This window comes from Rhopalosiphum padi, chromosome 4, assembly GCF_020882245.1.
Source record: "Rhopalosiphum padi isolate XX-2018 chromosome 4, ASM2088224v1, whole genome shotgun sequence".
NCBI classification, from domain to species: Eukaryota; Metazoa; Arthropoda; class Insecta; order Hemiptera; family Aphididae; genus Rhopalosiphum; species Rhopalosiphum padi.
Genome location: NC_083600.1, coordinates 19,221,373 through 19,349,511, shown reverse-complemented (window position 1 = coordinate 19,349,511; position 128,139 = coordinate 19,221,373). Strand labels below are relative to the sequence as shown.

Genomic DNA, 128,139 nt, shown 5'->3' with positions numbered 1-128,139 from the left:
ATATTATGTTATACAATATACATTACACATACAGAATGATTCACCTAAGATCTTTACTTCTTTACTACTATCATTATTAATTTTATAATGCATTTATGTAAATTCTTATTTTTAAATTTTAATAACACAATATTTTGAATCACTTTGAATCTGCATTCTATTTAATGAGTTTCCTGTGGTAATATAAACTTTTTTTAATTGAGAACCGCCCTTTTTTATTGCAAATTATTTATCATATGATGTCTAAAAGAATAGTTTTTTAGTTATTAAATAATAATTACTAAAGATAATAGTTCATAGTGATGTACTTAAACTTATACAATGAGATGGAATGTCAATGATATAATAATTTAAGTACGGGTAATTACTAATTAGTACTAATATATATTATTAATATTTCATAATTTGTAAAAATTATTTCGATGAATTAAATACTAGATGAAATATTTACTAATTTTTAATTTATTTTATATTCATATTTTTTAAAAACATTTTTAAAGACTTCCCCTTAATATAAATATTTTAATAACTCAGAAATTACTTGTCAACATTTTCAAATAGATACATCAAAATTTAAAATAAAAATATCTACTTAACGATTTACCACAATAAAATTCGTAGTGTAAAATAGTAAGGTTCTCATTTGAACAGCAAAAGTTTGTATCACTCTAGACATTATTGATATGATACAACAAATCTTAGTATTTAAAAATATAGCCTTTAAGCTTTAAAATTCAAAAAAATCAACATTTGAATGAATGCATTGTTAAAAGAAAAGAGAATAACATTATTAATGAATCACTCTATATCTGTGTATAAAACACAATCTGTAGTTAAAGTACTACAACGATTAGGCAGTAATTAAATAATATTAGTGTGTGCACGTGTGTCTACTAAATTAGTATCTTAAGAAATATTTATTGTGATTTTTATTCAAAACCATTGTTTTATAGTTATTCAGGTAGTGTGATTAACAAAAATATATTAAATTGGTTTTTAATTTTAATCACATTTATAGCAATTTACATAACCCTCATAATAAAATATTTTTTTTATTTATATTTTTATTTAAACATTTATAATCTTTATACAATATGATATTATACAATAATACAATGGTAAATAAGTTGATTATTATTATTAGTGTACTAGACTTTGAAAACGTTAGCTAGGGAAGGAAACACCTATCGACACTATACCTACTTAGTCTATTGTTTTTTAAATTAATTGGAAAAAACTAGCAAAGTATTTTAAATGGCTACTTTAAACTATTCAAAATAAAAAGTTAAAAAGAAAATAACCTAGCTATAGAAATAAAAAATTGATTCATTAATTACCTATGTATAGCTAGTTAATAACGTCTTTTAAAACACCAACAATTAAAATAACATAACATATTTGAATGAATAGTTTGATATGTCATATTAGAAAAAAATAAAACGAAATAATAGTCTGTTAAAATGAGTTACTCATTATTGAGCACTAGACTACCTAAAACTTTATACAAACATGGTGTTATTACAAATTATTATTGTCTCTGCAGCGATTCGTCGCTTCAACGCGATAAACCGATGACAAGAAGAATATTATAATATTATATACCTATCTTTTAAATCCGAATTATAAAATGAATAGTATCGATTCGGAATTACGGGAACTCCGTAATATATAATATAATATACAGTGGCATAAATACTTTTTTACCTAGGGACTAGAATGGTTTTTACTGTTTATTTCATTTTCATTTATTTGTAACTTATAAATAACTAAAAATTATATTTATATTTAAAATGAATTGATAATTTTAATACTCATAGTATGATCCTTTACATAGGTTATTTCAAAATAATAATGATGATAATAATAATAATAATTAAAAATACAGATCGTTTATTTTAGATATTGATTTTACAATATTATGTACTTTTTCGAATAGAAAAAATGGTTTTATTATTAAACTTCGAGGAACGTTCCTGGTAAAAATTGAATCTTGATATATTATTTACAATCAATACTTTAAAATAATCAGGAAAAACAAATACTTGAAAATTGAAATACAACAATTGCAATGTGTGTAAGTAAGCATAAAATATCTGCAGAAGTCGTTGTGTACCAATATTTGAAAACTGCAGAACGGAAATAGAGGTGAACGAATTGATGCACGGCGGATTATGTTCTAAAATGTATAGAACCAGAGAGATAATAATTATAATCGGTCTGAAGGACGTACCACCAACCGATTTCGAACAGAAACTTCGACGCCACTATGATACTAAATAGCATTACAATATTATACATTTATACTGTACATTATAAATTATTTACGTTACGCTGTGTCCGCGGCATTTATTATCGCATGAAAAACCTTCCGCGTTTTTCCATTAAAAAAAGACTAAATAAAAAAAACAAATATTTTAGCGCTCTAAAGTTGTGGTATCATATTATTGTTATTATTATGTATTAAGTAAACCAACAATATTAGGTAGATATTTAATACTATTATTACATACTTGGCAAAAAGCATTTTACAAATATATATAACTGTAGAGTTAACATTACCTAACTATAGATTTTTTAATTTTGGTGTAAAAATATATTTTTACCAAGTAAATAATTATTAGGTATTAAATAACAATTGATTTTGATACTTACCTAATATTTTTGGATTACTTTGCGCAATACAATATAATATGACAATATTATGTAGTGAAAATCACGATTAAAGATATACTACTACTTATATATAATAGATTTTTTTTACATAAAGGTTTTTGTTATAATATCATTAATATTTGTTTTATTTTTTAATTTATTTTTTTAATATAACCTACGTTCAATAAACTATGTGTATCGACTAATACAGTTATTACATACATAGAAAAACTGCACAACAGAATAACTTTTTAGTCTTCAGTAAATGACGATGACGTTTGCACTTGCATCATCACGCAATTATATAAACTACAAACTACAAATAGGGGAAGAAGTATTGCGGAGATACGGAATATTTGGCAACCAATTTAAAAAACATAAATATCATCGGGATTATTCATTATCATTTTACTCATAAATTATACCACATTTTGCTTCATACTCTACTTAAGTTTTCACTATTAACATAATTTTATAAAATTATAATCTACTCGCAATATTTCTGATATTTTGATGCATATTTTAAATAAATAAGTTCGGTGGTTTGTTAGTTAATAAACTGCGTACTAAACAAAGAAATTTACATAAATGGGTAAATTCTACATTCAGATGATAATATAATATTATTACGCTAATAAGCGTATCGCGGCTATCTTTATTTTCTTTAGCTCCGCACCACAACCGGCTAATTTTATTACAAGACATTTCATCTCATTCACGAAAATCAGCTGACAGCTTAATTTAAGAAAAGAAAAACTTTATATGATAAGTTTATATTCTTCAATAGCACTTTATCTTGTTAAAAATATATGAACTTGACTCTTCAGAAGTTTAAAAGTACGCATGACGGTGCAAACAAATTAAGACTAATTGTTTATAAAGAAAGGAAGATCTAAATGAAACTTTTGAAATTTTAAAAGTCTTAAGATATATTGGCAATTCTCTTAAGTAATCGTCAGATGAATTGTATACGAATACACTTACATACATAAATTATAAAAATAAAAGCAAATTATATACCATATATGAGTACCATATATTATACTATACATATTACATATTGATATGGCTTTAAGGATAAGTCCCATGTATTTATTGATTTGGCCTCAAACTTTTCGACCAAAAGGTCATTTTCTACACTTCACTGAATAAAGAAGTATCTTAGGTCGTTTATCCGTTATGAAAAGCAACAGTTTAACAATTAATTTTTTTTTCTTAATAATAAATATATTTTTAATAACTTCTCTTATACTATACATTATAACTCATACGATAATAATGTAATACTAATCCTGTCGAAATTAAACACAAAAAAAAAGTTGAAAAATTACAAAGTTTCTGAAATTTCTTATCAGACTATTATTTATCTAATTGAGAAAATTATGAAAAAAATGTTAAAGCTCTTTACTATAAAGGATATGTATTGATTTCAGTAATAATATTATTTAAAATGTCATCACTCGATCACTCACAGTTAATTTGTGAAATTTAATTGATAATTAACTAATAATCATATCAAAAATATCTAGATTTACCTATGTCAGTATTTGAAGTATTTACATATATCTATTAATATCGAGATGATGTCATCAACATATTATATACTCTCTAGTCCCTACTAATAATAAACTATAATATAAATACCTAATAATTTTGTATCACCTTCTACAATATACTTATTCCATTATTCAATGATGACTGTAGTTATCACGATTTTTAACATTGATTTATGATATTTGTAGTAGTTACCACAAGCCAGCACTTCTGCAGTAACACGTTTTATTTTTATAATAATTACAATTAATTTTATTTTCTACATACGAGTAGTCTCATTCACTTTCCATTAAAAAATGTTATACTTGAATGTTTTTTTTTATTGATATACCTAATTGGCATTCCATAATCCATTTTATTACAGTGATTTCATTCTAAAAATAAAATAAAAGTAAAAACTTATAGATTCAAATAAATTCTTCACTCCAATTATTAATCTATCTAAACATATAAATGTATTTGATATCAAATACTGAAATACTATGACGATAGCTAGTCTATACAGTTGCTCGTTTCAACTTTCAATTACTTTCCATGGGAAATTATACAATTTTTAAAATCGAGAGTAAAAATGAAAAAATAATATATAGTATTGACAACATATAAATCTATGTACAAGAACAATTATCAGTATATATATATAGACGAGTTTCGAGTATACCATAGATCAGGTACAATTCTTTTTTGATTTGAGAATAATTACTATTATTTATCATTTAAATTTGATCTATTATTATTAATAAATTATAAATTAAATTACATTTGTAGGTACATGATTTGAAATTTTATTAATATCATTATTAAAAATGTAATTTAATATACCTATTTGTATATGAGTTTATAAAGTTTGTTATATGTTATTACTTACCAAGTATTAGTGTAATAGACGATGCGGTGAATCATTAATATACCTATATCTTAACCTATTTTTATAAACTTCAATACTAAGTAAATAAATATTATTATTGTAGTAAACTACTTCTATTAATGTATTAATAATTCTAATTGTAATATATTATAATTAAATAAATTATTTATTTTATTTACATAATATATAATATTAGGAATATGAGTATTAAATTTAATATTATATATAATTTAATTTAATCTCTACTGTCTTTACCTTTAAAAAATCAAATTATAGTAGTACATTATTAAATTCAATTTAGTTATATGTTAAGCTGTCCAATATTAATAAGTACACTGCTATTAATTTACAACTAATTACTTAATTCCTTACTTATTTCTTTAACCTTAATCTACACAATAATAAAAAACTAGTCCATCACTATTACAAAACAATTCTTAGCAACAATGAAAATCCTCTTATCTCCTAAATATATACTCTATAACTAGGTACTCTACAAAATTCAAGAAGAATTAAAAACTTTCTCATTGTTAATTAATATAATTTCCATGCCTCTTTAGTTGGATTTCCTTCAAAAATAATTTAAAAATATATCATAGTTAATATTTAAAAATCAGAATCAACAGATTTTAATAGTTCATAATATTGATTTTAATTAAGTAATATTTATTTATCTACATTATCATAAATTTATAGGTATTGGTAATAGTAACTAAGACGTAAATACAACTAGTGGATACAGAATATATTATAGTACTTCTATTTATGAAAATATAAAATGCTCATTATTTATAAAAAAAATTTAAATGTATCCATGTTGTTTTTCAGTTTGAAAATATTATTTTTATTTTTAGTAATATATATTTTAATACATTATTGCGTTATTATACAATATGTCATATCTCCCAATCTAAAAAAATCTGAGTACGTCACTGTTACTAGTGTTACTATGTAAACAATATACATATTACACTGGTCACTGCAGAAATACATGGTATATTATACGTATATTCAACAGTTGCATTATTTTTTTTTTTCCGTAAGATATAATAATATAATGAGTCTTCATCAAAAGCATACTTTAATATAATTTTTATAGTAACTACCTATCTAATACAGCATATTATTTATCATATTATATATCTATAATAATTTGCTATACCCCTAGCTATCTTATAAGTGTAATTTCTAAAGAAAGCTATGCTATAATTGATTAATAGAAAAAAAATGCGAATGTATTTAATGTTTACACTAAGACCGGTTTTTACTCTTTATAAAATATAGTTCTATATACCACATTACAACTTTTAGGAAGGGTTGAACTTAGTGAATATAACATGCGCATGTACTGTGTAGTGTACCTATTACACAGAGTATGATTAGTGGTCACTGATGATAATTTAGTTAATAATACCAAATTTTGATTTAAGCTTGATAAATGAAAATATATGCAATGAAACGGGATCGGATAGTATTGATGACTATATTACAGGTAATTTATTTGTTTATTATTATTTGATTTTATATTGACATAAAGCAAAAATACCAATCCAAAATTTTAAATTCTAAAAATGTTATAAAATAACTTCGTCATTAAAGTCAGAATTTATTTACCCGATAATTTACCTATATAATATACACTTAATTTTACCTTATTACCTATTGGTTTTTAAGTTTTTGTGTAAAACAGTTTCCAATCAAAGAATTATACAAGAAAGGGATATGACAACTCATACAAACCATACATTTAAATAACACGTGTAAACTTGAAGTGTTGAAACAATTTTAATTATACTAATAATTAATAACTCTGTAACAGACTTTAAGTACCTATATAACTCAAATTCAATATATATTGTCAAATAATTGACTATAAATAAATAATAGATACATATTAAAAATAAAAATACAATTTTAAATATTATCTATTCAGATGGTACTCCTAAGTTCCTGCCCATAAATACTAATATTTCTTTGCTATTTTAAAATATTATATAATCAAAAATCAAACTATAAAACTATATAGAATGTAAATATATTTTTTTTAAATAAAAAAAAATATTATATATTATTTAAGATTTAATAATAATTGTAAAATACTATAATACTATATTTTATTTAATATATTTTCGCGTTTAGTATTTGCTACAAAAAATAGATGCATGCAAATCCGTGTTTATTTAATATTAAAGATAAGCAAGCTAATAAATATAATAACTCTGGTTAAATTAAGTTAAGTGAATACAAGATGTTAATAATAAACTAATAATACATTTAACTTGTTGAGTAAGTTGAGATGGAAAATAATATTGACTTAACTCATTTTAAATAAGTTAATCAATTAATATATGAATTACATAAGAAATATTATTTTATGCCTATCTATAATATGGATATAATATGTATAAAATATATTATTATTTAATAAGAAACATTATTTTTATTTAAAACATTGTAAAGTAATTAGTTTATAAAATCAACTGAAAAAAAATTTAAGTTATTTCAACAGCTGTAAATTAAACTAGTTAAATTATTAAGTAGATTAGAAAATTACCTATAGCTTGTCAAGTTAAAAAAGTAAGGTTTTACTAGTAAATGTCTACCTTTGTATAATATTAATATATTTATCTCGTCTGTAGGTGGTAACGTTAACGACATTAACAGCGACGTCGATAAATTCAGCCGCAACCACTAATTACCGTCAAGTCAAAATTCGCGGGAGACCTTTAGACCATAGCGGTGATCAGCAACAGATGCAAGCACAGGTACCCACGAATAGAACATTTACTGGGACCGGGACGAGACAACTCAAAACCCAAAAAAGTGTAGATAATCGCAGACCGTCATTGACTGTCAGCGCTTCGGTCCAACGTCATCAACAACAACGAAAATACGACGACAGTGTGTTATCATACTTGGACTGGACACCGATTGTGCAGCATAAGGAATCACTGGAAACCGTTGTACCGTCTGTTGCAAACGGTCGACGAGATTATCAGCAGCAGCGACAGGTACGTCAACCGGATGCAATTGTTACATTCGTAACGTCTCCGCCGCCGACGAAGACGACGGTACTCCACAAAAATAAGCTACGTCCGAAAAATCACGTTCAACATTTCGACGACGAAAGAGATAAATTCCAGAGTGGTAATCATTATCAGTACGTAAACGCTAGTGAGTTACCCGAAGAAAGTAACAAGCGTCATAATGTAACGCGTTTCATCACTAACTATGCTTACGGAGCAGTTGACGAACACCGTAAAAATTCGGACTTTGTGTTTCACGACAGAACGCAGGATAATAATAAGCCCGTTCATCGACACAGCTACAACAATGGTGCGAACGCGACCAAAGAACAAAACAAACATTCCACTCTGCAAGACGTGTACAACGGAAACGCGCAGTCCAGCGAGGAGAAAGATACCGTACGACAGCCTCAACGTTATGATTCAGATTTCGAGCATAACTTCCAACGCTATGCAGCTAACCAATTCGTGAACACTGATGGGCTACAATTGGACGACGAAAATAATAAATACAATAATCAGATTGTTGACATAAGATTACACAACCAAAATCATAGGGAAAATCAGAATATTTTTAATTTACTCAAGAATGAATCAAAAAGTGACGTCCACGATTACCCGAAAAACATCACCACTACTGCCGCGAATGTGATAGTATCAATTGAACACAAAAATAATCACACTGAGGCACATAATATATATAACACGGACGCAGCCAACATGGCAAACGAACAACGTCTAAATAATTATAACGAGGATGTCGCTGATGAGAATAATGACTTTTATCGTGATGATGACAACTATGACCTGCAACAACACGTATTTACAAACGTGATAGTCGACGAATGGGGAAATAACGCACATCATACAATCGTCGACACAGATTTAAAAGCCCAAAAACACGAAGATGGTAGAAAATTTGCAAATTTGAAATTCAACGAAGGCGTACCTAAGCAGCGCATAAGTAGCAATCAGTACGTAAACACGAACGTAACGGCTGCAAAATTGGAGACGGACAGCATAGCAACATATAAACGACAAAGTCAAAACGACGAGTGGGAAAAAATCGAACACCAACGCCGCCGAAAGCCATCTGTTATCGGTGGTACCGAAATAAATCCAACAATTCTGACGACGGCATCGCCTCGACAATTACGACGCAAAGTACAATCGTCGGTTCAGACTCGCCGACCCGCTGTCGACGACGAAACAAGTAGTGAGATTTTGTACGATAGTCAAAACGTTTTCGGACGAAAATATGTAAGTGTATAGTGCAACCAAGTTAAAACAATGACTTAGCTAGTCATATAACGTGTTAAATACATGAGAAATGGGACAAAAATAGTTTATTAGGTCAAACTGCAAGTCACCTTTTTAACTCGGTCGCACTATTCTGTGTACAGTGGCTTACGCAGGATTTTACAAATGGGGAGGGGCCTGAAAATAAAAAATTACTCAGTTATAACAAGCGCATTGACTTAAAAATTAAAATAGTTGCTATTTTATTTCTTACTTAAATTAAGCATAAAATAAACAAAAAATATGTGAAAAAATTATACATAAATTTATATAATAATTATATAAGATTATAAATACCCATCTATGGACTGTGGTCGTAATCACGGACTTAGATAATATAATACTTATATAATATTTATTAATATCTTAGTCCGTGGTTCTAATAAATGGGTAAATACACCCTATATTAAATCGTTGGTATAAAATAATAATTATTAAAAATTAAAAATAATAATATGGGCAATGGGGGGGGGGCTTCAGCCCGTTAGCTCCCCCCCCTGCGTACACCGCTGTCTATGTATACTATTATAATATATGTACATTGTACATGGTGAACAAAAAAGATTATTTAACATATAATATTATGGAATGGTAAAATGCCTTTTATTCGAAACGATTTAAGAGGGGAGAAAGGGCTGCGTAAAGTTTTTCACTCCTTGGAAAACTAGTCATATCTAACTTAAAAAATACGAAGTTGCTCATTCTAAAAAAAAATACTATTTTGTTGGGTTTTTTTTTAGAATCGCAACGATCATGGACATATCATAACACCGAGCGACATACAACCAACGGTGACATCCACTTCGAGAGTTCCCGTAGTATTAGAAGACGTAATAGACGGTGAGAACGATAACAGCGCGGCCATAGAAGAACTAAAACAGCCCGAGCAAGGCCGTTACGGTTTTGGGTACTCCGTATTGGACGAAAGCGTAGGGATGGATTTTGGCCAATGGGAACGTCGCGAACCAGGTCGTACCGGTACAGTGACCGGACAATACCGGGTTCGGTTACCGGACGGCCGGACGCAGACAGTCGAATACACCGTCGGCCCGGCTACCGGTTACAAGGCGTCCGTTACTTACGAGGGCGTCCAACGTCACCCAACTGCGGTTCTACTGCCACTTGTCGAACGAGACGACTCAATGGACGCCGAAACACGATCACTTGAATAAAAATATTATTTACCTATTTAGTATTTATATTTTATAACTATAATTTTAATTTATTAAACAAATTTAACTATTTATTTTTAAGGATAATACGTGTACCTATGCTAAATTTGTAATAAATACAACTACATAAATATCAAAACGAAATCCTAGTTCAATGATGTGACGAAAAAATATATGTACACAGTGGACCTTTAAGGTGTAAGGTGCATAATTACATGGTTATTGATAGGTCCATCCTTAAAGGAGTTGGAGCAACTTGTATTTATCAAGTGTTTAGACTAAATACTAATACATAGAACAAAAAATACTATACTCCAGCCACTCGATTTTAATTTTGAAATTACATTTCCTATAGGTTTGTTTGGAAATTAATTTTATTTTTTTATCATTCAGTATTTCAGTGACTAATTAAAAATTTATGTCAAACTCAAGTTAAGTATAGTTTTAAAAAAGAAATAAACTTACCATACATTATACTAATTAGATTTCGTAATTTAAAGGAAAATGACTCATTATATTATATCTACTAATTAAAATAAGATTTTTCAGTGTTTTTTAATAAATTTTCGAACAAACATAAAAATGGGCTAGACTCAGCTTGAGAATCCAAATGTATATTATAATAAATAATAATGTAATATTACTAATATTATTTAATTAATTGAAACAAGATATATTTTTCTTTCTCTATTAATATAATTGATTATAAATAGCTATTTGTAATCAATAATGTATACTGTGTACCTATAGAAGTTGTTCAAGAACAAAAATATTTTTGATTATAATTTTTGACATATACATATTGGTGTGCTGAAGACAGACTCAGATTAAGGGGGACAGGTAGCCATGGTCCCTAGACCCACGATAAATAGGGGCCTACAAAGAAAAAGAACATAATCTTATATTTTGTCTAATCAATAAAACAAATTTTACAAATTAAAAATTATATTATTAATTTTTTTTTTATCTCCTACATTATCTAATTATCAAACTTTTACAAGACATTATAAGTTATAACTAGAGACCGGATTTGTATTATGCGCCTAAAATCTTAAATTAAGATGTTTTTATGCTTTATAGTTTCATAAAAATAATCTTTTCTATGCATAAATATTTATTTTGAAAAATACTATGGTTATAATAATATGCTGGTGTATATTATTTAATTATATTTTACGTGTATGATAGTAGCACATAGTTATATACACGTAGAAACTAACTAAAACTAAAGGAAGTAAAAAATATTTTTGCATTTTTTTTATAAAATATTCAAATTAAACCCCACGAATCCCACAAATGGACGCAAAAAAAATATAAAAAAAATAAATAATAATGTAATAAAGTCCTGTTTACACAGTAAATATTTAAAAGGTTAGAAATATTTACCATGTGAACGGGGGCTTACTTTACTCATCATAATAATATATTGTTACTCTAATGCTTTAATGGTAACAGTAGCGTTATCTAACGGCATCACATTGAACTTTTCGACATCCACGCCAAAATATTAAATGTTTGTCAACGCTGTTTACTATTATCACCACGAACTAAGATTATCATAGAATAAATTGCTAAGTAATTTTGCGATATATCATAGAACATAAATATTATGTTCATGTATGGACATGAATACTTGATGTTATATGGATATATATTACGATTTTATAATTTTACTTACTTATTCACTAATCCACTTACTATTTGCCAGAGTGTTGAGTGTCATGACTCGGTGTCAAATGCCCATGTCATATTGTCATCATAATATAAAATATTAATAAATATGTAAATATTAAAATATGTTATGTACATATATGAAACTGAATTAATTAATAAACAAAAACTATATTATGCCCTTATGGAGAAGTACAAGTGTACCCACGATCTTATTTATACACATCAGGCAAGTCCATCATTTACTGAGTTTACATATTGAGGATTTAAATTATCACAAAAATCTATAATGGGTGCCATATAATGAAGTGTTTTGTAACGCTGACATGCTGTTATATCACATTAATTTAATCAGTTACCTATATTAACATTTTATGCTTTCAAAGTTTTGAACATAATATTCAATAAATTTGTCATAAGCATGGCACACGACTATTACAAACTAGTAACTAATAGATCTTATAACTTTTATATTCTTCTGAGCAAACGAATAATATAATTTTTATAATTATTATTATTAGCCATTAAGTATATATTTAATCATGGTATAAATACCAATTAACTTATTTCAAAGATCGTTTTGACGCAGCGTCTATATAGTGTCTTTTAAAAGGGCGAATCCTAGCAGTTTGGTTGGACAACACGTTTTTATAATACACTCGCGGAATTATTGGCTTATGAAAATCTTTCCATAAGTTTATTTGAATATTTCGTATTTAAAATACGGATCAGGGATCAGTGTTCATATTATGCTGTACATTTCCTTTTATCCATTTTTCTATATGTAAACAGTTTTCATAAGAATCTGAACTCTTAAATAATTCTTTTTGCTAAACTTCAAGAATAAACGTTTTAATTTTAAAATTGTTGGTATTACTAATGTCACTAAGCCAGGATGCATACCCAATGCTAAAAAGGTAAGAAAATGAATGAACCATTTGAAAAAAAAAGTAGGTAAAAGCAAGAATTTGGAGTACCAAAACACTTGTTTATTTATTAATATACTAAATTATTATTAAATTATTAACCAACCGACACCTAAGTACTAAATTGAAAACTGTTATAAATTTATCATCATAAAGAATATTGATAAGTATCTCACCATGACCACACATTGATTTGGCACATATAATTAAGACCATTCTTCATATTATAAAGAATATAATATTTACACACACAAATTTTATATTATAGTCATTTTGAACAAAAGGTTAACTGCTAATATTAATTTTTGTAATTCCAATATTATTTTTATTTACCAAAATACAGTCACAAAATTAAAAATACATTTTTATAACAGTCAATAAATTAACAAAAAAAAATTAATTACACAACATATTCTTAAACTTAAACTTTTTTTTTTTTTTTTATTATTAATTTTACAATGTAAAAATTGCTAATTTAAGTTCTTTAGTCATTTTTGCATTATTTGAAAATTTAACAGTAGTAAAAATTCTAAAACGAAGATATAAATTGAGCAAGAATGTTTTGTCAAAAAGATTACAGGGGTGTTTCAATATGTATTACATAAAAAATCCTTCAATCGGGTCCCGACATTATCTTTAATTGAATATATGGGGAAACTAAGTACAAAATTATCATCTAATTTCATAATATAATCTTGAAAATTGTCTGAGTATGTTGAGAATTTACTGGAAGTTGAGTTGACCGAATAAGAATGAAACTTAAAAAACTCTACTAAGAAAGACTGATCTAATGATTTTTGACAATAGGCATAATTGATACAAATTTCACAAACATGTTTCTCTAAACATTTACTCATTAAATATCCACATACATATGGCAAACTATTTCTCCTCTCTGGTATATTTAATTGTCTATAATCTATGGTGCCAATAACAATTGGAGAAAATTTGAAAACATTTTGTTGTTGATGACTCGTTATATGAAAAATGTTATTAAATAAAGGTTGGTCATTAATTTTAATTATAATTTGGTCAAGGTCTCCTGGGAATTTTGCTGCAGAAGAATAATATTGAAAATAATCTTGGTAAAATAATTTTTTGTATGTCTTAACAAATTGTATAGAGGTGGGTTTAAATTCTTTACTATTTTGTTTTCTTTCTTTATCAAACCCACTATCCAGAAAATCTTTATTCAACCAATGCGTACACAAAACATATTCTTTATTAATTGTTGGTTTAAGAGTTTCCCATAACATATTTAAGCCACTTATTGAAACCATCCACCCATTTATAAACTTTACATTATAAGTTATATCTGAATTATCAGAATTATTTATCACTTTCATATTTTCAAACAACTCGGTCATTTTAGATAGGTGATCTTTTTGAGGGGTAATATTTTTGTATGAGTTGTTGAATATATCAAATAATTGATGCATATCATTAATAAAATTAATAGTTGGTAGTGAACTTTTAGGCAAATTTCCAGTGTCCATTACTAGAAACATCCTTGCAGCTAAATTGGCACTGAATACTTGTGTTGCCAAACTGACTTTAATTTCATCAAAAGGCTCTGGATGAATGTGCTTGATTGTAAATCAAAGACCAATATTATGAAGTTTACGAATAATAGAGAACAATTGAAACTAAATCGTTAATGGTACAGCTCGACAGTAAATAATATGCAATTTTTTGCTTCCACTTAAAATTAATACCTCTTATCATAAAAACAAGAGCTTATGTTGCTTTTTCATAGGTTTTATGTGAACTCAATTGATTGAACCCAATTATATGATCCTTAGAAACATTATAAAAAAGGTGTGTTTTTATAGACATTTGGTCTGCATAAAGAACACAATCTCAAGCTTTAACTTTAAAATTGCTAATTTTAAACTTAATAAGATTAAATACAAAATCATTTAGACCGGGTTTCATGTCATATTGATGAAGGTTTTTTTTCATAGTGTTTAGAGATGGAAGATTAAATGATTTTTTAAAAAAATGTAAGACTTCTGGACCAAAAAAATATAAAGTCAAAGCAAGCTGTTTCTTTAAATACTTCTCTTTTAAACTCTGTTTTATAATAACTTTTTTACCATTATGAAACATGTAATTTTTAGGTAACATACAAAGTGATGGTGTTAAATGTTGTTTATATAATTGTACACAGTGTTCTACTGTACCTAATTTTAATGATTCGTTTTCTAGTTTCTTTATTAAGTTGTTAGCATCATCAATTGATTTTTCCAATAATTGTATTGTTGAAGTTTGAGCACCTGAAGAATCTGTTGTAATAATTGACTCTGCACCCTCTGATGCATTATGCCGCCTAATAAAGGTTTCTAAAAGAAGTATGGAAATAATTAATTGTAGCAATACATAATAATTAGGTACATCATTTAATTAAATTATCTTAATTAATACTTACCAGTTGTTGAACATTGAGAATTGGTCGAATTATTTGCTTGTTCATTCATAATGTTTCAATTAATTAAATATAAATTCTATATGATAGGTATACAATCATCAGTATTTTTTAATAAATAAAAATAAAATTTCCAATGAAGTTTAAAAACACAAAATATTAAATAACACAAAACGTGGTTTTGTAATTTGACTTGCACACTGCATAGTTAACGATTTCAGAATTTCAGATTTGTTATTCTTTTTCATTGGGTACCCATTTGGGTTTAAACTGGAATTCGGATGAAACGATTAGAGAACAGTGTCACCATTTATCTTAGGGAAAAGAAAATTTACAATATTTGTTCATTTTATAATTATTGCTGTATTCTACGATATATCCATTTGACTCTAGTCTATATGATAGATATCGTGGCAAAAACCGTGCGCGCCTTTATCAGTTAGTGCGATAACAAGTTTATCAGACAACTTGCAACACTGTTGTAAAATTTGGATGTGAAAGAACCGCCACAAGTTGAATAAATGAACCGCCACTAATTCACCGAAACGTTTCATTTGAACTTTGCTCTGGTGAAAACGGAGTTGAATTCTCCTGAACCCAAAGTTGATATATACATAATATTTCGATCGATCCATAGAACTCAGTGTAAAACCATCAACAATCCAAACTACTAAATATCTCCGGTGGCTTTAATCCTGTAGAAAGTATGGACCGGCAACCATTGAAACGCACCTGCCCGACGGTACGGCCTTACGCCATTGAGGCAATATTCTAAAAAATCTCAATTCAGACTGTTTTGGTTGTCGAAGCAAAGCGCTCCCTATTTTAACGCAATGGCGGTCTATTCGTTTTTAATTAAATTACAAATATATATACATATATAAAATATAATAATATAATGTCTATAGTCTGTTACAAAATGTGTGCTTGATTTTCGATATTAAAGTCTTAGAAAATATATTTTCGTTTGTATTATAGACGAAAGAGGTGGCATTTTCCATACGCACAAATGTTGCTTATGATGGCAGTATGGATGACGACTGTCCAATAAAAGGTCGTGCAATCTCATTTAAGATTCAAGATTTTTTGCATATCAAGGTAGGTACCTATAATACATTACCTTCTTAATTATCTATTTTATATTATATAAAACAATACTATAATTAATGAAATTTAAGATGAAAATACAATTTATGCCTTGTTGATTTATGGACCACCTATGTAGAAGAGAATTAGCTTTTAACCTAACTTAATTAGGTATCAAAATTATTGTTTTTTGTTGGTACTTGAAAAAATAATATATTAATTGTTAAATAAAAATAAAGTTTTAATTTTTTAATTTACTTATCAAACAAATAAAATTTATTTCATTAAAATGTTAAATACCTAAAAACTATTATATATCTGAAACGGTGTACTTACATAAATGTTATTAACAAGTTATTAATAATAATATTATTATTGTTTTAAATGTTTAAACATTATGACATAGTACAGCGATTTATTGTTTTTTATCAAATGAATAATATTTTTTTCACTTATTTATTATATTTATTTTTTACCCATTTAGGAACATCTTAAATAATTTATTTCAATTACCTTATCTACTCTATAGACCTACAGTCATAGAATAATAGTTTTAAAATATGGAAAATGTTTGTACTTTATATTCATTAATATTTCATAAATCTTTATTTATACATCATACAATAAAACTACTATTTAATTGTATTGATTTAGATCATATCTTGTATTTCCTTAGTTATTATAAATATGTTTTATTTTATTTTTATTGACCAATAAAATTTCAAATATTATAGGTATCTAAACTTTTATTCTGATCTGCTTATATACTTCAAAGTTTATACAATTTCATAAAAGCTTATAGGTATGTACAGAATACATATATATATATTTATACTATTAAATATTAATGTTTTAATAAAATATTAAGTGTATCTAAATAAAAATTATAATTAGTTAGGTGCCTATAGGTAGATACTTTTCTTTCAAAACGTCATATAATCTTTGTATTATTATTGTAATATATTCAACTATAAACATTTTTCATTTTACTTTTCTAGTAATTTATAATTAATTATAATTTGTTAGTATAAATTATAATATTTATTTGAAATATTTTTGTCTTAAGAGGAACAACAGAACAGCAGCGTTTTAATACACAAAAATATTATCTTATGGTTCTTATGAGTTAAAGTTTGAAATTTACTTAAACAATTTTGAAGAAAAATTGTTTTAATAAGGTGACTTTTAAATATTTTTATTAAGTAGTTTAGAATTAATAATAATTTCAGTATTATAACTTACTTATACCTACTATATTTTTATTCTTGGAATTTATAAGACTGGCAGGGAATTAATGAACTCTTATAGATTTGCTAGTCTGAATTTAGATTATTATAGTTATTATAGCACATGATTATAAAGTAGTACAGTACTATAATTTAGTTTATTTATATATATATTATATGTAACTAAGTATCTAACACTCGTCAACGCAAACGTGCTGAATGCTTTGCACCATTTAAGTACTTAAAGATGAAAAAAAAATTAAATTTTTATAAAATTATATAATTTTTATTTTTATAATATATTTTATGTATTCTAAATTCAAAATTATGTATTATACTTATATACATATATTAAATAAATTATAATATTTTTTTTTTTTTCATAGTTATTACTTATTAATTTATAAAAAAGCATCTAAATATTAATCATTAAAGAATTATTTAATTTTAAAACTGAAAGAACAGAATTATTATTTTTTAAGTTTTAATAAACAGATCTATAATAATCAATTCATAAAAATAACTTAAATTTGTATTCAATTTATGGAGCTCTTACTTCTATGAAACAAACAAGTGTGTATAAATGTACTAAAAACAGAGTTGAGTAATAGGTAAGTACTAATAACATATTAACATAACAGACAACAGTATTGCATCAGTGTTTCTAAAATTGTGATTTGTAAGTCAACTTTTGGTGAGTTGCAAGATTTTTCTTCGATTATAACATAGATTCTATTCTAAGAAATTTATGTTTTTAGATTCTGATTTCTGAGCAAAGCAATTAAGCAATGGATGTTTTGATTTTACAATGATTACTGTCTTTCATAACCTTTGAAAGTTTGAGATAGTAAAAATGCTTTGATTTTTAAAAATGAGGGTAGCTTGACTTTTGTTAGCAAATTAGATCTAGTTGTTAAGATACTTTGAGAAATTAAGAGTAAAAAATTCTCAGTACTTTTTTATAATCGAGAAACCATAATTTTTACGCAAATCCAATTTTCGACAAAATCAGTTTTGTTTTTTTTTTGTGTGGGTAATTACTAATTGTAGAGCGAATAACTATATAATTGAAATATAATAATTTATCAATAAATTAAAATTCAACATAATACTCATAATATAGTGACTCATTCACTTAGAGCGGTGCCCATTTGCCTACCTTTTTATATTACCTACATATATAATAACCATCAGTGCACATAAATTGCGTCCCAAAATTCCTTTTCCATATGAATTGCGTCCTGACAATATTTAACCTCTACACGAATTAGGTACGTCACAAAGTAAAAACCTTATTGTCCTTCGGAAGTCCTTTCAATTTTATATAGACTTAGGACTATCAACAGCAAATTATTACTAGGTATCGGTAGGCTTGAAATTATGATTTCTGTCGTTTTTATGGAATGTAGAAGTAAGTAAATTAAATTAGTAAGTTTAAATTATATGATATATGAATGCAATATAATAGCTATACAAATATTTAAAAAAATAATATTTGGAAAACATTAACATTACCTTTTTAACATAATCGAGACATCTTGGATTAGTATGCCATTTTCATAATTTTTCAAATTTTGCTTCAAAAAATCTTCTTTTTCACATACATAACGTTTGTTTGTTTTTAATTATACAAATACTACGTTGTTTAATATAAATTTATTTTTGTACATTTTTTAAAACATCAATGAATTGTAATATATTTGGGTGTACTGAGTCAAACATACTATTAAACTTAGAATGGAAGACTTCATTAATATTCGTAATTCGAGTACGAATATTAATCATTTAAACAAAACCGTACGCAATTCGTATACCCTTATACTTATCGATGTTTTTATTTTAGGACGCAATATTCATTATTTGTGTCGGAGTTGTCCGATTGCGGCCCCAGATTCAGGTAGTCGTATTTTATCCCTAATACAAGTATCCCGATTGCGTACAAGCACACATTGGTTCACAAAATAGCTTAGAATTAATAAAATAAAGTAATTTTTTTAAATTTTTAAATACTGTATTGGAGCCATTTGAAGGTATTTGTTTTTTAAATTATATATGAAATACAATTAATGTATCAATAAATAAATAGTCGAATATAAAAATAATAAATTGTTTAAAATATAAAAAAAAAAATATAAAATACAATTAATTGAGTCCAAACAATAGATTAAATTTTATTATGATTAATATCTATAACATGAGAATATTTTATTTAGTTTACTATCTTCAAAATATATTTTTCTTATATTGTTAAAAATTATAATACATTTGTGGATAGTGGATACTAAATAGACAATAGTCGGTGCACACGAATTGCGTACCAAAACAGGTAGATCAATCTTTTTGAACAAATTGCGTCCGGACGCAATTCGTATTACTTTTTCACTTAACATTTTTTTTTTTAGGTTTACAGTGGCTTTAAAATTTATTTTTAATTTTGATATTTTTAAAATTTTTAAAAAATAATAATAATGAAATATTTATCATTAACATAATATTATTATTTGAAAACTTGTTTTTAGTAATTTGTACTTTTAGGCCGGAGCTATACACAACGTGTATTCGCCGCGTTTCGAACGCTATGTATTCCGCGGCGTTTTCCATCTAATTAAAAATAAGCCAATGCATATTTAGTTCGACGGACAACGCGGCGGAATACGCCGTGTACTCGTATAGATCCGGCCTTATACATATTTTCGATAAAATTATTGGTGGAGATAAATACAAGAACTAGGCTTGGCTCCAGACTATATCCTAAATTTCTAAATAATGAAATAGGCAAGTACTTAGAAATGAAGTTTGAATTATATTTCTTAGAACCAGAGTTTGCTAACTATTTAGTAATTAGTAGATACATACATACATGGATGGATAAGCCTACTGGGAAACCGGGCATTTCCCGGTGCCCCCTCCTCCTTCGTATTTCGGTAATGGGCCCCTTTTTAAAATTTCCCGGTAGGCCAAAAATGGCCTATCCCCCATGCATACATAAATGAAAATTCAATATTTCCTCCGGAATTATGGGCAGAAAAAAGTAATCTCACAAAGAACAACTAACTAACTAATATGATTGATTATGACTTATAATTTATATTATTACAACATTATTATATTTTTAAAATTAAATTTCAATTTTTTATATAACCTGGTATATCTTTATTAATTATTATGGCAATATCACTTTAGGAGCTACTTACAATAATTAGCTGTAGATGAAAAAGTAATACGAATTGCGCCCGGGACGCAATTCGTTCAAAAAAGTTCGTCTACCAATTTTGATACGCAATTCGTGTGTACCCTAAATAGTAGATACGTATATTCTATCCAGTGAATATCCCAATTCTATGCATATCCACGCTACACTCTGTCATCGATATCAGTTCCACTATATATGGATGTCGTATAGAGATGCGCAGATAAACCGATTTGGCTACATCAGAATTATATACAAAAAAAAAATTCCATGCTATCTCTCAAAGGAGTCTGTCCTAATTGTATGCGATGTGGGTACAACAAGTTTATTTATCATGCACTTATACGCATAACTTAAACTTTTTTTTTTAATTTTCTACTTTGGCAATTTATGGCAATCCAATCCAATAAATATATACATGTACATGCATTTTGTGACTAATTTCTTAGAAACTTATTTGATTGCTTATAGTTTATTTCCACCATTTTTATTTGGACTGAATTTTCTAATTATACAATGCGTACAACTAAATGTTCGTGAATTATTCCATTTCAAACTGAATAGCATGTTTTACTCTCTAAGTCCTAGTATATTTCAATTAAATCAATATTAGCAAGTACAGTGATATATTGATATATATATATATGTAAAAATGTGTAGTTCAAATTTAAATAATAGACTTCAAAAAATATTGGAAAAAGAAAAATGTATAAGTTCAGTGATGTAAATGGTTTTCGAGTAATAACTATAATAAGTAAAGTAATTTAATTACTTTTTAAATGCAACTTAACCAACTCTGCAGTTAAAAATAAAGCAATCATGATTAATTTATAAATAATAGCAAAAAAAAAAATAGATATTTGCTTAGCCGAAAAATATACGTGACCTATACAGTAGACTTATTAGGTATCTAGTTGTTTTATATTTGTATTTTAAAAATTATACTCCTGTTGGCTGTTGCTATCTCTTTTTTAGGACTTGGACCTATTCAACTATTATTATCATAAATATATTGACCTTTTATAGTTTCATTCTTTATGATTAAATATAGTGCTTTTTGTAATTTAATAAGTAGTAAAAAAAATATCTTAGTAGAAAGTAGATCAAGTAGTTATACGATAATCAAAGATAATTTTTCATTTTCATTTATTGTTACAGGAAAAGTATGATAACAACTGGTGGATAGGCCGTCTGGTGAAAGAGGGCTCTGATTTGGGTTATATACCATCCCCTACCAAACTTGAAGTCATGCGTAGTATGATTAACCAATTACCAAGTTCAACCAAAAATTCGATATCTTCAAACTCGGGTAATTTTTCAATCAATACTGTATTTACTGTTTAGTTTTTAATATTAAATTAGTAAATATAATTTTATTTTTATATTAAGTTTGCATATGTTTATTTTGTGAATAAGCAAAATATTGTTGTGATAATTATAAGTTTAATATTTGTTATTTATATTTTTAATTACTATAATATTTTAAACTTATTCGCGTATTCCTATTACCTATATCTATCGACTATTGTCTATATTATTTCTTCTGATCTATAATTTGCATACAGCTATTTTTTAAATATATGTGTTTCTCTTTTTTTTATTTATTTATTTTTGTTTTGACTATAAGGCACGGCAAAATATTCCATGACAAAATAACGAATAACTCTAATTAACTCTAGATAAAGTTCGATTATTACTTCTAATAGTTCTTATTTTATAATAAATTTATTATAAAATAACTTTAAGGTTAACATTTTAAATTATTATTTATGCAGGATATTTTGGTTTAGGGATATTTTTGCGAGGATATTATTTTGTCGTGAAATCAACAATTTTAAATGATACAATTTGCATCGATGCAAATAAATATTATGTAGGTAGTTACTATGAATAATTAAATATTAATTATTTTTTTAAAATACTGAACGAGTCTCTCTCCCGCCTCAATATAATATATATATTTATTTAATTTTTTTTAAATGTATGTATTATATAAGATCTTAAAACAAACGTATATTTTTCTTTTAATTAGGTGAAATTGTATACTTTAACTAGATCGAAATTCTAAATTGAATTAATATATTCAATAGTAAGAACAATATTAGATATATGAAATATGAACAAGTATTTATATTGGGTAACATGGTTATTATGCCTATTGGTTTATTATAGTTATTAATTTATTATATAATTCTTCCATAACTATAAGTATAATATAAACGATTGATATGGATTGTCATCATGCTTTGATTTTATATCTCTTCCTACTTTTATATCTCATTCTATTACTTTTTTTAGTTATTTATATTCTTTATCATTCAATGATTTTAAATCCAAATTCACCAGAATTTGGCCTGTCAAAAAAAGCATTTATTACTTTATTAGGTACTCTTGTATTTTATATATTTTCAAAAACAGAAAATGTGAGCAGGTGGGTATCGCTCTGCTTTAAGTAGATATAGAGATAGAGAGAGTAGGCCACTATAATGGATGTGTTAAATTTGAATGCAATGACAGGTATCATTGGGTGGGACCCGTTTCGCCCAGAGTAGTTTAGACCAATTAAAATTAAGTTGGCAATAATTATAATATTTGAGTGTATCATTTAGCGTTATCTAGAAAACACCTCGAGGAGGTGATATTCTTTGTTTTCAAAAATTTTTTTTTTCACAAAAGTAAGTAATAAATTTAACAATTTTAAAATTTAGTCCACAACATTTATAAACACTTATCATTAAAAAATCAAATTTACGTCATAATAAAAATTTACATATACTCGTATAATAAAATCGATTATAATCGTTCAAAATATATTTATGAAACACTTTATTTTTAAAATTATTACACATATTTGTTATGAATTCATAACGAGTAATATCATTTGATCGGTACCTCGTTATTTGTTTTTGATTGTGTACTTTCCTTTTAATTATATTTGCATCTTTTGATGTCTTTGGTATTTTAACACTATTGATTTTTATATACGTATCAGTTTGGACGAAATTTTTCACAACATTTAACCAACTTAATATAGATGGAAAATTATAATAAAAATGGTCATTGAAGAACGAATGAAACGACTCGTACGCATTCGTCGTAAGCAGAATATTCGCTGAATTGCATGCCCATAAACAAGGAGGAAATGTACTATCCTCAGAAATTTTAATAACTTATAATAATTTTAAACAGCCATTTTAATAAAATTCGTGATATTATGTTTACACGTCGATGTTACATATTCGTAATTTTATTACTATAGGTTTTATAACGTTCCCTAAAATATAATATTTGACTGAACAATTGCCAACTTAATTTTAAATTGGTCTAAACTACTCTGGGCGAAACGGGAATCGTATATAAAAACAAAATTTGGACGAAACGTAGACGGTCATTTTTGGGCGAAACGGGTCACGCCCGTATCATTGTATACGAAAAACGATTCTGAACGGAGTTGATTTGTCAGTCTAGAATAATTAGTAAGATATAATATAATATTATTTGCTATATTTAAATTGTAATATATCGTTATTTTATGCAAATAAGTAAAAAATTAAATTTCATACGCTCATAAATTATTTTTATATTGATGCTAGAATTTATTTTTACAGTTATTTGAAGAAAAAGTTATGGAGAATCTTGTATTGAGTTTTGTAACCTTAGGTATAAATCACAAAAATGTTACGAATTTTCAACTTCAAAATTCCTTGCAAATTCTCGCGATTTTGACATATTTCGTTAACATTTGAACTTTAAAATGCTTATAAACAAAAATTGTGACTAACGATTTTCATTTTTTTTGTTACTATGATAAGTACAACTTATAATAAACCTTTTATTAAATTTTAAAAATTTTTTATGGGCATTTCAAAAAACAAAAACAGAAAAATCTAAAATTTCAATTGTCTATAAATAGCTTAAAAAAAGTCAAAATATTTTAAAAATTTAATCGTAAATAGTTAAAGCTAATATAAAAATTCGTGATAGTTTCAAGTATTTACAATGTTTCGTTTTTGAGTTACAGCAAAATAAAAAAATCGATTGTGTCGAAAACTGATTATGCGCAAAAATTCATGTTTTTCCGTTAATTTTTTACTTTTGACCCTCTCTCCATCAATTTTCAAATTTTTCTCTATAAGTATCAATAAAAAAATTTCTTTGTAATAATCTAAATGTCTAATGGTTGATTAACTTGATTTTAGAATAAAAATGTGTCAGTAAAATTGTTTATATTAAACCATATTATTCTAATATTCTATACTTCAAATGATTTTCAAATATGAGTCGTTTAGATGAAAAATAAGATTCGACACTACAACCAACAAAGGAACTATTAGTGAAATATATTTTACATTTAAATTGTTTAAAAATATTATCTTTCCATTCTGGCAAAGTTCACATATGGATCATATTATAAATTTTGGTATTCAAATAACTATTTATATTGTTAACTAAAATCTATTAAAATATTTGAAATAATTTCTGAATTATTAATTATTTTATATTTTTGTTTACTAACCAAAGATGGTAGTCCTACTGTTGGAAGTAGTCATACGCCTGCTCTAATTATTCCAACAGTAAAAGATAAAAGACATTTTTTTTCGAAGAAACAAGATACCTCACTTGCACCTTACGATGTTGTTCCTTCGATGAGACCAATTGTTATAGTCGGACCATCTTTAAAGGGATACGAAGTAACTGATATAATGCAAAAATCATTATTCAATTTTTTGAAATGTCATTTTGAAGGAAGGTAAGATAAGTTTTAACAGTTTATTTTTTATATTAAAATAAATAATTTGCAGTTATAAGTTATTAGTTAGTGTTTATTAATCATACATTTATACAAATCCACATAATCAATGATTCCTATCACAACACATAAAAATTAGCAAATCTTGTATTTTTTTCAGAGTTATCATTACTCGCGTAATAGCTGATATAGCATTGGCTAAAAAGTCCTTCATTAATGATTCGTCGAAAATAAATAAACCTGGTTCACGATCGAATACAATAGCTTACGTGCAACAGGAAGTTGAACGGATTTATGAGCTCGCTCAAACATTACAAGTTAGTAGAAATACATTATTGCACTTATAAATTATAACCATTTGCATAATTTAATTATAATTGATACTTCTTAGAAATGAGATATTTTATTTTTTTAAAGCTTGTTGTTTTGGATTGTGATACCATCAATCATCCTTCGCAATTAGCAAAAACATCTTTGGCACCAACCATAATATATATAAAAGTCCAACCACAAGTAAGTGTCTTTAAACTACCTTTTAATAAATTCTGTTGCTTTGTATAAAAGCATAAAAGAACTAATGTTACATACATTATTACAAATTGGACTGAAAAATTTGCTTTACAAAAATTATTTTTTATACAGTAATTTGGACACCGATTTATTAGGTACTAAATAATTTTGTTTTTATTCTTCTTATTTTTAAAATCGTAAATTTAATAAATAGGTACTAACCAAATAATGAATATATTTCCGTATCCACATAATATCCATACTTACAATTTATTATCAGTATTATAAAAAAAAAATTATTATATATATATATAGTAATAATCGTTACTGTATTTTACTTGGCTTTTTATAAATATTATTGTATTTATTAAAAAATTGAAGAATCCATGAAATGTTCGTTATTGCCCATAACTTAACTGTTATGTTAAAAAAACTTTTTTGTTGAATTATATTTATATAGATATAAATATCTAGTTATTTTTTCGATAATTAGATTTAACGCAAAAAAAAATAGAGAAATAAAAACTAAATTTTGACACCAATATGATTAATGAAATAAACTACAAATTTAATGTTGGGAATTAAGGAACTGTTTAATATAAGGTAACATCATAAGAGTTAAAACTATGACTAGAAAAATGTATTTATTAATGGGTAAGCTGGTGTGAACAAAATCGGGACAGTAATGGAGGTGCGTGAAATTACAAAATATAAACCATCTTAGATTTTTTTTTTTTTATAAAATGATCTTAGAATGAAATGGATTTTAAATTAAATAACTAAATTATATTAATGTTAACATACGTTTTTAGACCATTATATTATATTTATTATTTATAATACAAGGAAAGCATTATTATATAGTTGGTAAACACATTTATATAGGATTTAAACAAATTTTAAATGTGTACTTTTTTGTGTGTATAGACACTACAAAAGTTAATTAAAAATCGAGGTAAATCACAATATCGACATCTCAATGTTCAAATGGTTGCGTCTGAAAAGTTGGCTCAATGTCCAACAGAAATGTTTGACGTAATACTAGACGAAAATGAGTTAGATGATGCATGTGACCATATGGCTGAATTCTTGGAGTCTTATTGGCGAGCAACACATCCATCAGTGACCCTGGACTATAACGAACAGCAACTATTGAGGCCAATTAAAAGATCGCCAAACATAGATATATCCATGTTAATGTCGAACATGAACAATTGCTCTCTGCCAGGTAAGTTACAATTATTGTACCCATTGGTATTAAGAGTAAACGTATTTGATGATCAAATATCAATTCATTATAATATAGTGATATAATATTATATCAGCTATAGCCTATAATAATTAACAATAATGTGTATATGTATACATAAGTATTATACTATTTAACTGAATGTTGTTCATACTTCATTAATGATCATATACAAATCCTTACTAAAATAGACAATGTAGTTAAGCATAAATGTCAATTCTCGTGTGGGGTAAATGACCAAATAACTAATAACCTCTGGTTCAGAACAACGCTACGGTTATAAGTTGCGATAACCGATAAGGTTTCTATATGATTAACACTAATTTTTGTTCTTTTAATAAAAAAAATGTGTTGTCATCTCGAAAGTTAAAAATATTTTACTAATACCGCTACTGTTTATGATGTTTTCTTATTCAACGATGGTAAAATATCGTAAGAATAATACAGGTAAAAATAGCCTTGTTAGAAGTCGTATTGGACGGTTTCCGTCCATTACATTCGTAAATTGTATGCTTACAGAGTATAAACCAATGGCCAGTACATCGTCCTATGCACATAGCAAGCACAACAATTATGAGCGTTATGATCAAGAAAGAACAGAGAATATGTCACGTACAGCTACCGTGTATAAGCCGCATAATCAAAAACTACTGCAACAGCGTTACCGTGATGTAGACCAGCATGACCATCTGCGACAGCCGCTTCATCTTAATCATTCTCAACTGCAATATCATCTTGAAGATCGACACAGCAACAATCGCGATAGTCGGTTATATCGAAATCGTGTCGTGCAGCTGCGTTATCACGAAAATCAACAGTATTCTTTTGAATACCATCAGCGTCAAGATCAACGCTATCCACATCAACAGCAAAATAACGATCAACAGAGGCAGAAACAACGTAGTGAAAAACGGCGTGAGCGACACGTGTCATTCGCCTGTCCTCTACATCACGATAAAGAGTAAATATCCATACCAGGCGCAACTGTAATAGTGCCCGGAAGCCATCAAATATGGCTTTATTAGATGGTCATATCATCAGTACCAAATACGATCGATTTTTTTCAATTAGTGTTTGCCCCTATCTGGCTATAATCAATTTTTAGTTGAAAACTATTTTTGTTTACTTTTTGCATCTTCTATCCGAATTTATTAGATATATCTTAGGTATTTGAGTTCCTTGCACTTGTTTTGTTTCTCGACTTCTTTGTAAATGTATTCTAGTACTAGTGTTTTTGATTAGTTTTGTAAAAACAACTTTCATTTATTTCGTATTAATTCTCATGCTCAGTTCATTAATTAATGTTTTTTCTAGAGTTCCTAACAAATTGTGTGAGTCTTCTTCATTATCAGATAATATTGATATCAGTAAACTGTAACATATCATTTTTTGATCCATTTATTCTTACTCTCGATTGAATCTTTCTTATATTATGTATATGAATGCTATTAGTGGCCATATCCTTCCTAATTAATTAACAATTATTACATTTAAAGCCAGTATTATCTTCCTTTTACTCAGTCTTTATACAACAAGTACTAATTTTCTGATAATGCATATTGACTTTCATCAATTCCAGTAACTTTTTTTATTTTAAGGTTTTTTAAATACTTAAACAAATTATTTTTTTATTACTCTGTATTTCATATACTTATCATTTACTTCTTCTTGTCCTAATTCTCTCCTGTTGAGTTCTAGTTATTTTCCATCTCTATTACCTTTTAAAGCAGACATGCAGGAATAATCAATAGTAAATTCTGATCTCGACTAATAAGCCTTGAAAAACACGTCATCGTAAAAATAAGTTTTTTTTGTGTTTTTGATATCTTAATCATTATTATTTTTTTTTCGTAATGAAACATATGCCATATATGTGAGACTTCTCCAGTCTTATTTATATTAATATCCATAGACACACCGTATAAATCGTCTCTGTATGATGAAATGAGTATAAAATATACATAATAAGCAGTATACGTATACTGTATATCAGCGTTTCTCAACCTTTTTAGTCTCGTGACCCCCAAAAAAGGTATAAAATATGCTCAATCACTTCACAACCCCCTCCCTATCTATATTAAGTATAAATTTGTATCATATCGTTGGGAAAGCAAAATTTTGAATAAAAAGTTCATTTTGTAGATAGGTGTTTTATTATTTTTGACAACCATGACCCCTGGCCAATGCAATCGCGACCTCCAGGTTGAGAAACGCTGCTGTATATGATGAATTCAACGACAAAGAAAACTAAAAATATTTTAAACACTTGACCTTGAATTTGATTTATGTTTTTTGCTGCATAAATAACCTATTATTGCAGTCACTTTTAAAAAATTCAAATTCTAAAACTTTTTTTTGAGAGGATTAAATTATTATTTTTTAGACATCATTTGTAAATTACAAATAAATTTATATAATATTTGCTGTAGCAAGTGGGATAATAGGTCAGTAGTTTGTTATCAAACACTGTAACCGATTCATAACTTTGTACTTACCTAACTCGTATAAACCTAATGGTTGAAAACACACAATAAAATACATTTTAAGCGTTACCATGGTGCCGTGCCTTTAATATATTAAATCAATAACTTTTTATATATTAAATAAAATAAATGATTAAAAGTAATTCCTAAAAATGATCCAGATTAATTTAATTTTTGATTATATCACATCGATATTAACAAGTATTATTTTTCAATTATTATTTTTAAATAATATATTTTATATTTTTAATGTTTTAATTATAGAACAACCTTTTGAGTTTAATCATGAAAAAAGTATGTACATTAATGTATTAAGTGAACTTAGATCATTAGAAAAATACCATCAATCGATTTTGGATATCAAAGAACGAATTATTAAAGCAGACATAGTGTACAAATATTTAGGAACTGATGAAGAAAAATCAGACAGTAAAATTAATAATATTATTAAATCCATTTTAACATATATAATGTATTTTATAGTGTTTATTAGTGTTGGAAATTATTGTTTAGATAATTTTATATATTACAAAGAGTCATTAAACTCTCAACCAGTAAAATCAATGGAACTAAAACTAAAAAAAAAAAAAGCTATAATTGAATCAAAACAAAAAATATTAAATATATTAATTACAACATATTTATTTCAGAGGTCTTATTGTATTAATATATTAAAATATTGTCAGATTTTTAATTTTTAATTAATTATAGACTGTCGAAGAGAAAAATCAAAGGAGAAATTGAACAAGCTAGACTTATGTTTCTTGAAGTTAATAATGCATTAGATACATCACTAAACGTACAAAATAAATTACTTTCACAAAATACCTCAAATAAGGCAAAAGTATACTAAAATATTCAAAATTTTATACATTAATTAATTTAATCAGATTGCATTACAATAATCTATCTATAAGAGTAACCTCAGGCGGTTAGCTTCATCTGCGCACAGCGGCGACAATAGGTGTGGCTAATGCGCTAATGCCGTGTCTTTGATGCGTCACTTATTTATAATTCCAACAATCCCCTAATTCATTGAATTTTGTTAATATTAACACGGTCAAAGGATTTTTCATCTGTGACTATTCGTCGAAAACGAAACCAGACAAAAACTAAATTAATCAACTAATCAAGGGTTGTATCTGACCAAACTGGATAAAATTATAGGATGTATGATTAAGTTTATTAATTTTAATAAATTAATCATTTATTGAATAATCCTTCCATATCTAATTATCCATAAATATGTGTAATGGCTTCATTTATTCAATTATATTTAATAAATATTTTAACGGTATCATATTATGCCTTCGTTAGTTTAAACACTAAACTAAATACCTTAATTTATCTAACAAAACTTCATATATTTAAATTCATATAAATTAATTTTAAAAACTGATTAGGTACAAAATGTTAAATTTTAATTTCATATTCAGTTTGAGAATGCTCAAATTTTGTTTAAATTATAAATGCAATTACCTGATAATATTCACTGTCGAACAAATAAAACGGAGTTAATAATAATAAATAAATCATATTGTATATTAATATTAAAACGAAAGTATTGTAAACTAGGTACAATAATAAATGAGAAATCCTAGAACATAATAGTTTTTATTTAACTTAATTTTTGTTCAATACTAATTAATTATATATATTTAATTTTAATATTTAAATACCAGATTGCAGAAATATTAGTACAAATTAATTCAATTGAAAGTCAATTAAAAAAACGAGTTTCAGATTTTAAGTTAAGCGTTAATGAACTAGAAACAAGTATAAAAGAAGTTTCAAAGGAAATTTTTTCGGATTTTGAATTTAAATATAATGAAAAGTATAATAATTAATGTATACATATAAATACTAATACAAATATGAAATCATAACCGATTTTAAATATTTCCCTAGAGAATATATAAAACAAAAATTCAGTATAATTAACCCGGAATTTAGTTTTTTCAATAAGTATAAAGAAGTAAGGGAAATTATTGATTCTCTTGAACAAACGAATGTATTGAAACCAATAAACTCGTTTACACATAGTAAGTGAGTCAATTTTCATAACATAATTTTCATTTTAAATAAACTAATACAAATTAATATTATTTATTTATCAATTAATTGTATGCATAACTAAACAACTAAACTGATACTTTTAATAATTTTATAATTGACAATAAAATATTGACTTGAGGTTTTTTATTCCAGAAGTTTATTGTATGATGTTGATTGGACTGATTTTCTAATAACTCATAATCTTTTGAATGAAACAATTCTTATAAATTTACAACAGGTAATAATTTTTTATTCTTAATTTACAATTGCTTTAAATTTTAAGTATGAAATCAGGAAGATGAACTTTTTATTTTCACTAAAACCTATGAAATATTTTTCAACTCAAATTAAATATTTAATTATTGTTGGAACATCTAATAATTTTCATATATTTTTTCGTAATACCATGTTGTGTACGAAGTAGATACGTAATTTCTATTATAGGTACTAGCACCAAGTATATTATGTTATTTTTGAAACAAATATAATTAACAATATAAATTAATTAATTTTGTCTACAGTTGATTTTTTTGTGTAATTATTCTGCAACATTTTTATAAATATTAATTTTAAAAATATTTTAATTTCTTACATACAACTGTTAACATATTTATTTATGTATATTAACCGTATTTATTTAAATTTCCTTTAGAACTACAATACAGTGACCTCTTTAAATACGTTAATGAACAATATAAATTTTATGGAACAAGAGATTATTGCGAGTAAGATTTCCAAAAATGTATTATACACAGATACTATAATACTACTACCTACCTAGTAAATTAAAAATAAAAAAAAATTAATAAAATTAATTCATTCATTCATAAAAGACACTGTAATAGGTACTTACCTACCTATTTAACTAATTCTTGCGTAAAGATATCTAGTCGAGTATATATCAATTGTGTCGAAAATCACAGGTAAAGAAAAATGATGGGATAAAAAAGGTATTCAAAATGTGTATGTCAATTGCGCCTATCGATTACTTACTAAAAATATATCTAGTTACGGGGTCTAGTTACGGCCTTGACTCCGGTATTAACGAATTATAAATTACATAAAAAGAAAAGATAAATTATAACTATATTAAGTACCTATACTATTCATATAAACTAAAATTATAAAAATAAAATTAACTAAGACAATTTTTTAATAACATGGGCTAACCATTATTTTTTTAATGGCGCAGTTGATATACATTGTATACCTTTTTTGTTCCGGCACAATAGATGTATGTTATACAGGTAGTGTCCCAAGTTTGGCGCCATTGATAAACACCAGTCAATTAAAGGGGGTTATCCATACAATTTTCGGAGCCTAATTATAATTCAATAATGATCACATACTTTAATCTATTTATGCAAAGAAATTCATTAAAAATGCTTATATTTTTTAATTTCTTTTTAACAAAGACTTCCCATTTTTACTTTTTCCATACTTCACTTTTAAATAAAACTGTATATAAAAGTAAATGCAGTACCCCTTTCCCCAATGTATGGTGTTTCCCAAGCGTGGGCCCACGTGTAAGAAATAATAATAATAGTGATTTTGGATCACATGTTAGCCCCACTTTACAAGGGTCGCCAACAGTGTTCATTTTAAATTTACGGAATCAAAAAACGCTTCCAGATAATTGCTCATTTACGCATACTGTAACTTAATATTGTAAAAACATGCAGAAATAACATTTACCAAAACCATCAGCTGGATAATTTTATTCTAAAGAATTTAAAATTTTAAACAAGTTTTCTCTTTTATTACCTATATTTAACAAATGTTACCATAATAAATAAAAATAATTTATGTTTTAAATACTAATTATACAAATATTTGGCCAAAATATTTGACGTATAAAAATATATATTACAGTAGTGATTTTAAATTTAATGACTAAAATCAATAAGTATATTTAATCTTATTATAGTCGTAAAAGTAGCTAGGATTCATATGTAGAACTAGGATAACATGGATGGGTTTATTATTTTTAGTATATTTGAGAAGATACCAAGTTCTCTCACAATTTACAAACTATTGTCTATAAGTATAACTATAAGTCTATAACAATTATTAGTAATATTTAATTCAATTATTAGTCAATTATATTTAATATGTATTTGTCATTATTACTCACTATAAATAATAGATAATATAATGGTTACCTAAAACCTGTTTTGAACTATTGACGTATTCTTAACTAGGTACGTAGGTACTTCTACGTATTTATATTTTATTTGATGCATAGCCGAAAGCTGCTTATACTCGGTAGTCGGTTTGAACTTATTGGTGTTGTAGTTATGTGCTACCTGTCGGCTGTCATAATTTATATATATTTGGATAAACAGGTTTCATTTTTTCGTCTTCCAAAATTATATTACCATAACCATTATTCATATAATACTATCATCCATTTTATAGGATTCCAAAATATAATTTTTGGAGTGTTTAAGAGTGTAGAATCTAGATAATAATTTTAATAATAAATAAAAGAAAAATGTTAAAAGCAAATACGCGGTTGTAGAAGAGGGATAAACCCTCATACAAATGTGCCTCCTTTATTATATTATTAAAAATTTTATAATATGTATAAGTTTGTCACCTATAATTATTGTTAAGTAGGTAATCATGTTTTAATCTTAAAATATAAAATGTTACCAATTTTATAATACAATAAACCATATACATATGTTATATAAGTATTATATACGGTATTTATGTATTAAGTATGGTATGGTTGATATATACCTATACTCTATTATAGATATTTTTAAAATAATAGTAAAGAATATTATTACAGTAGAACTCCGATTATCCGATCGCCTATCAAGCGGACGTCCAATTAACCAGACAAGATAAAGTTTTTCAGTTAAATATCATAATAAAATTATTTGTTTATTGCTACAAATTTCAAATTATATTACATATATATTAATAATAAATACACACATACAATGTGTTCATACAATTATATAACTTTTGATATGTCATCCGGTCATCCGAATATTTGTTTATCCGGACCACCCTTGACATTAATAATTAGTTCGGATAATTGAAGTTCTACTGTATTAACAATTTTATTGTGTATGTTAATATTATGATTATTCATTATTATCTTCTCTGTGTTTTAAATTATATCTTGAAAGGTAAAAACCACAAATTATTAACTACAATACCAATTGTTTTTATTTTAAATTCTAAAAGCATTGAATAATTAGGTACCTATGTATACTTATTATTCATGTTTAAATGTTAAACTATAAGGAAAAAACCACAAATTATTATATGTTACTCAAAATTCTAAATTTAAAGACAAAACCACAAAATACACCATTTGTACGGTGTACCTACCATTTATATTATAATTTCATGTTGCTCATCGTATATATCAAAGTTATATTAATCGTTAAAACTATAAAATATTAGTAGATATCTAATTAATAGCTAAATTTATTGTTGATGTCTAATTTTCAATTAATAATTAAATAGTTGTAATTAAATATCTTCTATTTTAATTTATTAATTGTTAATTTTGTTTTAAATATTAAAATAAACAAAAATAATTTGTAGATTTAAAAAATGCTACTTATTTTATTAACAATGTTCGATCAAAACGGGATGTAAACACACAAGTTTTAAAAAAGTTAAATGACGAATTGTTTGAATCGAAGAAAAGGAATAAGCTCATGATGAAAAGTTATGAAAACAGTGATGATTTAGAAGTTGAATATATTAAAAATATTCAGTAAGTATATAGATAAAACACTAATTTATTATAGAAAGTATGCTGACATGCTGTACAGTATTTTACTCGCATTTATTTTAAATTAAGATATTGAACTGGGAGATACCTTGGAAATCTATATATTTTTAGAGATGATTTACCCAGGTTAAATAATATCAAGTTGACATTATATTAAGACGGACATAATATATTTTCTAATACTATATACAATGTGATTCACTAAGTGTGAATCACCCCAGTTTTTTTCTTTAGTAATTAATTTATTCAAATTTTAATTTTTAAAACTTTTAAGTATAGGTACTTAATGTTTGACCATATTTTCATATTCTGATTTTTATACAATTTAGAAGTATGCTATTGTCATATACATTTTTTTTTTTTATGAAAACCAACCCTTTTTTACCATGTAAATTGTTAAACTGATCATTTTTTTTTTTTTAATCTTGATGTACCTAAGTTATCTACAACAAATTTGAACGATTTGTTTCTGAGTTTTTGAAATAAATTATATGCCTTAAAAGGTTGGTTTCCACTTGAAAATATATCTATGCTCGTACCGCAACAATACAATCTTTAAATGATACAATCGATAAGTCCTATAATCTACATATACCCCCACCATAATTTCAAGATTTTATGTACAATTAAAAAAAGTATACATATGTAATATTGGTTATTGGAAATTTTTTTATGGACCTCGATTGTTTTTTTTTTGTGTACAATGTGTACATGCGCCTATTTTTAAATGACAGACTAAATTAGCTAGATGACTAAAGTTCAACTATACATAGATTTATGTATAATACATAGACATGCGCAGACCACTTTTTCAAGATATGCAGAAAGCCACTGGCAACCCTATAATTATTTTTCTTACACAAAAAAGGTTTTTTTTCCAGAGTCGATGTTCGCCACTTAAAGAGCTTCAGGGTATGCAGCTACATACCTTACATACCCCCTGCGCACGCCTATGGTATAATATATATATAATTGGATTTTGTAACAATAATTCAAATTATAGGTACTTACTGCATTTTTATGTATTAAATATTAAATAATAGTAATATTATAATAGTTTTATTTTATTCATATTGACCACGTGATTCAGGGCAGAGTGTACTTTACTCAGGTGTAACGACTATTATGAAATTTAAAATTATAATTTTCACATTGTTTACATTTAAATTGATCGAACAATGTGAACAACTCCTAAACTTCTTCCTACAGTCACCGTAACAAGATTTACATATTGAATATTTTAAACTTTATTATTACAAATGTATAAAAAGATATACTACACTACGTATGAAATGGACATAGTTGCTCATAAAACCGGTAATAATAGGTTATTTGTTCTAGTATCTAATTGTTGTAAAAAAAACATCTAATGTAACTAATAAATAGCTTTATAATACTAGATCGCATGACTAAGTACATAGATCCATAGATGATATCAAGTTTTTGTTTAACTATAAATATGAATTATTATAAGACATTAGTATTATGAGTTATAAGACTTAACAATAACTCTATATTTAATTTTTTAGTAATCACATTTTTTACAAATGTAAAAGAATTTAATTGAATTATCTATCATCTAAATATTCTAAATACCGTATCAATTTAGTAATTTAGAAAATACAATTCACAAGTCTAATATTCAATTGACTGTAACAAGTAAAAATATCAAAAAGTTATATGATGATTTAGAATGCTTAGATTCATTATTCCAAACAACTAAAAAAAAGTACACAGATCAACTGATGAGTGGTTCATATCTAGTAGAGTTACGAAACGACAAACAACCAAGTAAGGTAAAATTAAAACCAAATTATAGATTTATGGTTATTTATTCTTATTATTAGTACCTAATTATTATTAAAATTTACAGCTAGTAAATTATATGAATATTTATCTTTTTTTTTCACAAACTTCAAATAAAAGTTTAATATAATATGACATTAAATTCTAATTTTATAAAAAAAATTTTAGACTTGTAAAATATAAATAATAATTTATATAATTCAACCTTTAAAAAGCCAACCTAAATAAGTATAAATTGATTTAAAAATGTATAATTTATAAATTACCATATGTTACCGTAATAAGACTTAGCACTTACCTATTATAGGTTCATGTTATCTGGCACACATTTCAGCGCTTCTATTATGGAAATTTCTTAATAAATAATACTATATTAAGTACCACGGATTATTTAGCTTTTATAACTGGCATGCAGAGAGAATAAATGAGAAGCTACCTAAATGTACTAGGTTTATGTTATGTAAATATTTTAATGGTGTTCCTAGTGTTACAACAAATAATAATCAATAATCATTATTCATCAATAATCAACAAAACTTTATTAAGATTGTTTTATTTTTTATGTATTTTCCTCATTCCTCTCAGGATTTAAATACCATAATGTTTCATCAATAGTCGAGTAAAATATATAGGTAGCCAATCGGCAATCTGAACAAATAATTTCTCTTTTTTATGTATAATATCTTATTATATTTATAATCAGTTTAAAATTTAATATTTATAATAGTTCTTGTTCATACTTTAAATATTAAAAATTAATTACATTTCAGGTGACGTTATTGTATGAAAAACTAAAAATAAATCAGAACAGACATAACGAATTATTAACAAAGCGGAAAGAAATCATCGTGGATGAATTTAATAAAAAAAAAACAACTTCTGAAGCAATAGTTAGAAAAAAATCTAATGATATTATTGGCTCTAGAAATGTAATTGCATCTTATGAAAATAACATAAAAACATACAAAAAATTTATACTACAATTTACAGACATAAATGTATCTATAGAAAATGCTATTAAAGGTAAATAAACTCGAACTATTAGGTGTCTAGATTCCCATTAAGTTAAAAATAATAGTCAACATTTAGAAACTTCGATAGAACACGAGTATTTTAAAAATATTAATTTTAAATTCATTGAACTATAATACACGATCGAGAGACATTGAACAGCTATTTGTAAATTTACCTATCTACTATATATTAAGCATAATTCCACAATACATATTTAACATTATATTATAAACGCAATTCATTGCAATAATGAGGCATGTAAAAATATATTTTTTTATAATCATATTTTTTGTACGATTTATAAATGTATTAACATTTTATATTCAAGATTTAGTTCATCAAAATATTCATGGAAAATTAGAACAGTTGGAAAATGAAGAAATAGAACTTACAGGCTCTAATGTACGTTATTTTTATTATTTTCACCTATTTTTTACAATATTAAATTGTGACTTACAGTTTTTCTTTTCCTTTATACATATAACCTATATATTATAAGGTTTAAAATACATTTATGTATTTAATTTAATACATTTGATTTTAGAATATGTATATTAATGAAATCGACGAATTAAATAAAGAAGTCGAACTTATAAAAATTAGTTCAAAACGGGATGAATTAAAAATACAATCTCAAATAGATAATTTGAATGAAAAACTTCAACAAATAACCAGTGCTAATGAAAGCCTAAAAATGGAATTGAATAAAAATAAAATATAATAATGTCTTGGATCTCAGATGTATCTGATCAATGATAATGCACAACTACAATTAAATGTTTACTTATTTGATTTTGAATTTTAAATTATGACGCGAGTACGGGAAACACGTTCATTTAAACCTATATAGGTCACTGTATTAATCTCGGACCTCAATTAAATCATTTAAATCTAACTTCTATAGAACACCTTTTTGTGTACATTTAAAATTACCCATTTTTTCCAAATAATTATAATATCGTGATTTTTAAAGAGCTACACACTGATTAAAATAAAATAAAACACATCAAAGAGCTGCAGATTACATACTAATCCTAATGAGACGCAGGTTCTAGGCCTCTATTCTAAAACCTAATATTTTCTATTTACAAATAATTTTAAAACATAATATTTACTTTTTTATTATTTTAAGTATACAAATAAATTTTTTATGAATTTTGTCTAAATTCTAATTTTAAACGCTTACAAAAAAATATTGTGACTGTAGAATTTGATATATTATGTTGATTGAGAAATAAATAACTTTATAAGGAGCAATCGAGCAATGTATTAATTTGTCAAGCATTTCTACATATATTCAACAATAACATTTTCAAGACAAAAGTTCAAATTATATCTAATTTGATATCCAAAACTGTAGGATTTCATCATCAACTTATCGTATACTCGTCCATAAATAAAAACTTATTTAAACTTTTTTTTATTGTAAAATTAATACATTCATCGCTCCACTCACAATTAATATTTAAAAACCTTAGATGTTGAAATAAAAATGTTATGATTTTTAACTATTAAATAATATGAAAGCTTTTGTGATTTTATTAATTTCGTAATAATTTTATTTTAAAATGCAAAAAATATGAAAACTGTCCTTTATATATTTTTTTAATTTTAAAAAAAGTTAAATTTTCTAGTATTTTTTCTAACAAAAAAAAATTTTCTTATACTTATTTCAAGAATAAACTAGTCAAAATGTTCAATTAACTATGAATAATAACTATAACTATAATTTATAAGTCAAAATATCTTAAAAGTATGTTTAATATATTCTGATTAGTGATTTACCTATAAACTTTGTAAAAATGTTGATGTCTAGATATTTAATCGCTTTTGAATTTCAATAAATAAACAATTTTTATTTTACCAAAAATAGGTTTAGTTTAAAAACCCTATGGAAATTTTACTTTTGACCGTTCAAACAATCAACTAGATGTTTATATGTAATTTACTATCAGAATTCTCTCTCTCAAAGTTGAATATATTTCTACTACAAAAAAATGACCGAAACTATTATAAATTTAATAAGAAACGAGAAAACTATTTGGTTGAAAATATTTTTTATGACACTATACATTCTACTCGAATGAGACGCCGGTATACCATTGATGAATCGATTTAAATTGTTAGATGTATTATCATGGTTTTACTAAGTTTTCTCTGAGTAGTGAGTTTCGTCTCTTTTTCATTTTTCATTTTTTTTTAGCTAGACTACCTATAGATACTTAAAAACTATTTTTGTATGTTTGAGGTTTCAAATATTATTACTACAGTATTTTATGCAATAATTGTCCTATTTTTAACGATCTGTTATTATCTATCGATACCAATTGTTATTATAGGTATACTCAAGCACTGAAATACGTTGATTCTGATATTTCTATTTAATCATGGGCTACACTCGATTTTATTTCTAAAGATAGATTAATTTCAGATTGTAGTCGGTAGTAACTCATCAAAACTGTTGTCGAAGTAGGAAATATCCAATAATAAATATTATACATACCAGAAAGTTTATACCTTGTATGTATTCGATTGTAAAGGTAACCGGGAACTAGGTAGGTGATACATAAACATTGTATATTTGTATCGATTTAAATATATACAAATATAAAAAACGTTACCTATCACCTATGATAATTACATAATTAAGTACCTAGTATACTAAAACTATATAAAAAAAAAAAAACACTTATAATAACAATATTATCGCAATGATAGACCTAACTATTATAAAATCAATACTAATATCTAATCTAATATCCATTTTGGTCGTAAATACTACGTACGTTCACGTTTCTACCGTTGTTTTTATGGAGGTCATTAACCTTAACGGAAACTAGAAAATATTGTATAAAACCGGTTATTTAATATAATTATGACGCTGTATTACATAGTGTACCTGAATACACTAACAGGACTGTTTAAAAACATATTTTATAAAGTATTTTCGGAAACTAACAACGTCCATTGAAAATGGAATTCCTTTTAAAAATAATAATCTAATAGGTAAATATTGCACATTATACCCACACAATATATGAGTTATTTATACTTATTTTTTTAAGATTAAATAAGTAGACTAATGCTAATTGAATATTGTTTACACAAAATTCTTGATTATAAAAATTGTCCATCTCATGCTTGAACTACTTGAGTTTTAGAGTGACAACTGCAAATCATAATAAACCACTTTATAGTTTATCATACTTTTACAGTTAGGCAAGTTTTCTACATACATATGAATTTATAAATATTATATAATTGTAAATAAAGTAATTATAGACGACTGAATATTTTATTATTATAAATTATATGATTGGAACCATAAAAAAAAATATATATAAATAATAACAAATAAATTATCAGTTATGTTATTAATTTTCTATTTTCTTACAAGTGTTACATATCTTCAATTTTGAATCTAATATGTTAAGCTTCACAAATAAATTAAAACCATTAAAATTGTAAATTAGGTAATGTAGAGTAAAAATTCAATAACACGAAATATTATTTTTTAGAAATGCCAAGTTCAGTTGCTGCTGAATTAAGTAGTGAATATTGAGTATACAGAATATTAAATATTTTCATATTTATATTTTGAATTGTTAAATTTCTATTGTTTTTATATAAAACATATTTTTAAGTCTGGAAAAATAACATATTTACAAATATTTCAAAATTCATTTTAATAAATTCAGTAACTTACATTAACAAATATATTAACAGTTGGGGAATTACATATATTTAATTAAACTTTATGATTTTAATAACATGATAATAATAATTATAAATTAAAAAGGAATTTGTTTAATAAATAAACAAAAAAATATGATTATACAATAAAAAAATTGTAAACATTTGCCTCATTTGATTTGCATAAAAATATTAATAATTTAAATAAATAATAAAATGTGAATTTCTTTTCTTTTAATATGGATCATTAAAGATATAAATTTACGGTTATAAATATAAGCATATATATATATATATAAATTTACAATATATACATATACTTGTATAATGAAAATATTGTGCTATAAAATAGAAAACAGAAAAATTGTTATCATAATTGATAATATTTTGGTTTAATTATCCCAAATAATTTAAGTTTAGAACTAAAATAAAATATATCTCGTATTTATAAGGTATCCAATGACCTACTGTAACATCTTACAACAAATGTAAGCTATTTGTTTATGTACAAAAAAAATTCATATGACATGACATTAATGTGTAAATAGTCTGTTTTATACTGACACTTTGGTCTGAGGTTTTCCTTCCATGTTTAGACAGGTAAGGACAGTCGTTTACCTTTTAAAACTGAAAAATAACAATAACAATAAATTAAAATAAATATGAATACATTTTAGTTATATTTACCTTTAGTTATATAGAGATAAAAGAAGTCACAATATAAGATGGTTTGCACAATTCCAGCAATAATTACAATCATATCAAGAAAATCTTCTGTGTAATAACGATAAATCCAATTCAATATATATAATGCTCTGTAAGAGCCCAGTGCAAACAAATAGTGAGAAGTAATGGTCTCAGCTTCACCTGTTCTAGATACCATAAATAATTGTGGCATGATTGCAACTGCTTCTAAATAGATACTGTACGTCCACAAAATCTAAAATTAAAAATAACAGTTTATAATTTGTATATAAAGATTATATTTAAAAACTAACTTCCATCACAGTATAAACATGAACAATGACAAATGATAGCACCAACGATGGTATGATTAAGTACAAAATTCTGAAAAAATATGCATATATTTATTAATTAAATTTTAAACATAACATGCATATTGAGTTTAGCTATATAAATTACCTAAAGCTATCATGGTTATGGTCGTATGTTGGCTTAAACTTGAAGAACATTAAGTATAATGTTCCATATGACGCTGTTAGAAACACTACTTTCATAAAACTGTTATATACAGATACAAAACTTGTGAATAAATCTAGATATCGTGTTGTATAAACAATTGCAAAGAGTATTTGAGATTTTCCCGAAATACCTGTAAAAAAAAAAAATACATTAATTTATTAAGTTGTATTTATTATAACTGAAAATAGATAAATATTGTCTTGTACAAATACAACTAAATAAATAGATAGGTAATTAAATACTGATCACATTTAATGGTTCTGATATCGTGAAATTAAATAGAAAATAATTAAAAAAGAGATTTAATACCTTGTTTAAACCATTTTAAATAATACACATAAATACATAATAATGTACATAAAATGTTTTATAATCAAATCAGAACATACGGTAGTTTGATAAAATGTATCCTTTATGGTAATTAATTTGAAATATATCTAATGTTTGATGTACTTCTTTATAATAAATAATAGTATTGGTACAATTTATAATTAAAAAACATATTATATTAAAAAATGAAAAATCATAGTAAATGATAGATATAGTCTAGTATGTCTAAAAAACACCTATGTTAAATGAAATAGAAATAAAAAAATAAAGAGATATAGATAGATAGTTGAATGTTAATAATTAGGTATCAAAAGGTTAGATACACTTGGGTGTAATAACTGATGCAAATATTAAGTTTATGTTTATATATTACACATATTTTTTTTTTTGTAATAAGACTATCGAAGACAATACTCAAAACTAATTTGTATCATCCCTCGGATCTTATAGATAGTACAGGTACCATTGATGTCGGTCTTTGGTGACTGCAAACTCGGGCATACACTCAGACCCAGATGCTGCACACCCAGACAAGCGCACATCACTGTAGTCAGGGGAGGGCTTTGCATGCATATTTTATATTGCTAGAAATTAGCCAACACAAACCGGTATGAAAAAATGTAGGTACAACGAGATACTTGCACCATTATAGTGCTAAGACCTCAATGTGCTTTATTTTCCCCAGGGTTTGCGTTGACAAATTTATAATTGGTCACAGCAGATGGGCATTGGGCAACCAATGCCTGAGCATCGATCAGTAATAATATTATCGTGATGTGTTACCGGCGCAAGATCGGGTCTTCCATATCTTGACAAGCAACAGCAGGATGGCCAGCAGATGTGACAAGTCACCGCTAAGTCTGAATATGTTCATTTCGGTTTCTTGTTGACGGCGTTGGGCACCGTCTCAAAAAACTCGAACGGCAACGAACCGTTATTGGTCCACACACGAACAAGAAGGTACGTGTGTTCACTAGCCCTGCGTCGTTGGTGGGACAGGGCCGAACGGTCTCAGACGCCGTCTAGGAACAGTCGGCTATTTCTCGGGAAACACGAACTTCGGATGTGTAAAAACGGTCGGTTGCGAAAAGGGGTGGTGAACAAATAAAACGTCTTATGATAAACAAATGTAACGTGTACCGTAAACCTATTGACTCTTGACAACTGTGGACGAGTATTTTAATAATAATAATAATAATAATAATAGAGGAGGATATATTTTGTACTCAAAATGCTATACGCGACGAGATAACACGGTCGCGGCTACTGCAGAATGACGTGGCCGGCGTTTTTTTTTTTCCCAGTTAATTGATACTGCAGACGTATAGAGAACCCTACAGGCTACAACGTATACCCACTGAACGGCTAACACATACAATATCATCATCGTATTATTATTTGGTACGACCGACGTCGCGCGCCGACGCACCGCAATAAGTTGCCTGCGTGCCGGTAAACGGTCCACTGCAGCCAGTTACGCGGTGTAGTTTTTGAGTAAATCGCACGTACGGACCACACTGTGCCTTGATGTTTAGCAAACCCGAGATAATGTTATCTATATTAGTAGCCGTGCGTGAAACACAAAATTGAAAATACAAAAAAAAAATTAAAATTATAAATTTCGTGTATGTACTTCGTTCTAATCGTTCTGCGTGTACACGAAAATGAATTAAGTCGACGTGATAACATAACTCACTACTTGTAGTGAAGAACGTCTTGGTGAACTTATGGCTTACAGTCTATCAAGTGTCTAAGAATTATAAATTAATAATATTACTGAAGTCAAAATACTTGATCAGATTTTCCATGCGATACAACTATACCGAATAAACCAAATTAATATTATTACTTTTTAGTATTGCTATTCAAATACAATATTGTCGTGTTCGTTAAAACGATGAAAATCGATTCGGACTTTTTACCCGAAAAACAATGTATAGTTATCGATATTGGAACTAAGTACACAAAGTGAGTGTGAATTGTTTCTAATTTCAATCAGTTTAAAATTAGGATATATGGGTGATGGATATATTATTCTTGCATAATTAGTAATTACTTAACTCATATTATTATAACTGAAATGTTTCAACATACATTTGTATCCCACTCCTTTTAGCTATGCTTTGCACCTAATTATTTATTTGGTTGTCAGATATTGGGTATATTCGGGTGTTTAAACATGGGAATAAATTATTTAAACAAACATTTGGGGGTATTAATGATCATTATTATTCGGGTTTACAAGTTCAGAAAAAACTTAAAAAATATTAAAAGAGTTATTAGATGCATGATGTAAATATTATATATCATAAGAAAAAAATGTCTTGGATATTATTAAGATAACTTAGTTCCCCAAAATGTTGAGTATATTTGTCTATGTATACTCGTTTGAAATAAATATTTACAAAATCAACCTAATATTTGCACGTACAATTTGTAAGAATTTATTTGTGTTTTGGGTTAATCAAAATGTTTTAATTCGAGTTTCAGTTAATTTTGGTATTATGGAAAAAAAATATTCAGATCATATGTATTTTTTTTTTAGACTTTTTAAGAATGTTATGGGTTACTGGTTAATTCTGATACATATCTCCGCCTATTTGTTGTATTCATATTTCACATAATCTAATCAAGTTCAAATTGCATGAATTTTGACATTTTTCAGATTTGGATTTGCTACTGAACATTCACCTAGATGTATCATACCTACTTGTTGTGAAATAGATGGCATACCCATTCCTGATATATATAAATGTAAAGATGTACAAACACTTACGTTAGCTTTGACAAATTTCATACATATGTTATTTTACAAGTAAAGTATTTTAACATTTTTTAATGATATTAACCTATCATAAACTAGAATAACAACAAAATTGTTTTTTATTTCCTAGATATGCACTTGTGGCACCTAAGGATAAAAAAGTAATAATTGTTGAATCATTATTATCACCAACAACGTTTAAAGAAATTCTTGCTAAAGTGTTGTTCATTACTTATGAAGTAAGGTGCTATAATTTATAATAGAATAACATGATAAAAATATAATGCTTTAATGCAGGTTGCATCACTATGTTTTGTTCCATCACATTGTGCTTCTTTGTTCACACTTGGAATTTCCACCGGTTTAGTACTTGATGTGGGATACAAGGAAGCTATTCTTATACCAGTATGTGAAGGAGTACCTGTTTTACGATTATGGCAAGCAATGGCATTGGCAGGACAAGAGGTAGAAAACCAAATCAAAACTCGTATTGATATGGGTCAATTATCTCCTGATGAATCGATCGACAGTATTGCTGAAGATATTAAAGGTGACAGATAAATATATTTTTTATTAATTTTGTATTAATCTATTACTTAATTGGTATAATTTGTTTTCAGCCAGAACCTGTTTTGTGACTACATTAAATCGCAGCAAAATTCTAGCTACCGGTCAAAATGTTGAACCAAAAACTACTGATGTTGATTATCATATAAATGGAGAAAGATCCATAACAATACCAGGAAGTGTCAGAGAAACAGTCCATGATGTGTTATTTGAAGAAAATATTGATGAAATGTCTATTACTACTATGATACTTGAAACCATAATTAATGTTTGTCAACTAATAATTTGATCTTATAACAAAATTTTCTGAAATAATTTAATTATTTTTAATTACAGAGTAATGTGGATATGCGATTAAAGCTTGCAGAAAATATTGTTCTTATAGGAGGTACAGTAATGACTAAAGGTTTTATGTCAAGATTAAAAGAAGAACTCTTAGAAAAGCTTAAGTCTTCCAAATATAACAACTTAAAAATCACAAAATTCAAATTTCATATTGCACCTGCATATGAAAATTACATTGCGTGGCTTGGAGGTAAATAAATAAACATATTTTAAAGAATTAATCATTTAAGTGTGGTTTTTTGTCAATAGGATCAATATTTGGAAGTACAAATAATTTAAACATACTTTCACAGACAAGGGAAAATTATATAAATGAAAATTATGTTCCAGATTGGCCAACAACTTTCACTAGGCAAAAAATTGAATAAATCATAATAACCACACTTTATATACATGTATTTATTTTTTTTTTGTTATAAATTAACATTTGGTCGATCAAGGAAAATTTGTTCTTAAAATAATATAATATAAATTATTTTTGTTTAACCATTTTTAGATAATGATAATAAAACATTTAAAACTATGAATATTAATATCAAAAATTCTCCTCTACTGGTTGGTACATCAAAATACAATCATCGTTTTTCTCTCATATTTATAGCAGAAATATAAAACTGATTTTTAAAACATCAAAAATAATAGATAAATTAATAAAATTAAATGATTTACATTGATATCAATATTATTGTAACCAAGGTGACAATTTACGTTACTGCTTATGAGACAAGAAAATTATCCAAAAATGGTAAAAATCATATTTGTTGTTAAAAGTTATGTCTTAAATATAGTAGTCTATCCAGATTTTTTAGTCAGTCAAAAGTTATACACAACAAAGATTGCAAATTTCCAAAGCTTTTTCTTTTTCATACAACAGTTCTTCAGTAGTCAAATCCAATTTTTTCTTTGCAAAATTAGTTATTTTTAAACCCTTTAAAAATTGTATAATTCATTATATTATATCCAAAATTAATTACATTTCTTGATAATGCTATACCTGCACAATTTTCCATTGTTTTTTATAAATAGTTACTGGCATAGAGTAAATCAAATCTTTGGGCACGCCATATGAACCATCAGATATAACTCCCATTGAAACCCAGGTTCCATTCGAAGTTCCAAACCACCAGTCATGCATGTGATCAACAGCTGCTTTAGCGGCAGACATAGCTGATGAATTCTTTTTAGCTTGAATGACAGCTGCCTCCCTACTTTGAATAATCTAAAATTGATCGAATTATTATTATTTAAAGTATTAGGATATTTTTTAACTTATTATCGGTGTTCTTCAATTCATGCATTTATAATGCACTTTTTTGCTACATTGTTTTTACACAGGTCTAATATATTTAATGGCTTTGAAACAAATCACAGGCGCAACCATATTGTTAAATAAAACTATGTATGTAAGAATTTATTAAAAGGTATTAGTGGGTTATTTTTGTAATCCAGATAATGTGATATTATTAATAATACATCAACAAATTATACCTAACCTTACCATTGATTAAATAAAATGTATTTAATTAGTTGTCAATCAATTATACACAAATTAAAAATATATTTTTACTATATACTTATTTTTCAATTCATTAATTAAGATAATCAATTGATGAGGTCTTTTTTTATTTATTTAAAAAAAAAATGTAAATATAGTAATAAGTTGTTGATAAATAATTATAAATTCCTAGATTTATTTTTTTGGTCTATTTAAGCTTTTATAACCTCTGAGCCTTTGTAATAAATATACTAATGCATTTGATTTTAACTAATTTTATAATTCAAATATTTGTTTGAATTAAATAATAAGTATACATTTACCAAAATGCAATACATTTTTTTACCTTAATAAAATCTTCTTCGAGCCATTGTGTATCTTTTATGGTGTCATATACACTTTTTGAGCTGTCACATAATTGTACTGATGCATTAAAAACATCTGGGAATTGAGTTGATGATTGATTACCCCAGATTGTAACATTTTTTATATTACTTACACTTAGTCTAAGATATATAGCAATAGCAGACTGGGCTCTGTAATATTTATTTCAAATCAAAAATTATATTATAATTTATTTGTGTAATATTTACAAAGTTATATACCGATTTTGAATAAGTCTTGTCATTGCAGTAAAGTTCTTCTTGGGTATGGAAGGAGCGTGTAAAGAGCATATTAAAGCATTAGTGTTGGCTGAATTTCCAATCACTAAAACTTTAATATCTTTCTTTGCATATTTATCTAAAGCGCCACCTAGTAATTTGAAAATCTTCACATTAGATGACAGAAAGTCTTTTTTTTCTTTACTTTCACTATCTGGCATTGTGCCTAATAAGAAAGCAGCATCAACATCTTTAAATGCTTCTTCTAATTTAGTTGTTTTCACACAACCTAAATATTATAAAAATTATATTATATGTAAATTTCTATGAACATTTTTGTACATTACATTCAAACTTTTCAAACCTTTGACTAAAGGTAAAGCTAGATCTTCAATTTCCATGCATACACCTTCAAGAATTTCCATTGCAGATGGAATGTCTATAAGGTGTAATATTACTTGTTGTTTAGTTCCAAAAACATCGCCATTAGCAATCTTGAATATCAAAGAGTAAGCAAGTTGACCAGCAGCATCTGTTACAACTACTCGAATTGGTCCATTATTAGCCTATTAAAAAATATGTATTACAAAATTAAAATTGTATGTAAAATTTGGTATATTTAATGACAATAAGAAAATATTTTTTTAGATTTTTACCAATGACAATCTTTGAGAAGTCCTTAGTCAACACGTACCTATATACTATATCTATATATATATATTATAGTGTAGTTTGTAGTTCTTACTTTACTACTCCATTTCGATATAGCAGCAATGTTAATAATTAAATAAAATATTGATCAAACCTATTGTACGGGGGCTCGGCATATTTTAAGTTCCACTAATTATAAACTAAAAAAAAAGCTCGGGGCCTTGGCTGCGTTCACGGTCCTAGCCAGGCCAACACTGAATATTATGTAACATTGGATGCACAATAACATTATAGAATGTTTTCATTCTAAATAATTTTTAAATTGTTTATTTAATTTGAAAAGATTCTAACTAACACTAAGTTTAATTTACTAGATAATGATTTTCATTGAGATAGAATCTTTCCATTTTATTTATTAATAAACTTACAAAACTTATTTTTAGCTTAAATTTATCTTGAAATCTTAATAATTATGTACTAAAAAATTGAATTAAAAGCCCTTTTAGTATAAGTAAGCAGAAATTTCAATAAAATATTATAAGTAAAATAATGATTACCATTAATTTATAAAGAAAATTCAAAAAATAATAAGAACATTCCTTTACATCTTAAAGCTTTAACATATGAGTCATTCCTTAGATTTCCATTAGACTATTATAACATTATTTTAAATTGTATTGAAATATAATATTTTATTATGTAAGCATTAATATTATCTTGTTAAAATCTATAGTTAAGTCGTTAAGTGTTATAGGTAGGTATACTATCTAATATCTATATAATGATAATATACTTATTTTGATGCATTGAATTAGAAATCATGATTAATCATAAAAATTAAAATGGCAAAACTTTTAAAATCACACTTGTATGATGAGCTTAATTACTGTGTTTATTAATTTATTATATCAAATAACAATATTGTTATATGACTTTCTAATTAATAATTTTTAAGTATTACAAGTAGGTAAATATTAATAAGGAATTGTTGTTTTAAAAAATATTAAAATAATATTGCCAATATAGTCATGTAAAGATGTATAATCATTATATAGATATGAATTAAAATTAATTTAATAAAGATGTTAATTGATAGAAAATAATAATACATTATTTGAATTAAAATAAAATGTATGCTTTTTGTACTAAACAAAAATGAAATAAAATAGTAAGTGGATTTTTAAACTGTAAAATAAATATTAATACTATACTTTTGGTCTAATGAAGATTGAAAAATAACCAAAATATGTGATGACAGTTTCCACAATTCCAGCCACAATTACAATCGAATCAAAGTAATGTTCTTCATAATAACGGTAAATCCAATTTAGTAAATACAGTGCTTTGTAAGATCCTAGAGCAAATAAATAGTGTGAAATAATGGATTCATCTTGACTTGTTCTTGGCACCATAAATAATTGTGGTACAATTGCAACTGACTCCAAATAAAAACTACATGTCCATACAATCTAGAAATCAAAATAATATAAGAAATTTTGGACATAGGTATGTATAACTATAATTTTTATTTATACATCAAAAAACTAACCTCTATCACAGTATAGACATGTACAAAGACAAATGATAGCACCAATGATGGTACAATCAAGTACACGATTCTAAAAACATATATTTTAGCAGATTTTGTGTAGATTATTAGAATAAATTAGTTCATTGTGGGTACTGATTATGTATACTTAATCAACGACCCATTGGTATCTAAAGACTAAAAGTAATTTGGAATATGGACTGGAATTTGAATGTGTTTCAATCTTTAAAAAAAAAAAACAGTTTGCAGTCGGTACCTAACTAAATAATGTTCAGCAAAATTAATTTTGATTTTCAAATTTTAAGTTTAAATAATTAATTTAAATATACTGTATAAATAATATCATTGATTTTCCTCTTTTAATTTTTTTTCAATAATTTAACTTTTTAGGTATACATATGTAAGCTTTACAAGAAGCTCTTTACTCTGTATCAGCTATCAGGCCCTGCTAAATTTAATAACTTTCATCAATTTCTTTTATATAAACTCAAAGTAACATAAGTTAACTTATCATAAGATATAAATCATGCTATAGGTATTACTGATTTTTTTGGTAAAAATAATGTTAATTAGAGGGTAAATTAAATATATTATACTTATGCTTAGCTAAAAAATATTAAAATGTTCCCCTAGAGTTTCCTCTACTATAGAGATATAATACCATTTGAAGTTATGTCACTGACTCACTGTAATTTATAATTAATATAAAGAAATACAGTTAAATATAATATAATATATATGCAAAGATATGCTACAGGTGTTGAAGTGTAACTCAGTGTAAGCAATTCTAATAATGAAGTTAAAATTTTCAAATTCCTTCCTTGTTACCGGATGGAGTTCAGTAAGAAAATATTATTATTATTATTTTTAATGGAATAAATCAAATCTAATTAATCAAATCTAATGTAAGGATAGAAAACTGTACTTTGGCCTTAAACTTATTTAATGAATTAATAATTATTTACCTAAAACGATCATTTTTGTGATCGTATGTTGACTTAAATGTATAAAACATCAAGTGTAAAGTTATGTATGACAATGTTAGGAACACTATTTTCATAAAACTATTGTATATAGACACAAAATGTATGAATAAGTCTATATATCTTGTTGTAAAAACAGTTGCAAAAAGTATTTGAGTTTTTCTTGAAATACCTGTAAGAATGCATAATATTATAATTAGTATAGATATAATTATTATTTTCAAGTGTTTAGCATGTGTATAGAGAATACAATAGAGCCTTATTGTTTTATCTATAATGGAAGATGAAACTTCTTAGGTATAAAATATTAGGTAGACTATTTCCACTCGGAATCGTTTTTAATCGTAGGTATATTATGTAAATCACAGATTTTTTTTTATATTTATCTTGTAAATTGTAAATTATTATTTAATATTGGACTCGGAAATTTATCACGTCCATTTCAATGAAATGTACCTATAGACTTATACTAGGTGAGTGGTTCAATCAGTAAGAAATCGTAAGTTATTTTTATTTTCAACGATTTTATTAATCTTTAATTCAGTAACAATAGATTTATATCCCCGAAATAACAAAAAAAAAAAAGAAACAATTTTTTTTTTGTCCCAAAGTAATTTTATTAATATTTTTAACATAGAAATTTAAATTTTAAATTTCATAATAATTAAATGAATTAAAAAATTCAAAAGTATAATGAGAATTGTCAATATTGAACAGTCTCACTCTTCTAATTAACCTACTATATTTTACTATACATATTTTATATTTTCTTTGTGGTTCATTGTACATTTTTTCTTATTTTATCTTTTAATTGTTTTATAATATTTTAATTATTAAATGTTACTTGTAATGTCACCATTACTGTTGAGATACCTTACCGTATTTTTAATCTCTATAGTCTATATATAAACTATAAAGAAAAGTGTACTTTACCAATAATCAACGCAGAGCCGAACCTATTTGAGTTATCGACTTGAAATTTCGAGGATAGAGTTTTATAATAATTTCTTCGGGCACTAAGAAAGGATTTATCAAAATTTTGATTTTAAAGGGTTGAAATCGGTAAAAATAATTTTTTACATGTAATTTGTATACCTATCTATATTAATCGTCTGTCTTGGTCTGCGGCCGTCCGGTTAAAGTTGGGCTGTAGACATTTTTTATACTTAAACCCGGCAACGACGGGTAATTCAGCTAGTAAATACATAAATAAATATAGTTCGATATATGTTGTGAATACATATATACCTATATTATATATTTTATACCTATATATTTAAAACGACGACGTCGGTCTGACGCCTCGGCCCCCGATGGTATAATTTATTATAATAATAATACCGCCGAATGTCAGAATACTTATTTTTTTATACTTATTAATTACTCCGTACTCGGTTAATCTGTGATTATACGATAAATTGATTTGATATTGTCACTTACCGGCGCAAGATTGAGTTTTCCACATCACGACCGGTAACATTAGGTTCGCGAGTAGGTGTATCATGTCGCCGCAAAGTCTGAACAGGTTCATGTTGGTTTAGGACTTTTAGTTTTTACCATTGATCAGAACACACGAAGAGCACGGATTGTGGAGGTACTAGGTAGACCGAGTGAATATGACGATTGACGGCAATGTCGTAGTAACCGTCGATTGTGCGGAGGACAGAGGAACCGATTTACCTGCAATATAAATACTACAACGAGATTGCCGGCACCCAGATATACGACGGTATGACTACCACCGCCAACACCTATAGTTAGTACTTAGTAGTCACCAATCGTCATTTACCGAACACAGTATTACGTCATTACGTCAAATCGTCATGTACTCATGACCAACTGAAAGAATAAATATGATGTTTTATCTTTATCGTAAAAATGACTTTATAAGTGCTAATTTAGTAATTGAACACACTTCAAAGTTCAATAGTTCAAAATTCAACAATGGTGGTATAGTCTTCTCAACTAATCTCAAGGGATAACTATAGATCTTACAACAGTGAACAGAATATTAAAATTTAGTTCTTTTAATGTCGCCTAGGTATTAGGTATACTATAGTATACTAGCATAGATACTTATATAATATATATACAATTTTGTATTAACTATTCAATATATATTATAGATATACGGATGTCGCTGGTTTCCGCCAAAAATGAACTTCACGTTTTCCGCTAGTGATAAATTATAGAATTTTACCTATCCTAAGCCTAACCATCCGGGAAGAGCTTACTCATAGAATTTGTATAATTTTGGCGCGTACACGCCGTTGTAGATACTTCTACAATGATCTATACAATATCTATATCTATACAAAAATATTAAAAATACATAGCCACAATTTATTTTAATACCTATGCAATAATTGAAGTTAGAATTACCTACTACGATATTTTGTTATACCTAGTTATTATTTTATCGAAATAAACTCATTATTTATGAACGTTTTTGAAAATATTTTTTTATTCTTTTGAATGAAAAAATATATTTTAAATTTTAGAACAAACCCAGTTTATGGCCCAAACGTTTCGTTTTTCAATTTTTTTTTCAAAATGTGTGTTAGGACACTGAATTTGAGTGTGAAAAAATTATTGCTCTTTTTTATTACGAGTTATATCGAAAAACTGAAAAACAATTGATTTTTAAAATATTGAGGTACCTATTCTCAAAAAATATATTAAAAAAACGACATTTTGAATAATTTTTTTTTTTCAGTTGTTTTGGTAGGTATTTATAATTTTTAAAACAATCAAAGTTTAGCTATCGTACTTATAGTTTATACTTTTTAGGTTGTACTAAAAAAATACTGAAACCAATAGATTTTTTTTACTTATTTATTTTTTTGAATGTGTAAAAAAAATCCCTAGGGTCATACAAATTTTTTAATTATAGTTTTATTTACGTATAGTTGAAATACATTATTAAAAATTAGAGATGTCTTCTGTCCAGAATTTTCAAAAGTTAACCCATCGGAATTATTGGCCAACTCTAAACCATTAACAGGATCATAAAAATATTATAAGTACCCTGCTAGTTTAAAAAATGCAGGTAAAGGGTCTAAATCAGGGGTTGCCAACCAGTCGATCAACGCAAACCTGGCGTCTGCGAGACAGAACAAGACGAACTTTTAAGTCGAATCCTTAAAATCCAAGCTGGAGAACGGGTTTTAACCGTTTTTGGACTTGAATTTATTTGTGGTTTGATTTTGACCTGCACATTGATGCTGCACGAGGATGGCGACATAATAAAAGCACTTATTAAGCTAAAATATAGAATTAAAATACTTAGATAATATGAAAAAACTAACTTTATCAGTAGAACGCACAGAAATGAGACTGAACATTATTATTACATACAATTTATATTATTTATATTTATTATAAAAACAGTTGATACCAATTCACACTTTGCAACAAAAACTTTGAGAGTAATAACTACTGATGTATCAACTGATGAGAATTTTCAATTTCGTTGTTAAATTTGGGAGTATTTTTATTAAACTATTAAATAAAACCACCGTGAGGAGTAGTGTACGCCAATAAGACTACACCATACAAAATGAGTCAAACAAGTAACATATAAAAATGAACAATTTTATCATAAGAAAAATTTAACAGTATAAATAAAAGATGATTAAAAATGTTTTGTAAATTATAAATTCAATTTTGTATTTTTTAAATACACGGAAAGTTAAGAAAAACCCGTATAATTATATTTACACGTGATTGATATATGAGTATTTTTGTGCAGTGTGTACATGTTAAAAAAATACACAATTAACGGAATCTTTGTACATGTGTACTTTTAATACCTGTAAGAAATCATAAGCCCTAATATAAATCAAATCTTTTGTTGGTAACATTATTTATACTATATAACCATTTATTTTTGTTTCAATATTCAGTAGTACTAATTAAAAATAATTTTTGTATAGTATTACACACTTAGTAAATTATTTTATAGAATTAGTCTACAAACTTTTATTAGGTAAAAATTAAATAAACAATAACTTATATCCGGGCACCTTATATATTTCTTTTATGTTATAATAAAAATAAAAATTCCATTACCATAATTGTTATAAATACTATGATACATACTAAATACATTTAGAGGTAGTAACATTTAAATTAATTAAAGAATGCATACATTTTTGGGAATGATTGCATTGTAAGATCTTTAAGTATGACTGATGAATGGCAATCTTGAGATTGGGATAACCCCCAAACCTCGTGTATAATCACTAGTAAAAAAAAAAATCGTGCCTCGGATACAGCAGCAGATTCAGAGCTTACAGTTGGTTGGGGGTAACACATGTCAAGCATTACAAACAGCCATAGCCTCTTCTTTTTCTTCAAGTAGTTCTTTAGCTGTCAAATCCAATTTGCCCTTTGCAAAGTCGGTTATTTTCAAACCCTATACAGTATGAATAATATAGTAGTAATAAGTCAAATTCAAAACAAAAATATGTTTCTTATATAAAACTATACCTGGACAATTTTCCATTGCTTATTTGAAATGGATACTGGCAAAGAATAAATTAAATCTTTTGGCACACCATATGAACCATCTGAGATAACTCCCATTGAAACCCAAGAACCGTCAGAAGTTCCAGACCACCAGTCACGCATGTGATCAACTGCTGCTTTAGCAGCTGACATAGCTGATGACATCTTTCTGGCTTGAATCACAGCAGCTCCTCTAGTTTGAATAGTCTAAAATTAAATTAATTATGAGTTTGTATTTATTATTTAATATTTTAATGTTACTATAAAATAGTTTTATATGTATATACTTTTTAATATATGTGGGCTAATCAAATCATGATTTTAGGAATAAAGAAAATTTGTTCATGTTATTTTAGAGCAATACTTACCACCATGACATGCTATTTTATGTAATAACAGTTATTCAGTATAACATAATTTCTTACCTTAATAAAATCACTTTCAAGCCATTGTGAATCATTTATGCTATCATAAACACTTTTTGAACTGCCAGACAATGTAACTGATGCATTAAATACATCTGGGAATTGAGTTGATGAATGATTACCCCAGATTGTAACATTCTTGACATTGCTTACACATAGTCCAAGACGTTTAGCAATAGCTGATTGAGCTCTATATTTTTTAATTTTAAAATAAGTATATTATTTCAGGCATAAATATGCAACTATAAACTATTTAAATTATACTATTATTTATACCTGTTTTGATCAAGTCTAGTCATAGCAGTGAAGTTTTCTTTAGGTATGGAAGGAGCATAAAATGAGCATATTAAAGCATTAGTGTTTGCTGGATTTCCAACAACCAAAACTTTAACATCTTTTTTAGCATATTTGTTCAAAGCTTCACCTTGTACTTTAAATATCTTTACATTAGCTGATAGCAAGTCTTTTCTTTCCATTCCTTCCCTTCTTGGCATTGCACCCACCAAGAAAGCAGCATCAACATCTTTAAAAGCTACTTCTGGTTCAGTTGTTTTTACATAGCCTAAACATAAAATTGAATTATTAGCAAAATTAAATTCTACTGATATTATATTTAAAATAAATTATCTGACCTTTGACCAGGGGTAAAGCAAGATCATCAATTTCCATACAAACACCTTCAAGAACACCCATGGCAGGAGGGATATCTAAGAGGTGTAAAATTACTGATTGTTCCTTTCCAAATACATCACCATTGGCAATCATAGATATCAATGAATATGCTATCTGACCAGCAGCGCCAGTTACCACTACACGGATTGGTTCAGCCTAAAAACAGTAAAATAAACATTACCATACAGTTAAATTGTTAAAATAAATAAGCATTTAAGGATTTTTTTTTAATTCTTCCCTATTGTTTGAAAGAAATACGAAAAAAAGGCCAAAAGATATATTTATGTAACACTAGTTATTGACAAGTTTGCTCAAAAATGAATTACTATAAATAGTTGAAATTTATAGTAAATATTCAAATTAACATTATATTTTTTTATGACTATAATAAGATATTTGTTTTAGAATAATAAAAGCTTAAAAAATGTATACAAGATAACTCATAATATCTGTTGTTCTTACTAGAATTATAAAAATAAAAAATTAAGTTTAGTCATACATTTTTTTAATGAGTATTGAAAGTTAAAATTTAAACAAAATTAGATATTGATAAATATTAATCATAGTAACTTCAATTTACTAATGAAATTTTCAAAATATTTAGAGTAATTTTAGCTATTTATACCTAGAAGTTAGAACTTATTCCACGCCATTCTTGTATACTTCAATATAAACATATAACTATATAAGTTAATATTAATAATAAAATTAAATATGATATTATAATTATTATTACCTACATAATAAATGTAATGTTTTTGAAAAAATACCGGACTGTATTTTACTAATCGAAAAATAAATTAGGCATAAAATATTATTAGAAGTATGGGGTGGTATACTGACTCTGTTCAGAATAATTTATTATATTATGCAACCCACTCAATGGTGAAGTATTTATCTTCTATACAACAGATATTTTCGAGTTTTATTTTTACTTACTATAAAAAATAGTTTTTATAAAAGTAGAATAGAATAGTAGAGTATTTTAATATTATAAATAAGTATATATAAAGATTATATTTTAATTTCCTTAATGGTGTTCATTTTGTCCAATAAAATAAAATACGAGGAAAAAAATTACACAATTTCATGTTTATAATATTGTGAATTTTAATTTATTCTAGAAAACATCTAACAATTCTAACAAAGTATATAACTATATAAGCGGTTTTTAAAACAAATCTGGTTCAACTGGTTAAGTAAAATATATTGTAAGTTTACAATGTCAAATGACAAATTTTAAAATAGGTAACCTTGTATAATTGTCAAATATAAATTTAAATTAATTGTTATTGAAAATAAATGGTAGATAATATTATAAATGATAAAAATTGTTTATGTCAAATATAATAAAAGTTAAACATAGAATTAACTAAATTACTTAATACTATTATTTAATTCAGATAATGTTTTATCAGAACCTATATTATTACCTCTGAAGTGTATTTAAAACATGTAATTCAAAAAGATAACAAACAATATTTTAAATTAAAATGCAATTAAATAGGTAGGTATTATAGATTTAAAAAAAAAGTATTCATAAGTTCATTCTTTTCAGATTAATATTTAGTTTTGTACAAATTAATTTTTTTAATAAAACACACAATATACCAAATCCACAAAAAAAACAAAATTATAAATATTAGTATAAATAGTTAAATAGTAAAAATTTTAGTAAATTTTAACAACTAAGATCTATAGCAAGATATAATTTTGAAAAAATTAAATTGTAGTTTTATTTTAAACTAAATCACATAACATGGCATCTATTAATTTTTTTATGAATACAACAAGAAAAAGATATTTTATAATTGACTTGAAATAGGTACTTAAAAAAAATGATGTTATCTTTATATAATATACAAAGGTTAATGATTAAACAGTATTTAACTTGTATAGATTATTATAATTATACTGAAAAAAAACTTCAGCAGATATTCGATATATTTAAATTTGGTGAAACAATGTTAAAGATTTATTTTTATTTTATACCTAAACAATTTACAAAAACTATTATTAAATATTAGTTTGGTAGTTGTATAAGTAATATATTTTAATTCAACTAGTTTTTTCTTAAAATGCTTGAAATGTCTGAACATTTTAACTATGAATAACATTTAAATACTAGATGTTAAAAGTGGGAAAGTAACCACATTTTCTTACCGAATGGCTTATATTTTATGAACTCTATACATACACAGGTTTAAACTGGCTATGGGGATGCAGGGATGCTACAACACCCCACACTCTTTTTATACTTTGTTCTTATATCTCTACGAATCATAGTAGGTAAATATATACCATTGCCAATGGGCAGCTATCACAATTTTCTTACTAGTGAAAAGTATTGGAAAGAGTCTATACAAATATTAAATAAAAAAATAAATATTTTATAATAGTATATTTTAATGATTTCATGAGTGGAGAGAGTAGGTTATTGCAATAATAGGTATGGAATATAACAATAATAAGGATAATTAAATGGTAAGACATTTTGAATTATTTTATACATATTTTTAGACAATTACACATAATATTTTAATATCTTCTGTCTTTTGTATAAGATTTAAGATATGTATTGTATAGACGTTTCATAACAACGCCCAAATGTATAATAATGGAGAGTTGTATGTTAACGTTCAAACTACATAGTGAATTAAATGAGGTTTATTTTTATTTTATTTCTCAAATTTTCCTTTACTTTCTTCTGTTAAATATATACATTGGAATTTGATGGGACCCAAAACTTCCTGAATTCCTAATATTGCTCTCCAAATATTGATACCACTGTATACACTATACTACTATATAATAATAAAAAATGTTATATTATTTATTCAAGAGAGACGCTATTATATTTTTTTAATCATGGTGACGTGTGAATCAAAAAAGTTTGGGAACTGCTACCCTAGACATTATGGTTCTTGACACAAATGCACATAAAACAAACAGTTTTTCAAAATAGTGCAAGTCGGTATAAATTAAAAATAGGTATAATGTCTAATTGATTTGAATATTGCATAATTTCCAATCCAAATGTTCAACTATAGTTAGAATAAATAAAACAGAGTCGTTCTGGAATTTAGACGGATGCTGGACAGGATGACAACATGACAACATTGAAGGCCTGGCTATATGACGAGTTGTTGGTCAGTTGTCTACTTATATAATGTCCCGTAACATCGCCCACAGACGTCTCCACACGAGCGTAGACGTCTTGAAGGACACAGAGGTCACGGGTAAAATAGTAATTATTGCAAGAGCAGAAATCGTCGACCGTTCTCATTCGAAAAAATCCGGTTTACGATTTATAGTTGCGGGAAAAAAATAACCGACGGTCGTGGTACTCACCATCGTCGAAGTCGTCGTTTTGGGGTGCGTCCTCGTGAAGTTTTGTCAACGGGTACAGCAACTCGACTGTCGGCGGTAGATATCTACTTGGGAATGGCGTTCGATTGACTGCCGGCGCGGTCACGGAATGATATCTCGAATTCACGACCGTTGGATGCCGGATGAAGAGGAGAGTATTGAGCTACAAGATGACCTCGGCGGGGAACGCGTTTAGCGTAATGTTATTATAATGCGAGTAAAGGTATAAAAGTTAAAAACGGCGATAATCAGAGCGAGGAGTACTTGCGTGCATGGGGTCAGCTGAGGAAAAAAATAAAATAAAAAATGTTATTTGTTAATTTGTTATTCCAATATCCAATTATTGTTGTAACGAGCCGTTATCAATCGCTGCGCGCGCACGCAAGCGGCGAGCTGCAGTGCCACACACGCGGTGGCGGTGCTGGCCGGTGCACACTGCACACACACACGACACCACGTCACACGGTCGTCGAGAAACGAGAATCGAGATTATCGCTAGAGACGACCAACGAAACTACGAAACGTTGTATTTTTATTTTTTGTCGAACATCGACAGTCGATGTGTCTCGTCAATGTCGTTGCTATGTTGTGTCCGTTCAGTTCATCTTGGCACTCGGCGACGGTTAGGATTTTTTAAAGAAAAGGGGTCCGAAAATATTAGTTGGTAAAATATAATTTAACCACGAGTATACCAATATGAACTGGACTGGTTATAATAATTATTATTAATACGTTTATGTTCAAAAAATACTATCTATACAATACAAATACAATTTAGATTTCTTATTTAGCCACTAGTCGTCAGCTTAATTTACTGTTTTTAGTAGGTACGTTCTACGAGTGCATGGTCTTGTTTTCTTTGGTAGTTTTCTTTGCTTTACACAATGTAGAGAAAACAACTTCATTACAGTCTTAGTAAAAGTATCATTGCGCAAATCCCGAGCTGGACCCTACTCATCAAGAATTTTCGCACAGATAGGTAAAATAAAGTAGGTATCTATAAAAGGTTGTTTTATATTTATTTAAGTTTTATTAGTATATAGTTTACTGTACATAAGTATAACATTTATACTAATTACCTAGTTATAAGTTTATAGCTTATAAATATTATACATTTTAATACCTACTGTTTATTTATTAGAAATTTGTATGTAAGGGCTCGTTCCAAACAATCCAAACCCAAAGTAGTAATCATTAATCTCTGCGAGAAAGCAATGAAAAGAGTGCTGAAGACCGTGACGAAATCACTCGAGTTTTAGATAAACACGAACCGTTAACACCTACAATAATCGTTTGTCATGTAAATTTACGTCCGACTTATTGGCCGTGTACGGGCTAACATGAAAATATTAGATAATATTATGTATATTCTTAATATCCGTGTAGTCTATTGGCTATTATATCTACTAAAAATATTTTGTTTTACTTATTACTTTTGTAAATAAACCAAAATCAGCATTGTAGAATATCACAATATAATAATATAGTATATTAGGTATACTTGAACACAGATACAAACCTAATTAGGTTGATGTTTTTAACTTTTTTTTTATTTTCTCTTTTAATTTAAATATGAGGTGTACATTTTTGTCACTTACCCTTCAAATCAATGAATACAAGATTTTAAAGTATATTTTTTACTTACCTATCTAATAAAATGCCATCATGTGGGATGAAAATTTTAAATTAGGTATATGTCTAATGGGATTAATTAAAAACCTAATGCCTTACTAAGCTGCAGTAATTGCGTATTTAGCGTGTAATGTGTATACGTCTATATAATACTTATACTTTATAGACTAGGTAATAGGTATGATTATGATATAAATTATAATTTACAATTTAGGTATATAATATTAAATATTTAAATAATATACTTATTTATAGGTTATATTTGTATTTATTTCAGAAAACATTTCTAACATTGGCAAGTACCATCTGTATGTACATTCAACATACTTCAATACTTGGGATATATTTACAGTTTACACAATATTTTAAACACTGCGTTGAATAAAGAATTAGTCTTTTATAGCTTAAATAGCTAAGTTTTAGGTTCCTTTTTACACAGTAGGCAGTTGGTACTTACTTATTGTATGTTTTATATTATTATAGCAAATATTTATTATCTATCTATTCATTATAACTTATATTCACATATATGTATATTAGTTTGTTAGAATATTTATGGTTATATTTAAGTACCACCTAGGTGCCTACGATAATTTTCTTGTTGAATCAATTCATTATTTACACATAGATAAGAGATACATACATAAATGACGTAAAACGCATTAATCAAACATTGAAACATAAATAAAACAAAATGAGCAATATAAAGTAAAAATCTACACATTTACATATGTGTACTTATATAACAAATAACAATACGTATACCTAAGTACTGGTACGATTATATTCGTATATACCTATATAGATTATAGGTACAATTGTACGAATAGGTACCGTTACCTAATGTATGTATGTACATTTAGGCCTTAGGTGTCATATTGGCACACTGCCATGTGTTATAGAAATTAGTGATGGAAATTAGTTTAAAAGCGATTTTACAACTAAAAATGCTTTATTCCTATGACCACCTGGTACCTATTTCAACAATCTGCAGTACGATACTGTTGATTGCGTTTGTGTTATCTTCATCTTACTAACGTATGTTATACATGGCAAAATTTATACGTGTTCTAAATAATCCATTTTACTCAGTTATTTTTTATAATAGAGTGAATTGACCTATTATTAGATGTAATAATAAGATTATTACCCAGTTTCTCAAAAAAGTTTTTTGATATATTAATTTTAAAGAAGTTATATAAGTTATGATCATAAAAAAAAAAAATGTATATTTTTTGTAAACGTTAAAATGCATAAAATATACATGAGACATACAAATAAGTAATACTAATCATAAAGTGATATACTGTTGTCTGATATGTATGTCTTTATATGTTAAGAGGTGAATTGAGATTAAACAATTTGCATACTGTATTTTAAACTTAACGTCAACAACCTAGTTTAATAAGTTTATTAATCACGTATATCTAGAGCATTATGCTATACAGATATGGATATCAACCATTTTAAAGAAAATATGAGAAAAGTAGAGGCGTTATTGGTGCTACAAAAGAATCAAAAACATAAGCTGGATTGATATGGTCATTAATGAAGACGTTTTGGATTAGGTTTTTAAAAAAAGTTTATTGTGGAATAAAGTAAAAAAAAAAAACCGAAATAAATGGATAGGACATTCTTAGATACCAAATGTTGTTAATTATTGACTAATCTTGAAAGAGGTGTTCGAGAGAAAAAACACAGGAAAATTATGACGATTATAAATATTAATAATATTTACAATTCATAAGCATAGAAACATTAGAAACATATAGCTGCAAATCAATTCCTCAATTAAAAACTGAAGAATAAATCTTTTCCAAAAATAAAATAATCTTAAAAAAATGTCACCTTTCGTAATTTTTTTTTGAATTTGTCTCTATCATATATATTATTTTATTTTAGTATAATAATTCATAACTTCTCACAAGAGAAACACTTACAAAATATTAGTATAAAATATGTTATGGTTAATCATTAATGCATCTTTCATAAACAATACATTTACAAAGTCCAAAGTGATCAATTCTATATGTATCATAATACAAATTTAATTAAAATGAAATAATTTCTTCATAAAAACAACAATATTAAGATTCAGGTACTTTTGTACCAATAACAAGTATATTAACAACATAACAAAAATTTATTTTAACACTAATAAAAATAACAAATAATCATGAGCTATAAAATGGCCAATATACAAATAACACAATAAAACCATGGCCAATAACACAAACAGAATACACCAATTGACATATATCATCCGAATCTCGAAATGTCACATGTAAGATGTAAGCCGATTGCTCGAGTCGTAACTAGTAAGATACAGTTTTTGAGTGGAGCGATGAATGTATTGATTTTACAATGATGTGTTTTTTTCCGTCAGTCATCACTAGATATAGCTAGGATATCATGACTTGCACATTTTTCCTTTGATTTAAAATATACTAATTTACTTTTACAGTTTTTTGCATTTTTAGCTATAAATACATTTTTTTGATTTTTAATGTAATTTTTTTTTTATATTTTTAGGGAAATTTTTTATATTAAAGGCTATGTTTGGTAGTTTTTGTACAAAGTAGAGAATTTTTCTCGAATTTTAGATTTTGAAGAAAATTAATTATTATATATTTTAATTTATTATTATTATTATTGGTTGGTTTTTATTGTAAAAAGTGTTATTACAGCTGTAATTTCCAATTATTTCTAAATTGTTTGTGGACATTATTGATACTTTTTAAAGTCATCAACATTCTATCTCTAGTCATTACTTATACTTTGAAGCGGTAAAAATATTTCGATTTTTAATTTTAATTTTAATTTTTTTCTACTTATACTACGAACTAGTTTACACTATCCTATGGTAAGTCGGTATAGGTATTGACTCAAAAGTGAGTAACAATAATATATGAAATAAAAAATAAAAATTATACACAATTATAATACGTAATTAAATTAATGAAGTTCAAGTACTTTCCTTAGTATGTACTACCATTTATTATACATAGAAACAATTGTACTACCTTAAATAGCCAATACAACATGCATAAAGAGATCAATATCAGACTGGGTTTTGCAGACCAGTGCCTATATGCATTGAAAATCCTTTTTAAATCCAAGTTGTTGTCAAGGAAAACTAAAAAAACATTTATGTATGTAATAATTACACATGATGACCTACATTGACATAATATGTACCACTACATGGGCAACTACGAGAGGTGATGATGAAAAACTACGTCTATTCGAGAGAAAAATTCTTTGAAAAATGTACGTAGTCGTACTTAATAATACTGAACAGAAATGAGGAATAAGAGATAACGTCTAATTACACCAGTTTTACAAAAGAGAAGATGTGGTCTAATTCATCAGAGGAACAAGAATAGAATGGGCAAGCAATATATGATCGGTCGATGGAAGTATTTTGAAAGGAGCAATGACAATTAGACATATAAGATGAGGGAAAATAAATCAAGAGGAAGATTGCGGAAAAGATAAAAGGATAGTGTCAAGAAACTATTAGAAGAAATAGGAGTGGACTGGGAGCAGGTATTTGATAGAGAACGGTGAAATAAAGAAGTTTTGGCAGTCAAGAGTCCAAATGACTCGTAAACCCAAAATATATAATATACTAATGATATACTTTATAAATTTAATGTAGTCGAACTTTACACAAATTACTTCAACTCAATGGCGTAGCCATGGGCCCTCTACTGGCCGTATTTTTTTTATATTGTTTTGAAATATTTAAATTTAAATATGGAAATTGTCTTACTATATTATAATTGTCTATAATTTTAATTATTTTACGTTAACGGCAAATCAACATTAATATGTTATCAGTGTTTTTATTTTGTTGTTGTTTTTGTTTTTCAAAAACTCAAGTTAAAAGTATTTAGCCTCCCCCATAAAAAAATCCTGGCTACGCCTCTGATTCAACTTACCATATTACTTATAGTAAAATAAGTTACTATAATAATATCATAAATATACTTACTTAGTAAATAGTAATAATAGTAGGTAATATATATAGATAAAATAAGTTACTATAATATATAAAATACATAAATAGGTATTATAATTATATCATAAATATACTTACTTAGTAAATAGTAATAATAGTAGGTAATATATATAGACTGACGGATCGCCTTTGCGGTTCAATTGTTCAATATAATATGATTTATCATTGGATTCAAATTGCATATAATATATATATATATCATAGTGATTTACTCAATTATGAGGTACACTCACACTGCAAGGGTATCCCCAAGGGGTGAGGTTCGGGTTTGGACGTTAAAGTTGGTGACACGCGGACATGTAGAACAATATAGTTACATGTGTCAGTGTGTGTGATTGACAGAGCTAATTTGAAAGTCTTTCTAACTTGAATGTTTACTATTACATAATCTAATGTTTTAAAACAAAAAGTAACAAGTTATTTTTGTAATCCCAGTATTCCGTAACACTGCAAATGGAGTGATGCATGATGATTGACCGACTGGTGGGTATCGCCTACGGCAGCCATCGGGTAACTGCCAAGTGTTAAGAACTGACGCGAGACGGCCAGACGCCCGACTGGATAATAAATAATAATTAATAGCACACAGGCCACAGAGTACGAACTATGATATTATTTATTATATTATCTAAGTAGCTAGTACATATAATTTTTACGTTAGTAATTAGTATTTTGTGACAACAGATCAAGGTGTATTGAATTAAAAGCTTATTGATACACTTTGCAATAGTTACATTTATTATCACATTATAATATTATATTTCACGTAATAAACGGTTTAAAATTTAAACTGCGTAGGTACAAGGTCCGTTTACATTGATTCAATATTATATACGGATATTTATTATTAAATCAAACTTATAACGTCTAATGGCTGATATAATAAAGATAAAATGTCGATATCTTGTACCTGTTGATTGTACAAAAGTAAACTTCGACCGTATTTTTAATATTATTACACGAGATTTGAAAATGTAGGTATACAAGGTAATTCATAAGTTGTTATTACTTGATTTAAAAAAAAAAGTTATTCGTAATTACAAAAAAAATTTTATGGCCATCCGAAGTTTAAATTTGAATGAAATAATATATTCATACTTAAAAACTAACGATTTTGCATCAATCGATTTTCTTATTCTGTTGTAATTTAAAAATGAATGGGTAATGTAAATTTTAACTAAATATTTAATATGATAACATTTTCAAAATATTTTGAATCCTTTTTGAGTTATTTATATAGACATTTGTCCTTTAAGATTTTTTTTAGTTTTATCTTTTATACTATAAATATCGATAAAAAAAAAAAGCTTGGTTTGCAAAAATATTGCAATTTTAATACAAGGTTCTGCATAAGTTTTTCGCATAGACATTCAACAATATAAAAGGTAAATAAGAGCATGATATTTTTTATAGACATTTGAAGTTTAAATTTGGATAAAATTTGATACATAGAAGAATAACAGTTTTAATTATTTTACTGTAATTAAAAAATATTTTTCACGGGTTCACACATGTACTTGTCTTGAAACTTTTAACATAACGTATATTATTATATTTTATACACGATGACATTTTTAAGACATTTTTAGATTGATTTTCGATATTGCCTATGTATACATACTAACATACTACAGCTTATACCGTATATCTAATAATAAAATGAATTACTATATAATAATTAATATCAATATAATTATACGATATCTATCTAATATCTATCTAATAGATTGTCAGACCGTCTCCGTTTAAAATCGTTTTTCGTATGCAATGATTTATCATTGAATTCAACACATTTAACACATCCATCATCTAGAGTGATCTTATTATATAGCTTGACTCCTATACTGAGTATACTGTACAGCCAATAAGCGGTTACCTACTTTCCCTATTTTTTTTTTCTTATTATTAACACATGCAGTATCACAGTTATTTATGTGCATTTTATGTGTATTATATAATATTATTATGAAAATAAATGAAAACGAAATCAAACCAAATCTAATATCAATGATTTTATAGTTAGCGCAGTAAATAAACAAATTACATTAATAAAAAAATTTTTATTAACTCCGTTGTAAAAATAATATAATTACATATTATTATCGTATTTACATTTTAATTTTTTATTCTCGTCCTTTTTAGTTTTATTTATTATTCGTCGCGAGCAAAGCATTCGAAAAAATTGAAAAAACCACCACTGCTAAAGAGGTGTTGGCACGCGGACTGGCCGTCGATCTCGAAGCGTATCCGACGCGGTTGGTGTTAACGTTTCGTCGAAAATACTTTCTGCAACGCTTCGAGTTACATGGCCTGATCACGCGCCATAATCTCTTTAGCAGTGGTGGTTTTTGTATTTTTTTCCGGCATTTTGCTCGCGACGGATATGTCGACGCCGCAGAATCCAGTGTACAGCCATTGCTGTAATTATTGTAGATCAACCACACGATTCCGGCCGTAAGGCCTACCACCAACATGATCAGAAATACGTCCGCGTTGTTGAGATGACGTGTCTTACGAACCTGCGAACAACGAGACCGAGATCCACGGCGTGGCGTGGTCGTTCGGCATAAGGATGAGCGCCTCCGGTCATCGTAATCGTCTAATTCCTCGCCAAGCACATAATTGTGCTGCTCGGACTGTGGCATGTGGTTCTGTGCGACGTTTATTTGCTCGAAATTTACAAGTATATTTTATAAATATTATAAAAATTATGAAAATATTATTATTGTTATATTACAGTAGGCATGGAAACACGCGTGACATATTATATAGTTGACGAATTATTTGTAGGTATAATGTACCTAAAACCTAATATCTAGTTACTGATATTAATTGTCATGTATAACGGTTTTATATTATCGAAAATAATATTCGGACGATGGGCATATACTTATTATAGATTATATTAGTATAATATTATTATTAAAATGTTCTAAATTGATTTTGTTCTGGCTGTTTAAGATAACTGAAAATAACAGTTTACATAGTATTATGGACTTTATAGTGTCATAAAAAAATTCATCAACATTTACCATACTAAAGATGGAGAGGTCTGGAGCCAGTGCCAAAACTAAATTTCAGAGAGTCACTTCTGCAATTATTAAAATTGGACACCTCTTTAAAAAATTGCTATTTATAAGTCATATATGATACAATTATATATTTTTTTTGTACTAAATAAAATTGAAGATAAATTAAAAAAAAAACAGTAACTACTCGTATATAAGCTGGATACAGTCTAATCTGGTTTTTAAATCTAAAATATTATTAACTATATGAATTGTATTGTTGACTGATTGCAGGTCAGAGGATACTCTGTGGTAGCCGGTAAAAGTACAAAAATGTTTACGAAAAATAATTGGGAGAGGAACAGAGCAACCCACAGGTAAATGCATTTTATGAAGCAAATGAAAGATTACTACATAATCAACATAATAAAAATAAACTAAAATTATTAATAAACCTATTTAAAATTTAAATTAATACCTATTGGTCATGTTATCACGTAGACAACAATACGACAAAATAACCAACGCCAATATATGTTTATATTTTTCAGGGTGGTGGTCGTTTGGGCGAAGGTAATAATTTTGACCAAAAAAATAATAGTTCGTTTGGGTGACTATAATCATTATTCATTTGTACTGTTTGGGCGAGTGAAATTATTTTTACCTATATGCAAGGTAAAAACCTAGTGACAGATACGAATAATGTTATTATTAATCATATTATTATTTGTTTATCACTATTATCGAAAATTTAAATAATTAATTGTTGAATTGAATATATATTATGAGCATTTTCATACAAATTCAATAGATTACTTTAAAATATACTAATTATACATATTATATTATGTAATTTTATTTATAATTTTTAACTGTAGATTACTACCTACCTATATAATAATATTATTAATATTTATATCAATATATTTTTTTTAATAGGATTCATTATTAATTATTTATATTTTATATGATGTTGTTAAATTAATTGTTGAGTGTATATTATAAGCAGTTTTATACCACCTAAACGGTATTTTTAGTTGAATAAACCCTCGTCCAAACAGACATTATTTCGGGTCTATTCGCCTAAACGATCTACGCCCATTTTCACATTTTCACTATGTCTATATTAAATTACAATATTAGGCGTAACAACTAACAACAAAATATAGTTTACAATAAAGTTAAACGGGGGCACTATAATATAATGTATATCATCGTATTATTTTAAGTAACAATAATATTTTAAAATTAATTTCTATAATTTGAATCAGAATTAAAATTTTTTTTCGAACTTTTAAATTTCAACTATAGAATATTTTGGTAAATAATTAAAATAGTTAAGATAGTTTAGAAACTTGACTAAAATTAAAATGTTTAAAAATAAAACTGATAATTCAACAAGGATTACTAACCTAAAATTTTAACCTATAATGTGATGACAATTGATTTTTGTTATATTTTAATTAAACAGCTGAAGAAGTAATTCAAATAATAACATGAAAAAGACTAAATGTATTTATTCTATAATGTTGTTAATTATTAATGATTACTTTTTTTGTAAATTTACTTTCGTATATTATGTTACATATATTATGTATTATTTAATTATTATATTATATAGGTACTTATGTAATATACTTCATTTAATTGTATACAAAAAATGTTTATAATATTATTTATTATATTGTTTTTTATATAGTTGATATTTAATAATAAATAGTGCACATATTCTCATATTACATTTAATTACATTTAAACATTCTACTTTCAAGGTGTTTAGTATAGGCAATATTTTATTTGTATTACAAATCAAATATTGCATTTTCACTCGCATGTATTGTAATAGCATCACACACGCTTAATTTATTTTATAGTCGCCACTAGGCACTATGTTCACATAATATTATTATATCAGCGCATCTAGGTAATTTCAGTTTGGAAAGCATTGCTACATAGGTACTGTCTACAATCTATAGCGCTAATGCTAAATAGGAGATTAGTCATTTTTAGTAGGTATATATTATACTAAATTTACTTAATATATACATATTTTCTATAATATTATTACTATTGCTACTAATTAATTAGTTAATGCTATTTATTTATTTAATAAATTCAATTTAATTACCCAATAATTAGTGTGAACTGAGCTGTAATTATTTAATAGTAGGCAACTATAATATTTTTTAAAGTTATAAATGTTATAAATATTGAAAATCATAAATTTCATTTTTCTGGTCCCCATTGAATGGACTAAAACTTAAAAATACTGCAAAATATTATCAATTTAAGGTTCTTAAATCAAAAAATGCCATTGTTTAATCATACACTGAAGCTGATTCCTATCTCTTTACATCAAATAAAAAAGTAGTCAAAGTTTTTAATATCATTCAAACTGAACATAAATATATTTTACTAATATGTAAATAATTCTAATACTATGAACTACTATTTAATAAATCAATTGAGTCCTCATTGTTTGATATTTATGTTGTCAATGAATATTATCTGAAGATTTGTGTAAAACATAAATTACATTGAAAAAAAAGTATTTCTTATTCCTTCGAATAACTACTTCATTGCTTTACCGTTAATTCATTCATTGATTTTATAGTTTTGTATTTGTTATTTTGTAGATATTTAATAATTATAAAAGGAATTTTATTTTGCAAAAATATTTTCTTACCTAGGTATTATATTTATTTTAACTAATATATTATATTATTTATTGACGTAATTTAACCGTTGCTGCCTAATACTAATCTCGTTTTTAATAGAGTATAAAAAAAAAATATAAATAAAAAAAAAAAATAAAAAAAAAAATATAATAATAATATCATCTATTATATCTTATTATGTTTAAAATTTGACTGTTTTTATAGGTTCAATAAAGAAGTTTGAAACATTTAAAAACAGCAACACCGTTGATATTGAAGGACTAATTAAAGTATTTATTTCTGGTGCCAAATTTCGGTAAAAAAAAAACCAAATGATAAAACTATAAGTGAAGAAAATATTAACACTTCGATATAATAATAACTATATTATGTATAATTGATTATTAAAAAAAAACATTTCACTAAATTTATTTGGATTTAACTTTTCTTGCCCTGCTGAAAATATATTACTTATACACACATTTTTTTCTCACATTCATGTAAAACATACAAAGTCCAAAATCATGATTTTTAAGAACCAGCTGAGAAACATTCAAATGGAATTAGTTGACATTTTCAATGTTTATAAAACATTCTTAAATAATATTGAGGCTTAATTGAATACAGCATATTGTAGATATTTTTAAATTTAAATTAACCGGTTTTTTGGACTTGATTTGTTTTGCATGAACGGTGACGATATATTGTTATAGTTTTATTTTTTAGTGTCTATATACTGTTTATTAATAACATGAGATTCTAACAATTTAAAGCCTAAACGTTGCATCATTATCCAGTTGTAGTATTAAAAATTAAAGTAAAGAAACGTTCAAGTGGGTACGATTTGATTCTATCGAGTTGAAACATAATCCACAATATGGTTGTGGTTATTGACAGTATTGACACCAATATTATAAAATATAAAATAAAACTTTTCTTATATGATGTACACAATATAATGGTTGTATTAACAACTACTATTAAAGCTTAATAAACTATGAAAATGCACTTTGTGGAAATATTTACTAAAAACTATTTTGGTATTAAAATAATAATTATTTATTGAAAAATAATTCATTATTGATATATTATTGTTATTATATAAATAATAATTATACAGTCTTATCAATGTATTATTTTATTGTTATTATATACAAAAATATTACATTTATGTTACAAAATATATTATTTGATTGATAATACGAAAAAAAATATATTCAAAAATATTATTTTTGTATTAATATATAAATGTAACTCTTGTGGCCAAAAAATATTTATAAGACATTATTTTAACATTTTTCAAGTCAAAAATAGGTTTGAAAAAACATTTATTTATTCATATTATTACATAAATATTATGTAAAACATATTTTTTATATATTTATAAGTATATAAATATTTTTAAAACATAGAATCATTATAAATTCATTATAATTATTACCCATCGCGAGCAAAGTATTTGAAAAAATTGCAAAAACCAACCGTGTCTTAAACGCTTCGCAATTGACGTGACCGCCGCGAGCAAAATGTCAGGAAAAAATGCATAAACTGTCACTGCTAAAGAAATTGTGGTGCGTGATCGAGCTGTCGAAGCGTTGCAGAAAGTATTTTCGACGAAACGTTGACACCAACCGCGTCGGAAACGCTTCGAGATCGACGTGTCCGCTGCGAGCAAAATGTCGGGAAAAAATACAAAAACCGTCACTGCTAAAGATATTGTGGCACATGCACGGCCTGGCCATCGATCTCGAAGCGTTTCCGAAGCGGTTGGTGTCAACGTTTCATCGAAAATACATCCTGCAACGCTTCGACGGCCCGATCACGCGCCACAATCTCTTTAGAAGTGGCGGTTTTTGCATTTTTTCCCCGACATTTTGCTCGCGGCGGACACGTCGACGCCCCAGAATCCCGTGTACAGCCGTTGATGTAATTATTGTAGATCAACCACACGATTCCGACCGTAAGGCCTACCACCAACACGATCAGAAATACGTCCGCGTTGTTGATATGAAGTGTCTTACACTCTTATGAATCTGCGAACTGTGAGGCCGAGATCCACGACGTGGCGTGGTCGTTCGACACGAAGAGCACAGTCTCGGGGAATCGTCTAATTCCTCGTCTAATATGATCGTTCTGCTCGAACTGCGACGTTTGTTTGCTCGAAATTTACTGTTTTATAAATGTTATAAAAATATTATTATTGTTGTATTCTAGTAGGTATGGAAACCACGCGTGATATATTATATAGTTGACGAATTATTTGTAGGTACGCAGGTATACCTAATATCTAGTTACTTGTATTAATTGCCATGCATAACGGTTTTATATTATTATTGACAATAATATTATGACGATGGACATATTATTATACTTATTATAGTTTAGAATAATATATTATTATTAAAATGTTCTAAACTGATTTTGTTATTCTGGCTGTCTAAGATAACTGAAAATAGCAGTATACATAGTAATATAGTATTGTGGACTTTAAAGTGTCATAAAAAAATTCAACAATATTTATTAAAATTGGACACCTCTTTAAAAAATTGCAATTTATAAGTCATATATGATAGAATTATATTTGGAATCTACAATTAGACAGAGCCAATCATGTACAGGAAGTATTGTGTGACCTATTAATATTTTAATTATTCTATTAATCGACAATATTAAAAAAAAAGATGAGTATAAAATATTATGTAATTTATACGTATTATATAATACACAAGAGTCATAATATTATCATTATGTAATTTACTATTACCTTTATTATTCTATTTTCGATGTCCTATTAAATGTTAAATAAAATATTTAAATTATTTATGATGTATAATTGAAAAATTGGATAATTCGTAATATCATAACAATATATATATTCAACATACTGTTTATTTTATGTGTTTTTGATGTTCGTTTCCTGAACACACAATAATTGAAATATGATTTATAATTTTGCTTACATAAGCGTAATTCTTGATTTATTTTTAGAATTGATATTACATTACTTACTGCATTATTATTTATTACATACTCAGGTATCACTATTGTATGTTAAGTCTAAACTATTTAAATATTTAAGGATTTATATTTTATATTTTCTAAATATCTATTTATTTTTGCAATATTTATGTTATGTTCATATGATTTTATATTTACTTACATATTAGTTAATATTATTGGATGTGAATTTAACTTTTAAAGAAAGCAATGGTAGACAATAGTCTAGATTAAAAAAGATTGAGTATGTAGTATATTGCATATTGAATATACATCATAAAAATACATTTTATTATTTCAATAACTACTAGTATAACTTTTAATACTTTCAAAACTAATTATTATCTTTTAGAATTATTATAAGTTACTTTTGTTTCTTCAGTTCTTCTTCTTTTTATCTAAAAGATTTTGCTTAAGATATGATAAAATATAATTTTTTAAGATGATGTAGTCAACAGAATTTTTCTCAAGATAATATATTAATATATAATCAATAGGTATGATATTAATAAGTATTTATGATTTTTGACGTTAGTAAGTAGCTAGTACGTGTTTGATCTCCATTAAATAATAGTGTTAATTAATATTGCGGGTTTTTTTTAACACAGGAACTTTATTTTATCAACAGTTATTTCTGTTGTAATGATGTAAAAGGAAAATCATTAGTTTTTTTTATTTGATAAAAAATAGTTTTAGAATATATAACTATTTTATTTATTGAGCTTAATTTCTTAGAAGTAATTTTTGAAAATTAAAAGTTAGATTACTGTACTGGTTTAGTATCTTACATATCTTGATTAGTCTAGTTCTAGTAGCCAATGTTCAACCAGAATTCCTGTAATATTTTTCATTAAATATTTGAATGTAACGAATTTAAGTATGCACTAAAATATTAAATCATGTAATAAATATACTCGAATTATTTAAAAAAGATTTTATTAAAAACGTTTATAAAATACAAAATAACTTTGGATAATATGTATAATGTATATATATTATATTCTGACGAAAATTTACAATAGCAAAATAATTCTGACAGTTAATTTATTCATAGGTCATTTATACCTATTATCAATTTTTTCGATGCACCTACCCAAATTATAAATTATTTGATACATATTTTTCTAGACATAAAAATGAGTTAAAGTTAATATGAAATTATTTTACTATACACTGTACATATTTTCTATTTTAATAAATAATAATAGTAAAAACACAAGTCGAATCTTATGTTAAATTAATAAGTAACACATTCTTTGTAATAACGAATGTACATAATATGGTAACGATGAAATTGTTGCCGATGTTTGATTTTTAGATTGAGCAAATGAGTGTGCACGTAGAAAACAATCAAAAATATATTTTTCTAAGCATAAAGATGTACCTATTAATAACAATGATGAAAAAACTAAGTAATAAATGCCCTATTAATTTTAAGGTTTGTAAGAAACATAAGATCATGTATTTATATTATTTACATATTAATTAATTATACTAAATTGATAATTCTTTGTTCAGAGTCATAATACTATCATGATACTAATAATTAAGTCTATTCATTTTATCATTAGATATTTGGCTTTAATTTATGGTTGAATATAAAATAAATTTAATTTCAAAAAAACAGGTATGTAGTATTATATAATCAGAAAATTATAAAATAAAAGCACCTTAATGTTTCATTGATTTAATTTAAATCAATAGTTTGTTTATTCTTCAATGAATAAATAAAATAACTATATCACGGTTGGTAAGTATAGCTCGACGATATTATTTCTATCCAAATTTCAATTCAATTGTGATTCATTTCAATTAAATTTAAATATGAGTTGAAAAACATTCAATATTTAATTCTGCCTCAAAACCAAGGCATATCTACTGATAAATTATGTTTGATTATTTTCGTTTATCTTATTTTATTCGTTCTATATATATGTATAAAAAAAATGTCTTCATCTATAAAATTCGTATCACAGTCCAATTTGAGAATTTGTTTGTTCTGATGTTTACACGAACATTAAACATTTGTGCACTTTTTCGTTATCTATATCACAGTTTAGATTACACAATAGTTTATTAGCATATCACTCGTATCTCTTGTACGAAAAGGTGATGGTAGAAGTTTTCAAATTTCAAAATCATTATAGGTACGTTGAAATAAGTAGTCTTTAGATCACGATAGAAGCTGTTGTGCGTCCACGTCGGTTTCCTGTACGGTGTTGCTTATCCGATGGTACGATTCACGAACAATCAATAACCGATGTTGACCATTTACCAGCATACTGCTGCCCCGTCGCAGGATACTCTGTCTGCCGCGTTCGATGTTTTCCCGGGTAAATACGATTTGGTGATATGTGCGGACAAACACTGCAACCAGTACTAGTGCACCGCCGAGGATTAGACCGTATGTGAACAACGGCACGGCTGTGTCTACGAATGTGGTGGCCATGTATATCCATCGATGAATGTTTTCCGGTAAGTCGCTTACGCCCTAATTGATAATCATAAATGTTAGTACAACTTGCGCTATTTATATTAAAAGAATTCGTTTGAATTTCATTATTTCTGTTTACCTCTTCAAGCCACATGATCGGGAATGTAATGCTTCTGAAGTTGGACGTCGGGTAAATATTGGATTGCTCAACTTTCAAATTGAGCTGGACTTTCACACGGGCTTCTAATGGTACTCCCAGTCTCTATAAACAATATAATATAACGTTGTATAATACATAATACGTTTTTATCGTAAACCACACGCTGTTTAAAATATTTCTGAATAGGTACAATATAATAAATATAAAGATTAATTAATTTGTTTTTTTTTAATTTTAAATCCAATCAAACTTTTGTGTTAGGTATTTTTATTTTGAAAAGGCTAAATTTATTAAATAAATATTTAAATAGTTTAGACATATATTTATTTGGAGTTTACCAATCAATAGTGAATTTATTTTTCAATTTCAGGCTTTAATTAAGAACTTTTTTTTTGGAGAAGTGGAACAAACTAGGAGGTAATTGGCCCTGGAATTAATCAATAATAATATTATTACCATTACGTAGTTTGAATTTGTTTATCTTCACTTTTCAACTAATAAAGAATTAATTTAAAAGTTTTAAAAATAACTTTTATTTTTATATAATTACAATCAGCATAAATTTATATTTTTAAATAAATAAAAAGTTATTAATGTAAGCAGAATAGTTAATATAATTTTAATTTATAAATATCATGGTACTTACGGGTTGAATTTTTAAGAATGTTTCATGCTTTTCTTGATCTGGTGAAAGACCCTCTACGTCTTCTAAAAGTTTTGGATCAGCTTTGTAGAAATGAGGAAAAGACAAGTAAACCGGAGCATCTATAGATATCAACCATCAAACCAATTTGTATTTAAAATTGTCTGTATTATTGATAAAAATTACTATCTTAAGCTTTTATTTATTTAATAAGTATAAAATAAATTAAGCAGATTATTCTGCAGATTTACTTACTAAATTGACAAGGTCCAATGTACTGCAACCCTTTAACTGTGCAGTCAGTGTTGTCTTCGCAAAAACATGAATTCTCAGGATTTTTGTCAACAGTTTCTAGAAGATTGTCATCAGGTGTATAGTACCCTGCTTTAATACCATCTTTGATCACATCTTTTCGGTACCTAAGTGCCCATACTCGACATAAATCTTTGTCATACACGTGTACTAAATCAGACTTTGTAAATTCTCTTGGAGGGAAAAACGAACCTAAAATATAATATTTAAAATTAATTTTAGACATAGAAAATAAATTAAATTATGTTTTTTATTAGATACAAGACTTAATTACTAAATGAACTTATTTTTATGCTAAACTTAGTAAATTTATATAAAATACATTTAGAAATAATATTAACATCAGCTAAATAAAAACTCATTATAAAATACCAAAATTAAATAAGTTCGGTTAGAATCTTCAAATACATTTTAAAAACCAAACATACTAAATGTCTTAATTTCTAATTACTATCAGACATAATCGTCAAGATGGCCATAAATAATATAAGTATAATGTATATTCACGTTATAAGTTCTGTTTTAAGATTCAAGAGGGGACGATGGACGATGGTATAATATTTTTCAACCACTGACTATCAATCTTACCATTAATGTTTTTATTCTTTACAATATTGATATAACTTTTTATCAATAAATACAAACATTTTTTGATTTTTTTGAGCTAAAATTAAATACATGTGTGTGAGACGTGAGTTATTCTTTATAAAACTATAGGGTTGAAAAAATAAGCGTTAAACAACTTTCGGGTCTCAAATAATTTATTGAAAACAGTCCAGTAGTTTTTACATTCATTTTTATATATTATATTATACAATATATTTAGAGTATAAACACCGTGTATATTATTAAGTAATATAATACCTATAAAATTGTGTTAAAATTAAAAAAAAAATTCATAGAATACTTATTCAGCAACATTTAGCTCTTCCAAAACTACCCCGTAGTCACGCCAGTCACGGTTTTATATTCTTTCACATTTAATACAACTTAAGTATACATAATTTCATGAATACTAAATAAAAAACTTGAAACATTTTAACGATTTTCGTTTTTGTTTATGTGCGAAATATTTAAAATGATAAATTGACAACATTACGTATTAGTTCATGCTTAATCTTTTTTTTTTTTTTTGTAACGTCTCCAACTTTTATTAATACAAACATATTAATTATACAGCATTACTATTTTTTTATTTGAATCGTAATTAATATTATCTTGATAAATCGATTTTAATTATCTCAACAGTACTTATGAAGATAAATAAATTAAAACTAATTAAAAATTAATTTGTCACCTACATGTATGCACTATCTGTTGAAAAGTCAACAGTAATGACGTGTTTATCATGATAGAAATCTACATTTTACACTTAAAATTAATAAAAAAAAAAATTTACAGAAACCGTCTATTTTATGTATTGTATATTTACCTTCAGATGCTCTAATAGAATTACAAGATCCCTTCCAAAACGGTAGCTCTTCCATTCCATTTATACGATTGAGAAGGCCGAAATTCTCCATTCCGTTATGACCCGTGTATATTGTGGAAACTTCATCTAGTGTACCATTTCGCTAAAATTGTATTCATCATATTATTATTCAGTCTTCAAAATGTATATTAATAGAAAAAAAATTAATCACAAACATACCATCAAGAAAAGACCCATTTTTTTGGGCGGTCGTTTTCCTTTTGGATAATATGTGTTCGCTAGAGAAGTTAATGGATCATCATAACCAAAAACTAATTGTTGTGGGGTAACATGTTTAAACGGAGTCAAACCAGAAAACCTTAAAATTGCCGAAAGTGAACTTTTTAATATTGACGGTAAACTATTTGCTTGAGTAGTCAATGTCTAAAATTATAAAACAATTATTTGTGAATATTGAATTAATTAAATTTATAAATTATCAAAAACCTACTAATAAGGGAATATTTGGTACAGTTAATTTGATTTCATCATTTTTGATAACTGAAAGATGTGGCATGAATTCTAAAATTTTTTTGTGTTGGTACGTCACCGTACCGTTGTTGTTAAAATGAATATTAACTTTTTCCATGTTTTCTCTGAAAGCAATTAGACATAATTATTTTTTATCGTATATTATTTATTTGTATTGATACAATTTAATAAAATTAATTAGTAAATTCATTGTTTAATTTTTAGTGTTATGCGGTTATCAATAATTATTTGAGTAGTAACATGAACTATACTGAGGATTATAACTTATAAATAAAATGATTGAATCCGACAAAATATATTTTTTTTATTTCGAGATTATTAAAAGCGTTATACTGCTCTATACCTTATCCCCAACATAATGAGTAATATTATTTTTATTTATTATTTTTTAACCATTTTTTAAATAACATTCAAACGTTTATTATGTTTTGTTAAAAGTATTTATACCTATATATAAAGCCTATTGATTTCTAACGGACGAATAAGAAACTACTTATTATAATCGGTCATCTAACAACATGATTTTCACAGATGTTGAGATTGTAAATGTATTTTCTAAACTTGTATCATTGATGAAACTATGAAAGCTATTTAATCGGTTTTTGAATTATCAATACGTGTTAGAGATTCACAATAATACTAGACTACCTGGGGTGTTTTTTACGAATGACATAACGATGAAAGGACATACACAGTTATTCAATTTTATGGCCTTCTAATCATTCTGATTTGTGTTGAAGGTAATGTTTTTAAATTATAAGTATAATTAATATAATAACGGATTGGATAATTATATTTCTGCATTTTTGTACGCAAAAACACAGGAACTGTACTGAAATTAAACGTACTGTTATACCTACTCAAGTACTATTGATAGATCGCAAGAATCTATCGGATTGGGTTCTATAATAGAACTTTACTTAAATTTTATACTCTAAATGCAAATTATAGTGAATAGTACACAAATATACGATAAGAAATATTATTCTTACAGAATTAACTATTGCACGATAATTGTGATACGAAATACAAATAAAATTAATAATATTACGCATTTGTTTGAAACATCATGGCGTAGGTCCGTATTATGAATTTCTGTATAGCATAAATTATTAATAGGCGTATACAAACACAGGTAACATAATTAAAAATTATACCATTCGTATAAAATAACAAGGTAATAATTTTACGGATTGCTTAAATTAAATAATCGTATGTTATATAATATGAATAAAATATATTGATTTTACAAATTTAGGTAATCATAACATAATACCTACTCATCATAAGAAACTAATAATAATTTATTTGAAGTATACAGTTTAATGTTAACGTTCTTAACGTATGGTCCATATTACGTCACGTTTGATTCATTGTGCAGCCTCTGCGGCCACTATCTAGATCATACAGCATTACAGCAGTGTAATAATCTTGTATAGGAAAGGTTTTGACCACTTTCTCCAAGACACTTGCTTCATACTGTTGTTATCCATCGTTGCACATTGCCATTTTTAGCTAATCATCATTGATGTCATTGTTATATTAACTTTAAAGTTAATATAATTAAATTAATTTAATTTTTAAATATTACAAGTACATATTAGTATGTACATTTAAGGCACAATAGGTACACGTGATCGTTTATATTTGTCTAATATTAAATTATTAAAATCTTCACGAGAATTGTTTAAAACTAAATTTTGAAATGATCTGTGCAAACAAAAACGATTTTTAATATTTAGGTTAAGTAAGTAGAATATTATATCATAATCATATACGTTAGCAATAAATTCCGCATTTTAATCATTTTTCTCAAATTAGTATTTGATTGCTAATAAATATATTATACAGTAATATGTGTAGGTATATCAATTTGCAATCCCCTTAGGTATTGATGAACTAATACAAATATTATTACTAAAAAACAACTAAATTCCTGAGGCTCGGGTCAAGGACGGTAAGCGTCTTATGCAGACGTGATACGTGAAGTTCCCTAAGAAAAATAAAGCAGTTTTATTACAACACGTGGTGGGGTCTTTCCAATTTTACTTTTACTAAAGACGTTACATCCAGGGTCATAAATATGTTATCGAATTTCAAATAAATGAAAAGCCTAGGTATAACATGTGTTAAATCACAGTTTATCTGCACCATAATTTCTCTCAATAAGATTGTACTTAATACGAATACAGTTAGTTGAAATTTTAAAATAAATCAATAAGTGTTGTGGATCTTAAAGCGATTATAAGATTTCTTTAATTTGACTAGCATCGCTAATTTTTTACATTCTTATTCTATGTAAAGTTGTGTACCTGTATTATTAAGTATTTATAATGTTTATAATTTATAAAAATTATAAAAACAACCGTTTTATTTTGATAATTTATATTAATATAGATTATAGAACATAATAACTAAGTTTGCATACTTCTTAGTAGCCCCACATCAGTTTACTAAAGGTTAGTCAAACTGAGACTGAAAAATAGTTTATTAAGCCTCTAATACTGCTATTGTCCTAAATTATATCACGGTATGTATACATATTTATATTAATTTTATTATTTTTGAATGCCATTTTGGTTAGTATAAATTACATAAATTACATGTATAATTGTTGTCTTATTATATAGGTAATATAAATATAACTAACTAATAATAAGTAATGGTGATGTTCGAGAACTAATAATTTGTATTTAATCCAACTAAAATAATTTTCTATTTGTTTAAAATATTTCATTTCGTAGTAGTTAAAATAATATTATTTTATGCATCTAAATAAAAATAAATAAATAATTATTATGAATGAACACAAACTATGGAATCAAATGATATTTTTCATAACATTTGTGTACCTAACTACCTATATAGCTATATGAAAAACGAATTATAACGACATTTGTTGTTAAGTAATACTCATGTTAATTTTTTCAAACAAAAAAGCTCCAATAATTGTATAAATCGATAGGATTTGATTTTAGATAATTGAAAACTAAACTATCTATAATAGTATAATAATATCTAACATTCTATTGTAATTTAAAAATGTACTTAATAAACATCTAGCGTACCTATAAGAATAGCATTATTGTATACAAATAATAGAATGATGATACAACTAAATAAAATAATTTATTATGTAAATAAATTATTACATACTTAGAATCTACATAAATGAAAAATAAAATTCTGCATAGTCACGTAACAGAATATTACAAATTTCACGTTTTTACTTGACATTTAGGTAAAGGGGTTTGTTTCATAGTTTCATAGTTTCATACAAATATATTAGGACTAGAACTACTATTATTATTTATGCAATTCAGTACAAGGGCGTACATATGAGATGCTGTTGATATAATAGTTTTATCAAAATGTTATCTTTAACAAATAGAAGATTCACGAGAAGATAGTTTTCAAGGATTCCACATTTATTAAGAAAATTATAAGTTGAAATTGGATATAGTAGTTAGCTCATAAATTATTACGCTAATATCTTGCTTAGACAACAGTTATTGAGCTAAATTTATTGTATTAAATTAATTGGATAATAACATTTACTAAATTAATTTTGAATTATCGATCGTTATGAATAATATTAACTTCAAGACCAAAACTTATAACAATTATAGTGTTTAATTTATTGTGTAATTAGGCCTTCCAATGCGAGTTTCGAAAAAAACCACTATGTGGATATTTATTTTTTTAATTTCTTCTTAGATATTTTCTAGCAAGGTTTCTAGGTATAAAGTGAACGTACGCATTTTATATCATTGTTATTTAAAATGTTTGAAGTATATAACTATTATAAGAACGTATACTAAATAGTTGTTGACATAGTATTTTGCATTAAAAAGGTATGGTTATTTTAACTGCCATGATAGGTGACCTATCTATACATAGTGTTAACTATCAGATATTAAAAGTTACGTACTAATATAATTAGTTATGTTATTCATTTAAAAATTGAAAATTCTAAACTATTATTTATCTAATTCCAGTACTATTATTTAACTTAAGACTTTCTTTTAATTAGCCAAACGTCTTAAAGTAATGATAAAAAAAATAATATTTTTATGCTTAAAAGAGCTCAAACAAACAACATTTTTAGTTTATCTTCTTGAATAAAACACGTTGTTTAAATAAAAACTTACCTATAAACAAATGGACCAATTTCTTGAAGTTTTGGCTTTTCGCCGTTATGTAAGAAGCCATCGGGATTGGTGACATTGAATATGAATACTTTTGTCAGTCTTAATACGCCAGGTTTTTGCCAGTAATGATAACTTAAAGTTCCATTCCATATTTTTAAGTTCTAAAATATAATAATATAGTTATAAACTAATAAAATTGAAAAAGAGAAATGAAATATTTTACATTTTAATTGTGTAAATGTTAATAATTATTTTTTAAAAAAAATATTAGTATAAATAAACTGATTAATAAGACAAATAAATTGTATACTTTAAATAGACTTGCAGAATACATCTCATGATATTTAAAATTTAAAACAAGTTTGGTTTTTCTATGAATGTATTAAAATTTAAGAAATATGTTTAGCAATGGACAATATATATATATATATAAATAAATTATAATAAATTTAATTATTTTAACTAAATTAAATATTTTATTGTGTAATAGTAAACGTGTTAGTTGAAGTATGTGAATAAGAATCTGCGTAAAGAAGATAGATAAGATTTCAAGTTTTTCGTTTGTAGAAGTCCAATTTAATCGTTGTTTTTAAAATGTTCAAAGAATCATAAATACCTAACCGAAACCAAAATAATAAATTACTAAATTTTATAAATCGGATATTGTTTGATATTGAATTATAAATTAATTGAAAATTAATAAAAATGTTCAATATTTTACAATGAATTTAAAAATTAAATTAATCAATAGATTTTTTTTGTATATTGTGTCATGGACAATGGTTTTATTGGCTATTTACTGAATGTGCAGTATTATAAGAAGACTTTAGTATATATATATACGTAAAATTAAAAACTATCATCGATAGTTGTGATATTTAATATCACACCTTACAATTATCACATCCTCGTAATCCTATAGTTATACACTATGAATAAACACCGAACATTATGTAAAATCAGATTATATTATCAGGATGATATTATGTATTTAAAATATCTTTTTTAATAGAAAGTTCAGTACATATTTTTTCTTTACACATTTATGTTGGTAATTAGTATTTATTGTTTTGTAATGCACAAATATTTGAATTTGGACATTCTCTGCGATTTCAATTGTTTAATTATTAATTATTTTTATTGTGTTAGAAGCACCTGTAGCGTTATTTCTAATATTCTTATGTGATTGCTATTGTGAAAATACCTTTAAAATTATATAATGAACCCACGGAACTGAAGAGAGTATTAGTCCAGCTAATAAAGCTACAACGCCAAATATGATGACCGCTAGTCGACCTGAAACACATTTAAAGTACATTTTTAGATTTATTATTATACTTCATAAACATATAATTAATTCAAATTTAAATGTAATTCTAACATGTGCGAGATCTACTCTGAAACAAGCTGTCTCTTAAATGTAGTTTTTGGAAAGTGAAATAGTTTATAAATTTTAATTTTTTTCCAGCTAGGTAGATTATTTTTAGATAAATGTACTTTGGTTCTACGAAATAAAAAAAAGTTGGTCAATCAGATTTTTGATTCGGTTTATTAACAATAACTGGTTTTCTTTTAAAATACTGAAATATAAATTATATTAACCTTAGCCTTTAGAAATTATTGGTTTCATATATTCCATATGATTATAATTATTATAACCTACCTATATCAAATGTTAATATATAACCCATTACCTTCATCGTATTAATGCGTTATGGTCCCAACGATCGTGAGCGGAATTCTTTTTGCAGTTTATTTATATATTTTTCGTGATATAGTGAAGACTGACTTATAATTAATTTTTAATTGATTATATGCTAACTAAACGTTATATATAAAAGAACAATTTTTCGTGATTTTACACCAATGTAGTAATTAATGAACAATTTTTTTAATATTATAATATTGTAAAAGTTAATTTTTTTAGTTCCCAGACATTCATTAACAACATTACAATTGGTCATTGTGAAAATAAAAATAAAAACAGTATGAATACATATGCATATACATATCAATAGGTACACCTGTAATATCAGTAGGTATTAAGTAACAAACTGCAGAGTGAAATTTTAATTTATTGCTTTTAATTTTATACTAATAGTTGATTAATTTTATACCAAGCTATTTATAACAAGCAAATAAAAATTTGAATATGTATATATTATTATTTATCGTAAATTTATAACTATATTAACTATCATATGAAAACTTTAACAAAAATGTGTAATTAGTAATTACAATTGAATTCAATCAAATGATTATTAATCACTTTAAAGTAATGTAATTATTATTACATTCTATTTTGTTATTATCATTGTATTATATGATATAGTTAACTTAAAACTACGTATATGTATATTTCAACATACATTCATTGTATATAACTTCCACGGTTCGGTGAAGATTATAATATTTCGCGGTCATGATTAATGAACGCCTGTACCACAAACAAGGTGTATACAATAATTATTTATTTATCTAATTATACAATAAGTGACAAGATAAAATGAACATATTTCAAAATGTTGAAATCATTGTTGTCAGAATGTGTTTAGTAGTTAATCTAAATGTGTAGAAAAAGTTTAAAAGTATTACCGATACTTTTACTTTGCCGATATGACTTCTTTTAACAATGATCAATCGACAAACGTTTGCTCGTAAATACTATTGTTATTTATTATGGGCATATAGGCCATATTATAGTTGTTTCATATATTTTATAATTTTTATTAAATTTATTTTTTTAAATAATACATCTTGTGATTAGAAGTACCTAATATTTTCGAAAATAATTAAGCTATTCGCATTAATAATAAGTTAAATGAAAAATTCATATTTACATAATATTTGTTTTTTATAATACATATTTTACGTATTTTTAGACGTAACTTTTGATTGTGTCAATATTTCTTCAAGTTAAAAAAATAATATATAGTCGGTAGATATTTCGTTTAGGTTACAGCTAGCACACTTGTTAAAAAAATACACAAGGAACTGCAGTTGGTACAACTCAAATAGGTACTTTATTATTCATATTATGATGGTTGAAATCTTAAAACTCCCTAGTTGGATGCTCATTGCGTAGGTTTATGTTTCAGTCTAATAAGCATGTTTAATAACAGCACCAATGTCCGATGTCACAAGGTATTCTCAATTCCTCGTGATAACGTAATATGCATTTAGTACATTATAAATAATCATACAGCGTACCCGACATAATAGGCTAGATTTCGAGTTACACAAGTATTATACATACCAAATATATAAAATAATATTCGTATAAACCGTATATTTTTATGTACAAAACGATGTTAGGTCAATTTATTTATAGCTTTTATATAATATACTATGTTTTATTTTATCAGATAACATAAATTGCAGTTCTTATGTGATGTACGTTTAGAGAACAAACGTTGATCGATATCATTCTAAAATCGATGAATATTTAATTCCGCCAAAGTGTGTCAATTCTGAATTTGTATAATCATAATGCAAGCATATAGGTAGGTACTAACTTTTATCACTTTCTCCTACCTACCTTTTGACTACTCGTTTTAAATTCGATTGACCAGCAGTTATCCTACGTTTCCCGGTCAATAGTTCTTACGTAATATCACAATGAAGTGTTCAAAACTTCCTCCAGTCATTATATACACTGCAATAATATGTAGGCATGTAGCACACTGCACAGTGCACACATATGGCTATGTAATAGGGCAGAGTTGATAAACCGGGTCCAGCTGATCAGCTCGTTCTGTTGACGAACGCTCACGGTACTCTCGATTTTTATTTCCCGGTGACCTACTAAACGTATTATCTCATCGTAAACAAGTAATTCTAGAAGTTTGTCGAACTCTTTCAAAAATCTAGTGAAATGTAACCGAAGTCTAGACATTGTCGGTCAACTTAAAATTAATTAAGAAAAAACTCTTCACCGCAAACTCACATGTATAATATACGGCAATGGAATGAGTTTCAATATTTATAAGAATAATAAAGTACATTAATAAAATATTATATTATATATTATGACGTAAAACTAGGTATATTTTGAAATTTATCATGAACCGTAAGAATAGAATACTGTACGGTCTAGTGCACTAGAATTATTCAAGAGTGATTCGTGGTGACGGTTGATATTGAGGTAATAGCTCTCTCTCTCTCTCTCTTTCTCCTCCATTCTCTCGGTTATGTCTATTGGTTTTGTGGTCATTTCTTGGGTAATAATCCTTAATTAAAAAAAACAATGTTTTCTTGAATTTTCTTCCTGATTTAAGTTCTCGATACATTTTTTATACGTTTGTATTTAGTATAAGTTGTATAATTATAAGTTATGGCTGATTAAAATAAAAAATAATATTGATAATTATTAAATTTTGAATAAAATTATGCGATTTAAAAATAAAATTAATTTGAAGGTATATAGACACATGAAACATTTATTTACAAATGTGAAACGACGAAAAGATTTTTTTTTTAATGCTTATGTAATATTAACAAATTATTTTCATAGAAAACACTTTTTTATGTAGGTAATAAAATGATTTAATAAGATTTACCGGGGATATTTTTAAATAAAACAAATTATGTAAATGTGTAAAATTGAGGTTGTTTAATAGATTATTAATTTTTATCTTAAAATAAAAAAAATTAAATAACACTTAGGCTATTATTTATGATGTTTAAAATAGAGCGGTAGGTTTAGGTTGAATTAGGATATGACACATTTTAAATAATCTTATTATATAGTCCCCATTCAAAAGTTAATATGATTATCACAGTAGGCATGTCAAAAGAATGATTAAAAACATAGCTTGCAGCATGTAATGCTTTATATTGCAATAGATAATAATATAACAATAAGATATGGGTATACTAATAGATATCGAAGAGAAAATACAGTATATACTTTTGGTTTTATTCTTTTAAATACAGCACTGCTGCAGCGATAATAATAAAAATAATATTTATGTACTATTTACACAATGCCAAGTACGGGTATATTAACGCGTTTTCATTTTTTCCTATTTAAACTCAATTAAAGTCTGTAATCTTAAACGGCTAAAATATATAATACGAGCACCTGCGTTATTTTAACACAGGCGGAGAAAAACAAATCGGTACTCACTGTTGCTGATCCGCCTTTGCTGGGAGACGAGCATATTGATAGGTAACCCATTTCGTCTGCTGGTTCGTCGGTTCGACTGACGTTCATTGCTATACGGGTCGTTTATGTTGAAAGTCGGTATTTGCTGAAAGCTGGACGACATCCGCGGCTGTACGCCGAACAGACGGTTTTTGGCTGACTGGTACGGTAACTTGATCGGCGTTAGGCCCATTTTCGTTGTTTATTGTCAACGGCGGGAATCGTTGATCGCGTGCAAAATATGTGATATATTCGTACGATGATCTCGCATCCCATTCGCTGTGCACTCGGGCAGCCACCTCAAGTGTGTCCGATACTGTAATCGAGAAAAACGGACAACATCATTATTAACGGGCGGGTACATTATTTATGTTTACACGTTTGCCACATAAACTTGGAGGTGATTAACGACGCATAATAATATGGATCGAGAGTATAAAACAAATTGTATTTGGGTCATCAATTTCGGAATTATTTTTGCTGACGACATCAACCGAGCGAACCCACGTGTAGGACACTGTGTGCTGTTGGTCAGTTATACGCGTGTCGTTATTTCGAACGCGCCTGTATTATTATAGCAGCCGATAAAAGCGCACGTTGATAAAAACCAAGTTGTGGGTATTTTTTATTCGAGACGGTAAACGCGACATCCTTCCCGACGTAAAATATTGTTTATCCGCTCGGAATGGAACGCATTTCGACACATATTATTACATTTTGTTAAACGAGCATAATGTGTACATCGGTAACGATATTATGGCTTGTGTGAACGTAAACGGATCATTTCTCCGACCGTACACGACATGACGTATAATGCAACATACAATTTATTATAGGTACACACTTTTACACTCGCCTATAGTATAATCGCGTTGTGAAAATAATTGACTCTCATGGAAAAAAAAAACACCGATGCGAACAATTCTGTTTGTATAACACAACGTGTCGTGTTCGCTTATATACGGAAGTGTAGAATATATTTTGTGATGTAAGTAACAGCAGACGCACAGGTTCCGAATGCATTTTAAACCTCTTGAAAAACTACTCGTTTTTGTCGATTTATCCAGTTTTTTTTTTTTTACGCCAAAACAACAAGAATATCACAGCTGAATAATCAGAACGTTATTAACCACATAATATATTTTATACCTAATGCGTATGCATAATATATATGATTTTGTGTAGGTTTAGTTGATTTTGTCGGTACTAAATAAATTGAACATTTTATTTCGAGCGGTACAAAATAAAAATATCGAAAATATAGTAAGTATTTAAATGTCTATATCGGGACAACTATATCAAGCATAATTGACGTATCGATATAATATCCCGACGTTACAATACTGAGAACGATTTTCAGTCTATTGTACACAACTGATTTATAGGTATTTACTGAATCGTTAATGCATTTTAATAAATACTGTTAGGAAATCGATTAAAAAATGAAACAATATAATTTGTTCATTGTGACCTTTTGATTTGCCATTCGACAAACGGTTATGCATTCTTGATAACCATTCGGTTTAAAATTCCTAATTTATAATCACTACCAATAATCATTAACAAAAATAATAAGCATTTCATTTTATACAACTTAAAATAGGTACCTGGTTTATTTTCATAAACTGTTTATTCTTTATTTGAAAAAGTTTTCATTTTTATAATTAAATTGATTTACTTGTTTACCTTTATAAACGTTATTTAAATGATGAAAATATTGTTTAGATAGGTAGTTCAATAATTATAAAAAATTATATACATATATTTATTAAATAATGAAGAATCAATTATTGCCGATGGAAATTAATATTTTAGTGCTTGCAAAAAAAAAAAAAAAAAATTAAACTGAAGGTAGTCAACAATTAATTACTAGTTAAATTATTTAAACCGAAGTAGGTACTATTTATACTTTTAGTAGTACATAATCATAAAAAATTGTTTATTTTTATTTCCAATCATTAAATTAAATAATTAATTTATGGATTTTCTTAACTTGTATGGATCATAAAAACTGTTTCAAAAGATATAATATTTAGTATTCAATCTTTGTAATGGATACATTTTATAATATTGTATTCATGGCTAAGGAACTTAGCTCTTGTTTGCTTCACTCGCCACTATCAAAATTAAAATTAAAATTTTTTTATGTAATAGAGAGAGTATTATTTATTTAAATTAAAAGATTTAAAACAATTGTAACTAAATCATAATATTATTTTCCTAATAATATTTATTTATTTTTTAATAAATTATTATACATATTTATTTAATTAAAGTTAAATAGTTAAAAAAAAAGCGATTTTAATGTAACCCTGAAGGTATAAGTTAACGGATTTTTAGATTCATTGATTTGTTATTATTATTTAAATAAAACGCGAATATAAAATGAACAAATTTTTTCTAAACATTAATAAACTCTTATACTATCAACGTTATCGTGTTTCTCTGACGACAAGTGATGAAGTATAATACATAAAATATTGATTGCGTATCGTAATTATACAAAATATTAAATCAAGTAATTTTAGCGTTATCATAATAATAAAAAATTACTATTTAACTGTTATAACGATACAGAGTTACGTTTTGTGTTTAAGAAATACGCGTTAAAATGTCATGTACGATATTTGTTTTTACGAAATGTTATGTGTTAGAAAGACTCAAACACCAATAGCATTTCTTCTCAATGCTTACCTTATTTCAGTGTTTATTATTAATTCTGATAATTATTTTTAATTTAGCGTGTTGGTGTTAACTTTTAATTATGAGCAATACCATGTAATTAAACACTAAAAATATGGTTAGCGTATTATATAATTTTAATTATAATCGATATTCGTTATAATACGATTTAAAACAATCCACTGATTGGATTCACAGGATACAGGTATTTTATTATTATATTGTATTCATTTATTTACATTGTGAGCTAAATACGTTTTGTATGAATTGCATAACCAAAGTTTATATCAGAAAAATTCCTACATCGAAGGGATGTGCTTATAAATATTTATAAGATTACACAGTGTTTTTTTTTATTAACTTATAAAACATACCTAAAATATTGGTTAAATTAGATGGTGTATTATTTGATATTATATTATGTATATAGTTAGTGACGTTAGTGTCACCATTCTCTTTGATACTCTTATTCTAACTCAGTTCTGGTTGTTTTGATTTTGTTTTATAATTTGTCTAAATCTATAGGCGTACTTCTAGCAAATAAATAAAATAAATATTAAAAATTATTGTGTTTTTGGCAAGTACCACCTGATCTGCAACTAGTGAATTTCGCCTGAGTATTTGCCATGATTATTTCCTGTACTCTTTTATTAATACATATATTAGTTAATTCAATTATACAATAGTGTAAATATATGTTGATATATTACTTAGTGTATACATATTATCTACATTTTAAACAGATATATCATTATAATATATTAAATAACTTAATATTTAAAAATATTGAACCAAGAAAACTACGATAAAATTATTGAAGTCGTTACAAAAATTATTTTCCATTTAAAACACATAATATATTTTTTAAGTCAATTTATTGGTTTGTTTTATATTAAATGTAATTTTAGTAGTGATATGAGAAATATAAATTGCAATGAAATATGTTGAATACCAAAGCCTACACGTAAAAACTGAATGTCATGGACCATAGTAGTAGGAGGTATAATACTTGTAAATGCTTTATATAGGAATTTATAAATATATTTATTTTATGGTTATTTCAAGCTAATATTATATTCTAGTTTTTAACCTCGACCATGTAATGTTCAATGTTTATAAAAAAAAGTCACTGCTCCAGATAAAATACGCAAAAACACGCAACGAAGTTGACGAATAATATAATATTGTCAATTAGATAATATTAATTAAACGAAAACAAATCCCATTAAAGTATTACACTGCTACCATTACCGCCATTATCGCGCATATTTTTGGTTCTGTCTACAATACGCGTGTACCATATTGACAAACGTTTTCGTGTAATAGCGGGCCTATAGCCTATAATATAACAAACACGCGTATTGACGGTCTTTAAAATATTATAGAATTTCACGTGAATAATATGTTTTGGCTGTAACTATATGATGTCTAACCTGTTTCATTAGAATTATTGCAAATTCGGGTCACGGTCAGAGCGTTAGACTATATCGCTACTTAATCCACATAGTTACTAACTACCACAAAGTTTCCCCTGTCACGTATTTTTTTATAATTCGCTTGTCTATCCCCGAATAGTTGTGCGTCACCAAAATGCCAAGACATCCCTTAAGGCCCAACTCTTAACCTTGATATATTATTATTCATTAGCACTTCCTGTTTAGTTAAGGAAATATCCGGTTATAGTTTATAGTTTAACAATTTTATTATGTTCGTTGAACGATTACATTTATATTTTCAATGACTCTAAGAACGTATGTCGCCATTTACTTCCTATTAGTGTTTCAAGTTCATCATGGGGCTAGCAGACGAGTTGATTATTATAAAATATGTTCTCTTGTCATAACTACTTATTTATTGTCATGTACTCATGTGTTAACAGTATTAAATATATATATATATATATGAATTATATACTAGCGGCAAATATACTCGAAAGAACTATTAAATTTATTACTGTATGTCTGTATACGATAATGGATTGATAATGTATTCATTATTTTACAATATTATTACTTTGGTTAAAACTATTATATTACATTATGAACAATTGAAAAATAAAAATTTTTCTTAAATTTTATTTTAAATAGTCAAAATCAATTGTTTTACTTATATTCATGTATTTTGTATTTCAATTAATATTTTATAATTTAATAGACAAACTATATAAGGCAAGAAACTTAAGCTAAAAGTTTCTTTCAACATTTTATACTTGTAAAAATATTTTTCACTAGCATTTTTGAAGACATTTAATTCATTATGAAATAATGAATTAGTATATACCGTAGTTTTAAGTTAAGACAGTTAATAGTTTAATACTAACCGATTATGAGTTATTTAAAAAAAAATCATTGTTATTATTAGGAAAATAAACAATGAAATAATAAAAAATAAAATATAAAAATTATTATTTTTTATAAATAAATAATTAATTATCGTTTTCTTTAAAAATTATTTTAACCTTATGCCTATCTCAAAACGAAGCGAATAAACGAATTATTGTTGTGACTTACGTGTATAGAGATTATACATAGGTATAGGCATCCAAATAAAATCCAATAGTTATCCAAAATGAAAATTGTGTTCAACACTTTTATTTTATTAAATACACTTTTATAAATTTACTGTAATTTTCAATTGATAAAAAAAATACGAACAATTACAAATAAAAAGTAATTAAAAAAAAAAAAAATAAAAAAAATAAAACACTGTCGCGCACTTTTAATAAAAGTGTATCAGTTTCGCCGGTCGACTACTGAATGGATGTAATTTATTGGATTTGTTTTGTTATAAATCAGTTGAGCCGGTCCGATGAATCATGAACGTTTTTCATCTCTTGAATAATTCGCCTACTTCCTTATGGGGTTTTTTTTTTTTATATACACACACATTATTTTGGAATAGTATTAATGTCGATGTATCAAACTGGTTGACCTTAGAAGGGTGTTGATGGTATAGCAGACATTTGCGTACAATTATCGGGAAAATACGTTTTATACGTTACAATATTATGTGTTATATATTATTACGTATCGTATAACGATATTATATGCAAAACAATCGTCTTGTCCGTACGTCATTGATGATCACAATGATTATCATTGTTTTTCGGCGTGTGTATAGTCAACGCAACAGTTTCGGCGGCGGCGCGAATACGCGATTTCTTTCCAAGTGCCTATCGGACATGATATTTTCTCGTTGCAAATATACATACATAAGGGGCATAGGTACCTATGTTATTCGCGTACCACCACCGTGGTCGTGGTCGTCGTCGTCGTAGGTGTGGCCACGGGACTATATTATATACTATTATAATGTGCCTACAGTTCTATATGCCTCTAAAATCCGTCACAAATTATCGTCATGTTTGATTATCATATTATTACATTACAATCTGGACGGTTGCTGTAATACCGCGATCGCGTTATATACGTATACGGTATATACATTTCATAACGGCTGTATGCGCGCGCCAACGGTCTGACATGAATAGGCGACGCTAAAAATCGTCAGGTTTTCTAAACAACGTTTTATTATTATTATAATACCATACCGCATATATATATATATTTGTGCTGTACGCAGAATAATTTGTTTTCGCAAATTTTTGTTTTTATTGACTACTAACAACTATAACAAGGCTAATGGCTATACGGTTGAACTTGATTGCGTAGGTATAAAATATTGTGTGCACCGCGGCGCTCGTTCGTGTATTATAATAATATTTTAATACTGTACTATATGTATTGTATTTGTATATTATAGCGTACGTTCAACAATATGGTTTATCGTATCACGTGTATATTATATTATTATATTGTATCGTATACATCCCGTGCGAACGACGTAGGTACGACGGATATACGAAAATAAATAAATGTCTGCAGCGATATTTAAAATAATATTATTGTCTTACGTAAACACGCGAGAATTGAATAATATTAATTTATACCTGTTCGACAAAAAAATATCGGATTTTAATTCCGCGTTTGCGATCAGTGAGAATATAGTATTGCACTTAAATAGATCGTTATATTATAATATAGGTACCTATATAATATATATATATACTAAACAGACGTATATGATGACATGTGCGGCTATTACGGGTTTACGAGTCAACAGATTGTATAATTTTTGTCGTACGATTTTAAATCATCGTGGTAATAATATACTTATCGTCCGTTTCGCGTATTACAGAGAAGTTCGTTCACTTAAAAGAAGATTTAGTTTAACTAATCAAGATATAATTGTATGCGAGCCTACGTTAAACTGGTTAGGTGCGCTGTATTCGTTTTTATTAGTCAACGTCCAGCAGTGCGCTGTTAACATTATAATATGACGATGTCGTATTGTACGAACACAACAGAGGGAGACCTTTGTCGAGCACAATGCATTTAACGCTTAACTATCAATTCAAAGTTATTATTGTGTATTTTTTCGTACAAATGAATAATGATTAACCCGTAAACATTTGTCCCATTATATCTACAAACAGATATTACAAATGAAAAAAATGAAAGTTTTGGCGAAAATATTGTAGTCTTAAAAAAATCAATTGTTGATATCGATACATATACTGTTCGTGTATACACAATTTTATCAGATAATATATTATATTTTGATCTACGCGGATGATTACACGTAATCGACACAAGCGTATATTGAAATATTGTAAGGTTATCATTACGTAGTGTAACAAGCTTAATAATCAATAAGAGTATTCATAATTTTTTTTTATGAAATGAGATTATAATGGTATAACTACTTGTCTATGATTAAAACATTGTTTGTAATAGGTTTTATTGCTGTTGGGCTTAACCAAGTTATGACGTTAATAAAAACGTTTGTTGGTTTCCAAGGGTATTTAAATTATATAATTGTACGTCATCGATTTAAGAAATAAATAGACACATATTCGCAATATAAAACATAATGTTTATGCAAATTTAAAATTTAACAAGAGTCATCGATACAGTATAGAAATAATCTATAAATATAGATTATTGTACTGATATGAGTAACGTCAACAATTAATACAATTTGAGATTAAAATTAAAATAAACAAATTTACTATTATTTATTATTATTTAATAAATATAATAGTAATAAATATGAATTTATTGTTATTTAATTGGAAATGGCTAGTTGTCAAATCAATGTAATGAAATGCATTTTTTTTTTCTATATTATACCTATAAAACTAAAACAGTTATTAAAAATTAACTCGTATTTAACATTTATACATACTGATCTGGTTATAATTATAGAAAGTACTTGTTATTTCTTATAGAAAAAAATCGTTACTTGTACGTGTTGCTAATATAATTTATTTGCATACAGTTCAATGGACGAAATCATAGTTTATCATGTGTAAATTTATTCGTATAATTTAACATTACATTTTAAAGACGCCGCAGGAAGGTCAATTTTTGTTTATTGATTACTATCAAGAAATTATTATTAAGCAAAATACTGTACACGTCAGGGCGATGTAATTGCGGTTTCGCGAAAAATGAATATGTCAACAAATCGTCATACATAATAAACCGCAGGGTTATCATGCTGTATAGAAGAAAACCACACGAGAACGATACTTGCGCCTTGTGTAGTTGTGTCCTATTTTTATAAAAATATCTGAGGCCGTACAGGTACTTAATTATTATGATATATTTATACACATCGCCGCTACTCACATTAGTCGCAACGTAATTATCGAGCCGTCATCATATCAAATTTTTATATATATCATGTAGTGCACGAAATAGGAAGTACACCAAACAATTCCGGTCATAACGCATTTAAATATGCAAATTTACTAGGAAATTATTTTGATGTATTCGCATAAAATAATTTAACTTGAGCATTTAAATGACAAAACTGGTTACAAGGTTTATATATATATATAAAAATATAACATAATATACTCTTATACTCGTATTAATAATAATAAGGATTTTTATTTTAGCCTTCTGTTTTCGTTTCAGACCTACAAATGAATTACAATGTTTCTTGTTTCTTTATATTGAATTAGTATTGGTGTTCTTTTTATGCCGATAATTGTGTACTTATTTTTTTATAATTACTATGAACACATTAATTTAATCCAAAAAAATCAAAAACAGTTATTTTCTAAAATCTATATTTTATCCGGGTCCATAGGAAATAATAAAATTAAAAAAATATTTGTGTTGAATAACAAACAATTATTTTAACCAAGTTATTTTTAAAAGCGATTTTTAAATGCCATATAATGTTTGCCTACTATACTTATGAGTTATTAGCTATTACATTATGTATTTCAAACTTATTTTCGCAATACACGCTTATATATATTATTATCTCACGCCGAGGTAAGCGAAACGAGACGAGATCTCAGCATCCGATCTCCGTATCTTGTACTGTAATAATTTTTTGTGGTTTTGGATTTATTTAATAGCGTTAATGGAATAAAAACGTAAATTTTAATTATTTTATAGATAAAACGTGTAAACTATATTATTATTGAACAATTACCTACATCGCCCAAAACAATTATTATTAAAAAAATGTATATTGTTAATATAGGTACTAAAACAAGATTTGATTAACCTTCAGTGTGATCGAATTAATGATATTTATTATGACTTTGTACAATATATATATATATATATATAAATAGGTATTATTATCTTAAATGTGGCTGTTAGAGACAATTATTTTGAGATTTAAGTACAAGTACATTTACTTTTTTTAAACTTTAATGTGTCAATTATAAAATCATTAATGTCTTTTAATGGTTCTTGCTATACTTCAGATTATTTATATTTATTTTTTAAAGATTAAAATAAATCGTCCAATCATTTAATCTAAGTGTAGAAAGAAGGTGATAAAAGTTCTAATGAAATTCAGTAGTTTCATAAAATGAAGAACATAATATATCAATATATGATTATGTAATTATTAAAATATGTCTATTAGAATATATTTTCCATCTCCATTTATCAATTACAACTGAAATCACTTTTTTTTTCGTTAATGTTAGTCGACAAATTATGACTATGTTATAGGTATACAGTACATATATGTACTCATTTAACAGAATCTTAGATAATATCACAGTTTAAAGTGTCGTTTAAAAGATTGAGAAACTGTAATAATTTTAGAATTTTTTATATTTTTATTTATCTAAGAACATTTAGTATCCGAATTTTTTTTTAATCATATATTAATTTATAAGAAACCTATAAAAAATGTTATAAATATGAAATTTTCCTCAATTATTATTTAATTTACCTGCATATACTTAATAGAGAATAGTTTTCGGATTCTTAATTTTGATCTTAATGCTAATTAAAATACACTTGGATAATGTGCATGTTGCATTTAAGTATCTACATCCACCCTTGAACTATATACCAGCTGCTCATGTATAAATAACTATTTACTAGTTACAATCATTTCATCTGGTATTTACATCATACACAACCATCAATTAATAAAAAATTAGGTGCATATAGGTACCATTAGATATTATAACTATTGTATATTTCATTTTCATCATTACTGTGGTCAATATTAATTATTCTTATAATTTTTTTTTTAAATTATTAAAAGATACTATTATCAAAGAAACAAATCATGTTAACATTATAATGATATATTAGTCTGAGTTATCTCAGTAGTCGTCATGACTACGCTACATGACTCAATGCCATTTTTGTGGAAAATGCAGTATTCCTACTAGCTACTTATAATTCACGCAGATAACAAATCTTGGATCTTAATTAATCATAGCAGTGCCCAAGTGTGTTCATTGTATTCATTTCAAATTATTTAATTACAATTAAATCGAAGTGCTATCATAATATATATCGGCTGACCTCGATATATTATGACTGTCTGAGTATAATTGAAGTATTTAAAAAAAACCTATCCGATGATATTTACCAAGGACTAAGAAGAATTGTAAAGGATAAAACATTATCCAAAAAATACTGATGATTATTCTTTACAATAAATTATATGAAACTGTTATGTAATAGTAGGTATAATATATAATATGTCCAAAGAGTAAATTATTAAAAAAAATAATAATAATAATATATTGATGAGGAAAAAATAAGATATTTTTTTTTAGATGACGGGGAATCTTACAATGATGATTAACAATATTTTTGTATCAAAATTAAGTAATTTATTTTATTTAATGGTTATCATTACACTTTATACTTTTATTATTAAAAAAAAATAAAAAAACGCTATTATAATACGGTCATTAAAACAATTTTTTTTTTTAGTTACTATCTGGAATTCAACAGTTTTATCGCTCTCTGTAAAAACAATCGTTATGAAATTGACAAAATTCTTTTAAAATTCAATTTTATTTCAATGAGAATAATATAGGAACACTAATTATTGTATATATTATTATGTGTCTAATATAATGCATAGAATAATATATGCACAAAGAAAAAACAGATTCCCCCGAGTAAATGCGTATTATGCTAGCGATATTATTATTATTATTATTATTAGGTGTTATATATGTAAATACTATTATTCTGAGTAAACATTTGCATTTTTACTTTTTAGATTTAAACTATGCTAATAGGTCAAGAAAGTATTATATAATTTTTAAATAGTTTTATTGCCTTATGTAATTTTTTTTATATCACAGTAAATTAAAATTTCAATGTTCTGACATCAATATTTTTACTATCATATTATATTTTATGAGCGTATTTTTATGAGTTTAAATTTATTCTTTTTTATTTTAATGTAATAATAGTTTAATACGTGTTAAAAAAATTCTTTCGCTAGCACAATAACATTTCTTAAAATGTTAGACGTTAGTTATCTATTTAGATTTATAACTATTTAATCAAATTTTGTTTGTAGCATATATATTTCTGTATCATTAAATAAATAGTATTTAGATATGATAAGAAATTACAATGATATTGAATATTTATAGCTTGTGGTATTTTCTACTCGAAGTCAAAAACATTTAAAACGATCCTCATAAAAATTTAAATGTTAAAATACAAGTACTTTAAATATGATGTCTGCAAATATGTTATTCATTTTATACATTAAGCTATGATTTTAATATTATATCCTAGTATTTTAATAATATTTTGAAAACGGATAGAATAATAATTTATAACGATGTTCATATTCATGAATGCTTTTATATTGCCTATATAAGGTGCCTTTATATCATGATAATCAACAGATAATAGTTGTACTTAAAGAAAAAAAAAATTTAAGTATAATTGTTTTATTTTTATAACTCATATGCGTATTTTATTTGTTCGATATTTTATAAAAAAAATTATGTTACACAATTCTAATGAACGAACATTAATGTATTTTCACTCACTTTATATATTTTGTAACATGACCATCTCGATATCATGATATTAGAATTGGCATTGGAATCACATTATAAACAACACAATTAAAAAAAAAAAAAAAAGCTATAAAAATAACACTAAAAAATATATTTACGAAAAATTTAAGTAGTATTTGATTTTATGGCAAGAAAATATTATTTAAATTATAATACCAACGAAACCGACATTTTTTGAAAAAAAATTATGCGTGTAGTTTTAAACTAGCCGGAATAAATAAATTTTCGTTAGGTGTATTGACTGACTAACCGGCGTCAGGTAAACTAACGTATTTCGTGATAACGCGATATGTAATACATAATAGTAAACAAAATGTTACTCAGGAGTGCGAAGTGGTGGTTACGTTTCCATGCTGTTCCCACTCTCTTATGGCCATATAATAATATCGTATCGTTTTTATTAGTAGCTCACGAGAAATGCAAACATTTAAACTGCACATGTTATGATACAAACTCCTTTCTCTCGTATTTCGAATTCATTTTCCATCCCTAAATAGGCTAAGTATAAAATGTATTGTAAAGATTAGATAATACATTTTGATCGACAAATAAGTTGTTGAGCAATTGCCAATAAGTATAGTTTTAGTCAAGTATAATTTAATACGCAAAAACTAATAAATCGAATTTGAGTGTACATTTTTATGAAAACTTGTTTTAAAAAAAATTGTATTAGATAACAATTTTAATGATATAATATTATAATATATAATACAGTTATTAAATAACAGTTTTTAACTTATTTTGTACGCTAACAGTTGCAGTACCTAAATATATTAATACTGTACCTATCAGTATATAGATGAGATGCTATTTTATTACCTCTTTTGTTCACACACAGTTACCTATATACATATATATATAAATGTATCTTAAATTTGTTCTTATAATATTATATTGTAATAAGTATAAATAAATATGTATATTTTAAAAATGATTTATTTTAGTCTTTTTTTAATATTTCCAAACAATTTTATTTCATCGAGTTTCTTAATAATATTTTCAACGAAAACAAATAATTTACTTATTAATTATCCGCGATGAAAAAAAGAAATATTGAACTATTGAACTAGTTTAAATATTATGTGCTTCAGTGTCTGCGCGAAAATTTGTATTTATATTTAATAACATCTTTACTAGTGACATTATATTGAGTTAATATAATAATCTAATATAGGTTACCTATCTGAGCAGAGTTGCAATAAGACGTTACACAATTGAAATATTGAATGTAATAATTTTAGAAATGAAAACGCGTACTTAATACTTATAATTTATAAAATTTATAAACATGATATATCAATACCATAAATTTGTATCAAGATATTAAATTAGGTAAGTACCTACAAAAAACTTACAACAAGATAAATCTTATTAAATAGTGAGTGAGTGTTGAGTACAGTAGAAAAAAAATGAAAACGAACAATTAATCAGTTGAACCTACTCAGTACTCACAATATAATAATATTTACGACTGAAATAAAAAATTATAATATATCGAGTAACGATTTCCGTACTTTTGAATTGTGGGAGTGCTTGTTAAGTTGTAAATCATTATCGTTTGCTTTTATTGGACGGAAAACAACATTAAACTCTAATGCATAGAGTACTCAGTACTGTAACTAATGTAATTAAATTTAAACATAGTAAATAATCGTATGTTTAATAAAGTATCGTTTAATTTATGAAACAAATTATTATGCATATGAATAAATGACAGGAACAAGTATTAAATTATAGTGTACCACTGTAAATGAGCTATTAGAAAAATATGAAATTTAGAATAAAATCTAACAATAATTTATTTTATTAGCCAAGTAGGTGATTATTCTATTCTATACAGTAAATACTTCCCAAGGTTTTATTTTTAGATTACATAACAAATGACTTAATGATTTTGTGAAAAACGTTTTGATTTTAAATACAATATATTCCAATTATGAATTGTAATACTAAAATGTTTAAAGGACAACTGAAAAAACAATATTTTGGTTTAAACTTACTTAATAATTGATATTATTTTAACAAAATTATTAATATAAACTTAGATTAGAACCAGGTGAATTTAAATATTAAGTCTAACATTTTTTAATCGATTGATATAGTAGCGCAAACAATGTTTTACACTATTATAATCAATTATCTGACAGTTCCGAAGATTTAAGATATATTTTTAAATCCTGATGGATCTTATATTTATTATAATTTTAAAATATTTCTTAAAAATGTTTTTACTGGTTTTGTAATATTATGGACATCGTAGATCTAACAGATTCCTATAGTTCCGCTAAAAATAAAAATAATAGAACATGTGGATTATAGTATGATAAGTCAATTAGATTATAGAATGCACTGATCGGTCGAAGGACGTTTGCCAACCATTTAAAGTGTCGTTGTTGTGTATTAATAAAACTATATGTTTCACAATTTGTTGTTTACATATTTTAATAAAGTAATTTTCTTAAGACAATATACAGTGAAAATAGTTATGAATATATAAATATTAATTTTTTCGGTTACTTATCTATTATGAAATATATATACCTATTTGTAGTTTTAAATCATATTACGCACATTATAGGCACTTCTATAATAACACTATAAATAAATATTATTATTATAACTAATATTTTAAAAATAAACTTTTAGTATATTTGGTAAGATTAGCATATTATTATATTCAACAATTTTTTTATATATTATGTTAAAAGCAACAGGTTTTTTTTTTTTTTTTAAATAAATATTTAGTAACTATTATAACAATTATTATTATTATTAATATGGGATTTTAGGTAACTTAGTCTAAAACATCAATAACTTGTAGCACTATACAATATTTTTAAATTGAAAAACATTATAATTGGTTTTAAACGTATGTTTTTTTTTTTATATTATGTTAAATTCACTCTATAAAAATATTTTAAGTTCCTGGTTTATATTTTTCATTTTTAAATCTGAAATAAAATAATATATAAAGCAAAATAATTTTCCTAATAAATTGTGTAAGATCGTGTCAGATGAAAAAATCTATATGAAAATGTACTCTGTATTATCCGCTGAGAGTAATATATACACTATACAGCATACATGATGTATTTAACCGTATATCAATAAACAAATTACTAGTACTTATAAGTACGATGATTCCTCTAAGAGGATTGATAATTCCTACATGGAACATGTTGCGACCTAAATACGGAATTAAATTTTTTTAAAAACGGGGAAGTCGGCCTACAGTAAAAAAATTATTGAGTGTACCTAGTGGTTAAGTATGTCAATCTAATGAATGTGTTTAATTTTAATTTAATATCTTTTCAAATATCTATATTCTACAAATAGCACAAAAAATGCTACGATATTTAAAAATTTGTATTGTGGTTAGAAAATTAAGCTTCAAATATTTGGTGAATAGTTCAAGTCTCTATATAATTATTTGTTTTGAAAATATGACAATAAAATAAAATAGAGTTTATCGATAAAAGGATTTTTGTAAAAATTCTAGTTTTATTTTATTTTCCTTCAATTTTTAAAAGTTAAAATGAAGACGTTTTTATTTTCTACACCTGTGTACCAACTGTATAGATCGGTTTTGCTATCAGACACCAAAAGTCAGAGTCTAAAACGAATAAACATAATATACGTAGTAAGCGAATAATATAATTTATAAAAAAAAAAAAATTACAATATTTAGAAAACAGCCATGTAATATAGTGTTTAATATTTCTTTGATCACCTACCTTAGAAACTTAATTAATACACGCATATCTACGTTATACTAATGTCTTTAAAATAAATCGTGCATTCCTGCACGTAACGCGACCTGACTTTTGTTTTAAATGTCATTGTACTTATTAGACGAAAACCTCGTTAATTTAAAACTGTTCAATTATTAATCGTGTCTCCGCAGTCTTACGTTTCCCGTGAAAAGACGTGGTGGGTATCTATAACACTTTATAATATTACATATTATTATATTATAATATGGTTGTGAAATGATTCGTCTTCGCTCCAAGGCTTTGCGATCGCAAATCGTTTAATCGGGTTTCGGGCGTCGGATACTGGACGTATTCGGGTGTTATTTCAATACACACAATAATTCGAACAAACGTTTGGACGTTTAAAATTCTGGAAGTACCACCTGCTTACGATATAATATAAAATATTATTATCACATTACTATTATATATTGGCGTGCAAGTTTGGGCACGGCGGCCGTCCGATGTTCGCGGGGTTTTATTTTTTTGCGGTGGAAGCTTGTAAAAGCATCAATCATTGTCCGTTGAACGTACGCGGAATCGAACGGGATAGGTAGGTATTGTATGGTTCAACCTTTTTACGCGCTACAGGGGAATATACGGCCGGCGGCGAGTATAACAATAATTATGAGTACTTAATATTATATATATACTGCTATAAGTCTATATAACTATCGCGAACATTCGTCATTTGGCACTGAGCGCACAAGGTTCCTCTCCGTTTCGTAACCCTTCGACTATGATGACTGCCACTATTCTCGATTATTATTATAGCTCCCGTGTTATTTATGTGCGTTAATCATGATACTATGTATATAAACGCGCAATTGCAATTCGGGTACTCGAGCCGGTATCACATTACGAGCCACTCCTGCGTGCGTGTATATATGAATGACCCTTTTTTTATTTATTTATTTATTTTTTGTCGCGTATTACAGAAAGCGAAAGCGTATCCGTTTTTTTTTTTTTTTTACTTTATATTTTTATTTCTCCTTATACGTATATTATTCTATTCTCTGTTCGTAGAAAAACTGGTCTGATGCAACCTCACGCCACCATTCGGAATCCTTCCTAGTCGGTCAGACGAGCAAATTACATTACAGCTTCACTTTAATTTAAGGCCCCGGGATACGCGTTACGCAACTAAGTAGGTCTCTTCGGGAAAAAACCGGTTGGCCATTGTATCAGGGAAGAGCACACTCGGTCAAACGCGTGGTCCGTATAGTTATCAACAATAATAATAATAATAATAATAAAAACGAATGGAAAAATAATAATAATAATTTTTTTTTTATGTCCGCATACTCTCAAGTTCTATCGCCGTACTGTACATGCAGGTATATCGAGTTCAAACAGGTTACATCGTTACTTGTCGGTTATTTCCCTATCGTCGCCGGGGCACCCTATTACGTCACAAGAGGTCCTTGATCTTTGCCGCAATTATCGTAAGAGGTATATATGTCGAACCTTTAAGTGTATAACTCGCGGTGATTATGAGATTTACCGTCAACTTTTAACAAAATATTTAATAACCGCAGCTATTTTATTTTTTATTATGCATTTTTTTTATAATGCATGTAAAGAACCATGTTTATAATTAATACAATCGTTAATTGATCGTCAATAGAAATAAACTGCTAATTGAATTTATTGACGTAAACAATTTGTAAAAAAATGTAAAAAATATGAATAAATAGGCCACGAATTTTAAAGCATATAGCTTCTTTATTCATATATGCGATACAAATCTAATATTTATTCGTTTTACGTCATTCTAATTCCGAATAAACCATTTTTTTTATGTAATTACTTCTTTTAATGCATTTTTGCAATCATTCCAGCTGTAAAATTTTGATGTATTTATTGTTCTTAAAAAAATTTTAATTTAATTAATAAAAAATGTAAAAATACACTGTAGAGCGTTCGTTTCCGACGTATAAAAAATTATGTCTGATAAAAGTCAGTTTCACAACCAACAATTTAACTATAACTAAATGATCAATAATTCAAAAATTGTTTTTCAATTTAAAATTATATTTTAATTTTTTTTTTATCTCAATTTATATCTATAATTTAAGTTAATTTTTGATTATAATTTTTTTTTAAATTTGTTATTTATTATGCTTTAAAATCTGAGTCCTAATAACTAATTAAAATAATTTGAAAATTGTATTTTAATTAATATTTATTGGTCTGTAGAATACCTTTATAAACAGCTCTAATGAATCTATATTTATCGTTTTTATTTTTTAGTATTTAAACTTTAAATTAAACCAATAACATATTGCGACAACAATACTATAGGTACTTCATTTATTTGACATTATGTACGTACATAATGTATATAATGTATTAATGTCACTATAATACTATGAAGTATATATATATATATAATATAGTTTAGATACTTTTAAAATATGAATATTTCAATAACATTTAATAATGGTAAATCAGTAGATAGTATGAAAAAACAAAAATATACAAAATTTAAAATTGTGTTTCGAATGACTGTGAATCAAATCGGTTCTGCATCTTGTTAATTTTGATTTTTGAATAAAATCGATCAATAGATACACATTATTAAATGTACATCTAAAATTATAATACTGTTTAATAGTTTAATATGTGTTAAGTCATAAATGTTCATTATATGATTTTATATATTCGTAAAAAAAAATAAAAAATTACATGAAATGATATGAATGTAAATGTGAATGGGTCCAGTGTATTTTGAAAATAATGTTGTTAGATAAATGAAAAATAAATTTCGTAATATTAGTGCTTAATGAACTTTCCCTTTTTTTCATATTAAGTTTGGCACGGAAAACAAAGTATGTTTCTCCAATAGAAATGATGTAATATTGTACATTAATTATTGTATAGTAGGTATAGGTAAAATTAAACGATCTTTTTAAAGTTGTATTAGAAATACTATACCTAATAACAGTGTATTTACGTTTCACATGCGATAATCTTCAAAATTATAAATATCTATTTAAATAGAACATAATATTATAATAATATTTGGTAAACCATATTGTGAAAACAGTTTTAACACGAATACAGCATAACCTGTATTTACTATTACTAACAACGTAAGATTATTTTTAAATACCAGGTACCAATTGATTACATAGATGCGATTTATTTATTTATTTATTTGCATTTATAATCCTTAATAAGTACTTAATAAATTTTTTGCTTACTATTTATTTTTAATCTTGTGTATACAAGATCACCATAATCACACGACAAACGCTGAATCAAATCATATAGTTTAATATTTTATAATTTCATAAGCTATATTATTATATATATTTTTAATATTTAATAAAATATAGGTTAATCACTACATACAAATTGTATTATTTCAAATTATTATTACGCATATAATAATCTATATATTATACATTTAACCAGGCATGAAAGTGACTAAAAAAATATTAAACTTATTAATTTAAATATACAATAAAGAACTAAATATTTATAGAATTATGTAATTCTTAGTAATAAAAAGATTTTAGGGTACCAGTGAAACCGATACAAATATTTATAAGTTAGATAAATTTAAAATAATAAGGAATTAACATTTTATGGAGCAGGGACGCCAGTACAGGGTAAACACAGTAGGTGTAAAATTTTTTCTGAGCGATGCGATACTAACTCATATTATTTCTAAAAGTATTACAATTTTTAAAAAAAATTATAATCTTATAATTTTTTATCATTATCTTTTTTTTAATAAATGAAAACAAACATTTTTAATTTCACATTTCTAAGTTGAATTTTTTTCTGACTATTTTGTTTCATTAAACTTATTTTATACGAATATCATCCGACTATCCAAGCTTAAAACTTTTATTTTGTATTTTTTTCCTAATAATTAATTTTATCATAATGTTTCATAATATTAAATTATTTTCAGAAATAATTAGTCACATTGTGTATTTTGTCCTTGCAAAACTGGAAAATCTGTACAGTCATAGTACTCTTGCCACTATCATAGAAATGGACAAAGAAAGAACTACAATAAATTATTTAAAAAGTTCAAATTATTAATATTTTTCCTCGGATAGCATATTTCTGGCTTCAGATGTCATCGTATGGTCATATTTGAAAAATAAAATATTTAAATACAAAATTCAAAAAAAGGCGGTTATGTCTTATATAGATAACTTAAAAATAGTTACTAGAAAATTTAAATTGCTAAATTAATTTAATGATTATCGACGAATTAATTAGAATACATCGTGCTTTATCTACTTATTATCTTATTGAATAAGCATTGTTATTTAAAATAATGGCACTACAAAATATTTTAAATTACGCACGATTGGTCAGACACCGCAAATAATGTTTAATGGAGACAATTACTGGACGAGTAATCTTTCGGAAAAATTTAAAGGTAATTAATCACTACCCCTTATATCCATACAAAACGTGATATTATTAAATCCTAAAGATACCTATTACCTATACACGTGTATGTGTGTATATGTATTATGTATACATTAAGTTGACGTGGTTAGTGGTACTATTTTATTTAGTTTTAAAAATGAAAAAAATCAGTAAATTATGACGTGTCATTACTCATTATTCAGACTAAAAAAAAAAAAAAACTAAACAATCGTCAGCTAGCGATATTAATATGGTAATAAGTGTATTGTAAATGCCATATGGTATACCAACAATCGTAGTATATGTGTGGTATATATTTTATGATATGGACACCAGCAAATGAGAAATTGGCCCGAAATTTGTTTTTGACTATATTACGGACTATAACAGTTAACGCTAATGGGGACATTTTAACAACTGATTAATACTCATTTAAGTATCTATTAATGTATCTGATTTACTGTAAATTTTATATTGCTAAACCACAAACCGTATGCTACGTCTACGATACCAGTCCACAAAAAAACAAAATTCGCTAGAACTTATACTGACGACCTTTAAATTGTAATAACGGTGATTAGAGAATCGTGACCTACCTACGCCCACTTAATACTTTATTAAAATATGTGGTATCGTTGTATAAGACGATATCACTAATTGTATAATGTTTACAATAAAATGCGATATATTTTCAGAGGACTTATTTAAATATTAAGCGTATGTTAATCACTTTTGTGGATGTTATACGGTATAGCACGCAGGTGTTATTATAGGACAAAAATGGATATTATAAGAATTAACTTTAAGCGTTAATGTTTCATAATACACAGACACGCGGTAACGCAGTACTGGTCGTATAGAGTATTACGTTTTTGGTTAATACAATGCATACATATACTATATTTTAACCTATATGATTACCTATATGGTTGGGAGAAAGGTGATTGATAATCAGTGAAACAAAATGCAACAAATTACATCATATTTAAATAACTGATAAAAGTGAAACATGAAATGACCAGCCGAAAATTAGTGTATTTATGATTGAATCGAGATAATATGAAATCGTGATCGTGAGAACTGCGGACCGCTGACATCTCGATTCATGTCTTGCACATGTCCATTTCCGTGTACACAGAGAACAGATTAATATGGATGCTTTTGTGTATGTTGTTTTGCCTACACCGTTGTCCGGGCCGTCCGTCCGGCGCAGGCGAGAAAGGTATCGATATCGTCCGATTAGTTTGTTTTTAAGTTTTTCTCGTCGCATCGACGACACTATGTGACATCGGCGACGTATAAACACGGCATGCTTTTATACGAGTATCTTCCTAATTTTGAACCGTACAATAAGAGCATTGGTCGCAAGAAAGTTCTCGACTGTACACGCCCGCAAAATAAACTATTTCAAAACGACATATTATACTTACCTAATTTAAAAATTTTTTTTTATTCGACGTTAACGGCCGATTGAAATTATTGTAGGGTTAATATACAACAGTGCGTTACAGTAATACGTTTTTATGAAAGAATCCTAATATACGTATAATTATTGTATGAAAAACTGCTGCAATCATATAATGCAAGTTGTAATGACGATAATATATATTATTATAACAAGAAAACATTGTTCAAACCGTTTTTTATTTTTTTTTGAAACATAATGTTATTTTATTATGTAATTACCTATGTATTTTGTTTTTGTTAAAAACAACTATGCAATATGCATACGTCACATTCGCATAGTTTCGTCTAAGAATACCATACCAATTACTAGTATAATACTTGCATATACATTATAATAATTGTTGTTCTTTTTCCTTTCCGTATATTTTTTCCATCCAATTGTAAAATATAATTTTGAGCTTTTATTTAAAACGATTGAAAATTAAATAATATTTTGTTTTGTTTTTTATTTCCTACATTGAATGGAAGCAAACTATTATGCTAAAAAAGTTATTAATTCATTTTGGTACCTATTTTTAAGAATGTATTATTACAGTAATAGCATATATTATTTTATAATAACGATTATGATGACAACAATAGCTAGGTATATACTTAAATAATCGTAAATATCTAAGGATATAAGAATATTATTATTATTTAGGTAGATAGACCATTTGCATTTCCTTTCAAGGATATGTACAGCATTAATTGATTGTATATTAATAAAAAATTGAGGAATAAATTAATAAATGTATCAGCGTATAATTTTAATATATTATGTTTATAGCGCTACTTTTAATATTGTGAATTGATTGTTTTATACGTTCTTAAAAAAATGCCTTTAAAATCCTTAACAATTTAATTTAAAATGCATCGAAAAAGAAAAAAGAATGATAAGTTATAACGTTTCACGCATATCAATACGTGAAACGTTATAAATTGGGTTTAAGAGGTATCTATATAAAATAACTTAAATATAAACCTTAGAAAAGTTTAATAATCATTTTTTAGATTAGTACCTTATTGTTAAATTTATATTAATAATTACTTTTTTATCATTTAAGTCTCTACTATGTATATTATCTATTATTTTATTATATTGTGTAACATATTTATACATGTACTGTTATTGTTATATGTTTGAAATTGAAATTTTATTCCGAAAATAAATTATTATTGTTACAAAAGTTGTATATTATCGCAGTATTTGATGGATATGAAAAGTACAACTGTTATATTTTGTTAAAATTCAAAACGATTCCAATCATCTACATTATTGCTATGAATGAGGTACGCGATCCCGTATTTTATCCACGTACAATACAATATATGATATATAAAATCTAATTGTTTTTATGCATTTTAAATATTGTAAACGATGGTTGGGTTTTGAAATCATTTTGGATGCCTACGTCGTTTCTCCATTAATAGTTAATACGCATATAACTAAATAATAGCTAAGTACTAATTCGACGTATCAATTGTGCCATAGTTAAATGACACAACAATAATATTACACGCGCTTGTTATAATATTTAATGTCCGCGCCATAGTATACGGTAGATACCCGCAGAGTATAATTTATGGAATAATTTCACGGTTCGGCAGTCGTGATAACAACCATCAGAAAGATGCAATTATTTTGTGGTGTTGTTCAGTTATTCAATCATACGGAAATAGTCACATTATTGAACTGCATTGCACTAATTTTACCTTAGCCAATTAAGTTATAGTTATCCGCGATAGAGGACAATGATGATAACCACTATAATAAATAATAATGCTAAACAATTAATTGATATTGCGGGATCATTAAAAATGGCATGCTTATAGGTTAGTTCAAAAACTGTTGGACAGCAGATAGTCTAACCGATTATGATTTATTTACATATAATTCATAGAATATTCTAAGCTAGTATTTTTTTAAATCATATTATAATAATTTGAAAATAACTAATCGCTTAAATTTGTTTTGCATTTATTTTAGTTGCAGGCACCTACTATTTCAACCTAGTTTGTTGTTCTTATAATATTAACATATAATTATTATCAATACTATAAAATATGTGAGTGTATTCATCCATTGAATGAAAAGTCTATGGAAACGAACATCTTTAATTAGCTAATTAGCTGTTTTCCGAAATTTGTTTTAAAAAAAGAAGTATTCCAATGATTTTTCAAAATTATGTGTCAAACTATATAATACATTTCTATCACTGTCGTACACAATACCAATAGTACTAAGTAATATATCATAGTAAAAACTGAAAATTGTATGTGACTCATTGCATTAGGAATTTACGATTTACACTCAATAATGTAATGACATTGTTTTATTATATTTAATGCGTAAATTAAGTGCCTTTAATATTTATTATTTTGAATAAAGAAAGACAACATTTTTTTAAATTTTTTTTTTTTTATTATATTTTACCAAATTCATTTAATATAATATGTTTCTAAATACAAGTATGATATTATACATATATTTTTTATTTAAAATTTTGTTCCATGGTACGCAATCAAAAATATCAAAATTATTTCTTTATACTTTAATATAGATTATTATTTGTTGTACACTAAAATAATATTATAAAGTAGGTTCTATGAAATAATAATATCAAAAAAATTCAAACGTAAAATTTGTTCTTCATTTAATCTTCATAATATGTACGCTTCATTAAACATTCTGAAGATTCCGCTCATTAATTTAACGAAACTAAAAAATTAAATTTTATCTCGTATTATACACTGATTATTTTTCTTTTATCAGAATTAGGTATATTATTCTATATAGGGGCATAGGTAGGTATAGTGTATAAGTATAACTATGCGAATAATGAACAATGATAACTCATGATGCTTTAAAGTATTTCTTTAGTATGATAACGAATTACTAAGTTTATTTTGAAAGAAATCTTATTCTATTATGCTATTGTAGTATTATGTTTACAATATAACATAAAATTTAAAACATGAACAATCATTTATTTATATATATAAAAAAAAAATTAAAAATTATATGAAGTTAAAAATTTAATTTAGAGTATATATATATTTGTGTGAAATATAAATTCATACCTAATTCATATTATATTAATCTCACAATAATAAAAAATGTTGTTTAAAATAAAGTGTTTACGCAACACAATTTCTGAGCAAACAAACGTATAGGTATACGTTTAAAATTTGTGAGATATTATCTATTCTGTTGATATTGTTTAAAAGCTAACTATGTAAAATTATTGTATATGGGAAACGATTATAGATAATCTCGATTTAATGATCAATATTGTAAACAAATATATTCATTAGTTTTTTATTGTTTAATTAATTTTCTAAATAATTTCAGTGCAATTAAGAAAGCAGCAATAATTGTTTTGATTAGAAAACACTTTTGGGGTATTTAGAATACTATTAGAGCTTTGTAGAGTACTATAAGTAGGTATTTTAATTAATTATACATAATGGACATCTGTTTCTATGAATATTTTTTTCTACGAAATTCGCAGAAAACCAAAAATATCCTAAATTATACTTTATAGGTACTTAAGTTTGGTCAAAATTTCTTTTTTCATATAAAATAGTTGTGAAATTCAGTTTTAAAATAATAACAGATCACTATACTAAATTGAGGTGAGCGATCAGCGATGTAAGAACTCGATGGCTAGACATCATTCACTAACACTATAAAACATTTAACTATTAAAGTCATGTAAAGAATAATCAAAAAATTGATTTTAAAATAATGTGAGTTTATTTTAATGTCGATACAAGTTTTTATCAGAAAGTTGCATATGGACCTGAACACAATGTTTAAAGATTGGATAATTTATCTATTTCGTATATTATTCAGACTATTTTAAGAATTGTTTTATAGTTTTCTGTATAACATTAATACAATTAATGAAAATAATGAAATAATAGAATTTAATTTAATTAGGAATTTGAAATAATTGTATACTTACTTACAATCGTAATTATGTAGCATTCTTAAAAAAATGTAATTTTATTTAATTTGTTGTTGTTTTAGAAATAATGGAATATATTACGTTTAAAAACAATGATGAAATATATATTTTTACACCCTGCTTATAAAATATGTATTGGTCTATTGAATAGACTCTATTCAATAAATATTGAGTATATTTTTGGTTTTTAAATTTTAAATTTATAAATAATTTAACACTCCCTAAATCTTTTGAAATTATTGTGTCACTCAAATACTCAATACACCACCGCGTCTTCATATTTTACACCACATTTCCTTATTGAATAAATAAATATAAATTGTAATTTAATTTCTATTTATAACGAAAAAAAAAATTATAAACGACGATGTAATGATTGAATATAAAGTACATTTGAATATTAGGTTTTTCGTTATATTTTAAAATTATCATTAATTAATTTTTTTTTAATTTTAAAACATTTTATTTTTAGATTTATAGTTTTAAATATATTGAATAAAATGTATTTTATCTGATCATTTTTTTTTTTAATTTTACAATATTATAAATTAATTTTAATTATAAAATTTTGCATTTGATTATAATTACTTTATTATAATATCATTGACCTAAAGTCGTAGTAATTTAGTATTTGTAATCAAAACACTAACACAAAATAAATATAAACGCGTATCTTTAATAATTATTTTGTTGAAAATGTTTTCTATTATTTATTTAAACGTTTGAAAAAATAAATCGACAAATCTAAATAGTGAATAAATAATCAGAGTATCTGCTAGAGTATAGTATTTATGCTGTAAAAAAATTTGTTAAATATCAAGTTGTACGGTTGAAAATAGGAGGATTGATGATAATGCATGTATAATAAGTATGTGAATTAATTTTGTAAGTAAAACATTATACATTTTTAAGTACCTAAGTATTACTTAAAATTAATTTTAAATATCAAAAAGGTCCAATCTTGAGTTTTTATCCAAATTAATGCTGTTATTTTTTCCCATGTATGCATCGTAATATTGAGTAATATATTATTATCGAAGAGGGCCTATACTTGATTTAATACTAAAATCACCAATATCCTTTGATGAATTTCAAAAATAACTTATCTCAGAAAACTTATCAATATTTTTTTCAATCAAATTTCTCTTAAAAAATATTATTTTATTTGGAAGTAATCTTACCTAATAATCAGTATTTTAAGAAAACAAATTAATAAACTAATTCAAATGTTAACAGTAAATCAGTTTTTTGTGATTCCTGAATGATTTTAGTATTCAAATGTAAGTATTTTTCAAACTTCACAATTATTTATTAACTTATTTCCATGGACTCAAAATTAAATACTTAAACAATAGAAGTTTTAAAATCGGAAAGGTTGTAAATTATTACAACTTACTTAAAGTTCTGCAGTTAGGTTACTAAGAACAAGTTTAAATTAAATATATTTTTTTTAAAGTTGTATTTTTCAATACCATATTTATAAAAGTATTAATTTTTAAAAATTAATAACGAATGGGTTATTATAATATAGAAAATTAATACTCACTGAATACCAACTCTTAATCATTCAGCAACAAAATATATCCAAAAGTAGTTGTGGCCTTTGAAGAAGAAATCGTTTATTCAATAAAGTACACAATATATTTTTTATTATTTTTTTAAATCAAAATATTTCTCAGCTATGCTTTTTTTTAATATTTAAAATCACAGTGAAAAAATACCAATTGAAAATCACTCGATAAACGTCTACACTTTAAAAAAGTGAAATACGTTAATCGTTTATCTCGCGAATGTTACTCAGTGTCGTATTAAATATGACTGAACCACGAGTCGCCAAGGGTTAGCGTAAAAAACATATTAGAAATTTCAAGGTTTCAATGTCGAATAGGTGGAGCTCCGAGATAGAGCATCTTATTCTAATATCAAACAAATCGCCTCTTCATAACAATATGCAAAGTCAAGTTCACTGCAAAACTCGAATAGATAATTCTACACACGAGGAGATAATATGAATGCATCAAAAAATATTAATAGTAAACTGTATGATGTAACAATGTTATTGTCTCACTAAAATACAGTAAATCAAAAAAAATTTAAATGTTGACGTTAAACGGTATATGTGATAAGAATAATGTATAAACGTAATATAATCAAATAATTATAATGTTATGGTTTACATTATAGTTTATGCGGAGAATGCTAATTTTATAGTGGACAGAATTTTAATGTTTTGTTTAGTATATTATACGTATTGTATAACTATTACCTGGGCTAACTGCGGAAAATATGGCTTTTCTTTATGTTTGTCCACTGTCTCCCTGATAAAACCATATATAATACACAATTTTATAGATAATTATTTTGATAACTGCGAATCACTTTACATTTCCGACTTTTAACGATGTATTATAATTATTATAAATGATGTTAAAAATGTTACATTATTTATTATTTTATTGTATTTATTTCAATTATACATGTTATTTTTAAATAAATTTAAAATAAATTGACCAATTAAAATTATGTATTATACTACTATACACATTATAGTTTATATTTGTATATTTGATAATCCTAATTTAAATATTGGAAAGAATCGATAGAATTAATAATACTTAATAGTATTTAGACATCTCACACAATACTTATTCGCATAAACTTTAAAACTCATATGTGTTGATTATACCAAACAAATTCATACTTTTTTTGTAATTTTAATATTATAAACTATTATAAATACTATAAAATTTTGCTTTAAGTGGACGCTATACCCACATGTGTTGTCTCTGTCTTATACACGCGTAACATAGTTAAAAACTGTTTTGCGCGGGACAACTTTACTCCCTCGATATTTATATCAAAATTACCAAAATTTTAAATCGCATTGAGAAGAACTTTACCTGTGTTTTAGCGTTTTAATTTTTTTGATAGTGGTAACCAATGATTTTTAATAATTAAATGAAAAAAAACCTAAAGTTCTCAAACCGATAACTTTAATTGTATTCATGTTATCAACAAAATTAAAACGCTACGTCACAGGTAAAGTTCTTCTCAATGGGATTTATAATTTTGGTTGTTTTGGTTAAAATATCGAGAGAGTAAAGTTGTTTCGCGCAAAACAGTTTTTAACTATGTTACGCGTGTATAAGACAGAGACAACACAGCGAGTATAGCGTCCTCTTAAGCAGTAGTTAGTGTTTAGTTACTATGATGAGATCATCACTGCAGCTATATATACTTATAGTTTAATAATGGTAAAATTTTAATTTTAAATATTAATAATATAAATTTATCACTACCTATTTATACCTAATTACATATATATTAATATGATTACTTTTTTATATATCTGTTCTTATTGGGTACGATTAATAAAAATTACAATTCTATTCATACTCTTAATCTTTACTAATTTTGACATGTATTTAGATACGAATTATACATATATGACTTCGGTGTTCTAACTTTTGACACTATAGGCCTGTTCTATACTTGCGCGTACATTCTTTTTTGGTTTCTTATCCATATTTGTTACACTTGAGTTTAATAAAAACTGTGTGTAGATTTCAAAATTAATTTTATGTACAGAAACATAATATTATGCTGTTGTAATACTCGTACACAATGTTTGTCGACCATTTGAATATAGGCAGTACGTAGATAATAAAATAACATTTTTATAATTAATAAAAATGAATGACAGATTGTACGTCGAATAAAATAATACAACAATCATAGAAAAATTATACAACGTAATTTATGATCAACAAAGGTCATGGGTGAAGGAAAGGTCCGATGGATGCATCGCAAAATTCTTGAGGAATCTAGTCACACACATTTATATAGCTAAGGTATTGTCATTAATCATAATCTACGATTTATTTTTAAACTTATTGTTTACAGGTATGATATATTGTGCTTTATTCCGTGTCGGTATTACAATTATATTCACGTGAGCGTCAAAATTCCGAAAAATAAATATATATATATATATATAACCGTCATAATGGTTACCTACTGAATAGTACATATTTATTAGGTATTATACCTATTTTGTTTAAATGACTTTTTTTTTTAACTATTTAATTGTATACAAACACATACTACGAGTAATAGCTATTGTCGAATAATTATTATTAGAATTATGAAAAATGTAATTTATTTACCTGAAATAAAGTAATGTTTATTCCACGAATACATCTTATTTCATACTTATTTTTTTCGATGAATAATTTTTTTATTATTATATATGTTTGTATTAAACTATACCAGTTACAGTTTGAAATATTTGTGTGCAAAAATATAATTTGTTTTCAAACAATAGAGAAGTTATTTCTCTAGTTCTAGTAAATATATTTTTCGGGATCGCGTTGTTATGATTCAAGAAAAGACAATTTTTTAATATATTTGTATTGTTTTCCTATAGTTAAAAATTATCTTTTTTATTAAGTATTTGTGTTTTAAAATATAATCGATTATACATACCAAACCTGACCTATCACAGCGTATTAATATTTTTTTATTTATTTAGAAACTATGCTTTACGTCTGAGTATATAAAATATTATGTGGTTAAAAAAAAAATAACAGCAATTGGCAACTGTATATTTTTAAATATTAGTATTTTAAAATAAACAATAAATGTTCACAGCAAAATTATCTATCTTAGGTGTGATTAGAGTACCAGCTAATGGACATAATATAAATAGTTGTCAATTTAATGCTTTTTAACGTTTCTTAATTAAAAGCGTACACATTGTTTAGACATTAAAAAAATGATTAATGATAATCACATTACCCTCTTGTTTTTAGCTAACAATAATAATTATAGTTCATATTAGTTTTGAATCAGTCGTACTGAATTAACGTTATACTATTTTGGCTATTTTAGTCAATTTGCATTGTAATCATATACATATTTACTGAATGATGGACATTGCCCGTATCCAAGTATCCAATAACCATTAATTAATATTAATATAAATAATGAGATTTATAAAAGAACATCTTAAAATGTCTTTAGTAATTTTGTTAACTTATATTTCTATTCTTCGGGCTTATGAATCCATGAAACACAAATTGACAGAAATTAATTTAAATTAAATATTTTATTTCATTTTATTGTTAATATTTTAGTATACGTTATAACTTATAAGTTATATTATACTAAATAATATATTCATTAATATAATTATTAGTAAGTAGATAAACGTCTTTATAGCTAACACCTACCATATACTTACAAAAGTTATAACAATTATAATTTATAATATTATAATAGTACATTTTGCGATTAGTCTTAAAGGTCTTCTATATCATCGAAATATTATAATAATAATATTAATATATAACAGTATTATAATATTTAAATTTAATTGCTTTAGTATAGCTACGTATCGAAAAGGTTTATTATTAACAAAGGTTTTAATCGTAATAATCATAATAATCATAATAATGAATTTAATAATAAACAATATTATAGGTAATAATTTTTGCTTTAACCTTAATATAATCTACTTGGTAGTTAGTACCTATAATATATAAGCTTTAGTGTGTGTGTTTGATATGGTATATTTTATGCGAAAAACATAAAAATCAAGGAAAGTTGATATATTTTATATTATAAAATGTTTTTATTAAACAATAATACATTTATAAATAATTTAATTTTTATAAGTTTATTGTTATATTTAGTTTATACTTATTTTTTGGAAAAGTATTAATGTTTTCGGAAATATTATTTTGAAACAATTAATTGAATTTCGAACTTTGAAATAAGTTTAAAGGATTTAGAGTTATTACTTTAATAAACTCGAAAATTATACCTATATACAAAATAAAACAATATATTTGTACCAATTTAAAAATATTATTTTGTAATGACTTCTATTACAGTGAAAAACATCCTAAAATCATTAATATTTTTCGATAAAATCAATGTAACTTTATAAGATTCATTTTTTTTAACAACGAGTCCTACGATAGCAAAAAACTTAAAACACTTAAAATATCTACCCGAAATTATTTAATTTTTAAATATGATTCATTTATCAAGATTCCTAAGACAACTGATTTTTGTAATAATTATTGTTTTATTTATATTAATTACTAAATCTAGCATATGTGCACGTACTATTAAGTATTAAATTTCTTTTTTTAAACAACAATTCAATAATTTTATTCAATTTTATTTTTTGTACGTTTATTCTCATGAAATTTTCTATTTTAGTGATTAACATATTAAAATATTTTTATGAAGACAAAGTTTTTAATAGGATTATTATAAGTATAATAAATTATTATTATTTTGTAGTTGGTAAGAAGAATATACTTTAGTCTTATGTGACTAAACTATCTATCAACGAAAAACTGTATCTTATTGATACTCTAAACTGGACATTTTGTTATGTGCTCATTAATTTTTATTTAAGTATATAAGTTGTGATCGAAAATGCTTTGGATTACTGAAAAATAGTGGAATTTACAGCATAAAAAAAGTACTTTAAAAACGTTAGATATTATAATTTTCAAGTTCCAATGGTTTGTTTAACAAAAAAATAAAATACAAATAAATTTCTTCTTTGTCACAATTAATGCTATAAATTAGAATAAGTTTTGATAGATATGTGGTTTCTTTATACATAAATTATTGAGATGAATAATGAATATATTAAACTAACTCATGAATATTGAGAAATATACTTTATGGTACTTAGTCACTGGGATTTACCTTCTTGGAGAAATAAATATGAATTGTACTATTTAAAAACTTTAATAGTGAGAATGTTAAATGTTAATGGACAATAAAAATAGTTGTTTTGGTGGGATAAATAATTAGAAACGTGACTATTGAGTACACGTTATGACGTATTCCATACATTTATATTGTTTTTATTATGATAACACATTTTTCTATTGTCAATAAAATATCTATACTTAATATGATATGTATTTTACAAATATTTTATTTATTTATACGATTTAATTAATGTCGCATAGTATTGCAATATATATATATCCATATATATATATGTTCTAACTAGATGAAAAATATGTATTTGAAATTTGAAATAGAGAATATATCACGAGGATTTAACTAAAATAGCAAAAATCTTATGAAAAAATCAAATTAATAGATACAACTTAATTCAATGTCCGAATAGATAAATCTTCTTTGCGAAGAAGAATAAGGAATAATATATTAACAATATTTTTTGCATCGGTAAGAACAAACATAATGTTATTCTTCGCTTGGTGAAGAATACGTAATATAAAAAAATAATATTGATTATAAATACTATTTATACATATTTCCTGGCACCTATAAGTAATTTATGGGTTTTAGATGAAAATATATAATCAATAATTAATTTAATATTGCATAATACAATCTAATATGTTCAATAATGAATATTACTAAAACGACAAATAAACACGTACCTATAATACATAACAGGTTAATATATGAAATAAAATACTAACTATTAAATAGAAAATAGTAGTAGAATATTTTATAAATTTAATGTCGATGAAAATTATTAATATTTAATATTTTGTAAGCATTTTAAACAATAATACGTATAGTATTGGAATATTCAAGTAACCTTATAGGTTACCTTTGACAATGTATTGAGCTTTAATAAATAATAATAAAGCACAAGTCAAAAGAATTTAATTCACACAAGTCATATAAGTCATATATTTAAATAAATAATTAAAACTAACATTTTAAGAAAGAATATTCAAGATAATAATCAAACATAATGCAATTTATGTGTAATGTGTATAAATACCTATGTATTAGACTCATAGGAATAACTGAATACTTACAAAATACCATCTTCTAAATTCATAATATGTCACAACACCAAAAGTCTCACTCCTCCTATATCAGATGCAGTCAAAGACTAAGTAGCTAAAAATAACCCTAAAATGATTAAGGCATCACTTTTAGGACTATAGGAGTATAGGAATATAATAAAAATAATGTTATAGGTAATTGATTTCAAAAACTAGCCGAAGAAGTAAAAATAAAAAGTATCAATTCTACATTTACATGAGTACAAAATATAAAGACGTACAATTTGTTTTAGTTTGCGTGCATTTCATAAATCCACAAACAACAATAGAAGTCTAAACAAAGTGCGAGTATTTATATATTCAATTAAAATTGCATAGTGTATAATACATAATATAAATTAATTAACGGGTATATTAGGTATATTATGCTATTGATTGATAGATATAACATTTAAATGTATAATATTGTTATCATTACAAGAGTATAAAAATGTAAACAAAGAATAATCAGAACGTAATCAAACCAATATTAAGAAAATCGAACTATGAAGTTAAAACCTAGATTAAATCAAAAACTATTTACGCAGAACGTATTAATTGTAATTGATTAAAAGCTGGCATTGAAATAACTATTGAGATTAAAATTAGAATAGGTACCTACTCATAAGCTATATTATTGTTTGATTTCCGGAATCGGTATTGATTTTTTTTTTTTAAGACAACATTCTAAAGGTCAATCACATTTTATTCTATAGTTTTGCGAGTCTATATATAAGATATATATTATATAGTCTTATGAGAAATGAGAATTTGAAGACACATACGAACGTTCGTTATATCTGTTAAAATATGAAACATAATGATAAGGATTAAAGAAGAAGTAATTGTGGTAATGGAGATCTATGCACCCGATTCAGTAATAATTTCATATAATTTATGATTGAAAAGAAGACGTTTTAAATCTAAAATGCCAGTAGAATATATACCACAAATTAAAGAATTATATTTAAGAGAATCGGGCAACGTACACATTTCTGGGCATATTAGCCTATTATCCAATCTTAAATGAACAATATATAGGTACACAACATTTTTAGGGCTAAATACACATTCACTGTCGGGCAATGAAAGACACACTGTTTTTTTTTTTATTATTTTATATACCTAATTACATTTGAAAACTAACGGGTATATTATTGGTTTTTAAAACAAAACAAAATTATTATAATTATTATTAATTTTATTAATTAATACATTATTAGACATCATTATTTATTTGAAAAATTATATATTATCTTTGAAATGACATTCTATCTTTGTCACCATACTTTATATTTAAACATTTTTGAGTACTCGTAACATAATATCGTTGTTCTAAATCAAAAAAATATCATCATTCCTTTTCTAGGCAAATTTATTAAGTTGGCACGTCCCCTTAACCAACTAATTTTTCTTAATATTTCTGATCAGAGGTTATGAAATAAACTTGACACGGCAATAACTGACATGATAATTTCGAAGTTTGATAGAGGTAGAATGTAGAAATAGAAACAGTAGAACTGATCATTGATCGATGTTTTCATATTATTCATTATAGTTCTGTACTATAATATTTTATTATAATTATTATTATTATTGCTATTTATATGAATGGCTTAGTAAAATTATGCAATCGACGTCAGTCAAATTTACTAAATTGATGGGAACCTCTTATTTAATATTTATTTGGTAATAATATAATCAAAACTTTAAATAAATTTTCAATCATTGGTGACAGATCTTCATTTACTTATTTTAGTCATGTCCCACGTGTGAGAGATTTGATAAACGATGAAACATTTTTAAATAATTTATTATTAGTATTACTCAAATATTATACAGTTGTTTAGTCGTACTCTTGTAGTTAAATGTTTATTAAGACGTAACCCATATTTTAATATTAATTATTGTATTATTTCCGCGTAGTAAAGTTCTTATGTTCTAATACACTTGTTCATGACCGGAATTATATTCTTATCAAAAATAATTCAAACATACGATATATAATCGTATTACAATTAAATAGTGTATACTTGGCATAAATCTGTTAACTAGTCTATTTATTTTGCAAGAATCTGAAGGATATCATATTGATATCAATATTTGAGAAGATGAGTTGGTACGCTTGAAATTTACTGATTTTAACTATATCTAATATTATGTACCTATTTTCTTTGTTCCGATAGTTTTTCGCTTTAGAAGTTTAGAATGACGTGATTTTATTGTTATTAGTTAACTCTAATTTCACCCATATATGGATTCCATATTTAAAGAAACTTAAAACATTCAATACTGATTAGAAAATTATATATACATATTCACGACTTTTTTTACAATGTGATTTTTAATCTTTGAAAAAAAAATGTTTATTGTACTATTGAGCATTTATTCTTTCTTGTCCACTTTTTGAATACCTATGTAAATTATTTTTTTAGGAAATTATATCATTTAAAACCAAGGAAATACTTATAGGATACAATACATTTTTGCATTGAATATAGTACTATTTTAATTTTCACTATAATACATGTAATATCATTAATTTAAGTTGTTAATCAATAATAAACTTGCAAAATATTTATTATTTGATAAATATGAATGAAAAATAAACAATATTTAACTATATGTATAAAATATTAATCTATGTATAATAACTAATGAGTTAGAGCTATGAATTTAATGCACTACAAAACCTAAAAAAATCATTACTAATGATATATATTTTTTTCTAAACAGAATTACAGAGTGATTCGTATACATGCGACAACCTAACCACCTTAACCACCTTTACCTATTATTTTTGACAATGAAGTAATCAAAATCTGATTTTTGGAATTCTTAAATATATACATTAGACTGTTAGAGCATAATATTTTCGAATATTTAATATTATTTGTACCATTGAAGGAATGTTCGCTGAAGCGATACAAGGTTCTCTTTTTCAAATGAAAACCACCTACTTTTACTATAAATTATTCAGTAGATATATATATTTTTTTAAATATCAATGTGTCTCAATAAGAATTCAAACAAGTATTATTGAGTAATTAAAAATTATGTACTTAGAATAATATATAATGTTGTACATAAAATATAAAATAATATATGGTTATGTGATTAGTATTTATGAAAAAAGATTAGAGATTCAAAAAAAAAATCATTATTATTTTAAATTTATACACCGAGTATTTACTATAATAAAAGTGTGATTTTTTTATTTTTCTCTTCTGAAATGTTCAATTTAGTATTTACCACTGTTCAAACCTTAGTGATAAAAATGATTTTATAGTATGTACCAATTTTACAATGAACAGTTAAATTTATGTATCCGTTATGTAAAAAAAAAAACCTTATACATATAACAAAGTACAAAAAATGAAACAATTACTTACAAAAAAATCTATGGTTTTGTATAACTTATAATAAAATAATATGGATAAATTATAACTGGCATGGGATATACAAGTAATATTAACAAATGACAATCACTATTATGAAAATAGTATATAAGAATAATATATACCTACCTATTATATCTATAGTTATAAATTTATAATGTATAGGTATCATTAATTTACTGACATTGCATTTTAGTTATTTTTAAGATTGTGCAGTGTACATTAAATTTATTTATTACTTTAGTATTATACAT

The 128,139-nt window shown here is 25.9% G+C and overlaps 9 protein-coding genes and 1 long non-coding RNA gene across 17 annotated transcripts; 5 read left to right on the top strand and 5 right to left on the bottom strand.

Annotated features, from left to right (window-relative positions):
* Positions 1-6,428: 6,428 nt before the first annotated feature.
* Positions 6,429-11,051, top strand: LOC132930703 (uncharacterized). The gene is made up of 3 exons (XM_060996716.1): positions 6,429-6,566; positions 7,714-9,360; positions 10,140-11,051. Exons 1-3 carry the CDS (start codon positions 6,513-6,515, stop codon positions 10,569-10,571), a joined length of 2,133 nt encoding a protein of 710 aa, XP_060852699.1. The 5' UTR covers positions 6,429-6,512; the 3' UTR covers positions 10,572-11,051.
* Positions 11,052-13,487: 2,436 nt separating this feature from the next.
* Positions 13,488-15,939, bottom strand: LOC132930814 (uncharacterized). Of its 2 annotated transcripts, none has more exons than XM_060996887.1 (2): positions 15,597-15,939; positions 13,488-15,510 (listed from the first exon to the last, which is right to left on the bottom strand). In XM_060996887.1, the coding sequence occupies exons 1-2, from the start codon at positions 15,643-15,645 to the stop codon at positions 15,029-15,031; spliced, it is 531 nt and encodes a 176-aa protein (XP_060852870.1). In that variant the 5' UTR covers positions 15,646-15,939; the 3' UTR covers positions 13,488-15,028. The 2 variants fall into 2 exon arrangements, with proteins under 2 accessions (XP_060852870.1, XP_060852869.1); XM_060996886.1 differs by having other exon boundaries at positions 15,597-15,927.
* A 333-nt stretch (positions 15,940-16,272) lies between these two features.
* On the top strand, positions 16,273-28,569 carry LOC132928769 (voltage-dependent L-type calcium channel subunit beta-3-like; the record flags this gene model as incomplete). Its single annotated transcript, XM_060993634.1, has 8 exons — positions 16,273-16,335; positions 16,572-16,691; positions 22,254-22,404; positions 25,617-25,845; positions 26,006-26,162; positions 26,263-26,358; positions 27,283-27,583; positions 28,124-28,569. Coding segments are annotated over 8 exons (1,563 nt in total), but the record flags the coding sequence as incomplete, so codon positions are not given.
* Positions 28,570-30,239: 1,670 nt separating this feature from the next.
* On the top strand, positions 30,240-39,443 carry LOC132928954 (uncharacterized). Its single transcript, XM_060993922.1, has 13 exons — positions 30,240-30,288; positions 30,352-30,516; positions 30,601-30,739; positions 30,799-30,931; positions 31,770-31,921; positions 31,996-32,133; positions 32,296-32,380; positions 32,795-32,867; positions 35,710-35,884; positions 37,512-37,698; positions 38,479-38,731; positions 39,057-39,124; positions 39,267-39,443. The coding sequence occupies exons 1-13, from the start codon at positions 30,240-30,242 to the stop codon at positions 39,441-39,443; spliced, it is 1,794 nt and encodes a 597-aa protein (XP_060849905.1).
* A 2,638-nt stretch (positions 39,444-42,081) lies between these two features.
* On the bottom strand, positions 42,082-45,329 carry LOC132928455 (ER lumen protein-retaining receptor). The gene is made up of 5 exons (XM_060993133.1): positions 44,732-45,329; positions 43,559-43,748; positions 43,414-43,483; positions 43,103-43,355; positions 42,082-43,042 (listed from the first exon to the last, which is right to left on the bottom strand). The coding sequence occupies exons 1-5, from the start codon at positions 44,820-44,822 to the stop codon at positions 43,008-43,010; spliced, it is 639 nt and encodes a 212-aa protein (XP_060849116.1). The 5' UTR covers positions 44,823-45,329; the 3' UTR covers positions 42,082-43,007.
* A 172-nt stretch (positions 45,330-45,501) lies between these two features.
* On the top strand, positions 45,502-48,151 carry LOC132928454 (actin-related protein 10). The gene is made up of 7 exons (XM_060993131.1): positions 45,502-45,916; positions 46,614-46,763; positions 46,843-46,951; positions 47,010-47,262; positions 47,333-47,547; positions 47,616-47,814; positions 47,874-48,151. The coding sequence occupies exons 1-7, from the start codon at positions 45,846-45,848 to the stop codon at positions 47,990-47,992; spliced, it is 1,116 nt and encodes a 371-aa protein (XP_060849114.1). The 5' UTR covers positions 45,502-45,845; the 3' UTR covers positions 47,993-48,151.
* Positions 48,152-48,286: 135 nt separating this feature from the next.
* On the bottom strand, positions 48,287-54,806 carry LOC132928453 (ER lumen protein-retaining receptor-like). 5 transcript variants are annotated; one of them, XM_060993126.1, is made up of 9 exons: positions 54,345-54,779; positions 52,887-53,076; positions 51,922-51,991; positions 51,584-51,841; positions 50,086-50,287; positions 49,725-50,010; positions 49,466-49,655; positions 48,619-48,843; positions 48,287-48,552 (listed from the first exon to the last, which is right to left on the bottom strand). In XM_060993126.1, exons 1-9 carry the CDS (start codon positions 54,433-54,435, stop codon positions 48,445-48,447), a joined length of 1,620 nt encoding a protein of 539 aa, XP_060849109.1. In that variant the 5' UTR covers positions 54,436-54,779; the 3' UTR covers positions 48,287-48,444. The 5 variants fall into 5 exon arrangements, with proteins under 5 accessions (XP_060849109.1, XP_060849110.1, XP_060849112.1 ...); XM_060993127.1 differs by lacking the exon at positions 54,345-54,779 and having other exon boundaries at positions 51,922-52,144; positions 52,887-53,016; XM_060993129.1 differs by lacking the exons at positions 51,922-51,991; positions 54,345-54,779 and having other exon boundaries at positions 51,584-51,726; positions 52,887-53,029.
* Positions 54,807-56,915: 2,109 nt separating this feature from the next.
* On the bottom strand, positions 56,916-62,231 carry LOC132929179 (malate dehydrogenase, cytoplasmic). The gene is made up of 6 exons (XM_060994328.1): positions 61,862-62,231; positions 58,471-58,666; positions 58,115-58,400; positions 57,839-58,028; positions 57,396-57,620; positions 56,916-57,321 (listed from the first exon to the last, which is right to left on the bottom strand). Exons 1-6 carry the CDS (start codon positions 61,862-61,864, stop codon positions 57,223-57,225), a joined length of 999 nt encoding a protein of 332 aa, XP_060850311.1. The 5' UTR covers positions 61,865-62,231; the 3' UTR covers positions 56,916-57,222.
* A 7,472-nt stretch (positions 62,232-69,703) lies between these two features.
* Positions 69,704-73,552, top strand: LOC132930215 (uncharacterized). Its single transcript, XR_009662197.1, has 3 exons — positions 69,704-70,218; positions 70,838-70,920; positions 73,426-73,552. It is a non-coding gene; the product is annotated as an uncharacterized LOC132930215 (long non-coding RNA).
* Positions 73,553-77,116: 3,564 nt separating this feature from the next.
* On the bottom strand, positions 77,117-118,464 carry LOC132929479 (scavenger receptor class B member 1-like). 3 transcript variants are annotated; one of them, XM_060994857.1, is made up of 11 exons: positions 118,196-118,464; positions 90,989-91,322; positions 87,065-87,156; positions 85,861-86,021; positions 81,669-81,813; positions 81,398-81,601; positions 81,179-81,320; positions 79,690-79,938; positions 79,438-79,556; positions 78,771-78,893; positions 77,117-78,688 (listed from the first exon to the last, which is right to left on the bottom strand). In XM_060994857.1, exons 2-11 carry the CDS (start codon positions 91,197-91,199, stop codon positions 78,371-78,373), a joined length of 1,764 nt encoding a protein of 587 aa, XP_060850840.1. In that variant the 5' UTR covers positions 91,200-91,322; positions 118,196-118,464; the 3' UTR covers positions 77,117-78,370. The 3 variants fall into 3 exon arrangements, with proteins under 3 accessions (XP_060850840.1, XP_060850839.1, XP_060850841.1); XM_060994856.1 differs by lacking the exon at positions 118,196-118,464 and adding an exon at positions 103,050-103,349; XM_060994858.1 differs by lacking the exon at positions 118,196-118,464 and adding an exon at positions 96,199-96,446.
* Between the last annotated feature and the right edge of the window lie 9,675 nt (positions 118,465-128,139).

Excerpts from the sequence above, each read along its gene's own strand:
- LOC132930703 (XM_060996716.1), top strand. The coding sequence starts at position 6,513 with ATGAAAATATATGCAATGAAACGGGATCGGATAGTATTGATGACTATA. Across the intron at positions 6,567-7,713 it reads TATTGATGACTATATTACAG|GTGGTAACGTTAACGACATT; the intron begins GTAATTTATTTG and ends TCTCGTCTGTAG. Across the intron at positions 9,361-10,139 it reads ACGTTTTCGGACGAAAATAT|AATCGCAACGATCATGGACA; the intron begins GTAAGTGTATAG and ends GTTTTTTTTTAG.
- LOC132930814 (XM_060996886.1), bottom strand. The coding sequence starts at position 14,676 with ATGTTTCTAGTAATGGACACTGGAAATTTGCCTAAAAGTTCACTACCA.
- LOC132928954 (XM_060993922.1), top strand. The coding sequence starts at position 30,240 with ATGATCCAGATTAATTTAATTTTTGATTATATCACATCGATATTAACA. Across the intron at positions 32,868-35,709 it reads GGAACAAGAGATTATTGCGA|ATTTAAAAAATGCTACTTAT; the intron begins GTAAGATTTCCA and ends AATAATTTGTAG. Across the intron at positions 39,125-39,266 it reads TAGAACTTACAGGCTCTAAT|AATATGTATATTAATGAAAT; the intron begins GTACGTTATTTT and ends ATTTGATTTTAG.
- LOC132928455 (XM_060993133.1), bottom strand. The coding sequence starts at position 44,822 with ATGAACATATTCAGACTTAGCGGTGACTTGTCACATCTGCTGGCCATC. Across the intron at positions 43,749-44,731 it reads GAAGACCCGATCTTGCGCCG|GTATTTCGGGAAAATCTCAA; the intron begins GTAACACATCAC and ends TTTTTTTTACAG. Across the intron at positions 43,356-43,413 it reads ATGTTTATACTGTGATGGAA|ATTTTGTGGACGTACAGTAT; the intron begins GTTAGTTTTTAA and ends TTTTAATTTTAG.
- LOC132928454 (XM_060993131.1), top strand. The coding sequence starts at position 45,846 with ATGAAAATCGATTCGGACTTTTTACCCGAAAAACAATGTATAGTTATC. Across the intron at positions 45,917-46,613 it reads ATTGGAACTAAGTACACAAA|ATTTGGATTTGCTACTGAAC; the intron begins GTGAGTGTGAAT and ends GACATTTTTCAG. Across the intron at positions 46,952-47,009 it reads TGTTGTTCATTACTTATGAA|GTTGCATCACTATGTTTTGT; the intron begins GTAAGGTGCTAT and ends GCTTTAATGCAG.
- LOC132928453 (XM_060993126.1), bottom strand. The coding sequence starts at position 54,435 with ATGAACCTGTTCAGACTTTGCGGCGACATGATACACCTACTCGCGAAC. Across the intron at positions 53,077-54,344 it reads GAAAACTCAATCTTGCGCCG|GTATTTCAAGAAAAACTCAA; the intron begins GTAAGTGACAAT and ends GCATTCTTACAG. Across the intron at positions 51,992-52,886 it reads CACAAAAATGATCGTTTTAG|AATCGTGTACTTGATTGTAC; the intron begins GTAAATAATTAT and ends ATATGTTTTTAG.
- LOC132929179 (XM_060994328.1), bottom strand. Across the intron at positions 58,401-58,470 it reads TGCTTTACCCCTGGTCAAAG|GCTATGTAAAAACAACTGAA; the intron begins GTCAGATAATTT and ends TTTTATGTTTAG. Across the intron at positions 57,322-57,395 it reads AGCAATGGAAAATTGTCCAG|GGTTTGAAAATAACCGACTT; the intron begins GTATAGTTTTAT and ends CATACTGTATAG.
- LOC132929479 (XM_060994857.1), bottom strand. The coding sequence starts at position 91,199 with ATGGGCCTAACGCCGATCAAGTTACCGTACCAGTCAGCCAAAAACCGT. Across the intron at positions 81,814-85,860 it reads ATTGGTCCATTTGTTTATAG|AGAAAACATGGAAAAAGTTA; the intron begins GTAAGTTTTTAT and ends AATTGCTTTCAG. Across the intron at positions 81,602-81,668 it reads TACCAAATATTCCCTTATTA|ACATTGACTACTCAAGCAAA; the intron begins GTAGGTTTTTGA and ends TTATAATTTTAG.